This window comes from Vicugna pacos, chromosome 4 (assembly GCF_048564905.1).
Source record: "Vicugna pacos chromosome 4, VicPac4, whole genome shotgun sequence".
NCBI lineage: Eukaryota > Metazoa > Chordata > Mammalia > Artiodactyla > Camelidae > Vicugna > Vicugna pacos.
In genome coordinates, this window is record NC_132990.1 from 46,099,088 (window position 1) to 46,233,409 (window position 134,322).

Genomic DNA, 134,322 nt, shown 5'->3' on the forward strand with positions numbered 1-134,322 from the left:
TCCAAAATCTGAATGCCTCTCAATCCAGTGGCTCCTAAAGGAAGTTGGTATTTTGTTTATTAGATGCTATGTATCTTATTCTGTTACTCTTACTCCACATTCAAAGTGTGTGGAGATATAAGTCGGTATTGAATCACCATAATAGGATATCTCCATTTGCAAAGAATTTGTCTTGGCAACTGCAGACAAACTCACCTACAATTATTAAAACATATCTTGAACTTAAAAAAAAAACTGGTTAATGTTTCTGGTTATTTATTTTATACATAATAGTTTGTACCTCTTAATCCTCTACCTCTGTATTGCCACTCTCTCCTTCCCTCTCCCCACTGGTAACCACTAGCTTGTTCTCTATATCTGTGAGTCTGCTTCTTTTTTGTTATATTCACTAGTTTGTTGTATTTTTTTTTTTTAGATTCCACATATAAGTGATATCATACAGTATTTGTCCACCAGAACTTGAAATTTCCTTATCTTTCTAATGATGACAGCAATACTTCCCCAAGCTGACAGAGTCACTACAAGGAGTCAACAAGGCAATAGATGCACAGAGGTGACTGGATAGTTAGAATGTAACTTCAACAGTAGGCTTTAGAAAATAATACATAATTTACTGGTGTAAGTAAAATTCTACTTTGATAATTTCAAAATAGTGATTATACTTCCATTTTGAAATGCAAGAATGCTATATTCAAAATATATGGAAATGTCCTTTTATCTAACAAGTCTCCACTTTGACATGCAAAATCTGCTTAAAAGAACCAGCACATGAAGTCTCCTTGTAGCTGAACTCCGCCTGACTTAGACATGATGGCTGACATCAGTTGTCCTTCCTCATCCCCACCCCACTTCCACTCTTCCTGTTTCCATCCTCAGTGTCACAAGGATAGCAGGTAAATCTATCTCACATTGCATTGTACCCTCAGTGCTCAAAAAATGCTAGATTTTGATGAATAAAGTCTCAAAAACTATTCCTTCTTGTGCACAAACTACACTGTTACAACATAAATTTTCTCTTTCCTTCGTTTTTATTCAGGAATCCTCAAAATATCAAAATGTAAAAAATATATATATATGTATATATATATATATACATATATATATATATATATATTCCAACTTCTCCAACTTGATTTAAGTTATTGAGGTCAGGAAATGTATCTTTGCCTTTTTATACTATTTCCATTGCCTTTAATGCAGTAGATGCTCAATAAATGCTGGCTGATTGGTTGAATGATAACTTGAAAATTTGGTGAAAAAATGGACAATTCATTTCTTTTGAAGTCAAATCAGTTTTTGTCATGAACTGACTGATCAATGCCTCAATATTCTAACACCCAAGTGGTGATTTGAACCAATATAACCATATAGGGCATTAGGAGAGTCATAAAGTTTTCAATTCTTAACCTTCTTATTCTTATTCGGTATCTTCAAAACCTACTTTGTTTTAATGGGGAAAGGATTGCTGAAGAATATATAGGAGACACCTTGGGGAAACAAGGGAGGAATTAACTCCGAAGTTTTCTAGTTTGAAAGATTAAAAAGCACTCCAAAATAAAACAAGTCAGCATTCTCAATGCTAGAAAATGATGGTGACTAAAAAAGTCTTTCTGCCTGTATGAGCACCATCCTCCATCCCCATCCCTAGTGCTGGGTAACTCAGAGGTATAATTTATGATGGATTCACAAACAAAATGGTCAATGGTTCAGCACAAACCAAACATGAGCAGACACATTTCTAAACCCAACCGTCATGCTGCTTACACAATCTGTTGATCCATTGAACAAATATATGTTGAAAGATTAAGCGGGAGTTGACTGCCATTCAGGAAGATAAATGTAGAGTAGACTCATTTTCCGCCTGACTTAATGCTTAAGGATTTGTATTAGAAGGATGTTGGGGAGGGGATGTCTACGGGGGATGGGAGGAAGGGAAATTCCAGTCACCCAGATCTTTAGAATGAGATTATCTCACCAAGGACCTCACACAGAGGCCTTCACCAGACACCCCTCACATCCTGGACCTTCTTTTCCCCTTATTCTTTTATTGTAGAAAAAAAAAATCCAAGGAAATAAACAAGTGCTGTAGGAGCACTTGGCTGGGCTATTCAGGCCTCACTGATGGAGAGATAGGAGACAGAACGTTTTATACAGTACAGTTTGAGAATTTAAAAGAGGGGGGAAAAGTCAGCCAGTCCTAAAGGCACATTGTTATCCAGCTGTCTCATAAAAGGGCTGCGAGCCATTAAGCTATAGAGAGAACTCAATGCCTGAAGCTACAAACTCAGTGTTCCCGCTGGTGGGGCCAGTGTCATCCCCAGGCAGAGTGCTGGGCCAGCCTTGATTCGGCTCGTTCTTGTTGACACCTTCCTCAAACGATGTACAAGGCCAGGCTTCTGGAGTTGCATTTATCCAGCTTTGCTGGGCTGAAAAAGACAGCCCTTCAATGCTGTCCATCCTGCTCTAAGTGTTTGAGTTTCACAAGAGAGCTTCAAGAGAAAGAAAGCAAAAGAAAGAGAGGGGAGGGAAGAGGGAGAGAGGAAGGAATATAGGAAGGAGGGGAGGTAGAGAGGGAGGGAGGGAAGGAAAGAAAGAGAAAGCACAATCATTTGTACAATGTAAGTGGAATTGCCTTGATTTGTAAACCTGGGCCATGGCTACAATACAACAATGCGATCATGCTGCTTCCTTGTTTAGCAAGCTGTGAACAATTTTCAGAGACATCCAACAACTCTGGCCTGGTCGGAAATGCACTCAAAAAGAAAACCACTGAGCACTGCAAAAAGAGATGGATCTTGACCTACCGAAGTACAGGTGCCAATAATGCACTGGGAAGCAATTCACTTTGATTCAACATTTATTGAACACCCACATAGGTCAAGACACAAGAGTAGGAACCACGCAAGCTTACAAAAGACCTGGCTCTTGTCCTTGCAAAGTGCATATGCCAGAAAAGACGGTATGGACAAGTGCAGAGTGGTGCTCAGGTGTCCAGGAAGAGGTACGTTTTCCTTTGTGTAGGAGAGTAAGTTGAATCTTCTAAATTGGGAAGAATTTTAGGCAGATGCTAGACTTCAACAGTGCCATGAAGAAGAAAAGGGAGATGAGCATGGACAGTTTCACATATACATTGAGGACACGAAGGCCAGAGAAGAAAACAGTATTCAAGATAAACCAAGAAATCTTTATCTGCCAAGCAAAGTGGTAAGTTTGGAAATCAAGAGGTGACAGGTAAAAATGGCTGATGAAAGGCCTTGAAGTTATTTTTAGCTAGTCATAAGCCCTTGTTTTTCATTTTGAAATGCATCTAGCACAAGATGAAGAATTGCAAAACTATAAATGCGTGCACATAATTCTCTAAGTCAAATTTCTTTGGATTCTTGTACTTTTTAACTTTAACTTTTGTTTCGTCTCGTCCCAGGCATCCAAGTTGAAGAGGTTAATGACCAACATTTTCTAGCCCACTATTTTAGTTTTTTCTTGTTTTTGTTGTTTTATTTCACTGGGAAATTTTGCTTGGATTTAAAGTGGGGCTGCATAACAAGTGAGTTTGAACCATCTCTTCAACATAACACCTCCATCTTCTCCCTGGTGACACTATTGTTAGCCTTCTCTTTCATGAGCACCCTCCTTTCAGGTAAAACCAACCATTTCATAGCATAAGTCTCAATCAACAAATTTTAACTTTTGACCCAGTGAGCCTGCAGTCCACTTTATTCCATTTGTTGATTTTAACCAAACATCATTGACTTTGAACAGCTTAATCTTAAGCATCTGATCTCTCCTCCTCTTGGATGGCTAGAACTTGGCAAGCCAAATGCTAACTACAAGAATAGAAAAGAAGAAACGCTAAAACTAATGACTTCCCTGGAAATGGCTCACAGTCTAAAGAAAACAGGACCATCTGGGTTAAGTTATAGATTGAGCTTTCTCTTTGGTTGTGCTTCAGGTGGGGGGAAGTTTTCCCTTGATCATCCTTTTTACACTTTTGTCAAATAGCACAGGGTCAGATATTATTCTACAAGTGGCTTAAGGTTTTCTGCAAGTTTACCCCATTGGAGAAGCAAATCTTGCACATGATGGAAGCTGGAAAGTGTTCTCCTGTATGTTCATACAGCTTCCTAAACTTATTTCTTCTCTGCCCTGGAGTACACAGGGAACACAGCATATGGTCCACTCTCATCAGCCCCAGTCACCTCAGGTCCAGGTGAGTAACTCTGTCTCAAAATACCTCCATAGGTGAGGATGAGCTAGCTGATGCAAAGCATAATCTGAGAGAGTCTTTTCACCCAGTGTGCACAGGGACTGGAACAGGCTCTACTGACTGATTTGTGGCTGTCCCAGGGACGGGAACAGCATGATATGGCTCAGCCCTACTGTGGCAAGAGGTCACACTGCCCTGGGTAGCTGTCAAAAAAGGCATGGAGAAGGACTAAATGGTCATTGGGGGACTTCAAGGACAGGAAAGTTAATGACTTTGCCACAGAATTTGATTCTGGATTGAAAAAAAGAACTCTATTTTAATTTCCTAAACCTAGAAGAAATTCTTTCAGAGTAGCAAAACTAATGGTAGCCAAAGCTAATGGAGTGTTCTAAAAATACTTTATTCCTTTCTCAATGAAGCTCCACGTGTATGATGACATTTTCAGAAGGAGCTAAAAGCTATTTTCTCAAAATTAAAAGTGCAGTTAGAAAATCTGCTCCAAATACAATGGTCTGCTGGCTTTGAAATATTGCTCCAGAGACAAGCCCCGTGGCGCTGGAGAAGACCTGAATCAGCAGAAGGCGGGAAGGGGCGTGAAGACGGTATTTATTATGTCTCGTGAAGACTCCATAGGTCACTGCTGATTTCTGTTTACACTGCGCTGACCCTTCACACTCCAGAGCAGTTTGTTCAGCTGTGATCTACAGCCGAGAGTACACGCAGTATGTCACCTGCCGGGTCCTGCGCTAGCCGACCAGTGTACCCGAGAAAACAGGCAGGGCTCTGTGCCAAGAAACGCCCACCAGCCTGCAGCTCTTTGAATTGTCTGTTTTCTCACTTTGCTCTTTTGTACTAATAAAAATTACATGTCTTGGGATCCTACTGTAAAGCATGATCCTAATAGACTGGATTTTAACAGAGCGATTATTTCCACTTTACACTATGGTAACTGGAAAATGAGCATGTAGAAACAACCCTATCTGTGGGTCATTGCTCTACCCATTCCAATTTGGAGGTGTTCAAATACAGACGTGCAATATAATGCTTTTTGTAACGGATTGTGCCAACTCTTGCAAAGAGTTATTTGAGGTCTCCATGCTGTGTTTGTAGAGAAACATGGATAGTTCTGTTATCCTATGAGGTTGATGTCTACAGTCTGACTTACTGGGGTCCTGTTTCTTGAACTTGGAACTCACTGGTCATTTTATCTACCCATTCAAGAGCAGAAGGTGCCTCCTGTGCTTCCTGGGTGTGATTGCTTAACTGCACTGCCACAGAAAAGAAACGTTTTGTGATTTTTCTGAGGCTAACAGCAGTCTCACACCTGTGTGATATAAGCAGTAATAATATATAGTGTTTGTTTCCCAGACAAAATTCTAATTCCAGGGCCGGGGCTCCTTCAGTCACTCAGTCCAGAACTACAGCATTAGCTCATGTGGGCTCTCTTAAAGGGGAACTCCCATACACAGATTACCCTTTGTGATGGCCTCCTCTGGAAAACCTGCTACACCTGCCCCTCTCCTATGTCCACTTAGCACCCCCATACTACCCCTGTGACAGCACTCGACACTGTACAATCACCTCCACACAACTGGTTGTTTGAGGACAGGATCCATCTATGGATCCTGGTTGTATCCATAGAGCACCTGTGCCTAGCACAGTGCCTGACACACAGTAGGTGCTCAATAAATGCAGGAGTAAACAGTGATTCTTTAACTTCCTCCCTAAAAGCCACTGGTATCTGGGACCCTGGATTCCTTTACAAAAATAAGAAAAAGAGAGAGAGAGAAAAGGGGGGCGGGAAGAAAATGAAATAAAAGATAAAAAGAAGGGAAGAAACAGAAGAAAGGAATGAAAGAAATGAAGGGAAACTCATAGCTCTGTGTCTAACATAAAGAATGACAGGTCAATAAAAGAAGTAACATTGATGAATATAAAGTGATCAAGTAAGCACTATTTTTTGAAGATGAAACAAAACAGAATTTAGAATTCTATTTCCAGCACCATGGCAGACTAATCCCTCCAGGCATAACTAAAATGCTGAATAAAATATTTAAAATGTCATTTGAATGCATGGCATGGTTGGCAGGAAAATATAGGGATGGATTGGAGGCCAGAGAAGGGTGAGAAACTCAGAGGTAAGGAAGCAGTAGAGAAAGCACTTATCTTCCAACCTGGGGCTCCAGCAAGGGAGCAGGTCAGATTGAAAAACTCTGGCATAAAGCTGCTCCCCAACCCCAGATATAAATACTCTCAGAGGGTAGGGGAGAAGTATTCCATACACTTTACAGAGGGAGATGTTGGGCAGATATGCCTCACTGGGCTTTGGCCTTGAATCAAAAGAAAATTAAGCCTGGAGAATTTCTAACCACAAGCCCCATCTATGTGGGAGTAATGTAAGAATGCCCTCTATCTGTGTAACTCCCAGGAAAATACACATGGAAAAAACATTTCTTTACACGGTCCAGCCATCACATCCACATGCTATCAATGAAAGAGGAAATAAAGGATAAAGACAAGCCACCTCCATTTCCTGGAAGTTGTGCACAGCAATTCTGGCCACAACTTACTCATATGATCATACCCTGCTGTGTTTGTGGCCTTTATTCTGGTTTCCAGGCTTCTATTGATGGAAAGAAATGGAACGATGAATTTTGGGGGTGGTGAGTTCTGCCTTTTTCTTCAAATATTGAGACAATCCTCAAGAGAGAATTAAGGTAGTATTTGATCCTTGGAAGCCTTTCTGATTAGTAACAGGATTTTTTTTGAGTTTCATTGTGAAATAAATTGGTTTGGTTTGTTTGTCTTCAAATTTTCATTAAAAAAAGATAACTAGGTAAAAAAAATATTTGAAATTGGAAATCAATTTCTTAAATAGTAAGAAAAAGGGAAGAAGGATCCAAGAGCAAGAAATCATATAAACTGCAATTAAAGTTCTTTTTCTCAGGGAACTTGAAGTTCCTAGAATAGACAAAACTGTTCAGAACTGAAGTGGCTTATTGTTTCCTACCTATTTCCTTTCATTTTGCTCCTCATAACACAAATTCCCTCAAAAGAGTGTAGTAGCCAAGCCCTCCTGCCGAGCTAGAAAAACAGCTGAATGACTTCCTTTTGGTGGAATGTCTTGCTTAGGGCTTTTGTTTGTTTGTTTCTTTGTTTTAGGTTTCTGACTAAAGCACAGGAATAATTTGCCATCTTAAGTTTTAAAAGATTTAAAAAGAGACATTTTTATAATAAGATAGCATCTTCAAAAAAAAACCCCACAGTCAATGTTACTAAACGTTCTTTGCAGAAGAGAACTGTAAGTGTCCCTTCAAAGGATTAGCTTTACATTAAAAAGATAAATAAAAATTACAGCACCAAACCTGAAAATCCACAATAAAGGCATGTGTAAGTTTCCAGAAATAAGGGAGATAGTGTTTGTGTGGTGCTTTCAGCTACTCTACAAAAAAATAAAAAATAAAAAGTAAATAAACAAATAAAATAGAATTTACTGTTGTGTAAATATCAAACTGACAGTGACTGGTAAAATGGTTATTCTGGCGAAGTTAAAGAGGGAACTAAAGTATGGCCTGGTTGGGGATGCACAGAGGACACTCACACTCTTGCACACTCAAACATACACCTATATAGACATACTCGTGTAATGGGTCACAGCAACCACTATATCAGCACAGAAGTTTTCCAAATGATTCAGCCCTGTTATCTGAATTTTCAGTATCTCTCCTTAGTCACTGTGCATGGATAGCAATAAACGTACTATAATCTAGTGCCCCAAGAGGGGGAAAAAACAAAGAAAAAGCCTCTGCTAAAAAGTGGTTGCTTTCTGAAGAACAGTGACAGTAGAGAGATTTTGTCCTCTAGCATTTTAAATGACTCTGGATTTATTTGGTAAGTGTATTCCTTGTACCAGGAATCCTCTGCCCTCCAGTCATCTTCCTTTCCCCTCTGAGACTCCCTGGGTCCCTGACAGTAAGGCACCAAAATGTAGAATTTATCCAACGGGCTTAACTCTCTAAAAGATCGGGATTATGAAAAAAATTAAAGATAGTTAGCTAAATCATGATTTGAGATGGGTGTATTTTGTAGGATTATTTTTGGTTCACTGTAATGTAGATCCACATAAAAAAAATACCCCAATATTGTATTTTTCTTTTGTAACAAGTCCAGGAGTAGGTCATCCTTTTCTATTTGTATCTTTTCACTCTGCCATCTTTAGCATTTTGCTTTCATCCTTCTGGCCTCAATATAGTAGCTATTTCTCCAGGCATCACATCCCCATTCCAGACGAGAAGAAATAAATGACAAAGAGAAAAAGCAAATGTCTTTATCAGGAAAACAAAACTTTCCTAGATATCCCTGATAGAATTCAGCCTGTGTCTTATTGGTCAGAAGTAAAAGAAAAGCTACAAGGAAGGCCACATAAAAGACTGTTTTCGTTAGACATGTTGCCACCTCAAACAAATCGGGTTCTAATAGGAAGGATAAGAAAGAATGGTATAAATAATGCCAACATTCTAGAATTTCAATCCATGGAGAAAGTAATTAAGCTTCTCAAAGGAAAGAATAATATCATATTCACTTTTTGCTCTCCAAGTGCTGACACATAGTACATGGTCATCCAGCAACTATTTCTTGAGCTCCTATTGTATGCCAGGGGCTATTTTAGGTGCTTGGGATGCACCCAGATAAAAATTCTTGTCCCCTTACATCTTACATTCTAGAGGGCAGAGACAGATAGTAAACTATAGTTACAATAAATAAATAAAGTTTGCGGTTTGTGCAAAGGTGATAAATTCTGCAGAAAAAAGAGAAAGTATAACTGAGTAAAGAGAATTAGGAGAGGAGAGTGGAATGGATGGATTGTGACAAAAATAACCCAAGGATTATGTATTAATTTGTTCCTTTCATTCCTCAAACCTTTCGAATTTCTGGAACGTATAGTATGTTTTATCTTGGAAAAAATAGTTCATTATTTTTCCAACTCCCATTCTTGAAAGTGCTGAATCTGACCGCTGTTATGTACACAAGAAATGTCAATGATTGTGTCACGTAGTGTACTGGGCTAGACGTTGCCTCACACAGAGGGAACTGTTTGCAATTTACTTAAAGGGTCTAATTCCATAAGGAAGAAGGAAAATTCTGAGGGAAGAAAAGAGCAGTCCATAAAGAGAAAACGCTCTTCTGACCTGGTGTCTTTTGAGTGTCAGAAGAAGGGCCTTTCCGGGGAATGTGACTCTTCAGTAAGTGTGGTGCAATTGGATTAACTCTCCTCTGCTTTAAATCACAAAAATAAGAACCACACACACACACACACACACACTACACACACACACACAGAGTTACATTTCAGTGTGAAAAGAAAAAAAAAAAACCCGAATCAACATCTCCCAAGGGATCCGGGTTTGATTGATTTTATTTAAAGTCTGGGTGGGTTTCTGACCACTAAATACTTGCTTAATTATCCCAGCAATGAAGAGTGATGCTCTCATTAGCAGAGGTGAGAAGCCCATCTGTGTTCTCTGTTGGTTTTTGTACAGGATTGTAAACGTGCAAATTGCATGTACAGTTGGGGAGTTGGGAAATTATAATTGCAGCTCTGATATTCATTATCCCATGAACTTGGGTAAAGCACTTTTTTTCCCTGGGCCTTGGCCTATTTTTGCATAAATTGGAGTTAATAGGATTCTACTACAATACACAATTTCAACACCACTTTAAGCGAAACCAAAAAGTCCTGCCTTGTGTACTTCCCACTGGCAAAAGTGATGTTCTCCCAGATCCTGAAGCTGAGGTTATTACCGAGCCCAAAACAACTGTTGCACAATTAGAAAGCGAGAGGAATCTTATCGCTTTAGAATTTGCAAACACAGAAATCACAAAGATGCCACATCCTCTGTCCCTGAAGAAACTGAATGCTTCTGCAGAAGGAGGTGAAACACTGTAAGGTGAATTTCACGAATGTTTAGGGGAATGACTGAACCAAAGTCATTGGATAATTACTCTCGGTAGGGACAAATCCAGATTTTTGTGAGGCCTGGAGCTTTTAAAAGCATTTTTTTCAAGAAGGAGGTGCTCTTTAGTAAAAGGGATACTTACTATTTCCTTGGAGTGATAAAAAGTCACAACATGTTATTAATTTTTTAGATGCAAAATATCACAAAAGTCACAAAATGTGTAAAAATGCTGATGTCTGTTCCTATCTGCTGCACCTCCATAAGAGTTTTCCCTACATTTTATGTCCATCTCCTTGACAATCTCTTCATTCAACAACAGTTTTGAAAATCATTTTCCGGGGCAGATATACCATGAAACGGGTGAAGCTTCAGCTACAGGCCCCTCACTCCATGGGTCCCTTGCAAGGCCCTACACCAATTTTGTATTTTCCATTTTCCTCAATTCTTGCCACACATACACACAAAATTATGATGTCTTTTATAACTGTGCATGCTGCATTAGCAGGTTATATTCCTGAGAGGAAAGAACTTTCATGTACTAAGAGCTGACGGTGAGACACACTTTCCATACTCTACATGTTTCAAATTGTGCTTTCCCTCCACTATCCATATCCTTACAGTGCTGGGCTATGAAACGCGATCATGGTGCAAGAGAACTCCTTCCCCACATCTTCATGGCACAACACTGGGTCAAGTAGCCAGTGGGCAGCAGGAGCATTCCAGGAAGCCGCTCCCACAGCTGAATACCTAGGCTCATTCTTATTCTAAATAAATATCCACTATGTGCTTCTGGAAGTCTCAACCACAGAAACATCTTTCACTAAACTCAAACTCCATATATCCCCAACTCCCTCTTAGCCAGATCCCCAACACATACGGCCATTCCAGTGCCACCCTGCGTAGGAGAAAGAATAGTGGAAGGAACGTTTGAATGGAACGGGACCATGATCTTAAACAATATAACTTAAATGTTTCATTTTGCAAATTTGGTGTATATGACCTTGCAAGTGAGTGGCCCTGAAGTTTAATCATCATTCATTTCACGGTAAATCTTCACTGATTCTGAGTCCTGGTGGCTCCACACATGCTCCCATCATGGGGAGGAGGGATGCCTCAGAGGAAATAGGTGGCTTGTACAGGTGTACAATATTCTGAGCTTCAGAAACAGCAGTATGGCATTTCTAGCTCCTTTGAATCTGGAGATGTGAATTCGGATTTGGATTTCAGAGGACACAAATTATTCACTCAGCTGTGGTTCACTCATCTATCCATCAAGACAAAAAAATACTTAATTGAATTCTGTCATCATAAATTTTCTGCTTAAATGTGTGGCTGATTGAAAAGTAAGCAAGCCACAGTCCCTGCCCTTATAGGACCCAGAGTCTAGTGGAGAAGACAAAAAACAAAAACAAAAAACAAAAGACAAAAAACATAATGCAAGGCAGACTGCACTGGAAGAACAGAGGAAGCAGAAGTTCAAATTGGAGTCCAAATGGTCAAACTGTGGGCTCGCTCAACTGAATAACCTCTATATAACCTCCGATCCTCAGTTTTACCATCTATAAAATACACATAGCAATATTCATCTCACAAGACTAATGTAAGGATGGGGGAAGGGTAAAATTATAAAAAATTGCCTAAATATAAGGCTTTCTATTACTATCACTCCCTAGAAGCAAAAACAGTCTTATTCCTTTATATATCTGTACCTGTTCTGGATGCTCAATAAATCTTTGTTCAATGTAGAGTAATAAATAACAGAGTGAATAAATAAAAATATACGAAGAGACATGAGGGCTTCCCAGAGAACATCTGATCTTACCCAAGTCTTGAACGATGTTTTGAAATTTGCGATGAGATACCAAGAACGTGTCAGACAGGAGTCTTTCAATGATAAGTGGCAAAAACCCAACTCTAATTTCTTCAGCAAAAAAGAGGGATAGTTGGCTCATGAAACTGAGAAGTCCAGGGGCAAATTTGGCTCCCCGTTGGCAGAACCCTGGTATCCAAACAATATTCCCAGAACCAGTCTCTCTCTACTGCACGACCTACTTTTCTTCGTGTTGGCTTTATTCCCAGGCCAGCTCTTCCCACACCATGGCAAATGGTCACCTTCAGCTCCAGGTTTACGTGGGCTCAAATCTGCAATCTGTATGGAAGGATTCTCAGATTTGGAGCAGGCAGACAAGACCACCCATGAAGATGGTAGGAGGAATGGCATACATCCGGGAAGGCATTATGCCCACCCTGAATTTCAGGAGCTGAGTATGGGGAACGGTAGATCCCTAAAAACTCCAGTAGCTAAGAAGAGGAAGGGGAGAGACTGCTGTGGAATTCTCCTACAAAGCACATTTCAGGTAGAGAAGAAAATAAGAGCAAAAGCTCCAATGTTTACTCAGTACACACTGCCCCGGTGTCTGAGAGGATACAAAGGTGAGGGGAATATGATTCTGGACTCAAGTAAGGGAGATAAAGCATGTCAGGAAAATAAGCAACCATAATCCAAGATAGGCAGTGAGTAAAGCCCTAAAAAGGTCGGTCAGAGAAGGTGGAGATCTCTTTCAACTCAAGGGACGGGAAACTTTTCAGAAAAGACATGGGGCCCAAATTGGATTCTGAAGGAGTCTGTAGGAAAGATGGTGTTCACATATCATCTGAAAACTGCCGTAGCACTGGTGTTTGGAGCTGTGGAGTTATTTAGAGTTCTGATGAATCAGAACTTGCAGTCATTTCTCAGTCATCATTGTGGTCGAAGATTAGAGTGGAAAAAGGCAGATAAGAAGGGTTACAGGGTGATTTGTACTGTGGCAAGAGTTACATTGTCTGGGCTAAAATCTCCACTTTAAATTTTAAGTAATATGTATTTTTGCATTTGTTTCTCTATTTATCAATCTAAGTAGACTTCTTTCTTTGAGGTAAAATTCACATAACATAAAATCAACCATTTCAAAGTGTACAATTCAGTGCCATTTAGTATATTCACTATGTTGTTCAATCATCACTTCTATCTAGTTCCAAAACATTTTCATCTCCTCAAAATGAAAACCCATGTCCCCATTAAGCAGCCACTCCCCATCACCCCATCCTCCATATCACCAAGCCCCTGGCAACCACTCGTCTGCTTTTTGTCTCTATGGGTTTACCTATTCTGGATATTTTACACAAATGGAATCACATAACAGGTAAATTTTTGTGTCTGGCTTTTTTCACGTAATATTTTCGAAGTTAACTGGACCTCATTTGATATCCCTCCCATATCTATGAGGGACTATGATATGTCAACTCTATTCCTAAGTTCCAATGCCTAGCAGCTCTCCTGTGATGGATATTTCACCACCTAATGTCCACTCACCCTGGTGGGCAGGATGCTCCCAGGGGTCAGGTCTGAACTTCTCTGGGCTCTCCTGTAGTCATAAGCAAGTATTCACATGATGTACACTGTTTCATAAGTTAGCTGGTTGCATGTTGGGTGCTTGCAGACTCCAAAATACATTCTTTGGCTAAACAGAACCCCTTCTTCAAGGACAGTCAGTCAAGGAAAGTCCAAGAAGTAGGCAGGAAGCAGAGCGGCCACTCAGTCCTCAATCCCCAGATCCTTACCCTTTATCACAGAATTTAAATCTCAAAGGGTTCTTAAAGAACATCCACTTTTTAGATAACGAAACTGTGGCCATAGAGGCTTAAAATAATTACCCACAATCACACAGGTAGAGCATCAGAGCCCCTGTAAAAGCTCAGAAATCCTCAGGCTAAATTCAGTGCTCTCTGATACAACATAGTGTCCAATACTTTTCTCTCTAGAAGCAAGAACCGAATGTAAGAAGGCAGTAGATCTTAAAACAAAACAAAACAAAACAAAACAAAAACCTTCTCAGTCCTGAGAGAAGCCTCGTTTTTTTAATCTGTGCAAATAGGGGAGTAACTCTGCAGTTCACAAGGGAAGAGAAACTGGTGTATCAAAACTGAGAATAATTTTGATCTCAAATTGAAAGCATATGAACGCACTGGTAAAGATTTCTATCATGAATAAATTTGGAGCTATTTTTCCCTGTGTGGGGTTTCTCTTGTCAATACAGCTTATATCTTACTGTCTTATAGCAATGCCAGTCTGCATCCCACCGTCTCATTTTGGATTTGTTCCCAAGGGCACTGAAAGAGAGTGACCCAGTAATGAGGGAGGGTGGGATTAGGGGACAGTTTTTAGGACTTGAAGGCAGTAAGGGCATAGGACTCATCCAGTGCAGCTAAACTGCTGTTCTCCCTCTTTAAAAAAGTCACTTGTTAACGGGAGCTCAGACCCTTCTAGGTAGAAATGCAAGCCTGTAAATACCATGTCAGAGTCTTGATTTTTTTTTTTTTGGTAACATAAAGTTAATGATGCTTAAAATATGCACAATATGTACCCCTGTGGAACACTGAATTATCCTGATGTCTGAACTTCTGGGGATGGTCTATAAAGAAAATAATTCAGAAGTGAGTAGAAATAGAATTGTAAAATGCAATTAGGAAAGGGGAGGGAAGCCCCAGATGTATACGCAGCAGAACCAAATGGGAAAACAAACCAGTGCCCTGATGTGCTCGACTTTGCTTTTTAATCTCATCTTTGAAAGAGTCACTTCCTGGATTTTTGCCTGAGAGATTTGTGAGCATTTCCTTGAGACAATTTACTTCTTTTTAACTCGGGGGAAAGGTGCTTTCAAAAACAAGCCAACTGGACCGTTCTCTCCCTGCAGAGCCACAACACTCAAACCCTCTGCACCTAAAACAAATAAACAAAACAAAACAAAAAATCTTCTAACTAATATTTAGGCTTTCAAAAGTAGGTTCGCTGTGAGCCTCCCTAGGATAATCATTTGCACCTTCCTTCAGCCACATATAATACAGTCTTTATTCAGCAAATAGCAAAGTCGTTTCCCTGCGAGTCAAAGGTCACTTTTTGCTGTATTAATAGCTGCTCTGGGAGGGTCAGTGTTGTGCTATCCTACATTTTTTCCAGGGCCTGGAGATGCAATTTCCTACAATCTGCAGGCAATTTCCCACCAATTTTCTTGGGGAGCTAATAGGCTGTGACAGGAGATGGAGCTAGCAAACAGCAGGCGGCTTCAGAAAAGACAAATTGCATCTCTGCCACCTAACTGGGCAATCTAGATCGACAGAGTTTATAGCTTTGTAGTGTTATTGGGCCCCATGCTAACAGCAAATCATTCACGCTGCTCGCTGAATTTCATATTCCCTTCCTTCTGAATTTGTTATTGCCACATATCACTTTGTAGCACTTTCCCTGGAAATTGCAATAAAAAAGGGGATCACATATATATTAGCGACTTAAATGTTTCCTAAATTGCTTACCAGAAATTATTAGCATTCAATAATTTCTGTTTATAGAGTTAGGGCCATGCTGGTCATTTTAAAGTGATGGAATAGGAAGGTTGGAAAGAAAAGCCAAAAAGGAATGGGTAACAGGTTGAAACCCTTTGGCAGGCACAGAGTCTATTTCTTCCATCGGAGAGGCCCTCGTGCTTATGCACGGTCAGATGTACTTCAACAAATAATATAAACATTTGTAAAACATGCCCACAAGACTGATTTATGTTTTGCCTAGATCATTTTTTTAAAAGTTAGCAGTGGAAATGCTTTCTGAGAATTAAACAGGAACACCTTTATTTTTATTTAAGTATTTTTTTTTATTACATAAGTCATACAGGTTCAACCTGAAAGAGAAAAGGTAAGTAAGAGAAGGAAATTAAAAGTCTGATTAAGGAAACACCTAGTCATTGTATCAACTTAAGCATTTTTGTTTTCATTAACTTAATTTACAAAAGACCTACTCTGTGCCGGAGGTGACACAAACATGAATTAGCTTAGCTCCTGCTGCTGGGGATTTCATGGTCTAGAGGAGGACACAGGCATGCAAACAGATAAACTGTATGACACTGCGTCCCAGCTGCACAAATGCTGTTTCTGAAGAAAGGAGGAACAGACTGTCTGCAAAAGTAAGCTGAGGTGAGAAGCACAACATCTCAGCTGGAGTTAAATAGTGCAGGTGAATGAACAGCAGAGATTCAGATTCAGAGATTCAGCTCTGCTTTCCTAAAGTGGTTCTATTTGAGAGGATCAATATGGAAATAGTAACCAATATACTCTGTCATTTGCATCTAGAGACCATCATTTGAAAAACACACAAACTTTAATGTTTTGCACAACATGCTATGGTCTATGCTGTCATGCATACACTGATAGTAGGGTAATATTAGGGTAATTACACCCTTAACTGGGCATAAGAAGGCTGGAGCCAACTTTAGGGTTACAGGGAAGTGCAGAGCAAAGGGTGTTGAGCAGAGTACGTGCCAGGGACAAAAGCAGAATTCCTAGCTAATCTTATGAACCTCGTTCCTACGTGACATCTACTGCCAAGAACTTAGACAAGCCAGGAATGGTTAAAAAAAAAAAAAAGACTCCAAGAAGGCTGATCACTTCCTAAAGATTAGAACACACCTGATCTTTACAGATGAGTAAAAACTGAAACAGAAACACCTCCCATTTTTCTGAGGTAGATTAGGTGGCTGCCAGAAGGACTGTCCAGTCTCTGCTATATTTGCTGCCACCTCCATAAAAAGGAGTGTTATGATGCTTTATTTTTCAACTCGTTATCACATCAGGTATGCATAAAAGTAGCCCAAAAGATCACCTCTAATGGGGAAAAGGAGCATGTATTGGTGTGGAAATGTTTTGACCCTGGGATTTTCAGGGCTGATTTAAGCAGGTCATGGTTTGTGATCTTGAGAGCAGGCACGTGGAGGGGTTCACCCAATAAAAATTGGAATGGTTTCAGCGAGATCTCTGCTTTAAATGATCTCTTCCACTTGCTAGTTGTGAGATCTAAAACTTCATCATCTATCTTTGTTCCTATCCCGAAGATTTAGATGACCACAAACCTTAAAGACCTTAAAGACAGTGTGTTTTTAATCTCAAGGATCCAAAGTTAGGCCCATAATAATCCTCCCTATACATTAATTGAATTGAATAGAATGAAGGGCCCCTTAAGTAAAATGCAAATAACATCTTGTATAAACCAGTCATTATCCACGCATCTCCACTTGAGAAGGTTACTGTTGAATAGGTCTGGGCAAACGCCCTGACATCTGCATATTACATTCTCCTGCAGAGCTAGTTTTGAAAACCCCTGGGATAGTTATTGGGTGAGAGGAGTGGAATGGACAGGAAATGTGTACCCACAGAGAATCTCTAAGGGCACAATGACACATTGGGGAAAAAGCAAGGGAATGGGCCCCCCCATTCAAAGTTGCACTTTAAACCTATGAGCAATAGGAACTGAGCCAAGTGACCTAGTCAGAATTTTCTATTTCCTTATCTGTTGTAGTGCAAGTGGCTGTAAGGGTCATAGGAGGTAACGCTCGTGACGCTTGGCCCATAACAGCCAGAACTGGCAGGGCACCTTGCACAGGGGAGGCTTACAAGAAATGGCAGTTCTCCCTCCTTCTCCTCCTCAGATGGCGATGAATGTTCTATTCCCTGCTGGCCAAGGCATCCCTGGCACATGAAGCACAAAGCTTCTCCCAGGTCTCAGGGCTCCACATGGATTCAGCCCAGGCGCTAGGTAGAGTGTTTTCTCTCCACCCTCCCTCTTCCCTATCTCTGTCATTGCATTTCTCTTGGGCACAACTTCCAAATGGATAAGCCACAACAGAATATTATTGCTCCATGAGTTAATACCCTCAGTTCCTTCTTGTCATTTCTAGATGTGATGACTTTTAATTTGATTCTGTTCCACTTCTTGTATGCTACATTCACTTCTCTATTTCCCTAAGCATCAGAAAAGTGAACCCTAAAGTGAATATCACTGGGACTGAAAGAAACAAAATGGTACCCTGTGGCTTGAAAGAGTCAAAGGGCTTTGCTGAGCATTTCACTTGCTGCTTGAAGAATTAGGTAAGGGAGAGAATATAGCTTATTAAATTCCTTTTATGGATAAATAAATTAAGGACTTGTCCAAAATCACATACCATTTCATATATTCCTCAATCTCACAGTTAAAAGAAAAATTTATGGGAACATTTTCATGACTTTTATGGACTAGTTATGAAGTGCTCAGACCCTGTGACTTTTCTGGGAACACCCAAGAGTTAGAAATGAACTAGGAGAGGTCACTGGTGAGACAAAAAAATTCCATCTTTCATTTCTGCTTAAACTTTAATACTAAATGCATATCAGTTACTGAATCTAAGAATATTTAGAAAGAAATGATGTTGAATAAAATTAGTAAGGCTTGCAATTTTTCATAATATGAATAAATGAGATAGGATTAAAAATATTTCCGACTTAAATTAACGCTGTCCAGTGGGAAAGAAAATTAGTTTATGCTTAGTAGAAAGATACATAAAATTTTACTATAATTCAGCCCTAAGGAATTTTTTAATTACCTCAGTAATGAAAAATGTAAAATTACTGTGAGTGCATGTGCTGGGATCTTTCAACACCCATTACTTAGCTTTAAACCACTTGCCATTTTAATATCCAATTTCATAAATATTATATTTCCAAAATGTTTGGCTCTTCAGAAGACAGGAGTGAATGTAAGATAACATCTAGCAATAGCTTGCACTCAACAAGGAAGGAAAAAAAACCATAATATCCACCGACTGTGTGGATCCAACTGAGTTTAAATGCCAGCCCGTCATTTCTTAATCAGGAGCAGTAACAGAAATCACAAATTCCATTGCTGCTCTGTCTTCAGAATTAGGTCCAACAAATCAAAAATAATGACCTTCACTAGTTTGTGTGGTCTGGCAAGGGATTAGGCCCCAAAAATAAAATATTTTCCCAATCAGCAAATGTTCCTATGAATGGATTGGCCAACAACCCCAAGTTCATTTCTTTGAATTATATCTTGCATGCAATCTCATTTTTCCAATGATCCATTAGTTAACCAGAAACACTGTACACATTTTAATGGGTTAGGAGACCTTAAGGGAATTGATGCATCTCAAATGCATGCCTCGGGGGACTCTGGTTTATTGCACAGAAGATAATTCTTTCCTGAAAAGGAGCAAGCTTCATTTGAAATTAAGATTTGGAGATCATAAACAGAATCAACTGAGCCAGGAAGTCTTTTGTAACGTGTGGCACATGGGAGGCAAATGAGTGCTTGCAGGTTTACCGGGGGAGAGGAAGGCCTAGGGGAGTGACAGAAAGCTTTTCCCCTACCTGTGTCACCTCAGAGCCTGTTAACAGTATGTTATGTGAGAGAGACTTAAAATTTTTTCTCGGTCAATGTGCCACACTAAGAAGTTCATTCTTGAGAGAGAGAGGGACTAAGTGTTGGTCGTGTTCCATAATATCTTAACGCAGTAAACCACAAAATAAGTTATTAGCTTATTGTAAGAACAGCCAGTTTCTAAAGTAATGGAGTAATCCACTGTGGATTGCAGCAAGGAAGTGGGACAAAGGGTGTGAAATGAACAGATGGATTTGATTTTAAACAAATTTGACCCATGACAAGGGATGTAACAAGTCATTTTCCAGTTTTCCATGCTGTGGGGTAACTTCCCTTGTGACCTCTCCAACCTGCTAGCTCATTTTTCCCTCCCAGGAACTCAGGCCTTTCTGGGAGAGCAGCTCCATGATTGTAAACTACTGTCTCTTGCTTCTTCGAAACTAATCAAATGAGGCACCATAGGGGACCGCCACAACAGAAGGCTTGATTACTTAATCTCCAAACTATTTGTTCTCCTAATCTCAGACTCATTCCCAGACACGCTAAGAATAAGAACAAGAACAAATGTTCAGGAGATGTCACACCTGTGTAACTCTGGAGCCTGAGAGTACTGAACAATCCCCTATTGGCATTACCCATCAGTGTGGCTGCCCCCAACCCCAGGCTAATCTGTGACATGGGCCATTTTTGTCCTTTCCACCCTTTCTTTAATCCCACCCCTGCCTCCCTGTCCCAACTTCATGTGTTCAGTGGCTAAAAGGTGCCAAAATTGGCCCCTCTGCGGTGAGACACACCCCCTCCACTAAGCCTGAACTCCCTGGCAGTGCCCACTGCCTCAGAATGTCCTGCTGTCATCTCACTGCCTCAGTAAAACTCCCATCTTCTCACTGCCAGTGCCAATTAGAGCTTTGGAAGGAAATAATGGGTGTATGTAAATTCATACTTAGAGGTGAATGACTGCTCCTTTGACATGTTATAAGTCTCCTAACTGACCCTTCCCTCTTCTCCACGTCGACAAAGCTGCTGTCTAAAATGAAAACTTAACCAGGTTCTGTTGGTTCTCTGAGACCCAGAGAAAACGTGGAAGTGTAGCTCAGCAGAACCCTATCGGGCGTTCCTCAGAACCCTCCCCCCATGTCCTCTGCTGTAGCTCCTCTCTGAGGCAACCAGATCATAGTATCTCATGCATATTTCCTCAGTTTTTCCATATGCTAAAAACCACCACCAAATGGAAGACATTAACTGCTTGACGACCATGAGCATGTAGAGCACGGAGCCCCCAGACCTTCTGGCACCTAAGGATTGATAACCATCAACCATTGATCACCGTTAACCAGTCCAAGAATTGCGCACACCTGATCATGTACCCTTGGATGCCCCTACCTTACCTGGACTTTTAAAAGGCTCAGCTGAAACCCTTCAGGGAGGCTGGAGTTTTGTGGGCACGGGCCACTCACTCTCCTTGCTCAGCCCTGCGGTAAACCTTTCCCTGCTCCAAACGCCGAAATTTCAGTTTATTTGGCCTCACTGTGCATGCGGCACACACAAACTTGCATTCGGTAAGTAACGGAAGCCCCCACCCTCACTCCATCCGTATCCCCACCCTAACCCCAAAACCCACGGTTTCTACCCAGGACAACCCCACCCCACCTTCGTCCCATTACAGAACCACATTGAAATATTTACCTCTCCTCAGAAATATAATTCAACTTAGTACACACTTCTTCAGTCACAACCACTTCGCAAATTCTGAGTTCAAAATCTGCCTTCAAACATTACCTTTTCTAGAAACTTCCCTAACGCACATCCACCCAGCAAAGGTTATGGCTCACTTCTTAGTGTCAAAATCTTACCTTGTTCATGACAGCAACTCCCACCAGCATTCACTTAATTTCTGCAAATTCAGCTCTACCGAAATTGCTCCATTAATCCACTGTAAAATTTGGCTGACGCGATACTTACGTGTTAAGAAAAACGTAATAATCCAGTGTGTGAGCAAACATCCAAAAAGGAGTGTGGTAGGCAGAAGCCAAGGAGGAGGCGCGTAGCTTCTTCCCAGACCCAGAATGAGGCACACAAGGTCTTGCCCTGCGGTCTCCTCCCGCGGCCAGACGCTAGGGCAAGGGCCAAATGGGGCTGAGGGAGGAGGAACCTAAGAAGGTTCCAGAGGTAATGCCAGCCCCAGTAGCCACTGCGTGAACTCGTGAGGATGCCGGTCTTCGTCTTCTCCTAAATATGCCCTCCAAGCCCCTCTTCCCGACAGAGAGGTCTGTCTGTCAGCCGAGTTCTCGCTTGAGTGGTGACGAGAATCCGGCCCCGGGTGAGGGCGGCGACGTGAGGGGAGAAGCTGGCAGCTCGCGGGTCAGCGCTCGGCGCCGTGTTCTGCGCAGCGCGGCGTGGGCGGGGGGGTGGGGGGGCTGGCAGGTCACAGACAGAGAGGAGGGGGAGGGAACCTGCAATGTACAGGGGTTGGGCCTGGGAGAGCCTTCAACATGAGCAGGTGTGACGCTTTTGAGACTGTTGAGGGAGAGGAAAATTGGGGACTAATGAAGGCGTTGTTGAGAAGTGCTGCTGTGCATCTCACGAGAACGTAAAAATGGATTTCATTCGAAATAATGCTTGCCTTTAGGGTAGGTATTGACTGAGAAGGAGCATGGAACATGCCTTCTGGGGTTCTGGAAATGTTCCGTATCTTAATCTGGGGGGATGTAGGTTTGCCAGATTTAAAAAAAAAAAAAAATACAGGAAACCCAGCTATATATTTGGGACAAATAATACCCAAAAAATTATTTGTTATTTTTCTGAAATTCAAATTAAACTGGGTGTCTTGTATTTGTATTTGAAAAAGCTGGCAACCCTAAGGTGGTATGGTAGTTACTTGAGTGTAGACCAGTGCTTCTTTTGCCCCAGCCAACAAATCTGCTGACACTTTCAACTATGATGAATGACTTGGGTGGGCATGCTACTGGTACCTAGAAGGTAGAGGCCAGGGACGCTGCTATACAGCCACCATGGCACAGGACAGCCCCACAAAGGAGAGTCATCCAGCCCAAGTGTCAATAGTGTGCACTTTGTAAAAAGTCAGCAAGCTGACATGTGTTGATACGTTGTTTTTACTATATGTATATCACAAATTTATGATTTCATATTTAAATATGAAAATAATTGTGAACCAACAAAATTATTTATTCTGCAATATTAGAAATCTTAAAATGAGTAAAAATTTGAATTAAATGGGATAATGTATCACAGCCACATCAGAAAAAAAACCTATTTTTAACTATATTTTTTCACTGGAATGTGCTCCTCTAAACTTGAGCCATGAGAGGGGACTGGGCAGTACGGGGCTCCAGGGTTATTTGAATTGCATATTTCTGCAACATTTACGTCAAGACTTCATGGCTGTGGTTCCCTGGGGCACCCCAGCAAACTCACAGGTACACCTGTAAGATATTTCACATTTTGAAGGGAAACAGAGGTATTCAACAACTGCCACTGTATGAAATGCTAGCTAGAGCTCATTTACAGTTTCTAACATTAGATCAGAAAAATCAATATGGAATGGGAAATGAAGGGTGGTGGTGTTCAGTCGGCTTTCAAAACGTGAGAAGTTGTGAAGTTCTCAGCTGGTGCACACATCCTGTTAGTAACTGTGGTCATCTAAAAATCTTTTCCTTTGATTTATGTGTATTTGTTTAAATGGCTACTAAGTTCATAGGACATAAGTATTAAGTTGTTTGGCTCTGACTACTGAACAAGTGAAACTGTTAGATATTTTCTTTTTGGCCTGTGGTGCTGTGAACAGAGAAAATTTGGGAAGCTCTGCCTAAGAACTTAATGCTTGTGTAAGTTCAGCAATATTTATATATTAATACACATCACACTATTTTTGTTTTTGGAAATAAGTGTGCCTCTCCTCAAGGAGATGATCTTTGTCTACTTAAAGACAAGTGTTTGCTAAATAACTATTGTATGAGGAGGGGAAATGCCTTTATCTTTTAAACTGCTTTTACTGAAATATGATTGACATACAAGAAGCTGTACATATTTAATATACACAACTTGGTGAGTTTGGAAACCATCAGGACCAAATTGGAGGGGAGCGGGAAGCTTGAAAGAGAGCTTGTTACTCCCAGAAGAATGTAGCTAACATGATTTCAGTCAATGGGATAAAATGTGAAAGCCCACAGAGAAGAGAAGATAAAAGGAAAATTTGAGATCAGAAGATACGAGGATCAAGGCTTTTTTCCTCTTGTAGGGACATGACAACGCGGACGCAAGCAGCCTTCTCTGTGCGTGGGAGCGGCTCGGCCTTAGTGTGAGCACAAAAGGCACAAGATAAAATTCCTTGGGCCAAACATTAGAGCAGCTGATGTCACCACGTCTGTCTCATAATCACCAGTGGAAAACAGCCCATTCCTCCATGAGTGAGCAGAGAATTTTTCAGCTGTGTTCAAAGCATTGCCACAGACGTGCTCATTTTGTCCCCAGCTGTTCACTTAGCAAACAGCAGGCACATCACTGGGCTCCCAAGCCAGGCCAAGTTCACACTGACTGGCTTTCCAGAAGGCTTCCAGGCCTGTCTGCCGCTGCACGGGGCAGCATCCCCTTGACCTTTTGCAGTTTTCCACAATTGTGTCATACTGACTCACTCGCAGGCAAGCACAATTAGTTGCACTGACTAGTGCCAAGGGAGAAATGCCAAGCTGGTGAGGAAATGAATCAAAATGAATTGAAATTACCTGCAGAGAACTGACGAGGCAGACGCAGGCTGCGGCAAAAATCAATGAACGAAAAAAAATGGTCTGCCTGAGAAAATCAATGAAACCAAAATGGGCTGACCATAGAGAAGAATTCTCTCATATACACAAGCCAGGCCTGACCTCAGATGTGCTCAGCAAATAGAGCTTTTGCCTAGCTTGTGGAAGAGAACATGACCTTTCCTCTGCAGCACAGTTTCTTGAACTTCAACGTACAAGTGAGTGATCTAGGGAGCTTGTTAACTTGCTGATTCAGATTCAGTAGGTATGAGCTGGGGCCTGGGAATCTGCATTTCTAACAAACTTCCAGGAGATACTAATGCTGCTGGTGTGTGGACCACACTTTGAGTAGCAGGTGCCTAGAGGAAAGTGGCTTCTCAAAGAGTGGGCCCTGGACCAGTAGCATCAGCATCATCTGGGAACTTGTCAGAAATGCAAATTCTTGGAACCCATTCTGGACTGCCTGAATCAGACTCTGGGCGTAGGTCTAGAAATCTGAGTTTTAACAAGCTCTCCAGCTGATTCTGATGCACTGTCACATCTGAGAACCACAAATACTCTAGATTTAGGCCCTGTTTGTATGTGGGTCCCTGACCATCTCTACCATGAAAATGTCTCATGGTAAGCAAACCCTAAGATCCACTGCCTTCCTCTGAAATCATCGTTGGTTAAATCTCTATCTTATGTAGTTAACTTTTCACATGCTCTTATTTGTCTCCTGAATTATATCGAGAGCCGTTGTCTTCACAACTGTATCGGGACCTACTTGAGAGCAGGGACCTTAACCTGCCCAGCTTGGCATCTCCAGCTTAGCAGTGCTCGCCATATAGCATGTAATCAATGAACACTTCTTGATAGGCTGATGTCATGTGGATTCACATGGCAGTCAAATATGACTAAGTGAGGGGCAGGAATTTAGTTGCTAGTTTGAGCATCGTCTTCAAGTGACTAAAATATAGGTAACTACACTAATTATCTAATATTACATAACCCAAACCACCCAAAAACTTAATGGCTTAAACAATACTTTATTATCTCTCACTGTTTCTCTGGATCAGGAATTTGGGGCAGGCTTGGCTGGGCAGTTCTGGCTTAGTTTACAGGTCTCTGATGAGACTATAGGCAGATATTGGCAGGCTGAGGTCAACCAAAGGCTGGACTTGGGTCTTAAGGATCTTCTTCTAAATGACTCACTCACATGGCGAATTGGAGCTGGTAACTAGAAGAGATCTCAGTGCATCTCCACAGGGCTACTTGAGTGACCTTACAACATGGCAGCTGGCTTCCCCCAAAGAAAGCCACCCAAGAGATCAAGGCAGAAAGTCCCTTACCGTCACTTTCTTAGTAATCTATTGGTCACTCAGGTTAGCTCTAACACCGCCAGGGTCTGAATACCAGGAGGCACGGTAACTAGAGGCCATCTTGGAGGCTGGTTATCACTTGTGTACCTTCAGCTTGCGCCAGATATTGAGTTTGCTTTCAAGGAGTTGAATCTTGGGGAGGAAGAAAACTGGTAAATTCACAGAAAAGGATTTAAGGAAGAAATAGATGCATGAAAAAAAATAAACAATAATAGAATTAGACAAGATGGGGGTAACTTTAGGTAATGAGGTCAGAGACTCTCTGAATGATGAGAAGGTACCTCCTTATGGCAACCAGGCAGGGGGAATGGTTTGTGCAAAGGCACTAGGCAAACCTCAACCAGCTTGGTGTGTTTCAGAAACAGAAAGAAGGTGAGTGTGGCTGGAGGGTAGTAAAGAAACAGGGTGTGCCAGTGAGGAGAAGCCTGCAGCCAGAGAGGCAGGAGGCAACTTGTTTGCTGTCACCAAAGCCAAGAAGAGAGTGTTTCTAGGACGGGGTAATCAACTGTTCTAAAAAGCTGCTGAGAGACTGAACAAGAAAAACAAAGAATTGGCCAACGGATTTGGCAAGGAGAGCCCCGGAGACGTTGTCAAGAGCTGTTTCCGTGGACTGGCTGGGATTAAAAGCCTGATGAGTCTGTAGGGCTGAGGCTGGAGGTGAAGAAACAGAGGCGCCAGGCATGGAATTATTCTGAAAAGAGCTGACATGGGAAGAAGACAAACAGGGCAGCCGCCCCGAGGGTGTGGAGTTTAGGAAACTTTGTTTTGATTTTGGGCTTCCAGTCCGGGGTTTCGGTTTTAAGATGGAGCTAGGGCAGCTACATGAAGCATGCTGAGGGAGTGAGGGGAGGTAACAAGCCTCTGGAACACAGCGGTCACTCAGTGTATGCACCTCCCATCCTCATCCTCACGACTGACTTTTCCTTTAGACCCAATTAAATCGAGACAGCTAATTTGGCAACTTGGGACATTTTTTTTGTTCTGAATTCATTGAGAATTGTAGTTCTTTTATTAGCGCTTCTCATTTAACCCATGAGTAGTGCTTTGTTTTAACTGAACTATAGCTGATTTACAAGTTTGTGTTAGAGTCAGGTATACCGCAAAGTGATTCAATTACATATATGTGTTTTTCAGATTCTTCTCCATTATAGGCTGTTACAGGGTATTGAGTATAACTTAGTGCACTGTACGGCGCATCCTTGTTGCTGATCTATTTGATATACAATGGAGTGTATCTGTTAATCCCATGCCGTGAGTAGCTGTTTAGACTTTCATGTCTAATTTGCAGAGTTTATGAAAGTCATAAAGCCATCTTTTTCCCTACAAGATGCAATTTTTAACACCCATTGATTTAGGCTAGTCTCCTTTCTTTCACTCTTCTGCTTAATCCTGCTGGGTTTCCTGTGACTAAATGTGGCTGGGTACGGAGACTCGACCCCAGCTTTGCCCAGCCTAGAGTGTCTTCAGTGATCTCAAAGGGTAGTGAAAAATGTCCTACAGGTGATTGAAATAGTCAGCTTTTATTTACTTTAGTTACATATATATGCCATAAAGGAGGGCTTTAAAAAAAACAAACAAACAAATAGAACTTTCCACCGGTGCCCTGAAGCACATGGGGCAACCACAGGCCCCCTCAGTAGTTGCGACACTCAGCGCGAGCAGATTCTATGTTCTTCCATTTTATCTTTTGAGTATTTTCCCTTTCTGTATGTGCCACAACCTGAAGAAGATTGGGAAATACTGATTTAAAACACTGAGTGGGAGTCAAAAGTCAGACCAGGCCTTCGTGGCTTTCTCCTGACTCCTCTTGGATGGGCCCCAGGGCATCCTCCCAGCCTCTACCGTCAGTCCTGTCCCTCTCCCTTGGAGACTCCTCCCCTCTTTCAGCTCGGCATCTTATATGGGACAGGGTTATACTTAGGTTTGCAGTTGCTACCTGGAGAAAGGGGTGAAGGGAGGGACGTCAGTAAAATCACTAATCCCCGTGTGCATGTAGGCTGATGTCCTTCTCCCTGGTTGCTGTGAGTCAGCACGAAGACTACTCCAGAATCCCTACTCCAGGAGCAGTTAATTAGGAAGCGAAGAACCCTAATCAGGAGTGCATACTCCAGATTCTGTAAATCCTTCAAATGTTATCCAAATCCACATCAAATGTTCCTTAATTAGCATAGAGATGCTAGGTTTAAGTTTTCCGTTGGGGAAATAGGTGTTTGTTTTCAAGCTATCTGGTTGGCTAGAATGATTATGCGTGTATCACCATCCTGCGGGAACAATGCAGTCAGCACTGGAGGGCCTGTAGCCCAACAACTTCAGAGCAGCCCCCAGTTCCAGAATACCCTGTGGTCCTGGATGGACCTGTTTGCCTAATCCAGCTAGAAGATGTGCTGATCGCTCCAGGCAGAGTGCTGCTCACAATGCCCACGAGGACAGAGAGCTGCACCACGCCTAGAGGAAAGGTGGTGTATTTCTGAACCTGTTGTCTTACAGAAGCCAGTAAACAATGAGACTGGCTTCCATTTTTAACAGATCCCCTGTTTCAGCTACCTGCTGCTGTGTGATGAACCACCCCAAATGTAGTAGTGTGAAGTAATGATTTATTAATTTTTTAAATTGACGTATAGTCGATTTACAATATTGTGTTATTCTCTATACAGCATCGTGATTCGGTTACACACACACATATACACACGTTCTTATTCTTTTTCATTACAGTTTACTATAAGATATTGAATATAGTTTCCTGCGCTATACAGAAGGACCTTGTTGTTTGTCTATTTTATATATAGTAGTATCTGCAAATCCCAAACTCCCAATCTATCCCTCCCCTCTCTTTCCCCCGGTAACTATAATTTGTTTTCTGTCTGTGAGTCTGTTTCTGTTTTGTAAATAAGTTCATTTGTGTCATTTTTTTTAGATTCCATATGGTATTTTTCTGTCTCTTTCTGGCTTACTTCACTTAGTATGACATTCTCCAGGTCCATCTATGTTGCTGTAGATGGCTTTATTTTATTCTTTTTATGGCTGAGTAGTATTCCATTGTATAAACTTCCATTATATACCACAACTTCTATATCCAGTCATTGGTCAGTGGACATTTAGGTTGTTTCCATGTCTTGGCTATTGTAAATAGTGCTGCTATGAACGCTGGGGTGCATGTATCTTTTCAAATTAGAGTATTTTCCAGATATATGCTGAGAAGTGGCATTGCTGGATCATATGGTAAGTCCATTTGTAGTTTTTTAAGGAATACTGTCTTCCATAGTGGCTGCACCAAATTACATTCCCACCAACAGTGTGATCTCCACACCCTCTCTAGCATTTATCCTTTGTGGACTTTTTAATGATGGCCATTCTGGTAAGTGTGATGTAATACCTCATGGTAGTTTTGATTTGCATTTCTCTGATAATTAGCAATATTGAACACCTTTTCGTGTTCCTGTTGGCCATCTGTATATCTTCACTGGAAAAATGTCTCTTTAGGTCTAATACACATTTTCAATTAGGTTTTTTTATTATTTATGTTTTTTGTTATTTAGTTGTATGAGATATTTGTATATTCTGGAAATTTAGCCCTGTCAGTTGCATCATTTGCAAATATTTTCTCTCATTCCATAGGTTGTCTTTTCATTTTGTTTATGGTTTCCTTTGCTACAGAAGATTATAACTTTAATTAGGTCCTATTTGTTTATTTTTGCTTTTATTTCAATTGCCTTAGTAGATGGACCTAGGAAAACATTGCTACAATTTATGTCAGAATATTTTGCCTATGTTCTTTTCTAGGAGACTTATGGTATCTTGTCTTATGTTTAAGTCTTTATGCCATTTTGAGTTAATTTTTGTGTATGGTGTGAGGGAGTGTTCTAACTTCACTGATTTATATGTGGCTGTCAAACTTTCTCAACACCACTTGTCAAAGAGATTGTCTTTTCTCCACTGTATATTCTTGCCTCCTTTGTCAAAGATCAACCGACCATAGATGTGCTGGTTGATCTCTGGGCTATTTTGTTCCATTGATCCCTGTGTTTGTTTTTATGCCAGTGCCACATTGTTTTGCTTACTGTATCTCCGTAGTATCGTCTGAAGTCTGGAAGGGTTATTCCTTCAGCATCATTCTTTTTCTTCAATATTGCTTTGGCAACTCTGGGTCTTTTGTGATTCCATATAAATTTTAAGATTATTTGTTCTCGTTCTGTGAAGAATGTCCTGGGTATTCAATAAATGTGAACCATAGTGTGATTATGTCCCTCAAGTAGCAGCTACCAGAGTTACCTGCACATAGTACATGTTTCTTGAAGCAATACCTTTTTACACAAATGAGGTATCCTCTTACTTTCCACATATTTTAAAGGCATATTATTATCTGTTTTGTCAGACTAGCAAATTTGGTGTTTGGGGCCTGTCCACATGTTGATATTTATTGCTAACATTTCAAACGTTGCATTTTAAGAAGTCAAGTCTAGTGGTTTTAGGTAGCAAATGCTCCCGCTGTCCTGGATGCAGAAAAGATTTTCTATTCAGGCTGAAAAAAAAAAAAACAACTGGTTTCCTTTTCCTTTTTTGTTATGGAGTGTGATCCAGATATGCATTTGCTCCAGGATTCTACTGGTGATTAAATTAACATTATGGTTCAATAAAAAGTGCATCAAGCAGTGTCACTTAAACATGACTACATATCACTATGGTTTTCTATTTAAAGTTCAAAATAAAAGTATAACTCAGTACTGACTTTGGGGTTTACTCTAATGTTTTTATCAACTCTGTAGTTTTATTTGATTGGCATTCATTTCATCTGTGATTTTCCTCACATGCTAGAATTATTGAAATGTTGATCTGAATGACTTTGAAGATTTCAATTACTGGCAAATTAGAGAATTGTAATTCCTGAAGCCGAAATAGCCATAAACCGGAGCAGCTCAGAATATACACAGTGATGACAAGAGAATCTTGTGAAACAGCCTATGGAAACGCCAGGAGAAAATTTTCTCATTCTAGTAAGATAGTCACTGATACTTTTGTGACTGTGCCAAGAAGCTATTCCACAAGTTCTCGCACTTACGCAAGGCAAGACATTTAATAACCTGCTTTTGAACAGCTGTCAATTGCTGACATAAGGAACCACACACTGCATACAATGAAATTCCTGTTTAAATCAAATCAAAGGCTTATTTATACACCTTTCTGTATCTCCCAGCCTAACTCAAAGAAATCATACGTGCATCAAGGGCTTTAGACAAGCCAGGTGGGATGTCAGCCTTGCCCACTGCACAGTCAATCTGAGGAAAGAAAGAAGACAAAGAAGAGCAGAGAAGGAGGTAAGTTTTATGTTTTTTTTAGCTTGTGAAAATATTCGCTGATGATTGATCTTGATGTTTCCCTGCCCCCAGGGTGGGGAGAGAGGCCAGCACCAAAATCCACGTCAGCACTTTCCTTGTGTGAGTCATTTAACCAACCAACTCCTCAACACCTCGCCCTCAGAAAACGTGTTGAGTTGTGGCTAACGGGATGGAAAGCTCTCCTCAGCTATGGATGCTAAGAGGAACGTGGCTGACGAGGGCAGTGTGGTCCCCGGTGGGGTTTGTGGTACAGGGGTATTGCTCTACAGATGGGTTTTATCAGTCAGGTAGGTTTGTGCTAAAAAAAAAAAACTTCAGTTTATATATTTCATACCACCAATTAATAGGTAGCAACTGATATTTACTAAGGGCAAAGAATCTTTGAGGTTTAAAACTTAAACTGTGAACATCTAATGAATTTAATCTAAATAATTTAAGTCTAATGTTAGTAGAGGAGCCCAGAGTAGATACGGTACTGAAGTGCATTTTTATTTTAACAAAAGTTGACCAGAAATGCAAAAATTCTTACTGTGAATCGTCCAGCATCTCTACACAGCAACAGTAAGGGCTGAAGTCACTTTGAAGCACTCTCTTCCTTTTAAAGAGTCCCTTCTGCTACTAATTTTTCCACATTACTGAAAAATAACCATCCCCTGTTGAAATGTCCAGTTGAACTGCAGCCGTGACGAAGCATTTTTTGACAATATTTCCCTTTAGGGGATTCAGCTCCACAGATGCTAGGGACAGCCTAGAACTTTTCAATTATTTAGATGTGTATCCTTAAATTTCCAGCTATTTCATCCTAAAAGTCAACATCTTCTGGAAGGCAAATCTGAAAGGATATGAATTAGTACACGATGTGACCAAACGTTTAGGCACTACTGCATGAAAAACAGCACTAACATTTACATTCTATGCACTGAAGGTATGAAAAGTCCACATATTCCAAGTGTCAAAATATCTGATATAATAAATGATCAGTAGGAAACATTCATCATGCTGCTAAGAATTAGTCCAGAAATTAGAAAGACAAACATGGTAGACAAGGTTTGTACCTTGACAAAGTGGCTGTGATGGAAAGCAATAATTATCACCTGGATCATATTCCTGAATTGTTATTTGTCTGGTGGAAGGTTAGGACAGACTTCTTGGCTGGGTGAATTCTATTTTATTCACTCTTCAATAAAGGTTTTTCCAGCCAATGATATGTCACAGGATTGTACAAATTGGCATTTGAGGATATCAAAAGGATGCCTGCCACCTAGAGAGGCACATGAGTTTATTGTCAGTTGCTGGCTTTTCTGATCCTGTTTCCATGGAAATTGACTTTAGATCAGTGGGGGGAGGGGGAAGTTATGGGTCGCGTTATTTCATTATTTCAAATAAGATGTTTGAACCTTTTATCTTCTTTGCACCCATCTGATATTGGTTTCCCTGGTAACAGAATCAGGGATGCCACCCCCACCCCAAGAGCTGAGAGCAGGAACTCTTAACTTATCTCAAAAAAGACAGCACAGAAGGGTAGAGTCGGGGAGGCTATGGTTCCTGGGATCAGCTGAAGGGGTGCAAGAAGAAAAGGAATTGAAAGTAACTTGAAACTTCATAAGGTTAAAAAAAAGTATCTTTCATTCAAAATCTAGTCATCCAAGTAAAACAAATATACAGGTGATGGTCTGCCATGGTCTTAAAAACTGCCCTCCCACAGGTCTAAATGCCTCCTGTCTCCATGTCTTAGACCGCTTACTCATGCATTTTCTTATACATCATGCTCACTTGTCTTAGAGGGGAAGACAAAAAGGAAAATTCCAGACTAGGGCTCATGGGTCATTTTTTCCCCCATAGATCAATGTTTTCTCATACCGAGTGACTTGCTTTCCAAGGGACTATAGTTGTTTTTAAAAGGATTTTCACTGCAGAGGGTATGTTAAATGGAGAATGTGGTGGCGCTAAAATGGCTGTCTGCTTAAAAAAATAATATACCATAGGGGAAAGAAAAGAGTGGCCATTAAACTAAACTATTAAGAATGGTTGCACTTTACATTCCAAATGTGAAGTGATGTATCGGGGCTATTACAATTGCAGAGTGCTATGCAGTGGATTCAGGAGAATGGCCATGTAAATTGAAAAGCAAACTAATGTCTCTTCAAGCTCTGGAAACCACAGAAGGAATTCGCTCCCAAGTGGAAAACTCCAGGCAATCAACCAATGAATCACTCACCCAAAGAACAAGAGCTTTGTCTTTTTCATCAACTGTCTTTTGTGCACAAGTAAGATACGGGTCACTTCATACAATATCAGAGAGAAAGCCAGAAGAGCATAGGTTTCGGCACATAGACCTCACCTGAGTGCTGGTGGTTTGTATTATGAAAAGGGGAAACAGTGAGTTCCTTTAATTTTGCCGTATGAAACATTCTCATGAAATACTACACCTGAAATGCTCTATAAAAACAGAACTCTTGATTGAGATGCTTGTGTTGGGTGGAGGGAAGAGATTTTTACTTTTATGCAAACAAGAAAGCCAGCTACAGAAATGAAAAATAAGCTTATAGTACATTCACATCCTGTGATCTAATAATCCCATGCTGGAGGTTATACTAAAGAAATAGTTCAAAAGAAAAAAGTTCTATATATGAAGATGCTTAATGCAATCGTGGTTATTAGAGTGAAAAATGTGAAAAATAACCATGCAGCATTGCAGAAGTGGCCTAATGCTGGTGTATCATTTGATGGAACCAATAAATAAAGAACTGAAGATTCTGCAGAAATATGGAAGGGGGGACTTGTATAGTTTCATGTGAAGATCAGAACACCACAGAATGAAATGAGCACTGTGCTTGTATATGAATGCATGTAGAAAGAGACTTAAGGGAAATACATCAAAAATAGAAATATTAAGATGGAGACGTTTGTGGGGTTTTACACTTTATAACCCCTTAATGATACAGGTCTATATAGATATCTATATATATCAAATGAGAGTAATTTGAATTTTGTATCCTTCTGCCTCACTTTTTTAAGTGGCTTTGCAAGTTGGCTATTGCTTACGGTACCAGTTTCGTAGCATAGAGTAAAGCTGGGTTGTTTCACTGGTTATGTCTCTAACTAGACAGAATGAGGAAAATAAGGAAACAGTATTATGCTCTGCTCACAGCAAGGGCGCTGGCCAAATGCATCCAAAAAATGCTGACAATCTGGCAATTAACAGAACAGGTGGAAATAAGCCTTATAGCTCACTCCTTTTGGGTGAAATGCATAGTATAGCCTTTAAAATTGCAAGATACACATGCCACACAAACCCTAAGGGATACTGAAACACATTTTTTTCCTAGAGAGAACGGTCTGAATGATCAGTGTTGTAAGGAGTGAAGAGTACCCTTCCAACCTAAACTACTAAGTTAAAATCCATTTACCGACACGGTCAGCATCTTTTTCCAGAGCTGAGAGATGCTATGCAGAGTAGACAAACACCAGCTGCCAGTGGACGAATTCAGGATGGAAACAAGTCTGCAGCACCCCTACAAGTGCTGCAAAGCAATTCCAAGTTGTTTTAGAAACTGCTTTTCAAAAGGGGATGTTTGAGTTTGGTTATTTCTGGGGAAAGATGCCAGTTCAGAGGGTCCTGGACGCAGAGGCCTGACTTCACAAGATCCACAGATGCACTTGAACAAACTAAAGTGGAATGGCTGACAGTGCCAGTTACTGATGTGCGAGCTTCAGTTCACTCCGAGGCCATCTATCTGCTCACTGCCCAAGGCACTCACAAGTCCCAACCAGCTGGTAAGATCAGTGGTCAACCAAACTGGGACTCAAGGGGCAGCCACTCCAAGAAAAATGTGACCAGCACCATACCATGTTAAATTCTCAACATTGTTAAAGTCTCAAAAATCGATAAAAATTCTTAAAAATCTGTTTAAAAATCCTCCAACAAATTTAAATTTGTTAAATTGTTGAATTCTCAAAAAAAAAAAAAAAAAGCATCTCATTTGAACCCTTCAACAACCCTGTGAGGTAGGCATTTTTATTCCAGTTTGGCTGTGGAAGAAAGCTCCTGAGGGACTGAGGGACTGAGGAACTTGTCCAAGGCCACACACAAATGATAACAATGAATCATGCCTGGGATCCTTATCTGATCAGAGCAGATCCCAAATGCAGTGATCTCCTAACACTACAGTGCCCCATTTGCATTATCATTACAAGTGGGACATTACTCACACAACTACAGAAAGAATCTTTTCTTTTAAAAAACAAAAATGGTATGGAAGTAGGTTAGAGTTCCCTGCTTTTACCTCATTACTAAGGTTTACCATCATCATGGTTTTTAAATTACCTTTTTGAGGCCAGCAAAGAATAACAATGGAAAATAATGAACACTCTTAATTATTAAAAACTGTGGATTCTTAATATCCAAAATAAAACTCACAAGTGTATACAACAGAAACCTATCTTGAAAAAATTGAACACCCTCCTTAAGTGGCTCAAAGAAGCCCTCAGGGTCTATGAAAGGTTTACTGGGAGTTGTTAACAGGACAGGCATCTTAAGTATGGGGCCAGGGTGATCAATGAGCTGAGTGATTCAGGATCCTTTCAAAGAATGAATTTAAGAGCAAAGCTGAATGGGGAAAAGATACCACTTGTTGCCTGTCATTAGCAAATCTTTTTTAGAGTAAGAACAATGTGGTCAACCTGGGACAAGCTAGCATTGCCATGCTTTGCTGGGGGTAGTCATAAATGGGCCCAATATTTCTGGAAAGCAATTTGGCAGTGAGCAATGTCAAAGATCTGAAATATCACTCTATGTTTGGATGCAGTAATTCCATTTCTTAGGACTCATTCTAAGGAAAGGAGTGGAAATAAGGAGAGAATATGATATATGAACATTTTCTTTACAAGGATTATAATGTCTCGATGTCTGAAATCGCCTATATGCCTAATAAATGAGAAATGGGCAGTGCCTCACCGCCCACATCCCTTTCCATCACCACCGGCAGACCCTCCCCCAGTGCCCCCTCACCGGAATCATTTCACCTTAGTCACCAGACCAGTGACCACCTTGCCGTGGGCTGAGGCCACCCACTCAATAAATACTGGCTGGCTGACTGAATCTAATACAGTAATTTGAAGAATAAAGACACTCTATAAAGTCAGCAGCATCTTGTTCTATACATAGTTGAGTATTCATTTCCAAATGATTTCTGACTTTTGATGATGATCATCACCACTCCAATTAAACACTGCGTACATTCTCAAGGCTTCCACTACATTAGGTCATTATGGTAGGTTTTCCAAGCCTTGGGAGACTCACATAACTCACACTGAGCAATGGCTAAGTGAAAAAAAGCAACATTTTTAAGAGTTCAGTTTTGGTTTAGACCTATGATAACATACAGCTTCAAAAGTTAGTTTGGGGAACAGAGACTAATGTTAAGAACAGCAACTTTAAAACAGCATGCCTGGCATTTTATCATCATTTTACTTTTAATTTCAGCCCAAAGCCAAAGGAAAATACAGGCTTGTTCCAGTCTTAAGAAGACCACCAATATACTCCAATAGCTGGTAGCTAACGTTGATAGCTCTGTTGTAAAGATTATTGCTCTAGGGGAGCAGTCCTCAGTGTGTGGGCTCCCGACCAGCAGTTTCAGAAACAGTGAGGAACTTGTCTGAGAAATGCCAATTCTCAGGTCCCACCTGTCTGGGGCCCAGAAATCTGAATTTTAACTAGTCCTCCTGGTGATTCTGATGCAGATTAAAGTGTGAGAACAACTCTAAAATCCTGAACCCAATTCAGACCAAACCATTGAATGATTTAAGTGCTAGGACAAAAGACATAGCCAGAGAAGCTCTGGATGTCTGGAGAGCACGTTCCTCTGGGCAGAAAAGCTTCCTCTTGCTCAGGGAAGCCTGTCACGGGGGTGATCTGACAATTTCAATGCCGACAGTGAAGAGAAGATATCCTTGAGGAACAATCTGTGCGTCTGCAGCAGTGGAGGGTCTGAAACGTCTTCGCTCGCGCTCAAGCGGACAGCAGAGACAGCAGTCTCGATGGAATTAAACAGCATGCTGAAATGAAGAATTGGACTCCTCTCTCCAATTTGCTGGAAAACTTTTGGGGAAGTCCGTGTGCCGTTAGCAAAAGTGCAGTTTTTAAAATCCCTGTGTGAATGCATTGGAGCCAGCTGCTCCTTACCAGTCATGGCATCTTCAAAGAATTAACCTATCAAAACCCCCATCTCTGAGCCATGGTGACAATTATTATAATCTATGTCAAATACTTCCCTATCACCTGCCAAGTCACAGAAACTTTAAATATGTTTATTATATTGATGAAATATTTTGTCCTTATTATGAAATAAGTACTAGAAACATCTAGTGATGAAAACGGCATTACAAAACCAGTCTCACTAGGACTTCAGTCTTCACCCAGTAAACCTCAGTTCCCTGGAAGAGCTACATGGCAGAAACCTACATTTAAGATGTAAGTAAAGACTGAGTGATAAAAAACCAAGAGTAAATATGTGTAAGATAAAAGCTATTAAAAAGGATGGAGGAAAAACAAATTATTTGCATAAATTAAGTCATAAACTAGAGAACACAAACCTATCTGTACATCTAGGTATCACACCAGGGTAATACCTAGGGGAAATATGTAAGCTCTAAATATTTCAAATGAAATGAAGAAACCCGGAAAGCTGGGGAAAAAAAATCACAGGTCACTCTGAGACTTGAAAGAACACAAGATGCATGTAAAACCTGAATCTGGTTCTACCTCCTGTGAGGCCAGGAAGACACAGCTTCCCTGAGCCTCAGTTACTTAAACAGGGATAATAACAATCATTTCCTGAGATTTTTTATATATGAACCTGCCTTGCACAGCTCTCTAGGTGAATCTGAATCTGTTTTGCTGAACCCTAATTTATAATCCATATTCAAGGCGAGAGGTACCCAAACATTCGGCTTACCCAGGTTTCAACAATCATGTTTCCAATCCCCTGAGGGAGAGGAGTGGGGACTCCTGCCTTCAGCTTAGGAAGAAATCTCATATTCATGTCCTATTTGGGAGACAGCTGGTACTCACAGTCGTGCCGGCAACACCTGATTCTGACCCTCAAGACCCTGAGAGGCAGGCATGACTGTTTCATCATTGCTCCTGTTTTACCAGTGGGAAAACAACTGTCTGGGCAACTCGCCAAGATTCCCAACCCCCTGAGCAGAGGGACTGGCTCTACCAGGACCAAGGTTGAGTCTTACCAGGAGCAGATGGAACTGGTTTAGTCAGATTCAAGAAAATGAATTGATAAGATCTAGAACCTGAGAAGTAGAGAAAGAATATCAGAAGCTTGGGAAACTATAAGGAATGAAGGGAGAGAATGTACCGACAGAAAATAGAACTATTTCTTTAACCCAGAATCCCTTCAAGTATATCCCCCCTTCTCCATGGGCACCCACTGCCCAGCAAGAGACCACATCTCCCAGTCTCCCATGTGACTAAGTGCCCACCAGCGGACCGGTAATGGAAGTGATGGACAAATTCCTAGTCACCTACTTGAGAGCACACCCCTTTCTCTACACTCCCACTATTTCCCCCTTCTGGCTGGAAGTGGAGGTCTCTGGGGTAACCATGGAAACACAGAGCTGCACCACTGGCCTGGGTCTCTGGGTCCTGGGTGGCTGAGACACAAATCCTTGTGGTTTTGAAGCCACTGTATTGCTGGGTGCTGTTAAAGCAAGGTAACCTCAACCCTACTATTACAGAAAATAAGGCAGTGAGGCAGGGACGGAGAAAGAACAGAAAAAACAAACATCACATTAAGAAGCCATCAGTCTGCAGTACAGAAACCTACTTCATTGTACAAGGAAGGGATAAGAGAGAAATCAGCTTTTAGTAATTAGGGCTTTGCCATTCGCTTAATGAGAAGAGAAAATATTTAACAAACTGTACACAAACATTATTTTGGCAAAAAGCAAACAAAATGATGTTAAATGTGTAAAAACAAGGAGGTCTGGATAACAAATGAAAAATATCAAGACAAACTGCCAACAACTCGCTGGATCATAAGAAAACAAGAACATTAAAAAACTCCTTAGGTGCTATTTTTAAACAGCCAGAAAACCTGGCTTAAAATTATTAACCATTATTTTAAAAAATGTTAACAGTAAATAGGTATATAAAGAATGAGTCATGCAGCCTTTTCAGAGGGTATCATGCATGGCAACTTATTAAAAGCCCAGGGTTACAGGTTTCGTCTAATCAAATTAGTCAAAGCCTGTCCACAAAGATAAAGACCAGACTAATGACAAGGCGCAAGGGCTGTAGCTGCAGGGAAAGCCTTAATGAGAAGGATGCAGCGGAAGTGCTGGGTGTGGTTGGCGCAAGTCAATTAATATAATAGATCCAATAAGTCTTAATGAGACAAAACCAGCAGTCATCCCACCTTTTACAGGTTAATGAACTCCACAGCTTTGTGAATATCATCGGTCTTAACACTAAACCCCAGTCCCCTCCATTTCTCGAAATGTGAAGCTTGTGAAGGGAAAGATAGATAGATTTGAAAATGCTGGGCTTTCCTAGAGAAAAGAATATTCTGTCTCCCAGTGAATTGCCAAGAAAAAGCAGAGCTTTAATTTGTGACCTTGAATCACAAGAGTATCCAAACAAAAGAACGAATTTTGGCGAAGTTATTTTAGCCTCTCAAATGAAACCGTCATTAATAAACCTTCGGTTACTCATTATTCCTAGTCTTTTGAGTTCCTGGTAACACAGAAGTGTTAATTAGGTTCTAGTGCAGTGGGAGTCCATGACCAAATATATTTATAAAATATAAAGTGCATTTTAAAACTTCCTCCACAGAAGTCTGAACTTTGTTTATAGAACCCACACCAATGATCCCAAAGCATCGATTAAAACCAATCAAGAAGAAGTAAAACCGCTTATTGGTACTAAAGCCTTTACTGTAATAAACCAAATATATTTACAATTTATACAAATGTTTAACCTTCAACAAAAATACAAAAAAACATTTCACAAGATGCAAAACCAGGGAACAAATTCATTGGAGACACCACTGCGCTACCACGGGTGGACAGGAGGGGAACCGCAAGGAACAGAAAGGTCACCCCGGCAGATGACACAGAAAGAAAAGGATGGACTCTGCCCGGGCAGCAGGCTCGGTTCCTTGAGCCCGCAACCCTTGCCCCTCTGTCCACCCGCCTCGGTGCTCCACTTGGTCTAGGTAGATAGGTGACTTTTTCTGTTGATGTGTTTGTCGCCTCTTCTTTGTAGACGCAAAGTAGTTTTGTGTCAAAGTTTGGAAACAGGTTTTTGTGTTTTTTAAAGTTACAACTTTTCTATTTCTACAAATTCAAAACATTTTGGCCCAATTCAACTATAAACGTTAAACCACGTAATGTTTTCAGTAGATGACTTCATAGACGGTGGCCTTCTTGTCCCCTGAGCCAGTGACTATGTATTTATCATCCACAGAGATGTCACAGCTGAGCACAGACGAGGACTCTTTGGACTGGAAGAGAAAAAAATGGAAGTGTGTTTAATGTGGAACAGAGATGCCCTGGTGCCCCGGTCTCTCCAAGACACCCCTGCTTCTGGCATCACCAGGAACGCTATGGTCCAACCGTCATTCTAGATAAGGAACACTGACTTACCTGGAATATACTAGCTCCATAGGGGGTCCGCCAAGCATTGAGGAGGTTATCTTTTCCAGTACTCACAAACCATTTACCTAGAATCAGCAAAGGAACATGTGGTTCACCAGGAGTAGAATTCCTGCTGTACTATGAGCTACTTGGACTTAGGGCATTTTTACTCATAACTGTCACATCCAAGGGGTTGGGCTGTGACATGAGCAGAGAGCAGGTTTGGAATCTGGGGTCCACTGTCAACCACGTGTGATCTTGGGTTTAATCAAAGCAGTGGCAGGGACCATGTCAGCCCCATCAGCCACCAGACACCTGACAGGTAGCTTCACACCCAGCACACGGTCGATCCTCAGCTAATCAATGAAATTGTTTTCCTTTAGTTTCCTTATGATAAAATAGGGACTAGGAAGGATTAAATGACGAATCTAAGCAAGATGGTAGACAGGATATATGCACATAGAATGTGGTCAATATGTGATTACCCACTCATCCACCCATCAGTCCCGTGAACAAATATTTGACTCCCCATGAACGTCTTCCCTCATTATCCTCATGGCAAAGGGTCTGGGTGCAGGTAAATATTCTCTTCTCTGACCATGGGCTCTTCATCCTGGTCAGTCCGTAGCAGCTTCCTTTGCTCCTGCCCTTTTCTTCTATAAATCCACCCCCCCAGCCCCTTCAGCGTGGTAACCCCTCCACCCACACCCATGACTCTCTCCACTAAAAACAAACGTGTCAAGTCTTGTACTGGGCAATTTCATCGCCTAATGACTTTTCTCAAATTAGGGCAACAGACCGAAACAGACATCACTATGCACTGAGGGACATTTTAAGACAATAGAATTATTGCATCCAGCTGCTTCAAGAACATTTTTTCCAGATATGATCTCTACTATAATTTTTTTTAAAGTATTTTCCATTTGGGCCATCAGCGTCCTCCTGTTTCCTTGCAGTGGAACTCACCACAATACGCGAATTTCAGGGACAGCACGCAGCTCTCGTGGAGATGCAGCTGGTACTTGTCGGGCTTGTTCACGTGGAGAACTTCCACGTTGCTGCTCTCCATGCCCACGGCCAGCCACTCCCCAGTCGGGCAGTAACCAAGGGAGAATATCTACCAGAAGCAGAAGAGGCTCACTGAGCATCTGCCCAACGAACTTAGGAAGTGAACAGACACAAGAAAAGAGGGGGAAACGAGCAACAACAGGAATCAAGTCCAGACCATGGTTGAGTCTACAGGAAGGGTGACCTGACCCAGATAAGTCAAGTATTAAAGACCATTACAGAACAACTGGGAAAAAGTAAAAACTGTAACACTTGTATCATGGACGATGAAATTAAGAAGTTATTCCTAATAATAATGGTATTCATGTGTGTTGTCTGAAAGGGGTTCCTTGTGTTTTAGATACTAACTGAAATACTTACAGATGAAATGATATGACGTCTGGGATTTACTTTAAAACAATCCAGTGTCTGGGGCAGGGATGCAGATGAGACAAGACTAGTCGTGTGTTGGAAATTGTGGAAGCTGGTGATGGGCAGATGGGGTTTACTGTATAATTCTCTGTACTTTCATACATGCTTGAACATTCTCTGTAGTCTTATATATATTTGAAATTTTCCATATGGAGTTAAAAAAAAAAAAAGGCAGACCAAAAATAGGATCCTACCCATAGTGGGAACAGGGCTGGAACAGGGAAGACTAAATAAGAGACTCAACAAAATTTTGACAGGGACATGAAAGTTAGTTGCATGCATAGTTGTTTTCCATTCCTGTCCTATTTTTCTGAGTGGAATTATTTTTATTGCAAAAAAAAAAAAGTAAGTAAATAAATCATGATAAAAAGAAAAATTCCACCATCAGAAAGCACTTAAAATGACATGCACTGTTTTTCCCCAAACAGGCATAGATTCGGATACCCAACATCTAAATAATCTCCACAATCCACAAAGTTGCCATTTTTATATCGTTTCAAGACTCCATAAATCTAGTCAGCCATGAGTCCAATTTCTAAGGATGAGTAATAAAACGGGCATCCACTGAGATACAGCTGCATTTTTTCAAGCTCCCGGACGTAAGCGAAATGAATTAAGTTTCAGAGCTCTTGTGATTTTTCTCCTCTCCTTGCGATACCCTGCATATTTTTTCCAGGTCTATTTATATGTGAATCACTCAATCATCTCTCACCCCCTCGTAGATGGTAAGAATATAGACAGCAGATCAGACCCTGAATGTTCTTCACGGCATGAATTCCTGAAATGAACTCATACACAAATGAAACCACCAGTGCGTCTTAATCTACAGCATTTTAAAAACCACTCTAAGTGTTTCAGGGTGATGTTTTTGGTCTCTCTCTGTGTCTGTGTGCATCTCAAATTAAAGCCTGCTCTGTTTGTCTGGTTACCACTCTCCTGGGGGGTAGGGAGGGGAAGGCGGCCACACACAGAGCACCGCCTGGATTCCGGGGAGGGACCAGCCGGTCACCTGCGAGGTGAAGTCGTGCTGCTGCAGCTGCCGCCCTTCGCGCAGGTCCCAGGACCGGACTGTGTTGTCCAAGCCGCCTGTCCAGAGCTTGGTGCCATCGTTAGAAATGTCAATACAGCTGGCCCCGTCTGTGTGGCCCTGGAATTGCCTGATAAAACAAACCAGATTGAATAATGATTTCCTGCCAGAGCTCAAGGTAAACACTGTTGTGTTGTTAGTTTTGGACTCGCCGCGTGTGTGTCGTCTCCTCGGTGTCTGCTGATGTGCAAGATCAAACCAACCTTCCCCCGAGGAGGAGGGGAAACAGCACCTGCAGATTTGCTTTTTCTTTTTTCACGATCCAAGCACTAAAGAAACAGAATGCCGTTTTAGGTCGCCACACAGGAGAAGCTAAACACGCGCCTATACCTCTTCTTACAAATCCGTCTAGAAGGTGAAATTCCTCCCAGGTCTGCAAAAGTGTTGAAGAGTTAAAAGAGAGAGAGAGTTAGAAAAGGACAAATACAAAATCCCAAGCACATTCCTTAAAGAAAGAGGGAGGCCTGGCCTTTAACCGCCTGGGCCTGAATCACATTACAAGCTCGGGGCCCAGAAGCACTCCCATTTCCATGAGTGAATAACACAGCGATGCCCTTGTGCCAACAAAGCATGAGCTCATGTATTTACTCAACCTCGCTTTCTCTACTAGAAAGAGCCCCGAGTTAGGAAATCTGGACTCCCAGAAGCACAGGGGCATGCCAGCCTCCTGACTCAGAGGCCGGATTAGAGACAGAGCTGGATGCTGAGACCGACCCCCGGGCAGGCCCTGCCTCGAAGCCGAGCCCTTCAAGGTGAACTTTGGGCTTCAGTCAAAACTCATCGCCCAGAACCAACCAAGGCAGGGCCTGCCGAGGGGAAGCCGGCGGGCAGTGTGGAGGTCACGGGCCTGGGTCTGCACACTGAGGAAGCTGGCAGCAGAGTGACCAGAGGCCCCATCAGGATGGCGAGCCAGGCAGAAGCCACGTGAGAACAGCTTGGGAATTTCAACACCCAGAGAAAAGTTTCCAGTGCCTCTCCTTCTTCTCATTTCCTGATTCCCACAGAGCTCCAAACTGTAAAGCTGACCTCGGAATGTAAAAGGCATGGAAGAGAAAAGCATACCATGGTCGCCCTGAATTCTAAGACAAAATGACTTTGTACATCTTTCATCTGGAAACTACTCAGAATTTCTACCCTGGTCCTTTCCCCCATGCACCCCAAGTCTCCCCAACACTGCTGCCGTGCACATGGCCCTGAAACGTCCCAACCTGCTTCTAAGGCTTCCCCACCCAGGCCTAGAGCAGTCCTGCCCCACCTTCCCAAAGTGCTGCTTTTCTATCTTCAGACAGCTCTTGAAACCCAGGGACCTCCTCTTCATTTCATCTTCTGACTTCTTTCTACCTGTTGGACGCATGAAATACTGTGACTCCTTGATTACCAGTGCCTTTCTCTGCTGATGTAAGCGCTTGGTGGGTGCTTCTCCATCCCTCTGACCTAGCTCAGCACGACCAGGAGCTAGGCCAGTCCACACTGGGAGAGAGACGTGTGAAGCATGATCCTGTCATATCCCCGGGGGCGGCACAGAGCAGGGCTTCAGAGCACACGCGGGACATCAGGGTGCCTGGGCCCCATCACAGCTCCACCACGAGAACACTGGGATAACAGCGGTGCAGAGCGACAGGGGTTAAAGAGATGAATATTTGAAAAGCATTTAGAATTAATATTTTGAAAGTGCTCCTCCCCACCCCCCAGAAAAAGTAAAAAGGAAAGAAAAAACAGCCAACGCTTGCTCGGTGAAACATTTGAAGGATATTGGCTCCAGCTCCATTTGTCCAGTTTGTTGACTGAGCTGCTTGGTGAGTGACGAGAAAAATGCTACGCTGTCACTCACCCACAGGGACGGAGCTTGGCTCTGGGACACTTCCTGGATTTCTACAGACAAGGCTGAAGAAGGAGTGAGCTGCTTAATGAGTTCCACAGTCCGTCCCTTCCCTCCAGCTCTGGGATGAAAAGCATCAGAGGAGACCCGCTAAGTAACCCCGAGTCTGAAACTGCACTGTGAACAGTGATTCTGAGTGAAGATGTACTGCGACGAGAAAGGGTGAAACCCGATTTGCCTTGGATGTTTAATCAGTGCCCACTTTTCTAAAGACTCTTCTCTATTATCTCTGATGGGAGCACCGACTTGGCCAGAGGGAGTGAGCCGGTCAGAGACAAGGAGGAAAACTAAGGTGGCAGATTCCAGGCAGCTGGGCTCATTCCTGGTGAGATGACCCCTGGACGGGGCTTACTTAGTTACTGAGAAACACAGAAACTTTAAAACCATTTGGTGGGTGCAATTCATGAAATCTCCTCTCCTGACGTCATCCTTTGTTTTATTTTCTGTTATCCTTTATCAGCTGGCTCATGTCTGCATAAATGAGGTTCTAGGCAAAGCCATAAACACCTAGTATTGAGGACTTTTTGTACCTCCTTCTAATCCATGGTATGCTGCCCCTTGGCAGAAGCCAGGAATGTTTTTTAAACATTTTTGGCATCTGTACATGGTAAATATAAAGTCTGGGTGGTATCCAAGCAGGGCAGGAAGATGTAAGCCCCCTGAGGGCCTGGACCCTCCTGTCTTTGTATTCCCGACACCAAGCTCCAAGCCTGGCGTTCAGCAGTTTCTGAATGAGCCTGGGGGCCGCCCAGGAAGCAGGAGTAACAGGGGGCCTTCCGACCCAGGTACTCAAGTGGGGAGCCCCCGCTTAGGAAACCATCTCTGCTCACCTCACCAGCGTCTGGTTGTGCAGGTCCCACACGGCGATGTTGCCGTCGCTGCAGCACGAGAAGCAGACCTTGGAGTCGGGGCTGATGGCCAGGGCGTAGCAGGCGGGGGCCGAGGACGTGAGCTCTGCCTTGATGCGTGGGGTGGGAGCCGCCAGGTCCCAGATGGACAGAGTGCTGGCTTCCCCTCCCACTATGAGAGTGCAGCCATCGGGGAGCAATTTGCAGGAACGGATGTAGTTATCCCTGTTCTATGAATTAAAAAACATAATTCAATTGTTATAATGCATGACCAAGTGGTAACAATGCTGTGCTCTCTAACTGGCATCTTGGTTGTTGACTTATAAAGTAGCATATCGTGGACACGATCAAAGCAGGAGTCCTGTAGTGAAGATCAGAATCTCATGGCCACTGGCTCCTTCGAAGCAGTAAACAAAGCAAAACTCACAGGACTGCGCAGGCATATGTGAAGGCTTAGGTATAACTGCCCCTGATGTCCAACTCCTTGCTGAGTAGACAGAACTGAAATGAGCAGTTGATGCACGGTAGGTGTATACACGCTTCTCTACAAAGAAACCACTTTTCCAAGCTAGTTTATAAACCTCTGACCTCACTACCCTCCGTATTTACTATCAGGAAACTGCAGACCCACTGCCTATGTTTTGGTTTGCATTACTTGTAACTCCCTGCCTAAGGCTTGTACTGTGTCTTCATTAGCCAGATGGATCCTTGTCTAAGAATCTCATACAGCTGCTTTCTCAAGTTGTAACATGGCTGCTGTCATATTTCAGCCTCTCAAATGGAAAGCCAAAGAAATGAATGAAAGAAGGCATCTCTCCATCAAAATCAACATGTTAAAAAGGGAGGTAGGACCTAAAATGACACTACCTGCAAAAGAAATGACCCAAACATACAGCCAAAGTTTTTAGTAGGCTTTAACCACTACCTCTTGTTCAAAGATTAGAGAAATGTTAAGCAATGTGATCTCAGAAAAGGTGATGAGTGTTACAAAATTCTCCTACTACTAAAGAGTGGTGGGCTGTGTTTACGTATGTTTCCCTGTATTTAAGTTTCACTAATGGAGATATTTTTAAGTTATTTGATAAAAAAAAAGTAAACCAAGAACTATCCCAAAGAGCCCTTCCGTCTCAAAAAAAGTCACTCTTCTTTTTGGAAACACCCTCTCGGGAATCCTTGCCATTTGCCAGGCAGGCAGCGGGTCAAGTCGACATCTGCCTGAGCAAAGTGCAGGCAGACACCCTACAGGGGCAGAGCTGCTGTGGTCCCTTTAAGGCCAATGCTATGTGCTCTGTCAATCCTGTGGTCACAGTGCAGAGATGGAGAGAACATGTCCTGAAGTGTTCTGTGATCTCGAAAAATGCAGCATGGTATTCTTACACTGCAGGGGAAGGCGAAGTAGGTGCCTGGGGAAGGCATCCCCAACCTCTCCCGTTCTGTTGAAGGCTGCCCTGATTTCTTGCAGTGTGATCTATTAACTCTTTCCTGAAGTTAAGGTCATAAAACCCAGCCAGGGCTCCCTGAAAACACAGACCCTGTTCACAGTGGTTTTATCAAATGTTGACTCTTCAATATTTATCCAAAGGCTGTAGGGAAATTAAATGTTGAGTGGATTGCAGGGCTCAGGGTCCAGGCCGAGCTGCGCTCTATCCATTAAACGGGAACCCCCTTCTGAATACACATTCAAACAAGGACAGCTTCTGTAAACTACTGTTAAAATATTTTTTAAAAGAAATCTATCAGCTCTGGGGTTTAACCACTGAAAAAGCAACAAATGAAACCTTCACACTGAGGGGAGAGGGTGGGGAGAGCTAAATAGCTAACACAGGAAACAGAACGGGCTTCCATTTCCTCATAATGGGAATAAAACCCAGGCCCCGACAGCGATTTCCTTATTGAGTCTCCAGGGGGAAATTACCCTCATGCCCTGGTTCCTTCTCACTCACCAGACAGTCGAGCTGAGAGACAGGGCTCTTGTTGCCGGGGTGGCTGATGTCCCAGACCTTGACGCAGCCCTTCCCTCCCGTGTACACGTGTCTTGTGGGGTTGCTGATGGTCACGGCGCACACCACCTCCCCGTGGTTCAGGGTGTTGATCTGGCGAGCGTGTCGGGGGATGCCGGGGCCGATGAGGGCGTCGGGGGGGAAAGGGACAGGCTGCATCTGACCATCTGCAGTGACGTGGAAGGAGTATGCACTTTTGGAGAGGGGACGATTAGAGAGAAGAGAGGACAGGAGAGGAGACAGAAAAAGCATTTATTGCAAAGCAATTAGTCATTACTTCGGCATGCTTCTATGAGAAAGACAAAGGAAAGATTCTTGCTACGATTTCCTTTTGAGATCAATATAAATTATTTACTGATGGAACAAACAAACTAAACAATAGCCAAAGTCCAGGGTTTAAAAAAAGACATATACTGGACTTTATTTTAAATTTTAAAAAGATTTTAAAATTGTGCTTATTCATTCCATAAAGCATTCCTTCAAATCCCATTATAAAACACTAAATGCGCTTCTAAATTAATATAAAATACTTCCTTCCATGTACCTTGTATAATTGTATGATTTCTTACTATAATTTAAATGATTACTTTCAATGTTTAAAATGAAGCCCTTAAGAACTCATAATAATTACACATGATATATTTCAACACCAACAAACAACAATTTTCTAAATATACCAGTTTGTCGCTTGGACTTAAACTCTCTTTTGCATGATTAAGAGAAAATAATAAAAGAGATTCTCTTATGTTAAATGGCTTTGTAATAGACTTCAAGTTTCCTCCCTAACAATCTATCTACTCTGGCCAGAAACTCCAGTTTTATCAAAGGCAGCAAAGCTCCCAGTGGAAAGACTACTCTTCCCAGCTTCATGTTAGCCAGGTGTGCCCATGTTCTGACCAATGAGATGTAAGCAGAAGCTGCTGGGTGGCACTTAGTTGATAACTTAAAAGAATGAGGACCCTGAGCGATACGGAAACTATACGTACTTTCCACTCAATTCTGCTGTGAGCCTAAAATTGCTCTAAAAAATAAGTTTATTAATTAAAAAAAAAAAGAGAAAAATAATTTAAAAAGAGGGAGAGAGGTATGCCTGCCCTCGTCTCTTCCTCCTTCCTGCTACCTGAATGATGAGCTAGATGACTGGAGCTCCAGCAGCCTTTTGGGGCCACAAGGTGGAAGGTGAAGATGGAAATCAATTGCTGAGTAGGGTAGAACAGAAAGATAGAATGCAGAGGCCCTGGTGATGCTATGGGGCTGTGATGCCTACTCTGGTTTCTGAAAGCCAGTTTCTTTTGTGAGAGAGAGAAATAAACTTTTATGTTACTTATTGTTTTATTCTCTGTTGAATACAAACAAACCTAATCCTAATACAAACTTCCATTTCCACAACTAAAATCTTAAAAGTATATTTTTTCTCTAACAATCTAGCTATTTAAACTCCACATACTAATATATTACAAATACTATAAAACATGCACAAAGAAAAGGCCTTGAACAGGATGGAAGAAACATAAGTGCTAGTATTTCCCACTCACATCTGAACTGGGCACTTCGAAGACCACTACTTTCACTTCCTTCTTATCCAAACCACCACTTGGTGATGGAGAAGTTCAACATTAAACCTTTTCTACAGGTCTGCAAACATAAACAACAAACCAAGTATGCAGAGTTTCCTCCTTTCCACGACCCTCCGGGATGAGTCTGAGCCCCTTCTGGAACTTATCTTTGGCGCCTTGCAGTCCCTGTCCAGATTCTAAAGACCATGGACATGAATACAGAACTTAAATTTTCGTTTTAATGCTGTCTCAAATTTAAAAATGTAACTTAGTAAGCACAAAACTGAAATCTGAAGCAAGATATCAGGTTTCTACCTGACTGCACGTAAAACCCACATACTTTCTTAGCTTGAAAATAAATGCTATTTCCTTCTATAAAAGCGAAGTATCAAATATACAAAATGACTTTTCAAAGAATTTCCCCTTCCCCAACAAAGGAATCTTAGATATGTTATCTCCTGGCAAACTGGTTCCAGTAACTAATATGAAATGGCTATCTGGCCCAAATCCTTAATGTTACTCTTAATTTGAATGATTGAATACACATAATAGGAACTACGCAGCATGTCCTAGGAAATAAATATGCATATAAAACAACTACAGCTTAAAGTCCTTATGCTACCAAACCACTAAATCTATTTTTCAATTGAAGAATAGTCGATTTACAGTATCATATAAGTTACAGGTGTACAGTACAGTGATTCACAATTTTTAAAGGTTATACTCCATTTATAGTTAATATAAAATATTGGTTATGTTTCCCCTGTTGTACTATATATCCTTGTAGCTTGTTTTACACATAATAGTTCGTACCTCCTAACCCACTATCTCTGTACTGCCCCTCCCCCTTCCGTCTCCTCACTTGAAACCACTAGTTTGTTCTCTGTATCTGTGAGTCTGTTTCTTTTTTGTTATTAAATTTCCTATTCTCTATACCACAATGTCTTTTGGTATCTTTGGTAATGTATCAAGCCCACATAATATTTCAATACATGCACATTCCAGTTAATTGAACCTACACCATTTATTATAGGGTATCTGATGTGGGAATCAAGTAGCATTATTAGTATCAGTATTATTAGCATTATTGCTAATCAAATAGCATTATTAGTATTATTGGTCTTGAAGATGAGATCACAAGAACTGGGCTTTAATTCTATTCACATTCCAGGTTTTGCGACCCAGATACCAGGCACTATGACCTGGGTTTGAAAATAACAAATGAACGGTGGTTAATGTGGGGAGAGAACTTGCCCCTTAAAGCAACGTTAGTTATTCTGTTTGCCAGTAATCAAGGTGGGCACCTCCAGGTAGGCGAAGTTTCTGTCAGGTGCCCTTTTAGCAATTCCAGATTTTTAGGGGAAGGAAATTTTATCTTGCTTCCATTGGAACCCTGCTTATCATAGAGATAAATGCTCCAGATTAAAAGAGATGCACAAAGTACAAAGACGGGGAGCTGTATGCTCATCTTTGGAAGATACCCACCTCTCTCCCAGGTGTCCTCTTCTTTAAACTGCACAGGAGGTCTGTGATCATCATACTTAGGCAATTTAAAATTGATTCACAGTGCAGCAAACTGCTGCCAGAAGCTGTGAACATTGGTCCATCCCAGGGGAAACCCATATGGATGCTAATACACCAGTCACAGGGGGCCTCGGAGGAAGCTGGCGCGGCCTGCTGTGCTGGAGAGTCTAATCAAATGAACAAACCCGGGCGACGCAAAGGGCGGGTGGGGCTCACGAAGGGACCAACAGGAAGGGAAAACCAGGGAGCAAACAAGACAGCCTGGAATTAGCTCACATTCAGGAACAACAGGAATGTCTTTGAGAAAAGGCCACATTTGTGTCGCCTCATGACGATGATTTAGAGATCCCAGAAGGAAACTTGCCCTCTTTACTGACTGAGTAACTGGGGAAAAGGAAGATCAGCCGGGAAGAAGACTTGATAAACAGTTTGCATTTATAAACATCTCTCAAGCCTGAATTCAGAAAGAGACCAGCCACAAAAGAAGGCACGTGGAACGACTGCATATACAGGAGTTCAGACACAGGCAGGATTTATCTCTGGTATTAGACGTTGGGGTTGTGGTTCTACTCGGCGGCTCAGGGGCACGGGAAGGGTTTCTTGGAGTTCTTGGTGAAAAGTCCCTGGGCTACACACATATGATTCGTGCACCTTTCTATATGTATACCCCAATTTTAAAAGCTTAGGTTTATGTTTATTCAAGAAAGGAGAGAGGAAGGCTCCTGTAGCCAGGTCCAAAGCCAGGTTAAGAGTCCAGACTCTGTGGTTAAAGGAACCTGAGATGCAGGGCCGTGGCTCGTGGCCTCACTGACCACGGTCATGGTAATGAGCCTAACTACCTGTGGCCCGTAACGTGTCCGATTCCTGATGGACAAGATAGAAATGAGAATAAAATATGAGGGTTGCAGGGGTTGTTGTAAGAATTAAAAGGTAACAGCTGCAATACTTAACACTGTGCTCGGCAGCTGCGGGGCCATCGGGAAAGGACAGCATCGATGTTAGGCACCCGTGACTTGAAAAGAGGAAAGTGAGGTTATCTGAATCCAGGACTCTCATCTCAACCAGTGGACAAGTGTGAGGGCCAGGAAGGGAGGAAGGCGTGTGGAGGGAGCCTGGAAAGCCCAGGGTGATGACGAGGCAAGGGAAATCTGGAAATTCATGAATCCTACAAGGCAAGTTGGGGAGACAGCACTGGGGAGAGACGGCACGTATGGAGGGGACTGTGGCAAACTGTGGGGCAGAAAGGAGCCCCTGGGGCCCTGGATAGGTTAAGGGCCACCCGCTTGCATCCCAGAGGCTCAGAGAACTGAACCCCCTCACCCGGCTGTGTGAATCCATTGCCTGCAGGTCAGGATCTAATTCTGCAGAACTGAACAGAATAAAGCCCACTGAACGTCACAGACTTAAAAACTGAATGAAATCAATCAAACTCATTCGGAGCAGGGGCCTATCCATTTATCAGGCACATGGCAGAGGTGAAGGCCCTCAAAGGCAAGAGTCCCCCAGGGGCTGCCAACTGGGAAATGGGACCAATTTTCGGTGAAGCAGGTTGTACTCCCCGAGCAGACTGCCCCCTGTTCATAAAACGATGCCATGCTCTGTGGCCAAAGGGACACAGGTGTCTCGAGTTGCTGGTTTGCTGGGTGTCGACAGGAACGGCAGTGGCAGGATCCAGCAAACGGGAAGGAAGAGCCACGGGCCCCGCTGCCAGGGGACGTGGCCTGTCCATGTGCCGTTTCTGGCTGTAATTACAGGTATCAAAAACTATCTGATCACATCAAAACCTTCACTCTCTGTTCAAGCTCTTTCCGGCTCAGCGAGCCCCTCACAACTGAGTGTCAATGAGCCTCGGTGCACGTGACTGTCTTGTGTCCTAAACTCCCAGCCACGTGAACCAACAGGCCAGTCCCCTAAAATATCACATGCTGTCACATCTCCACTTCGTGCACAAACTGTTCCCTCCTGCCTAGAATAGCACCGCCTGTCCCGGAGCGCACGTCAGCCCCTCTCCTGCGGCCTGCCCCACCTCCCCAGGCGCACTGAGTCTTTTCTGGGGCCCTGGCTCATCCTATAAATCGGTATCATGCTGATGTCTGCTGCCTGCGTTTACATTTGTCTGTCTCAGTCCAGAGTCCTCCAGGGTCAGGTGGGGTGACTTTGCCAGTGAGCACACAGCTGGCACTCAGTAAATGAATCCAAACGCCCCAAGTCGTTTATTGCTACCAAATCATTTATAAACAGAGGCATGAAAGGTTGCTCTGGTAAGGAAAGTGTCACAAGAAGGTGGGGAGTCCTCTAACCACCTGGGCTATGCCAGCCAACTTCCCCAGGGAACTTCCAGTCCCTGTACCAAATGTGGTTGAGAGATGGTCAGGCCAACCTCAGACGTGGGGCTCTAAGCTTTACCTCAGCTTCCACATCCGGACTCCCTTGACACTCTCTCACCTCAAGAGAGCTCACGGGGCCATCGGGATGGAGACACTCACCCTACACACAGACATACTGGTCACATCAGTGTCATCGGTGTGCTTCATTATGCAGCCATGGGCATGGGAGGCCCTGAGGGCTGAGGCTGGGGCATCGAGATCACTCTAAGATGAGAAGAGTGTGAAGTGATGATTTTGCAGGATACTCTCAGCTTCAAGAACCGGTGAGCGAAGGTGGTGGCTGGGGGTATTGTGGTGTGGGGTCATAAGAAAATCAGAGCCATATTATTCTGAGATTTCAGCAGGGAAAAAAGGTCCTCAGGTGTATAATTCATCTACTCATGGTAAAAATCTCTCTCTGCCAATGTAACAAGCTCTACCTTTAACATTTTTTAGAGTCTGCATAGCACATAATATCTGTAAAATCCTTTCTTTCTTCCACAGGATTTTTCCCGTTTGGCGTCCAGGTACCCTCTCCAATAGCAAATGCGCAGATCAATGTGCAATCCTTACCCGATTTGAAGGCAGCATTTCTACATCAATGGGCAGCTTTAGTGACAATTGAATTACAAGCTGAGGACGTCAAAGCATTAGGATGGGAGACTTTTTGTTTCCTTATTCAGTTGAGTACATGGCCATCCTCATTTTTTAAAAAGGCAAACGCAGAACTTCTTAAAATGGATATGAGAGAGAAAATTACCAAAGTAAAGAAGAGATGGCCTAGCTGATGAACTTGGAGGTTCTCTGCCCAAAGTCAGCATTTATGTTTCTGAGCTCCAGGCCCTACTTCCTCCATCAGTTAACTGTTTCCAAATTTGTAAATGTGCTGGGGTGGCAACAGGGCTGCTATGCAGGCAAAGATACAAACCAAGAGATGCCTGGACAAAAAGTAAGACCAGGGTTGGGGTGTATCTCAAGCGGTAGAGTGCATGCTTAGCATGCAGAACGTCCTGGATTCAATTCCCAGTATACTTCCTCTAAAAATAAATAAATAAACCTACCCCGCCACCAAAAGAAACAAACAAAAAACAAAACAAATAAACAAAAAAGTAAACAAAGATAAATTTAAAATACAGCCACTTCAAAGCTCAATTCAAAAATCCTAGCAAAGGAACCCACCACTACAGGCAAATAGCATTATTCAAGTAAGTTAACAGACAAACTACACTTACTCCTGATAAGCAGAAAGCCATTTCTGGAGAGATGAAGAGGGAGAGAGAGACATGTTAGCCGTCCAGCAGCTAAACATAATTCACATCAAAAGAGCGGGCCTCACACACCAATATAATCCCAAGATATTTACGCACTTTCAAAAGGTAGAAAAATAGAAGTTAAATTAAAACCCACATGGTGATAATATGGCACAAAACGGCGATGTTACTTTTAGCATTTAATTGACCAAAAAACATCCAAATATCATAACAAGTAAAAGACGGCTGAATTCATTTCCAAATCCACTAAAGAAACCAACTGTGGAATCCAGACATGCTCAACAGAGGAATCAGAAGCAAGATCAGGTCAGGAATGGAGGGGAGAGGGAGGGGGGCCTGGCCACCAAGATGTCTTTTTGGCTAGAAGCCTGGATAGCCTCTGTTCACTGCTACAAAACATATCTTCCTAAGAGGCAATTTTACCCCAAATGTAGCTTAGATTTTCTCTTCCCTTTAGGCTCCAACTCCAAAAAGGTAGTTTAGAGATGTATTTAAACACTAAACAAGTAGGTGGAAGATTTCTCAATTACATGTCTAGCATTAAAACACAGGGTGAAAGAACCTGGAACTAAGCTGGAATCTTAAGCCAGGCTATTATTAGAGTGAGCTATGCCTGACCTGCAGGTGCTACTATAGGAGGCAGGTAGAACTCAGCCCCCAGGTATTCATGGGAAAGAAAGCAGTGCCACGGGGCCAGAAAAACGTCTTACAGGGAGGGAGGCATGAAACACAACAAAGATGTCAATCTGTCTAAGCTTCGGGATTTTTTCTTTTAATCAGTGTTCTCCAGAGTTCTAGGAATAAATTTCTTAAAACTAAAAATAAGTTCAAGTTAAGCTGACCAAACAATACCGATTCAATCTTGCCTTGAGAGTTTGGAAACACAGTCAGGGTTACAGCTTATAAATTAGCACTGCATAACTCTAAAATGCAAACTGTGACTGTCTTCTGGAGAAGGATGAATCACAGGGTCTTACACAACCCTGGACTCATCCCCATCTAGTCCACACAGCAAATATTCATTTGCTTACTGGGTATTTGAGCTCAGGGGGGCAAGGGGATTTGAGAAGCTTCAATTCTAGTGGGGAAGCAGAAGGCAGAAATAGACATGACGGTAAGTCATGTGTGGAAAGTGTCACAAGATGTTATAAGGGGCTGGTGGAGAGAGGGCATCTATGGGAAGGCATCAGTAAAGGCTTCATGAAGGAGGCAGCAGCTGACGTAGTCTTTGAAGGACAGAAAATACTTCTGTAGGAAGAGCTGAAGACTGGTGAGAAGCGAAGTTGCTCCAGGTAGGAGGAGGAGGAGGAGGACTCTTCATGGAAGAGGGGATTATATCCCATTTGGCCAGAGCACAAGATGCTAGGAACATAGGACATGAGGCAAGAATAGCAGACTGGGGTGATATTACCAGAGGGGCCACATCAGGAGTTTATCTGACCCTTCTGAGGACCTCTGAGCAAGAAACAGACCAGATCAGATAAATACTTCATAAAGGGAAAAACTCACCTAGGATCTCAGTGAGGATTTTAACAAACAAGAAGACTGGGTAAAAATGGGAGTTAAAAACAAAGAAGAAGCAAAGGCAAGTTTGGGTCCAGATGGGGACCCAGAATAGGGCCAATGCTTTTAACAAAGAGAAGTTAGAAGTGGGAAAGAAAAAAACTTCTAGGTTGTTTGGGAAACCCTACTGCAATCTTGTATCAACTTAACTCCAAAACAAATACAGAATAGTGGCAATGTCATCTTGCGCTAGGCACTTTGATTTAAAAAACCAAAAACAATGGAAGGCCACAGGGCCTTTGCATATGCTGATTCCTCTACCTAGAGGCTATGCCCTGACCCAGCAGAGTTACTGCAGAAAATACTGAGAATCCTCTTTTGACCCTCTAGATGGGATCAGTGCTTCACATGGTTCCACAAAACAATCCTCCTCGGTCACAGCTCTTACCTCAACTGTAATTATACATTTATTTTTGCGATTACTTGATTAATGTTGCCGCTCCACCACTAGGCTGTGAGCTCCGCATAGGGTCCTCAATGCCTAAGCAGCGGATCTTGAAGAGAGGACAGGAGGGAGGTGACTGACTAGACTGCAGTGGGCAGATGGTGTGGGAACCTGAAACCACATCCCACAAGACAGGGCTGAAGCAATGGACATACTCAGTCAGAAGAGACACCTCATGGCAAGATGGTCTCCAAACCATCTTGGAGGAGGATGGATTAGCAATGCACTGTGTGGTCTCAGGGGGTGGGAAAGAACAGGACTGATGGGTAAAAGTTCCAGGGAGACAGCTGTCAACTCAAGGGCTGGAAGACCTTTCACGCCGCCAGGGGAAACCAGTTGCTCCGGGCAGCCGCGAGCCCAGGCACTGGGTCAGAGGTGCACAGGCACTTGGTGAGGCCATGGGAGGAAACCTGAACCACAGAGGTGCTTTCACACTTGAGGCACTTTTAAGGTCCCTCCAGCCCCAACCAACTCTCCCAGCTGTACCGCTCTTCATAGGCACTCCTCCCTCTGCCCACAAGTCCTCAAGCTCCCTCTCTGTGCTGAGAGCCCGCCGTCCCTTCTACCTGCAACTGCCCGCCTTCCCTGCCCCCTCTGCCTGGTGGGCTCATTCCCTCCTGCATGAGCTTCAGCTTTCCTTGCATCCACCCTACACCAAGGAAACCCCTCTCTTCCTAACTTTGCTTACCTTTTACACGTCTGCCTATCACAGCACTTAGCGCTTGTCACAAATTTAACTCAAGTATTTATTGTTCCTTTAATGCTCCCCCCATACCATAAGCCCCCGAAAGCTAAGAAGTTGAATATTCTCCTTCCTGGAGCACGTCCAGCACCGAACACAACTCCTGATGCACAGTCCTCCATCAGGCACCCAGGAAGAGCCTCCAGCTGCCCTTCCCAAATTACTTTGATCGGTACACCTCAGAGAATGACACTTGCAAAACCTCTCCCACCTTGTTCACCCTGCCCTGGACACAGTGGTTTGTCACCATGTCTCTTACGAGCCTCGGACGGGCGCTGCTCCACGCAGTCGGCAGACACTCGGTGCTGCCTGCCCGCAGCGAGGTGCTGCTCACTCGCTAGCGAAAGGGTCCAGAAACTCGTACACAGCAACGCAGAGTCAATTCACAACTGCTGACTCTTGTAATAAAAAAAATTGAGACTTGTATTTTGGATCCCCCCTCCCCCATTCAACTGTGTTTGTCTGCTGTAAGAGTATCAATCTTTGTCATTCTGGGAAAAAACCTGTCTGTCATCACAGCGGGTCTGAGAAGCACCGCCTAGGGCAGCACTAGTTACCAGGCGATAAGAGCAGGAAGTCCTCTCACACCAATTAATGGATTAATGTGGGGACTCAGACTGTGTAGCCCACATCCCAGACAACGAGCAAGGCACATTTTTCCCTCTGACACAAATTAATTTGACCTTCCTCCTATAATACGGCTCACCTCAAACTCTGTAAGAGAATCCAAAGGAATACTTTGAACTATTCTCGAGAGCGGTGACCCTTCTGATCCACAGACTAGTGACCATCTGACCAAGAGGAGAAAAGCACCGTAGTATGGGAGTCTCACATCTCTGCTCCCTCCCCACTGTCGCAGTCCCTCGGCACATGGTATCCTAGCTTATGCAGCTGTGAACACAAAGAAATCCGATGTGCTCCCAAATCAAGGACACGACTATTTAGGCTTTAATAACCATGACATCAGTACCATCATCCACTAAAGGTGTAAAACTTTGTGCCTAATTACGTTGTCAACACACACAATGGTTACAAACTAGCTCTGCATTAACCCTCCCCAACCCACCAGCCTTCAAGACTAGCACTGTAGCTCTCAGCTCTGCTCTCGCCACCCCATCTGCCTTTCATTTCACTTTCAGGGTGGCATCTTGGCAGCTGGACACACCTCCCACACCTCTGACTCTGGAAACTGGCTTTCTCTAATGGTCAGCTGAACTTGGCCTTGTTTGCCTATTATCCCCCAAAGATTCATCAGTTGCTATTAATTATTGCCTCTTATCTCAATTTTACACGCTTGCCCTTTATCCACTCACCAGACAGGAGGACACACATGAGCTAGCTACACTGCCAGCAACCACAGGTAAGAAATACCCACAAGCGCCCTAGGGCATTCAAGACTGGATGCAGGGGGCATTCCCAAGAACACACAACATAGTAGTTCACAGGTATTCAATCAGAAGAGACCTACCAGCTAAGAAAATATTTGCAACAGTGCCCCACTTCCCAATCCTGCTCTTCCTGAGGCGAGATGTCACCACACCTGCTTGACATCTCTACTAGATCCTAGTATAAACCAAACTTTCATTTCATTATGAATCAAATTACTGCTAAATTGGGAGTTCAGGATTTGCAGATACACACTACTACATATAAAATAGATAAACAGCAAGGTCCTACTACGTAGCACAGGGAACTATATTCAATACCTTGTAGTAGTCTATAATGAAACAGAATATGAAAAGGAATATATGTATGTATAGCTGAATCACTATGCTGTACACCAGAAACTAACACAACATTATAAACTGATTATACTTCAATTTAAGTAAACAAATAAAAATTATTGGGAAATAGATATTATAATGCAGGAAAAGTGGAGCAATGGGAATCTGCTTTCTAAAACCAGGTGACAGGATAAGGAATTCTATCTTTCCTCATGCTGTTGGTTTGTCTGAAGAAGGCTGCAATAAAAACCACACAAGGATGACCAGGTAGTTGAACCAACCACTCAAAATAACGCAATATGCAATAGTCACATAAGTAATAGCTGAAAGCAACCATTCGAAGGTAGAGGGTATAACCAAAAAAACCCCCAAAACAAAACAAAACAAAATAAAAAACTGAGGTCCTGTGACATGTACCACTATTTGGAAAAACCAACAAATTGCAACAGGCTTTCTGCCGTCTTCTATCCTATGGAAAGATAGAGTATTTGCTGAGAGGAAAGACAGACCCTCGTATTTCATGTCTGCTTTGTACAAAAACTGAGAACTTTAGGAATTCTTTGAAATCACGTTTCTAATTACTAATATTATGGGGAACGTGACTTTAAGCAACCCCGGAAGAAGAACCAATGGGGCTTTTCAAAGTCTGAATGCTCCTCTGCCCTTTAACCTACCTCTCTTGCTTACCCACAAAAGCCACACTGTACTTTGTAACCCCAGATCTCTCAGAGTAAGGCGTCTGTCCAAACTTTACTTAGGGGTCAGCCTGTGATGTTGGCATCCAAAAGAACCTACCTTTCATGTAAATCTCATTTCCCCCAAACAGGGAAAAGGTAGCACTGGGCTGGGTAAAGAGCACGTTTCACATTCCTGAGATTTTAGGTGTGTGGCGGCGTACTGCCCACATACAGTCCCGTGAAAACACGTGGCGGCTACCCTCTAACCCAATGGTGACGCAGACAGCTTTCTGAGAAAGGGTCAAGCGAGGAGGGCTGACCACCCCTGGGCCATGCCTCCCCTCTAGTCCCCGTCTCCCACAGCTTCTCTCCAGAAATAATGAAGCGCACGAGATCCCCCACAGTGGGAAGCCAGAGGCATGACACCTACCAGGTGTCTATTTACAGAAAGTGTTAACACGTCTCAGGAAAAGACAGAGAAATCTCCTTGGAAACGCCCAAGCCTAAGCTCCCTTTGGAATTCTAGGCTGCTGATACCCATGACTAAGTAACCACCTTTCAAACAAAACCAAGGAGTTAGAGGTACTTACGGTTTCCCTCCAGGGATTCCTGCCAGGTTTGGAGGGATCGTAGGTACACGCATGTGAGGAGGAGGATCAAACCCAACCTGGAAACAAAATAAGGCACCGCAGACTCAGTTCATGCAGGGGAGGCACTTTGTGACACTCAGGAGGACTTCTCACTAGAGACTCAGAAATCCCCAAAGCAACAGAAACAGAAACAGGGACATGCGCTAGCATATTTCAGAAGAAAAATTATAATGTAATAAGTAACATAGCCGCCTCTAAATACCACAAGACACGCTTCTTTTTTGGGAGGAAGGAAGGCGTGTGATGTATCTGTGCACTGAGAACCAGCTTCTCACAGTAAATACGTCCTGTGGACTCAGAATGTTCCGTCCATCCAAACAAGTACAAAGAGCAATATGCTGTCTAAGTCAGGACAACCTGACTATCAGCTTTGGCACTATCGACGGTTTAGGTCAAACAGTTCTCGGCTAGGGGCTGTCCTTCGTCCTGGGAATGGCAGGGTAATTAGAAGCATCCCTGGCCTCTGCCCTGTACGTGCCAGTAGCATCCCCCAGTTCTGATAAATAGAAGTGTCTCCAGATATCACCAAATGTAAATCACCCCCAGTTTCATACCATTGGTCTACATCAATGCTTAAAAACTCATACATGGATTCAGTGGTAGAGCATGTGCTTAGCATGCATGAGGTCATGGGTTCAATCCCCAGAACCTCCATTAAAATGAGTAAATAAATAAAAACCTAATTACCTCCCCCTCAAAATTAAAAACAATGAAAAACTCATACATGGATTCTCTATTTTATGCACCTTAAGGAAGGGAGCTAGTCCCTAGCTGCCCACTTCGCTTTAAATGATCTTGCCCTCCACTGCAGACTTTCCTACTAGTGCAACGGAGAGGGGAAAACGGTGAACTTTACAATCACCCCAAGTTATCAGCAGTAATGAAGAAGGGAGAGGTACACATGACATAGTTCAAACAGCCAACAGAAATGACTTAGGGACTTTCATTTGCTGTGAATTATAATCTATTCTCTTTTCCTGATGCAATCAAAGATTACACAATCTTCCCCTTCACCTGCACTTTTGTCTCTTCCCTGTCAAACCTGAGGCCATTTACACAGTGGGAGGAGCAGGACAAGAAGGAGAACCTGCCCCAGTTTCAGTCCCTTTGTGTTTCTCTCTGTTGTGCTGAGATCACTCCTTACACGTAAGCCACGCTATTGGGTTTAAAGAACAATATAAGACCGGAAAGAGAAAATTACGGCCTCTCAAATATTTTCTCCTAAGAATTAAAGAAGTTTAAAAAAAAAACCCTCAAGGAAACGAATGAAAAGGCTTCTGTGAGCTACTTGAGTCATTTCATCGCCTTCCAAAAAAAAAAAAAAACCTGCTTTGGTGGGAGAAAACCAGATGTCCCCTGAACCGCTGAAGGAGGTCCTAAACACTGCCTTTCTTCATCCACAGAAACAGTCAGACAAAAAGCAGTTGGCCTTCACCTAATGAAGCAGCACGCTGATGAAGGCGGACAAGAGGGAGGCGGGCGCGGCGACACTGGGTCTTTGTCTGCAAGCGCAGGGCTGCCCGCCGGCCTCTGGCCGCGCCCACCCGCCCTCCCCGCCCTCCCAGCGCCCACCCGCCGTCCCTACCATCGGGGAGCGCCCGTAGGCCACCACGGCGGCGGCGGCGGCGGCCGCGCTCATCTGCGGTGACATGTTGTGGAGGCTGGCGTAGGCGGCGCCGGGGCTGGTCAGCTCGCCGTTCATGCCCGCGTGCGGCACCATCCCGAAGGGCGCAGGGTATGGGCCGGGCACCGCCAGGGGCGTCCGCAGGCCGGCCGCTGCAAGGAAGCACAAGCCTCACGTGACTCACCGGGTCCCGCCTGACCCAGCAGTTGCAGGGTCCTCTTCAGTGCCTTTCACTGAAGGGAAGGAGGAGGGAAGGTGGGGGGGAGCACCTCCAATTCCTACACTGGATCCCTTCTTCCCTAGAGCTGAATTCATCTCCAGGAAAGAAGGGAGCTGCCCAGGGGAAGCACCATCCAACACTTCCTCCTCCATAGGTACTCTTGGCAACACTGGGAAACCAGGGGAATAAGTAGCATTCTTGTACCCAATTCACAGCTGGCAAACCAAGGCACACGCACCACCTGCTGACCTGACAAAAGGTTTTTTTTTGATAAACTCCAAGATGTCTCCTTCAGCTCAAAAATTCCATTCCCCGCTACCAATTCCAAATGAAAACCTGATCCTGGATTTACGTAAACCAGAGCATAGGTTTAGGAGGAATATTCTGGGGCCTCTTTTCCTCTGGGCCCAGGGTGTTACGTTTTTCCTTTCCCGGGGAGGAAGATTAAGTTAAAAGTTATGAGTTTATTCAGAGGCTAGAGTCACCATGAAACCCTCCCCATTTCTACTGAGGGAGAAACCGCTGATTCCTCAGGGAGGTACCAGCAGAACACTGGCCAACTAAAGCAAGCAAGAAGCACACTCGGCCGGCCAGACCGGCGGTTTCAGTCAATATTAGCAAACTCAGACACACAATGATAGTTTGGTAAGGAGCTTACATGCAGAATAATTATCAGAAACTTTATTGAAGTCCCTAGGATTTGGATTATTTGGAAATAAAAGAAAAGCCAAATGTAAACAGTCGGAGACTGAACAGGGTGCAGCTGCTGAAACCCAAGGACAAACATCTGTTTCTTATCCCGGCTTTTCTGAGATAGGAAGGAGGGAGGCGGGCAGAAAGTGCATTTCATATTCACGGGTAAACTGCATCACAAGACGCGTGGATGAAGCAAGTTGGGAAAGACAGAACACAGCACACAAGAGGCGGTGCCCTACCCGCTTGGTTAACGAGGGGGTCCATGGCTGGAGGCTTGCCGAGGCCTGGACGGAGGCCTGGAGTGGCGCTGGTGCCCGGCGTTGGCATGTCGCTCCGCGGCGTCGGTGTGCTGGATTTCAGAACGGGCGTGCTGGCTTTTTCATGCTGGTATCATTAAACAAATTAAATGAGTATTATTTTTAATCCAAGCCATATTACACAATTTATCACAACAGCAGCTGGGACACTGGGCACCTTCTAGCAACTCCCTCAGCCAATTTTCATAAATCCACACAATGTTGACAGCATTAACTTGTGAGCGAGAAATGTTGACCTTTCCTCTTCCTGCCAGAATTAAAACTCTAGCTAGAGACACAGAACACGATCACACTTCTTCCTCCGCAGATTTTATTTTAAAAAGTATTTTTCCATCAGGCTTGTGGACTTTGGATCTAGGCCAAGATAGAATGATGACCACCCGGAGGAAAGTTCCCGGGCACTCAGAAACGAATGCCCCGGTCACCGGGAATGTCAGAGGGAGGATCTCCTTTCTACTCTTGCCTTTTGGTGGCAGTGGGATTGAGACTGACGGTGAGAGAATGAGGGGCCCTCAGTTTGAGAGGCACAAAACAGCAACTCAGAGGCAAAACCCTAGACCTAGTCCTTTCCCTGTGAGAGATGTGCCTTAAAAAAGTAACTGTCGTTAAGCAGTACACCACCCACTTGCCTACATAACCAGTGTGGACCCACGACTGCAGGGGCCTTCAGGAGTCAAGACAGTAACAGGGTTACAGAGCATCTTATTCCACATCTGAACCTTCATGTCCTTTTAATCACAGTCTGAAAAGCGCAAAAAACATGAACCAGAGAGACCCCAGCTCCCTCTGGTCTTGGATCCAACAAGCTGTGTAAACTTTGCAAGTTCCTCTGGCCTTCCTCCTCATCAGTGAAATGGGATAATTCCTCAGGGGACCATGTAAGGATTCCCTGCGCAGTTGTTAGGGTGTGGTTATTGTGAGTGAAGAGATGACATACTCCACACTGTTTGCTGAGTGACTGAAAGCAAGAATGGGCCTGATGCACCCCCTTCCGTTGGTGCCACCCTGAGTACATCACAGTCCGCCCAGCAACCCAATCACAACATAGCCTGAGGACAGGTTAGTCTAAAACCAGGTGAACTGCACCGCTTAAGAAAATGAGGGCTTCTCAGTACCTAAGGTGTTTGAACCATTTGTCAGCGAGGAAGCTTCAGAGAGCCTGTGCCAGGAGCAGATCCCCCAAGTGAGATGGCAATGGCCTGGAAGCTTGTTACCTCTCCCTAATCACGGCCCAATTAGCTGATCCAGAGGGGAGAAGGAATTGCCATGGAGATAGAGAGAATGATGAATTTCACTTTTAAACACTTAAAATCTAACCTCAGGGGGTGGGTATAGGTCAGTGGCAGAGCACAAGGTTAGCATGCATGAGGTCCTGGGTTCAATTCCCAGTACCTCCATTAAAAAAAAAAAAGCATCCTGCTACTCACAGGCAAGCAATGAAAAATTAAAAATATATACACACACACACACACATATATATGTAAATATATATAAATAACTCTCTATCAGTAAAAAATGCACACTTCAAATACTTTAGGGGGAGGGCAATAGCCCAGTGGTAGAGCACACGCCTAGCATGCATTAAGTCCCGGGTTCAATCCCTAGTACCCGTATTTAAAAAAAAAAAAAATCAAATACTTTAGAGAATCTCTGGCTCCTAGAGACAACTAAACTGCTAAATAGGCAAGTGACAGTTCTTATTACCTACCAAGCTCATTTCTTTGGATTTCAAAGAGGTGGAACTTCCCGATGAGGCCGTGGACGCCGGGCTGCTGGAAGCGTCCTTCTTCAGCAGGCGGGTCTTGTCGATCCCGTTTTCCCTGGGGGAGTGGGCGGGGCTGGCTCGCGGAGACGAGGGGTCCTGAGAGAGCACAAGCAAAGGTCTCCTGATTCCTCTCCTAACGATAGGTCTTCCCCTCTCCACACTCCATTTCCACACTAACAGGGAGTGCTGCAAGTCCTCTAAATTCGGGGGATTTGAGGGTGTGCACCTGACTAGCACCGCTGTTACCGTGAACACGATGGTGTTTGCGAGCGCACCCATGAAGACACAATAAAGAAAACAGTATCTAGAAACAATAATATCCCCATCTCGTGCTCAAACACTTTGCCCAGACTAGGGCACAGGTCAGAAAGGAATACCAGGTGCCAATTTAGGAATCTAAAATGATTTGGCAGATTTGTTTTTTTCAAAGGAATCAAAAGTTTGTGTTGGTTTTAAACCACGACTGTTCTTCCATGAACAACCATTCAATTCTTAATGTGTAAAGTTACAAAAGACCAAAGCATGGTGGCTCCACTTCCTTTCCCTCACAAGTTACTCTGAAATAGTCTGATTAAGAGGATGGTTACCTCATTAGATACGTCCACAACTAAGTTGTCATCGCTTTTGTCACCATCGCTGTCCTGAAAAAAAAAATTTTTAATGTCAATTATTCAAGAGTTTGAGGATCCATGAAATTTCTAGTTTTTGGTAGCAGACACAGACTAGAAAACAACCTAGGGAACGCCTACCTACAGGCTCCCTTCCAAAATGCCAGCCCTGGTATTTACTACCACCTTCTCCCCTTCTCATCTGACCTGGGGGGCGCAAAGCCCCAGCCAGGAATTCTGTTGCCGCAGCACCCCAGCTATACATTCACCGTGTGTACGTAGGTGAAGGCAAGCTGTACAACTTGGCACGTAATAATGGCTCAATAAATGTTTGCAACAGCTGAATCTCTCTTACAATTTGAAATCCACATGCCCTTATCTCAGAGAGCTTTTCCCACTGGATTTCAAATTAAGAACACAATTTCATGTCATTGCTTTTACGTGTATCATCTTGAAGACTGCCAACAACTCTAGTATTCATAGGGAATTCGTAATTATAAAGACAAACTTAAACCTTGTTCCCGTAGGGTTACCAGTTCCTGCAAAAAATCAAAGTAGACAAAAAACTACAAACAACAAAGCCAGCTTCTGGCTGGAATAACATAGTTAGACCTAACCTCGTGTTAAGAAGAAAGCTCTTTAGCAATCAGCTTGGGATATTCTGGAGATGGAAGGAAGATAGGCTGGCAGTTATACGGAGGGCACTGGCATCCTGCAATAGCCTTTTATTATCTTGACATAAAACCATAAAATTTGCTAATCAGAGGAAACCCCAAAATTGCACTGAGTTCGAAAAAGCTTCAGAAGAGCTGTTCAATTTAATGATGTGAGCACTCCTACATCAAATTCAAGGCAGGCTGAAGAAGACTACTTTTTTAGCCAAAAGGTCTTCTATGTCCTTTAGAGCAGAGTAATGCAATGGACACGTGGAAAAACAGGTTATTGCAATGGGTCTTAATTCTCAAAAAGGAGGCCCCTAGCTTATGATCTACACCATTCTTTGACTGATGTCACTGTCAATTAAGAATACACAAATAATGTCTGAGAAAGACCAGTACAAGTGAAAATATTACCCATTAGATTTTTGTGGCCTCCAAGTCCAGCTAGAAAGTTACCCTCAACTTTAAACTCATGTCTGAAATGTTTTTTCTAACCATCAACTTTCTTGCCTAGATGCCATATATAAAAGTACTTGTGTGGGACACTGGCTCTGGGCAAGTATGTGCTACATGGCTTGGGCCAGGGAGGAAGATCAATAACTTGGGTTCTTAGGATGTTATTATGGTACAAAGTATGGACCAATTTGAGGACCCCTGGCAAAATATTCAATCCTAAATTCTCCCTTCAGGAATCCTAACGTAGTGATTAAGAGCTGCCTCCAGGCTCTGCCACTAATTCTGACCTTGGGCAAATCACTTAAAAGCTCTGTGCTTCAGTTCCTTTATCGATGAAAGGGAGGGATGGTACCAAACTCACAGGGTTATTTTCAGAGTTAAATGAAACAAGTCTTGCAGAATCACGCAGGACCCAGCACTAACTTGACACGTTGCTCAACAAAGGCTATGTATCGTTAACTATTGGCCTGCACCAGCCAGCAGGAGGCAGAGGTCTGGTGTGTAAACCTCCACACCAGCCGGCCAGAGGTAGACACTTCTTCCTCCAGGAGCAACAGGGAGTGGCCTAATTCACATTCTGCTCTCACATTGTTCCCAAGAACTCGTCCATCCTGCAACAGACACTCAGGGACACACAAGGACACTACAAGTCATCTGTCAGCCGCAATGTTCTTGACCCCGAGCCCAGAGCCAATGGCCGTCTGGCTGGGTTTGCTCTCTGAGAGAATGTGGTTTTCTCTAGGTCTAAGTCAAGAGTCTTCACTCCTTCAAGCAGTTGTGTGGGCTTATCCGCAGTGTTTGAACGAGATGCCCCCAACATTTCTTCCATTTCTACCATGGACTTCTATCACCACACTGCTCGCTGTGGAAGAGGACAAACTCTGCCTTGAGACCTAATATGAGCCTAAATGAATCACAGAATAGCATCCAAAAAGGCAGTCTGTGACACTAAAATTCCTACCCTCATTATTTTCACAAGACAGGCTGCCAAAGTTGCAAAGTCCAGGACAAAATGACAGTGCAGGCATTGGCTTAAAATTTGAGAATTTGAAGATGGTTGAGAGCAGAGCATTAAACCAAGGGCAAGGCAGGGCCCTCTGAAGAGCAAGGCTGGGACAGCTGCACAGGCTACATACCATGAAGCCAGCCCGACATTTTGTATCCCCTCTTTTGTATCCGAGTAACTACAGCAGAAAGCCTAAAATTCAATACTGAGCCTGGCAGATACATAACTGACAGCTCTAGAGGGAAATAATAGCCTACAGTGTAAGAATCCATCCCCTTGACGCTATTATTTTACGGGATGTGAAATTATCATTTAAGATCTTAAGAGTCCTTTGTATACTCACTTAGAAGGTGAGCAAGAAAGCAAACAAGTATTATTTCAAGTCCTTTATTTACTTACATAGTGGCTGGAGTCTTTATCGTCCACCTTTCTTTTTTTGATGTCATTGGAAAACTCAGGTCCATTTCTGCGTTTATCTGTGCCTCTTAGATTGTCTGGGACCAAGAGGGAATTACTCTGCAAGACAAAAAAAAAATATTAATCAAAGATTTCTTCCCAGGTCTCTTTATACACATGAAAACCCAACCTGGATGTGAAGGCTGTTTTAGAAAGGTGATACCTACTCAGCCTTTCATTCCATTTAACTCGTCTCATCTGCAGACTCTGATGGCATACATTTATAGAGATGTAAAGTACTTAAAAAGGAGACCCTGACTGTGCAATCAAACCATCCAAAGCCTGGTGGATCCTTCAGGCCCTACTCACTTAAAATGTTCTTCTGTTCTGTTTGCTGTTAGAGAAATGGGAGCTCACTGTTTATATGTGGATGTGTTTTCATTCTTTCCCACTGAGACTTCCTGGTCAGGAGTATGAAAGGCCTGTGAGCAAAACCTGAGATCGCTCTATCAGACGTATTCTGTGACTGTAAGAGCCAAAGCGGGCTTCTCTAACAAGACACAGAGAGAGCGGGTGGGATTAACAGCATGGTTTCCTAAAAGGCAAATCACATTTTCCACAGTCACAAAGAAGGAACTCTTCTGAATTCTTTTAATTTATTGCTGAAAATAAGATTTGGTGTTCCTTGCCAGGAGTGCTGAAATTTAAGACCCGGAGCGGGAATTCCAGCCAGTGAATCTTCAACAGCAAGGCCAGCTCTCACACACAAAAGCAGGAACGAGGACTAATTTTTCCCACAAACCACACAGGATACTTTGATTCACATGTGCCGAGGATGAACTGCTGACCCAAAGAAAACAAGCATTTTAGATATTTGAGGGTCAGGTGACACTATCTGACATCCCTTCAATTCCCGTTTGCCCTTGGGCTAAAGCGTCAGGACATAGTTACAGTGAGTTCTTTTAAGTGCAGAATTAGCATATGCACGGGGGCAATTTGTTCAGTGACCTGTTACTCCCTTGAACAATGCTGACCGGGTTGTGCAAAAACTTCCTTTCTCAAAGTCCAGATACCCCCAATTTCTGAAAGATGTGGGAGAACTAAGATGGGGGTTAGGGCCAAAAGACAACGACGTTACCTTTCTCTGTTCCAACTGAAAACTGAAGGGGGCAGGGGAAATCTTTCAGTTAGACCACCTCTAATGCAATAGTACCTACAGAAGCAAATCTTTAATGGTATATCTTTTTTTTTAATTTTGATTTTTTAAAATTTTATTTATTATATATATATATTTTATTGAAGTATAGTCAGTTTACAATGTTGTGTCAACTTCTGGTGTATAGCATAATGCTTCAGTCATATATGAACATACATATATTTGTTTTCATGTTCTCATATGGGTCCTTCTCAAACTCTTCCAAAAGACTGAAGGAGGGAATACTCCCAAACTCACTCTATGAAGCCACCATCACCCTGATACCAAAGCCAGACAAAGACACTGCCAGAAAAGAAAGCTATAGGCCAATATCACTGATGAACATAGATGCAAAAATCCTCAATAAAATATTAGCAAACAGAATCCAACAGCACATAAAAAAGATCATACACCAGGATCAAGTTGGATTCATCCCAGGGACACAAGGATGGTTCAACATATGCAAATCAATCAACGTGATACACCACATCCATGAGAAAGGACAAAAACCACGTATTCATCTCAATAGATGCAGAAAAAGCATTTGATAAAATTCAACATGCATTTATGATAAAAACTTTAATGGTACTTCTTTAGAGGTCATGGATGGGTCTTCATTCCTAGCCAGCCAGAGGAAATTGGTCAGATGGCTGTCTCTAAAAATGCCCCTATGAAAACCGTGGACCCCACCACGGGAATGTTCTCTGCTCAGCCACACGCAGGAGGAAATCAAAAGTGGGAACCAGAAGGCAATCTGAAGCCCTTTTGCCCACTTCAGAGGCTGCCTGTGAAGCGAGCTGAGCTTTCATTCATGACTTTTCAAGCTCCACAAATGGCAGGAGGCTTACAGAAAGGTGGGGGGAGGGACCACTGCAATTCAATACAGGAAAGCTCAGAATGATGTCTCTAGCACTGTGTGGGGCTGGAAGGTGAGCTGGCTGGAAACCTGAACTAATTACCTCAGTAAATGTCTGCTAAAAACTAACCCCTCTGACCCGGGGCCACTGACTGCAAAGCGCTAACACGCCGGGGAAGGGAGCAGCAGCCTGCACTCATGTGGAAACAGTGTCCCAATACACCTGTCTGTGTTTGAGATTATATCTGCCCTTCATGAAGCCTCCTCCTCCAGACTTGAACCAAATGCACTAAGGGCAGGGCTGTATCCTCAACTGTACATCTACCCAGGTGCCCAGCAGAACACAGCATAATGCTGGTGTCCACTGGCAATTTTAAAGTTCAAGTCTTTTTCCCCAGGGTCCCCCATGTAGCCCTCCTGCTGTATCTAGCACTGGGCATCCAAACCACTCAGCCGTTCAAAGACAGCTTTTTAATGATCTGATTTTTTTTTAAACGTGAACATGAAAGTAAACGACGCACTTGTTAGGAACCACGCAATTTCTGCTAGATACAGTAACATTTCTCTGGCTGGACCTGTAAGCCTGTCAAGCTCTGAGGCCTCTGCATCTCCGTATTAGAAGTTAAATTCCCGCCTGAGCAGCTTAAGTGAGGACTATAATCTGAATGGGTTTTGAAGAGCTCTGAAAGTTCCTCTAAATTTGGAAGGGGCTGGTAATTAGCACCCCTACTTGTCTGAAAATTGGCTCCACTCAGAGAGGAGACTGAGACAAGTTATGAAACAAGATGTCTCATCATATTTAATGCTGTAAAACTGCTTCACAAACAAGGCAGCAAAGAGTGTGGGCAGGAAAGGCCTTGGGGAGCCAGGGGGTGCCTCACTGCAGCCCTACCAAAGACGAATCACCTCCTTCATCCTTGTTCCCATGGACCCTGTTTGCTGTGTGTGACTGTCCCGTCCTCCAGCCCTGATATTGTTTTCACTGTTGTTCTTGATTTAAGCAAATAGTTCCAGCCTAGTGAACCTCATTTGCTGTCAGCAACAACAACCGTTTGTTTAACTACGGCCTAGGGGCCCTAATATTTATCATCCACTCATCTGCTCCCCAGAAACCCAAAAGTGACCTCACAGGTAGCACTGGACATTTCATGATTCTAGTCTTCTTCTCTCATGCTGCGTATTGTCCTCATGTACCATCTCATGCTCTCTGGGGCTCAGGAGTGGAACAGTCATTTTGATGGTCATTCTGAACCATTTCAGACACATGTTAAGAATGCAGAGATTATACCCGGGTACTGACTGAATATCCTGTGGGTCCTTCAAAATTTAGGGCTCTAGGGCTCTATCCTGATTTGTGAGATTTGAATCAGAATGAGACAGAATCACATTCAACATTAAAATTAAATATTTAATCAACATTTAAGAAGAGACTATTCATGAAAGAATAAAACTGAGGTTGCTTCGTTTTAAGTTATTGAAAAAGTCATGCATTCTAAACACAGAAGATAGAATCAAACCTCTGAAGAGGCCAAAGCAACCTTAGCACATATTCATCCTCTGTATCCCCCTCATTTTATCTTGAGGATGTCCAGGGAGGGGAGGCGATTTGCCTAAAGTCAAGAAGCCACTGTCCATTAACTCAAAGTACCTCTGCTCCCAGAAGAGTGATTTTTAAACTTGGTTTATGAACATTTAATACTTGCACCCAAATACTTGACCCTCCAAATCTCACTTAAAAGTCACACTGGTTCTTTAATTTATTGAGCTTAACATTCTAATGTGACATAATATTGCCTAATGCATGCTTTCTCTGATCCACCCCACCTCCTGATCACAGACACACACACACACACACACCCTTGACTTACTTGGTTATATGCCTGCCATAACAAAATTGTGAACATAAAAAAAAAAAAAAAGGTCAGAACATTTAACAGCCTACTTTTAAATGACCTGAAAACAGCCCCAAATTTCTGGTTTTCCACTCATGAATCCTGCCATTTATAAACCAAGATTCACACTAAAAAAGACCCCAGCAGAGAGCAACCAAGTAGCCCAGGTCCCCTCAGCACTGGCTGCATGCCACGTCAACCACTGTGAATACTGGTTCCACAGACTTATTTGCCGCTGCAGGCTTCTCTTCCCAGAGCCCGTATTTTGAAAGATATTTATCTACCAAATGGCTTTCATCAAGTAAAATTCACTTTTCAAATACTTATTTGTCAAATAAATATTTAATTGTGAATCAGAGTTTTTTGATCAACATGAGAACTAATAGTGTTAACCACACTGACTGATACACTCTGATTCTAGCCAAGAAACTCGATGTTTTATTTTCACCTTGCAGCTGGTAAAATTTAATTATCTGCCAGAATTTTTCAAACATTGTTAATTATTGGGCAGACTTCTACTACAAATGTTCCCAGAACTGAGATTTCCAGACGGTATATAAGTTTTCCTTTGTTTAAAAATTTTCTTAAGAACCTAACAAAATCATCTTACTTACCTTATGTCTTCTACAAGAACTCAAAATAGAAGTTTTATACAGCCCATGGGGATATTACAAATCTGAGCAAATCAAGACTTAAAAACACACTGTTTTCCAAACAAGCTAAAATTTGAAAACCATGATGATTTTCTGCATCTTACAAGTTGCACACACTGATGGGAATAGAGCCAAGGAAAACGATACATGGAGAGGCAGACCGGACAAGTCTCTAAAGAAAACAAGATCCTCTGGAATGTTCAGTGCCAGAGACAGTGTCTAAAAGACCAGCTAGCCCAACTGGCGAGCCTTCCTCTCCACCTATAGGCAGAGACAACCCAGGAACTGACTAGATGGGGCGTAAGAACAGAGAAAAACGTATGAACCACAAGAAGGTACCTGTCCCTCCTAAAATCCGGAATTCTTTGAGAACCTAAAACCTCAGCAGGCCTCTTCACTGACAACAGGCAAACTGTTCCCTGTGGTTGCCCTGTGCTTCCTGAGGGTCACTTCCTGCACTAATATGTAGTGATGTGATGGTTAAGAACAGTTACGAGAGTGAGTGAAAAAGATACTGAGAAGAGAAAAAGTAGGAAGTCTCCCAATATTACAACCGGTATACACTTCTTGAGTGGTCAAATCCAGAACACAATTCCCCAACTAGGTGAACCACGTTTTATAAAAACACACATCAGAACATTCCCCGCTGTAGCTGAGGGGATGCAAGTTACCTAGAGAGTTGGCAGTGTTTGAACCTAGTGGGTAGAAATGGACAACGTATTCTCTTAAAGCAAAAATAAACATCCAAACGCCAAGCATTGAACCACACTTTCACCTAAGAATTACAATGTATGTAGAAGAGTCTTTAGAACTTCAAACAGCATTCAGTCAAATCAGAAAAAAAAAAAAATCCAGATTTGGATTTTGTGTTACCTTTATTCTGACCATTCTAGACAATGATGTTTCTATTTCAAGCTCTGAATACCCAAACACTCAAGACTAAGGTGGAGAGTCTCAGCTGCTTCAAAGTGAGTAATGAAAGAGTCTATATAGTCGTGTTCCAAGAATTTCACTCTTCTTTAGCCATTTAACAGTAAGGGTTGTTCAATATTGAGCTGTTTTGGAAGGTAAACTCCAGAATATATAAAAGAAAGCAAGTTTCCACCATCAGTGCTACCAGATCACTTTGTAAGAGCCTTCAGGAATTCTCCACCTATTCTGAGACCTCAAAGCAATTCTTCTGCCAACCAAGGCTCAACCTTGAAGCCACCAGCAGCAAATGTGAAAGGAAAACCCGCTCCCAGAGACAGCAAGAGCTAGACAGCTTTCCCTAATGCGAAAATAATGCACATTATTCAAATGGATTTCTTTAGCTGCCATGCTGATTCCCCTGGGGACCGTTCCCCTCCTCACAGGAAAAGTGTTTGTGTCAGAGGTACAGATTGGAAACTCATGACACCTCATTTATCCTCAGTTACACTAAGGCAGTGGGAACCTAATTTGCTAGCACACTCTACACTGACAATTAACTTCTCGGCAAACATTAAAACAATTAGGCAGCGACGCACCCCTCACATCTGTGTGCCTTCTCATCCACACCTGGTGCCAATTAAGCTGTCACCCTGTGAGGTACTTTGTGCCGCAGTCCGGCTGGTCATTCATGTGTTCTGCCCGGCACCTCAACAAATGCATTTCTAACCTGTAAAGACCAACAGGGACCCCACTTGTCAATGGTGAAAAGTGGAAGCAAGTGGAGATGTGTGGAAATCACATCTCAGAAGTGTGGGCTGTGAAGCGGGCCTGAAGGGCACACATCTATTTTTCATGTGGCTTAAAGGCAAAATACGTGAAAAACAAAAATAAAATACCGGCATGTTCTTGCACCTCGATCTAGAAACTCGACACTGTCGGATGCAGCTGGGCGACTCAGGAGGACTCCCAAGAATAAAATGTGGCCACAGATGTACAGACCCAGCGCGTTATCTGGGCTAGAGGGAGGGCTAAGCCACGAAATGCCTCCGACATCACTCTCTCCGTCCACAACTTGCCCCTCCACCTTCCTTCCCCAGGTAAAATGAAACAGGGGGGAATAAAGAAGTTCGGAGCTGACAATAAATTTAATTCTTTTCAAATAATTTTTTAAGTGACTTCATAACACCTTCATCCCCCTCATCAGGTCCTTGGTCACAGCAAAAAATCAAATCTGTATTTCAAACCTTTTTTGAAAGCATGCTTTCGAAGCCTCCTTAGCTGTTACTGTTCCTTTTCCTTCTCCAGCCCCTGGTGACATGCTTCTATTGCAAGAGAAGGCCCTGATACCAGAAAACACTGGGTCAGAACTTGACTGTGGTATGGGGGTATATAATGGCACTAACACCCACCTCTCCTCATCGGAAGCAGTAAGACAGAGTTTATTGCCTACTATGTTCCAGAGGGAATGCTGTAATTGATTTTGGGGCCAAAAGGAAAATAAAAGCTTTAAAAACCTGCCGCAAAGGGTGGACATTAAGTTTCCTCATTACAGAACACAAAATGAAGCCTAAGAAAAGGTTTGGAGGGAGAAAATAGCCTCTACTTGCTTTTTGCTTGTTTAAAGATGCCCTATTTTCACTGTGATCTCAGTGAGATAAGACCTGAACGGTTCTCCAGCCTCACACAGGCCCGGCTACCTGCCTGGTGAGTTAACGGCATCCACAGTGAGCAGACACCTCCACCTGGGTCAGGTGCACACCACTCCCGACAAGCCAGAAACCGCCAGGGCTTTCTTTCCTTCCGGGGTTCACCCTTCTCATGGAAGTGATGCTGATTTTCCCCAGAGGATCTACTGTTGGAAGCACAGAAGTTTTAAAGTCTGCCGAAAGAAAAATCTACTGAGGCAACTGCTTAAGAAAATGCAGTGTCTCCAACTGTGCCTTCATACTGAGATTTTTTTAGGTGACTTTGATTCATCTCAGTTTTATCCTTTTATTCCAGGCAACTCCTCGACGTTAAGTCAGGTCAAGATAAAGTCACATTCAGGTGACTTTATCCTAGTCCCCGTCCATCTATGATGCACTCGAGTATTATGAGTCTGATCAAGTTCCTAAGAGGCTGGGGTGAGTTTCATGGTGCTGACACCCTGAGAAACACCAGCAACAGACACTTGGTCACACGGGGCTTCATCTTTGCAACAGCCTCACATTGTTTAAAAAAGGAAAGGAAACCACAAGTAACCGTGTTGAAGGTGACTAATGACGCATTTACTGTTGTCTGGCTAGCCTGCAGGTAGAGGCGGGGAGATAGTCCTAAAGGCCTGCTGTGGTATGTCTGATGACTTCCTGTTTGTGGTCCCTAAACCCTCAACCTGCAAGGCAGCCACCATCACCATTTTATAGACGAGACTAGAAGAAAATTCAAAAGGATGAGAAATCTTGCCTGTGCAGCCAGACCTTCACTAGGGTCTGCCTCTGTCCAAAAGCTATGCTTTTTAAGATCTCCGCCTCCTCACCACCGCCATTGCTGCCACAGTCCTAAAGAGCCAGTGAGAGACACCATGCTAATCAAAAACCTAAACTTTCAGAAGCTGGCCAAGAGGGAAGTATTACCCAAAGCCAGCCTCACACCTTATTTCTTCCTTGCCCTCTATATTGTTGAGTGTCGTCTGAGAAAAAGTGGAGTGATGGGTGGCCCGTAACTGGTTTCTGGTCCTGCCTCTGCCAATTACCTAGTCAAGTAGAAGAGCTAGAAAAGAAAAAAGTAAAGACACTACCTTTACATTAAATAAAGTGATGGTCATCATAACTACTTTTAAGTAAGTTCTAAATGTGAATGTGGTAATTCTAAAAGTCAGTTATAGGAGTGACAACAGGGTCCTTTAGAAAGACATGATCTAAATTTCCACCTCCGTTAATTAACTGTATGACCAGAGGCACCCAACCTCCTTGAGCTTCGTGTCTTACTGAGAAAATGATGATGTTGCACCATTTTGACTCTTCTGGACCAGGAACCCTTCTGGAGAATTTAATGAAAGTTATGATCTCTCCCCAGCATTATGCAAGAGCTCTGAACCACAATACTCTGCATACAATCTTAGAGGGGTTCCAGGACCTTCTGATGTCCACACCAGAACCCGCCTACATCTACAGACCATCCCTGTTCTGGAGCCTCTCCCAGACAGCCCCCTCAAGTCTCCTCCCTTTTTCAAATGTTCCAAACAATGATCACATGAGTTAGGTATTTCAGTGCTTTTCAGTCAACAAATAATTTGACTCTGACATTAAAAGATACCACTGCAAAATGGCATCAAGCATATGGAGGGCTCCAGCTGGTGCTTGGCACATAGTAAGTGGTCAGTAAATATCTGTGAGATGAATGAGTAAACATACATTCCATCATTATTTTCTTAAAAGCCATACAACTCCTTGTCAGTTCTCTAATTCCAGGTCTTTCAAGCAGACATATTTATGTGTTCTTTTGGAGGGAGGGGGGATTAGGTTTATTTATTTGTTCATTCATTTAAGTGGAGGTACTGGGGATTGAACCCAGGACCTCATGCATGCTAAGCACACACTCCACCACTGAGCTATACCCTCCCCTCTTCAAGCAGACATATTTAAAGTACATCCCATTCAGCCAAAATTTAATGCAATTCATCTTTAAATTAATCAGAATATCTGAAGTTTCTACTACTCCTGAAGAAACAAAAGTCTTTTGTTAGGTCATTTCTTTGCTCAGTAGTAGCACTCTGATCAGTAGGCTTCCGTAGAAAAAAAAAGTTTGCAAACTAGAAAAATAGTAGTCAAATCTTAATTTATAATCAAAAGCCAAACAGCAAAACATACCTCTCAAAAGTTACTAGCTTTATCATTCATCCTTTTCAGAAACAAGAAACTTAAAAATAGTATCCATATACTGATAGTCTGTCCTCATACCTTCATTTCCTGGGTTTTACATGAAACAACATGTTACATCAAGGCTCATTTGTTTTCCTTAAAACCTTAAGCTAGCAAACGGAATAGTTTGTCACTGAAAATAAATAAACATAAACTATCTGTGAACCAGTTTTAGACTCACAGATAAAAATCCATACACACCCACATTCCCTCTGGATCTAGATAAGTTCCTGATTTTTGCACTTGATATAAAAAGTCTGTTCAACATAGAAAGGAGAGCAGGAAAAAATAGGACTATGTGCCAGCCTAGAATTTTTTCAGAACTCCTCAGTCTTACTTAAGGCAGACGCTCCTAGAGTTTGGTCCAAGGACCCCATGGCTCTCTCTCTGAGGGAAGATTTTCTTCTAATACTTAAACTAAAACAATGTATGGCAACAGAACACAGAAGCAGGTGAGAATTCAGCTATCCTCTGTCAAGTCAGGCATTAAAGACATTTGCAAATGTGCAAAAAACAAAGCCACTCTTTCCACTACAATTTTTTATTCTGGAAAATATTTTTCATTAAAAATGTTATTTATGTTAATGCTATTAAGTAGCTCTTTATCTTTTTAAGTGATTTTACAATCTGCTTTATCTCTAACCCAGAAAATTTTCAAAATATTTGAGACCCATAAACAAAAGTTCTCTGGGGTCATCAATAATTTTAATTTATGGCTATAAAGACTCTTGAGACCATAAGGTTTGAAAATCACTGCCTTGTAGTGACTGCTGTTAATCCCTCATTAAATTAAAAAAACAAATAAAAATAGAACCAACAGCACTACAGAGCAATCAACTGACTTTATCTGCCAAGATTCAACTTTATAATTCAAAGCACTTTATTAAATAGGTAAATACTACAGTATTTTAGGCACTAATAATACACATCATCTCATTACCAACTGCCTCTCATATTTAATTTTACACAAAGTTTGAAGAGAGCTAGTTAAAGTTTATATAACTGCAGCAAAATCCCACTTATATGGATAGTGAACAATTTAATTCCTCTCTACAGACTGAATTAAATGTTTAGATTACAAATTAATGTAGTTTCCCCATTTTATATCATCATTACCATGAGTTTTCTGCAACATGCAAGAAACTCAGTATATACACTTATTCTGAAAATACTCATTGTAATGATCATCAAGACTTGTCAAAAATTTGATGTGAAAAATGAGACATGCAAATATGATCACGTAACCATGTATTTTATATGATTTTATCGACTGGTTTAGGCAATGTATCTACCACATTTTGACTTGTTCACTGACTGCTAACTCAGTATGCACTTACTAATTAACTGGACTTAAAAGCAACTCACAGCTGCCTGAAATTCAAGAACTATTTTGTACTTCTTTAAGGGTACAACTCTTCATCCTTCACTCCACCCTCATGTCTCCAGTCAATTAAGTTCCTGATTACACTTTCCAGACAAAAATATAGGTTATTATACTCAGAAATACAGACACACAGAGATACGGAACAACACCTCTACAAGCTTAAGTGTGCAAACTCTACAACCTGCCACTGGTCTTTCAGAGAGGTATACGCCGTGGTATCCCTTCCGTAACTGTCTAGAACTCTTGCTGAAACGTTCTAGTCTTACACCTTCCAGTATTCTTGTCGCCTTCCCTTGGTTCTTTGAGAAAGGGCTTGTATTCCAAGTGCCTGCAAACCCCTCGCTGCAGACATACTTCCTATATTACCTTACACATAGTCAGTACTCAATAAATATACAGTGACTTAAGGTGAAAAAGTAGTACTGAGAACACAAAGCTGAATTAAAAATAAAGTCTCCAACCTAGAATAAATTCAGTAAGTGAAAACATGCGGCAACTACAGGACACGGGCATCCCCAGCACCACCTGTGCTGTCTCCAGTCTCCAGTCCTGGTTTCGGGTTTTAATTTGATGCTCTACTGAATGAACATGGCAGCTCCAATTTTTTCTCTCTTTTCTCTTCTCAACCTTTTCCAGAGAAAACTCGTAGTACGAGAGTTTCAAAACTAGCTACCCCATCTTTTCCCCATTATCCATTCTTCCCAACACATCCTGATACATAAAATATACAAGCTCTGTCTCAAAGAGAATTTTAAAAACAGCTACTATTCTACACAGAAGAGAGGGGGGCAGAAAAAACCTAAACTTGATTTATCTTCCCCCTAGACTCAAAGAAAGTAACAGGATAGATTTAAAAGTTCAGTATCCCATTTTTCTTTTTTACCATATTTAGATTTAAGATGGTCAAAATATTTCCATGTTCAAAAAGAAAGGAGGGAAGGAGGCAAATACTGTAGGTTATTTCAGCTGAAAAGGGACCAATTTCTCACTCCATCTGCTCCATGACATTTGAGAGATGCATTTTAGAGACAGGTCTCCCTGCCAGTAACCAGCAGATACCTGTACAGCTCAAACGTGCATTATGTAAAATACATAAGATTTTGGCTGGTGAAAAAACGAACTCAAGAAGCACAGAGCCCCTGTGCACTGAATTTCCTTGTTTTTGAGAGCTTCCTCACTCAGCTCTTTGGACTAAAGTTAAGTTCAAGCTCACATTCCAAGGACAATTATGAAAAGAAAATTAGACATGGAAACCTAGCAACTAAGATGCATTTGCAGAGGATAATGAACAGTTTAGGTAGCAATAACACAATACTGACCAATTTCACACATGGATTGTGACCTCTTGCCTGTAGAACTAACTTAAGATAAAAGTGAATACTCTCTTCACATGTAAACCTGGCCTCGAAGTGCAATAATAAATGTATTTTTTAAATGGGTTTGAGGCACATACAGACCAAAGTGTATTTTCAAGTTCGTAATTACAGCAAACCGCTTTGCCTCCAATTACGTCCCTCTCATCTTGATGGAAATTGTATTAAAAAAGACAAGAGGGAAAGAGATAGTCATATATATATATATATTTTTTTTTTCTCAGAAAGAAGAATAAAACCAGGTCACTGAGAGAGGTGGAGTAGAATACACGTGTCTGTGCCTGTGTTTACAGAAAGGCAGCTGAGGGGGCACTGCAGGGTAGGGGGACGTGTGCTCATGTGCAGCAGGCGTTAGGGTACTTACTGTGCCCGGTTCTCTGTCTGCTCCCGAGGTTACCAAGAAACGCACAGACATGCCCGTTCAGACACAGAGGCAAGAACAGAAATAAAAAAAAGGGGGGAATAATTAGAACACAAGCCCCAAACAGTTTTAAAAATGGCTTTTATTTATATAAGTCATTGCACATTCCTAATACAGTGATTTCCTGAAAATTACAGTATTTTGTAAACATAAGATTTACAGTTTAACCATACACAAAAGCCTATTTTTTTTTAAATTTCTTGACAGAATAAATTATTTCTTTTTTCAAAAAATTAGTCAAGTGCAATTTTGCCCAATATTTAACGCATACTAGAATTAAAGCCTATGAAACTAAGAAGTAACAGATGCAATTATCAAACCTTCCATTTGAACACATTCACTTTCAAATTTAACTTCTTATTTCGCCCCATTTAACAACATTACTTTCTTTGAAAATTACCCAATTAAGCAGTTAACAGTTTTCCATAATATGGTACAGGCCACTGGCATTAACGAGGCAGTTGCCAAGATGTCAGGATGCCTGCAATCTAAAGAGATCGGGGAATCTACAGATGCCCACGTTAAACCCGGAAAACCTCCAGGGTGAACTGTGTTTCAGTGGCCAAGCTTTGCGACAGTTCCTCTTAGCTCATTGTTTGCTCTCTGTATAGGTTGGGGCTTGCTTTAGCGGTGCACAAACTTTGCAGCACTGTAAGAGTGTTAGGACAAGGTCCTAATCTGGCTTGCCCGGCCTCTCACCTCTGTGGTGCTCTGCATCATGGTGCTTCTTGTCATCTTTAATTGCCAAGTGAGACTGCCCACTCAGAGCACTAGACAGTGCCAGAAGGCCAGCACTGCCGCCGAGGGGCGGGATTCCAGGAGGCTGAAGTCCCGAAGGGTGCGGTGTGAGGGGCACTGGAGGTCCATGGCCGTGAGAAAGATGCTGAGCTTGCAACTGCTGCTGCTGTTGGTGGTGGTGGTGGGAGAGGAAGAGGAAGAGGAGGAGGAGGAGGAGGAGGAGGAGGAAGCGGGGGGAAGAGGAAGCGGTGGTGGTGGCAGCATGGTGCGGGGGGAGAGTAGACATGACAAGAGACGATGGAGCAGACAGAACAGGAGATTCATCATACACAGGGAGTAGAGAGAGAGAGAGACGGAGGGAGGAAAGGGAGAAAAAAAATGTGATTAGCACCTTCAGTCCATCAAAGGTTTTTAATCTGCTCAGTTACCTGATATAATATCATCTTCCCAAAATATAATCCTCAGGTCGACACTGTCACTTTCTGGCCTCTATCACCTGAGAGTATAGCTGAGTATTATTAGCAAGCCTGGATAAGTCAGTAAGTCCTCATGTGTTCATTAGTTCCGTCTCTAACCGCCTCCAGGGATGAAATCTAGTATGTCACTGAATCTAAGAGGCTGCAGATTTCAGACTCATCCTCACTGCAGGAAGGTTAAAATGGAGGAGGCGCAGATACATGCCCTACAGTACAGAAACTATCTTTTCAACTAATCACCAGTGGTTAGGTGACTCCATTTCACCCTAGCATTCTTGCATTCACTTACCACAGTGATAGGATGAGACAAAACTAAAATATTATCTTTAATTAACAGCACTCAGAAAGCAGGAAGAACTAGCATCTCTTACACACTTTCGTGTCCTTAGTTCATCCAGCCCTCAGAGAATGGAAGAAACCTTTCACAGAAGGGTGCAGGGCTCAAGGCACTGAGTTTCTCCCCCCAGGCAGGAGGGGAGTGAAGTCAATGTGGAAAGGATCCCAGTGGCGGGGCTCTAGTCACTGTACCACCACATACAGGGGAGGCTCAGGGAGCCACCACGTATGTGACAGCTGGAAGAGACCTCAGAGACAAAACTTTGTTTCTCCCTTCCTTTCTCTTGAGCCCCACGCCCCAAACCCACCTCTTCCACATCACAATGGAAAATCCCAGGACCCTGAGAGGCCAAGCACCATGCCGAGGAAAAGTCTTACCAGCTGTGTGGAACTCCAACCACAATGACCAAGTCCCGGTTCCCATATGCCTTCACCTCTACTGCTTACCCAATTCCAGGAGAGTTATAAATCTGTTCACATTAAAAAGCATCGTTGCTCTCATATATTATATTTAAGGCCATGTTGTAGGAAATGAAAAAGTATCCGAGAAATGGCCCCTGTACCATAAATCTGGCCACATTTCAGCTGTCCAACATAAAACTCATTTTTGATGAGACAGTAAAAACGATTAAAGCTCAATTTCTAAGGTGTAATGTTAGGAAATTCTTAAGATTCTGATTTGTGCTCACTTGCCTGGTACGCAATTACTTGTTTTATTTATGACCCCTTCACGTGGACTGAATATATGAGATCTTCACACCACATCATCGGTAATTTCCATCCCAACCACCGATTTTTAACTGAATCCTAAACATGCTTCTGGCTCTCGAGAGCAAGAGAAAACAGCCTCTGAAAGGCAGAAATCAGCGTCTACGGTCATTTTACAGTAATCTTTCAACCACACCTAGTATCTTTATAAAAAAAATCTTTAGGTACCCAACCTTCTTTTTAAACTTCCATTCCTTCCAAAGGAAGCACAGTTCTTATTAGAGGGAAATTGGAAAAGGGGGAGAGGTCAGAGCAGGCAGCATTTACAGTATTCTTGGAGAGTATTTATAAACTACTCATTCACCATCTGAGGATCCTAATAACAATTTCTTTACACATACAATCACCTTCCTGTCAGTCCAAAGACACTAATTCTTGCTCTGTCACCTTTTAAGAGCTCAGCAATAGCAAGACATAAAACCGAAGGAGCTGGCGGCGGCATCACGGTCCACTGGGCATGCTCATTAGCACTTAATTAGGAACTAGACACCTGCCGTAAGAACTGCGCTCGGAGAAGGATGAGGAACAGGTCTGCCCTACCAGCGATTACTATCATTACTCGGAGAGTAAGAGCTATGTCCGGCTTCTGGCGGGAAAGGCAGTGATGCATACACAAGTGGGTGCAGCGGGGTAATTAAGTGCAGCACTGATTAGCAGACGATGAGAGAGGCTAAGCAGAGGGGAAGGAATTTGACTACAGGGTGGAGGACACCACCCTATACACCTCCCCTGATCCCCCCCAAATCCCACCCCCCCTACAATGGAGTCACCAAAAGACGACTTCAGACGTGGGCTTTTATGTCAGAGCAGAGGCAGTCTCAGGTGATATTTGGATTCTTGAGGAGGAAGCAGATTTTCTGCCAAACCCAACCCGGTTTTTCAAAAGATGAACTGGAAAGCATTCTCTGATCTATTATTGAAAAGAAAGACTGTAACATAACATGTCACAGCTGTGAAGCAGACCTGCACAGTCAAACCCAACATTTAGGCAACCAGCTCTGAGCAGGGCCATCCAACAGCCTGCTGGCCTGGGCAACTCCCACCTCCACCCTGCTCAAGCTCTCCAGACCCCCAGAAGAGAAAGCCCACTGTCCTATGTTAGAGGCAACTGGGTTCTTCCATCCTTAGCTTGGCCATCTTGAAAGCTCCTTCTTCTTACTTTTTTTTTAAAAGCAAAATCCTATCACAATGAAAGGAGCACCAGGTAGGTAGCAACAGGATGAATCACAGCTGCTGAAGACACCACGGACCCAGGAAATGCTGCCGCTGCTGCCTCACCTCCTCCTTCCCCATCCCGCCTGCAGTGCCTGCACTCGCAGACAGCACTTTCAGCTTCATTCTCTGGCCTCAGCTCAGAGCACACCTGAGGGAAGGAGGGTGGCATCGTGGTTCCTGTGTCGCAGATGAAAGAGCCACTTGCTGTGGGGCTCAGAGACAGAATGATGACTACAAACTTTTCATTCCCTAGAACAGGGGGCAGGGTATAGCTCAAGTGGTAGAGCACATGCTTAGCATGCACGAGGTCCCAGGTTCAATCCCCAGAACCTCCTCTAAGAATAAATAAACCTAATTACTTTCCCCATCAGAAAAATAAGCTTAAAAAAAAAAAACAAAAAAACCCCCAGTAAACCTAAAACTGACGCCAGCAGCCCCATCAAGTTCACAGGGAGTTAGTTACAGACCTAGCTTCCCCAAGCAAGGGGAAGGAGAGGGCAATCTCTGTCTCCACTTAAGACCTCACGTTTCTCCTGTACCAGGTAATGAGATACTCTTGAGGGCAGGCGATACTGCACACCCAGAGCCAATCCGCCTTCACCAATCAGACATGCACTCAGAAACAGAACCACCTTCACATGCGGCCTCATCGGCAGTGACAGACGGGAATTTGGTCTTAGATTTAAGGACTCATGAAGGCCATCTCTCCAGTCCCCACTTCCCAGTACCCTGCATCCGAAAACGGAAAGTATCTTGCTCTAGCTCTCTCCCAAGGAAGCTGATGAAGAAGAATCAAGCCTAAACAGAGAGAACTCTGGCTTCTCTTCAGTAGAAGATGCTTAACAAAGAAGAAGCGCTGTGTCTAAGATAACACATTTCTTGAAATAAACAGAAGGCCCACATCTAAGGGACTGAAAGAAATGACTCCAAAAGGGCAGCCTACTTGCCCCGCGTGTCCTTGAAAGAACTTTTTTTTCCTCAACACGGCTTACCTGAGACAGTCTACTTTCACTACTTTCACCAAAAGGAAATAACATGAATGCTACTCAGAAATATATTTTAGGACAAAAGAGATCCTGACGTTGCTATACAGCCAGCAACACCACAAAAAAACTAATGGCTCTGCCAATTAGGGGAATTCACACGCATCCGTCCTCCACAGACCCAAACCTTCCCTTATCACCAGGGAAACTATGAAATGTTTTCCAACATGACAGCAAGGCTGGGAAATTCAACCTTCTACTTCTTCATTAGCTTGAACTAATTAGTAAACTTTTTTTTTAACTCAGTGCTTGTAGATTTATACACCACAGAACACACAAGCAAAATCATTTTTTATAAAGCTATCAGAAAAGGCATTTTTGATGAGCAACGGTGGTTTCTGGCAATATGTATCCATCTGGACTGGTCGTTCTCAAACAGAGCAATTTTGACACCTCTTTCCCCATCTCAGGGACACTTGGCAACAACTATAGACATTTATGGTTGTCATAACTGGGAGGGAAAGAGGCAGAGGTGCTGCTGGCATCGAGTAGAGGTCAGGGATGCTGATAACAAACATCCTACAACGCACAGGACAGCCCCTACCTCTGACAGAGAATTCACCAGCCCAAAATATCAGTAGTGCTGAGGCTGAGAAACCTGGGTCTAGGTCTAGGCTAGAATTCCATCACGATACATTAGAAGCCATGTTCTTACATGCCAAAGGACTTGCCAAATTGTTGTTTAAAAACTGAAAGTATGTCTCAATATTCCACTCTTCACTGTCCCTTCCCTATCGAGTACCTTGTCACAACTCAAAAAAATGAGCATCTGCTTCCTAATGCTGACTCCGCTAACAACTCCAAATAAAACAAACAGAAACTTCATGTTTTACAAAACAGTCTGGGGGAGAGCTACCCTGGGAACTTTTACACACTGTTCTGGTGCCTTAAAGGTGATCAGGGAAAGCTTCAGGGTGGGGGATAAGGAGATAAATGCACTTGTTCTTACCCAAACAATCCGAACGGGCTGGGGATGCGACAAGTAAAACAAACACCAAACCCTGAGCTAATGATACTGAAAACCCACAAGGAATAAAATAACCTCATCCATGTCAAACAACAGCCACACGTTCAGAATTTTAATTCATGTCTTACCTAGTGCAGCCTGGGTCAATTATGCCACTCTAATGAAACTGACTCTGCTGTTTACAGTCACAGCTTTAACATAATGGTGCAGTGGTTTCTGCATTTTTGTTTCTAAAACTGGTGTAGCACACAGTGCATCACCCCAGAGCTGCCTAGACAAGTCCCCCTCACCCCGACTAGATGCCAAGTTCCTTATCACCAACCACTGACTCAACGTGGACTTCTGAAATTCAACCCACTTTATAACCTTTGGGAAAACTATGTCACACAGATCACAAACTGAATCCAACCAGAACTAAAACCATGCCCCAAAATAGCATCTCTAATGCTAAAAGCGTGACAGTACAGTGGCATGTATAGCACTTGGTATTTAAGCACTTTTAAAAAGGAAAAAAAAAAGTGAAAAGCAGCATGTGTTGACAGTTCTCTCCAAATCACTCTTCCTTGATTTCTGCAATTTCTCTGTTCTTTAAAACACTCAGCTCTTATCTTGGGAGAGTGCAGAAAAAGAAAATTGGAATGTGACGATAAACAAGTGGGAAAAGCGGGGAAGAGCCGTGTGGCAGTCGTAACACCAAGGACACTCGTGTGGGAGGTATCTGAGAACCGCCCCGGATGGCCTCCCATGTGACGGGGGGCCAGGGTGATAAACAGGCAGACACTGCTGGCAGGGGCCAAGAATTCTCAAGCCATCTGAAGACAAAAAAATAATGTAAAATAAATCCGTTGAAACGACCCAGCTCGATGCAGGAGAGCACAGAAAATGAAATGCAGCAGCCAAACGGACGGCCTGTGAATGTGGGCAGGCACCAGGATGAAGGCCTGAAGTTCTGAAATGGATCTAAACTCATCTTTACTCTTTCTGCGTTTCTGCTAATCCACACAGGCCAACTCACTCTGCGTCGCCACTCATTTATTCGTCCCACCTGCCCTGGATGCCTTTTTCGGTTGTGACTTCAAGGCCTGAGCTAGCCTAAGTTCTGAAAAGCCATATTTCCTTAGGTAGATCCACTTCTAAAACCACGTAAGGTTTCAATGGAAAGATGCTCAGCATTCTCAGCCATCAGAGAAACGCAAATCAAAACCACAAATGAGACAGCACGTCTCGCCCACGAGGACGCCGGAATCAAAATAAGAGATGGTTAAGTGTCGGAGGAGAAGTAGGGAACCTGGGATTCTAATCCACTGCTGGGGGAACGCAAAATGGTACAGCCACTTTGGAAAACAGCATGGCACTTGTTCAAAAAGTTAAACGGAGTTACCATCAGACCCAGAGATTCCATTTCTAGGTACAAATACCAGATCAAGGAAAATATGTCCACACACAAAGATCTGTATGCAAATGTTCACAGCAGCATTATTCGTAATAGCCAAAAGGTGGAAATAACTTTAAAGACCAGCAACTGATGACTGGATAAACAAGTGTGGTATATTGGTGCAATGGAGTATTATTCATCAATAAAAAGGACTGAAGTACGTGCTATAACACAAATAAACTGTGAAAACATTATGCCAAGTGAAATAAGCCAGACACAAAAGGTCACCTATTATATGATTCCATGTATATGAAATGTTCAGAACAGGCAAATCCATACAGACAGAAAAGATTAGCGGTTGCCAGGGGGCTGACTGCTAATGACTATGGGTTTCTGTTTGGAGTGATAAAAATGTTCTAGAATTAGTAGTGGTGGATGCACAAGTTTGCGAATATATGAAAAGCGACTGAGCTGTGTGCTTTAAAAGGGTGAATGATATGGTATGTAAATCATATATCAATTAAAGAAAATTGCATAGATCTAATTCCTAAAATGAGATGTTCTACTTTCTACTTGGAAGATTTTTCTTTTCTCCCTCTGAAAAGAGGAAAAATATAATGTCTTCTTCTCAGAAATTCAAGTAAAAATCATGTGAAAATATACGGGGTTGTGTACAAGTAAACAATGCTTCAGCAAGCTTCCTAATAATTACAGTCACACTGGCTATTCAGAAGAACCCAGATGCTGAAGCCAAGCTCTGCGCTTGCCAGAGATATCTAGCTGCACTCTCAGTAAAAAACTAGCTTGAACTAAAGGAGATGCAGAATGTATCAAAGACGTCTCTGCAGCACTGCGCCATCTCTTTGGGAAATTAATATAAGGGCTGGACTACTGGAATTTAAGTGGCAGGTATGTCGCTAAACAGAAGCTGGCAGAGCTGGAAGACCCAGGTTTGCTGTCATCCTTTTATTTACTGCCTTTGGTAGCAGGCTATGCGTTATTCTCCGAGGGCGAATTTGTTTTATAAAGGAACTTACAGCTGGGTTATTGATGGGCTTTCCAGGGATTAACTGCATACTCATAAGAATAAGAGGCTAACCTCATCCTCTTAAACTTCACACACGACAATCCTATAGATGGCTGACAGCTACAGCCGGAGGAGAAAAATAATCCAACATTTTTGCTAATCCTTAAACCAATCATCTCATGCAACAATGGGGAGTCCGTTAGGTCTACAACTCAATCTCTTAAGGCCAGAAAGGCTCCTTCTACAGACACTCCAGGAGTGTGTATTCACAGCCATCCCCTACACAAACATACAAAGTCAGACACCACAAACCACCTGAGACTTCTTTTATTCCATGCTAAATTGTTTTAAAGTATAGAGAATCATAAATTTGCCAGTGACAGGAACATACACATCTGAGCAATAACCGGAGCCCCACAGACAGGCCTTGACAGAAGTTACATTCACAGAAAGTCAGTCAGACTACATCCAAATAAATGAGAAAGAACAAACACGGTTGGTTACATTAACCCCCAAATTTCCCGAGTTCCTGAAGTTCACAGCATTGCTATGGGAGACAGTTCAAATTTTCTTAATATCCAACAGTCAGCACTGGGGCGGCTATGAGAAATCTGGCATTTTGCGGAAGGGGAGGGACACCCCCGCCGGTCATCTGGTCACCTCTTCAGGCTCCCTGCCACCTCTCAGTGCCAGCAAAAGGCCTGGTTCCCTTTCCTCTTCATGCAGAGTAAAGCAGTCAGTGATGCCTTGTCCTCACATTTCTGGTTCTCAAATCTCTCTCCATCTGTTCTCAAACTTAACTTTTCCCCCCGGTTTGGAACTTGAAATCTGTTCATCAAGAGTTGATGGGCAGTGCTTCTGCACTGCTGTGTCCTTATTAAAAGCCATTCAAGCACAACAACTTAATGGCTGGGGCAGAGCATCTGGCTGGGTCTAAGCTGAACACCAACATCCACGTAATCACCAGAAAAGACAAAGGAGGAGGTGACCCGCTGCTTACAGGCAGTTGGCCAACTGGACCCAGAGAGCCACTACAGGCGCTGAGAGAAACCAGGCAGACAAAACTGCAGTTCAGGGAGTCAGGACCACGTGCTGGGTGAAGGCTGCCCGTCAAGGTCTTACCCCTACAAAAGCCATGCAAGGTAAACGGTATTATCCACCTGTAGATGGATGCTGATAGAGGTTACTAGTTGTATGTGGTCACAAAACTAAGAAGTGGCAGTGCCGAGTGTCCCCACCAAATGCATCTGACTCTAGGCCCAGGATTTGTCCAACGTAACACAATGCAAACAGTCTTAGAAAGATAAGCACAAAACATCATGAAGTTAGGCTGCAGGTACTGGCTTAGAAACAGATGTATAACTATGCAACTGTTGGCTTTAAAAAAGAAAATTGCACTCTGCTGATTATTCTTTCGCTTTTTCATCAAAAAAGCAACCATCTTTCTTCAAGGGGTGGGAAAACACAAGAGGACTTCCCAGGGTGGCAGGATAGTCTGCACCGAGGGGAGGGTGGGCTACAGGGTGTGTGCGTGTATCAGTGATCAAAGTGTACACTCAAGATCTTGCATTTTACCACATCCAAATCACACATCCATTTAAAAAAACCCGTGTGTGCACAGGTATTATATATCATTTCTATGATATATATTAATTATATGTGATATAAACCCAATTAAAATAACACTAATTATTCGGAAACCGAACCTCAACCAAAATCAATTACTTAGTCTCAGAGAAGGTAGAGAGCGCCTAGTTCCCAGCTCCCCAAATACTTACAATGGGGGGCTGATCCTGTAGGGTCCTGCAGTGAATTTTCCTTGCCTTCAGGTAGACATTAGCTATCCCACAAATAAAATGTTACATCAGTCAATATTCTATTTGTTTTGAGCTTTTTAAGAGCATTCCAAATTGTAAAATAAATCTTTGAGGAATGCTGCTTAAATTATGGAGACTATCCCGATGTTTAAAACAAACAAACAAAAAAAAAATCAAGGTTCAAATAAATAAGTTCCTTTCCCGCAATGAATTTGTTTTCTAAAGTACAAGTGAGCTTGTGCCAAACCAAATAAATCCTGTGCCTATTAAGATCTCTGTGCTATTAAATATCTTTTACTGTTACAAGAACGTAACATGTTTAACAGCAAAACAGCTTATAAAGAGCAAAATTCAAAAAGTAGGGTTGCAGTTATTCTGTCAATTTTGCTATCAGTCAAAACTGTTAAAAAAAAGGTGTAACAAAAAATATTTCAGTAGTCTCTCCAAATATCAAATACCTAAGAAGCTCATCTTTCTTAAACACCAGTAATCCATGGAAGTTGAAGGCAGGTGCCGTGGTGGAAACGATTTAAAATTCAGTATTTTCTGTCAGATATGAGAACCCAGTTTTCTATGCCGTTGAGAAACAGGCACCATTAATTCACTCTACAAAAAACGGAAAAAAATTTAACCTCTCTCTTCCCACTCAGAGAGCATCCACAGTTCCAGAACACAGCTGAGCTTACCTAGAAGCTAGGTGTCCTTGAGAAGATTTAACTTTTTCCAGGTCTGCTAAAGAGAAATATCTTTAGCCCTGTCAAGCAAGCAGTAAGCTCCTTGATTGTACCTTAAAGGGAATGAGAATGTTTCGGCTCATTTGCATTTTAAAGGGTACTCTTTCATGATCTTTCACACTTGTAATAGATGTCTAAACCGTTAAATTACTATTTCTTTTCTTAGCCTGAAAGTCGATGCAGAGGAAGAGCGTGGCCTCTCCCATTGTTCTTTACCCTAAGTCGGTCCCTGAACAATACTGACAGCTGCTATCAAACCGGGCTGCATTTACTTTGCGCGCAGCTGCCGCCTGTAGGAACAGACAGCCTCCCGGAGCCTCCTCCCCTCTGGGGAGACAGGTTGACACACTGCATGTTCAATGAAGGGGTGCAAAGGTCCACTGAATTGTCAACCCAATTTTATGCTGCTTCGATTTTCCAGGACGCGCACAGTTCCTTTCAAGCAAAAATCAAGCATATGCCAGAGCATGAAACTTATGGTGCGGGGTAATTATTGATCGCTGCAAACTTTAAAAGAGCCCGCTGACGTAAATTAATATACTGATCCAAAAATTACAATTATAAAAGCCACACATGCCAGAATGCCGAAGACACGCAATTGGCGTTAAGTCTTGCGCGGGACTCAATTCACTGATTTGGGTTATTGTTCCTAGCTATCAGAGCTAATCTGCCTTTATAATCTCAACAACATGTTTCCTGGACTCAAGCCATTCATAAAATTAGCGATTCATCTGCCCTTCCAAAACAACCTGCTATTTTTATTTTCTGATTCAACTAAGAATGAGTATTACCTATAAACATCTGGTTAACACAACTTCCTCCCTTTCGATAGGGAGGAGTAGGCAGTGCCTTTGAGAATGCGAAAGTACAGAGTTTTACTATCCAGAAATGATATGTAAAAATCTAGAGCCTGTCAGAAAACAAACATGTTCCACAAAGTTTAACTGGGTACTTGAGAACTGCTTTGCATATGTTTTCCTTTCATCAAAACAGGCTTTTCCATCCTCATTCATTTGGGTTAAAAAATTCTGAGCTCGGGCTACAAGCACAATTTGCTATTAGTCTTTGCTAATCAAACACAGTACATGCAAAAGTACCAGGGAATATTTGATTTGATCTCTGAAATAAAGCAATTCATTACACAAGAAAAGGGGACAGAAGGCAGCCGACAAATGCAGATGTAATTGTGTTTTTTGTTGAATGTGATTAGAGAGCCCACTAAGTAACAGTCAAAAATGTGATACTCAGGGGAGAGAGGCAGAGCCCGGATCTGGGGGGGAAGAGGAGGAGGGGAGAATTGTTTATGCAGAGCTAAGCTGTCAAGTGTAATAAAGCAGCTTGAATAAAATTTAAGCTGAAAATCCACTGAAGCTCCCCATTTCAGGGAGGAAAAAGCTATTAAAAGGAAATGAAGGTCACCCTCCCAGTTTATTTCACCTAATTGACTGCCAATAGCTTACCACAGGCAACCCGACTGCAGGTCTGCAATTGAGAAACTGATGAAAGGAGAGTTTTCAAGCTGAGGCTCATTCTTTAATCCTCCTTGGCTCTTATGTTTTTTCCTCCATCTCCAGTTGGGATGTAATTTTAAACCCTGATGGATTAACTGGTTCTATTGTCTGTGGCCGTCACTGCACTATGGCACTCCTAATCCGTACAGCAGCATGTCTAATTATCATTACAAAGTGTCTGGGGGAACTATAAAGACCAGCAGGGCATCTTCTCACAAGCAATTAACATAAATTGATAAATGAGTGATTTGAATCCGCTCAAGGCACTCACAGATGAATAAAATCAGAAAGGACGGTCCCTCGTTTCAGCTCCTTCTTTCGCTTAGGCTGGGAGGGCAGAAACCTGAGAGAACTGCCCAGGATCCTGCAGTTTGGGGGGTTTGGGGGAGGAGGAACTCATGCAGGGACGGAACGGGCGGTTCATCAGGCTCATTAATGCCGAGCAAATGACTTGTGATTGACAACCAGTCGCCAGCAAGGAGCACTCATGGAACTCAACCCAGGAGAGCAGAAACCTGGCGAAAGGCTAGAGGGCACCAGGGCAGACAATCATCACTTCTTCATCGGCAAGAGAGCTTTCTTTTCATTGGGGTGCCACTTAAAAATTCATGAAAGAGGCACAAAAAAAGCAAAACAGTTACACACAGGTTCTAATACCTGAGGAAAGCATAAGACAAAAAAGCCAAAGATAACCAAATGAAATCATTCCCAGACATGTCTTGACCTCAGTGAGATTTCAAGTTACACGACAGAAGGAAAGAAAGTACGAACTTAAAACACTCACTTAAAGCTTTAATCTAAGAGAGCAGGATAAACTACATTTATTTTCCCATTGAAAAGAAGATTTTTCTTCCCCTCGTCAAAATGTTTCTACCATCTCCCTAATGCTTTACCTACACACCTCAGCATACCTGAAACCATTTCCCCCTCCTCCGCTTATCAAATGAGTCAAAGTTAAGCTACACAGCATTTTATATATCAATCAAGTCAGCAAATTAAGAAGAAATGAAAGCTGGTTATACACACTGTAGGAGGTAGACCTGGTAGGCCACGTACCCCGATGATGGCATTCAGCTCTGCCATGGTCACCTGTTTGGCACGTTCCACAGCCTGGGCCACCTGTTGTTGATGCTTTGAAAACAAGAAGAAAAAAAGTGTTAGCAAGGCAGCCAAGCATGTCACTGTCCTTTCCGACAATAAGACAAATGCCACACGCGGTGCAGACTGAAGTGTAACATGGATTTGAGTGTGAAGTTTCCAGGGTACATGTTACTTCACAGAAAACACACATACAACCGGGAAAGGAAAACATAGGGATGCTTCCATAATCTCTAACCAACACCAGTTACCGCTTAACTTCTGCTGGGAATTTGGGGCTCGGGATGATGGAAAGTCAAAAAAGGACACCAAAAATGGTTAACTTGAGGTATTAGAAAACAAACAGTGTGGGATTTGGAAGATCACCCTGGCTCTCAGGAGGGGTTTGCTATGCTAAGTTTGAGGAGGAGATGTTTACAGCCATTTAAAAACACCCATTTCGATACTGAAATTAAAACATTAAACCTGCAATCACTTCTCTGGTCAACAACTCTGAAGCCACCAGCTGGTTTTGGAAACTCCAGGAATTCCTCTCCTCCTTCAGCCCTTAGATGTTTCACCCTCAACAGGGGCAAGGGAGGAACTGAACCCCGCCTCAGAGATCACACACAGGCTGGAAACAGCCCACCTACCTCCCAGCTCCATCCACAAATGAAAACAAACACACGAGAAAGGAGACCAGGATTACAAGTCTAACGAACAACCCGCTTCAAAAGGCCAACAAATCTAAACTGTAACATCAAGAAGATGTTGCGCTGGAAAAGGCTGCTGTAATAGTAGCAGAGATGGGGCAGCAGATGCCAGTGAGAACAGATACGGCATTCCAGCACCAAGGCCTCAAGACACATGCATCCTGCACACACTGAAAACACACAGCTTTGCATTTATTAGCTTGTACCTCAAAGTTAAGGTAAACTTCAAGGCAAAACGAAAACATACCGGGTTTTGAGTCAGTTTCGGAGATTACTCACATAAAGAGCTTTTCCTTCGCAAAATATTAAGGTTCAACTTCTATGACTTTGTAACTTACTGAAAGGGCTTATATATGACTCTGTAAGTTAAGGGAACGTGAAGACATTAACATGAACGCTCTTATCCTTCAGGGTATCAGCCTCCACTTCCTCCAGGGACAGCATTAAGTCCACCAGACTTGATGTAGAAGGACAAAGGCAATACCTGTTCCCATGGTTGAGTCGACCCTGATGGAACCATTTTTAAAACGCAGCATAAGAAAAGCTCTCTAGAGAAAGGACGCTTGGAATCATCAGTAGCTGTCAAGCTTATACTACTGCTCTAAGGAAAGAGATGCTTTTTGCTTGATGGTCATTTTGCAGTTTTCCACAGGAAAAAAAATTAATTTAAGGTTGAGCTACCGTCACCACTTCCACAGTGTGCCCTCAGAATCTGCTAGCTGGAATAGCAGGGGGTTTACACACTTCAGCTGGAACAGATGTTCTTCACACTTGTTCCTTGTGATAAAATTAACATCTTAAAACCAGCTAATTTGCAAACAGAGAAGCAACATAATTGCACTTTAACAGCTGAACAGTTTTACTTACTTCCTGAGACAGAAATGGGATGACTTGTGCACAAATCGTATTCAATCTCTTGGCGATCTCAGTCTATAAAGACAAAGCCGTATAAATGTTTAGTATATTTCATAATCAGTTCAGAAAGATAAACCTTCATACCCAACACTGGAGTCCTCTGCTCCCTCAGTCTTGAGGGCGTAAAACTGCTTTCCCAGGTTATGTGAGCAGTATCTATCTTGAGATAAACAGGAGATATTAATCCCACTTGCAAAGTAAGACATAATCGCATGCTTTATTGGTCACTTAAATAAGACATAATGGGTAGTTTAATTGAGTCGGAAAATCTACATGGTTTAGGGCTACGTAATCACTTAACCTGGTGATTTCCAACCCCTCCGTACACTTGTTCAATTATGACGTACCAGGGCACACTGATGTAGCTACAGTAAGTTTCCTCAACCCCGAGTCAGAACCCCAGGGAGCAGGAGCGGGAGCACTGTCAGAGCAGTCTGGCTCTCAGGATGAGGTCTAGAGGGAGAGGGAGAGGAAGACCTCCTTCCCACTTGTCCCAACTCCTGCACCATCGAAACCGGGCTTTAATGTCCGTAAGCCTTCACCAAGTCTCAAAATTTCAAACAGGCCTAGAAAACACTGCTGAGACAGAACTCAAGTCCAGGGTGACAGTCGAGTTGAGACATTCTGGGTGTATCTGTAAAGTTTCACCACAATTCAACATCCAATGCCAGGACCTCACTGACAGGGCCCACGGTTCCACTGAACTTAGGAAAATGTGTCCTGAGTGTCTGCAGCCCAGGCTGTTCCAGAGAGAGTAGGAAAAGTCCCTGCTCAGCTCCAGGTGTGCAGCACTCCCTCTGCAAGAGGGACAAATCGGCAGGGGGAGGCGACCCTGCTCCCAGCCTAGGGTTAAGATCCACCTGCCCGTCCCACCTCCAACATCCTCCAGTAATGCACAGCAACCCTGCTTTCCTCTAACTCTGAAGAACCAGATCTGCTTAAAATAAAAAAGTCTTCTGAAGGGTCTCACATTGACCTTATTTATTTCATCATTTTCTGTCAATGCTTCCTAATGCCGCCTCTATTACTGAATTAGACAATGAAAAGGATTACAAGGAGAAGAAAATTATGAAGTGCACAGCCCATGCCCTTGAGAAAGAGAGGATGGAATAAGTGAGATAAAGTAGAAACCTCAGGACCTGCATAATCAAGTACATAAAAAAGGGCTGCCTTCTGTCCTCTGAGATGATTCCAGTTAACTGAGCAACAAGCCCTTGGTTTTATGGGATTGGATTTAGGCCAGTGCAACTCAATTCTCCCTGAACATCAATGACTAGTATGGAGAACAGACCCATGACCCTGCTTGAACAAGGGGGGTAAACAGATATGTATATGCAAAAAGAGCGCAGCTGTACCAGGTGCAAACACAGAACTGCGTCAGCCCCACCCAGTTCATTTGATCACAACCACCCACTCAAGCTAATTCAAGGTCATGGCTCTCCTTGAAAGCAAGGGCAGGCTACCCCTTCCTTTGCAATAGGTCCTTCTGCACTATATACCTGGGTAGATGTAAAGAAGTAGGGATGCCCTTTGCCCTCCTCAGGTTCTTGCTCCCCACTTTCTATCTTCCTTAAGTTTCAACAGCATTCTCTACTTTTCCCCGTCTTCAAAAATTAAAAAAAATCTTTAAATGCTTTTTGAGTTTTCCAATTTTAAAAATGCTACATGCTCCCTTTGAGCGCACACACACACAGATGTATGCTATGTAGAAATATACAAAAAAGTTGAAATAACCCTAAATGCACCATCCAGAGATAACCACGAGTAACATTTGAGTGATTCTGGGAAGCAGCACTCCAGGCTCTCACTATGTTATGTGTGCACAAGCCCAGAGTAGAAAGAGACACTTTGATACCAAAGGGTCCCCCTATATATACTGCTTTTTGATGATAATTTGTTATTTCCACTCAGACGTGTCACGGACAACCTCCTGCTCAATAAATAAAGATATGAATAAGGACATCATCAATACATTCCCCTACACAAGCATAAGGGTGTTTGAGCACTTCTGGTATCAGGGAATATTTATGTTCCACCTAATTTTCCACAGTTACAAACTCTTTGTCAAATAGCCCTCTACCTAGATCTCTAAAAGGAGCCCCTAGGAGTGAAATGGCTAGGTCAAAGTGCATGCATATTTTAAACTGTAATGCATGCTGATAAACTGCCCGGCAGAGACACTTACCAATTTACATTATCACCAGTCTAGGAGGGTACTTGCTCCCACACCCAGTGTCAATAATGGATTTTATTGACCTTTTTATTTTAATCTTTACCCATCTAATAGATTTTTAAAATGACCTCATTTTTATTTGCATTACTTGGATTCTTCCTGAAGTTAAACATCTTTTCCTGTATTGATTGGCCCAGTGTATATTTCCTTTCTCTTTTTTGCCCCAGGCATTTATTCATCCTTGTCTTTTGTAGTAGTTCTTTGCATACGACACATAGAAACTTTTACACAGTTTTTCCACCTTGCCACCTTGCTTATTATGGATTTTTTGCTATGTGTTAACTTGAAGTTTTTATGTGGTCCAACTAAAGAATATTCATCCTAGGTTCCTGGTCAGGATTAAAACATCCCAAAATTAGATGCCACTCTTACTTTTCCTCTAGTGCTGCTATGGCTGTACTTTCTACACTTAATTACTTGACCTAGACGGAACGAACTGATTTTAGTTTAAGAAGAAAAAATGATCTCCTCTTTAATAACTATATGTTATTTCATAGAGGGGCTTCAAGGTAGACATGAACTTGACTGTCAGGGGACAGTTAAGATCTGATCTAAATGAAATGAACTGGTAAACCTTTAATAATATTACAGTTATTAAAAACAAAATAAAAGAAGCACAGATTGAAGCACAGACAGTACAAACCAGGTTAGAGTAGCTAACACTGAAAACATGAGGATGAGGGCGAAAGATCAAAGCTCAAACTGATGAAGAAACATCAAAATCCATACAATTTGTCCCGGGAATTCTAAATAAATAGTCTGGAGAAGAACTGGAAATAAGAACAACAGAGAAGGATCTGATCCCAGCTGTCCCCTCCCTCTGCCAGGTCTAAACTCTAATCCTAAAACTATCCTCTGACAAAGTCAGCTTGATTTTGAGTCAGGAAGCCTAGATTCAAATCTTACCTCTGGTTTACCCTGAAATTCTCTGAGCTTCTCCGCTTGGCAGCAGAAGGATGCAACTGGCCTCCTGACAGCACTCTGTGAGTTCTAAACACTCCCACCAGCCCAGGAAGGGTTCAGAAACGTTTTCCCCAGCCCTTAAAATAGTCTGGATGGCAGCATAGTGGCCAACAGTGATTCTCTACTGTTATCTCTTGCTCAACACAAGGGTATTTTGATAAGACCTTTAATTTAGTGCAAATTAGCAAGTGCTCATGTTTTTCCAGCTGTGCTTCTATTCCTGACTCCAGTTTGCAAGCGGGTTAAACTGGATAGTTGACCCTGCTGAAGCAGGTGTTTCATAACCTTTTCAGATGGCCCTGTACCTCTTTCAAAGACTAGACAACTCCAATGAGAAAAACTGCAGGCTAACTGTATCTTCCCCCTCAAAATCATTTTCCTGCCCAAAGCTGAAGATGTACTTGGTACCTGCTAAGAGCAGTATGCTATCCCTGTGTCTGCATTTCTGACACCACAGAAGGCAACAACATTACATCAGCATTAAAGAGCTACCCCCAAACCAGATCCAAGTGGAACCTTTGTACCCAGAAACTTAATCAGCTTGGGAAAGGCCCCAGTGTCAGACCTTGCTTCAGGGACAGCCACCAGCCACCAAGGCAGCCGGAAGCAGAAGTCCAAATTATCCGTCAAGAACCAGCTTTTATTCTCCTTGTCAATACCAACCCCCTTCTCCCTGATTTGCTCACAGTAACAGAGTCAGCCCTACAATCAACCCAAAGCGTTGCGTTTGCATCTCAGCAAACTAGTACCGGGTGTCCTCGGTGAGGTCACTTTAGCCGCTGAGCCCCGGGTCTCTTATCACCAACCTCCTTCAGTGTTTCATCAGAATCAAGGAAGCAAACGTGTAAACTCCAGCGGTACTATTCGTGCTGGCGCTCAACTGAGCCCTTCAAGGCCTACCTCAAAGCCAGACCACCAATAAACAAGCTCAAGGCCCTTCAGGACCCTCCGTGGCATTTACTGTTGTTTGGCAAACTAAGACTATAGTTTTCAAATCACTTTGTTGTACATGAAGCTTCTGTACAGTTTCCTAACAGCTTCCAGCATAAAGCCTCCTCAACATGAGAAGACTCCTACCGAGACTCAGATACAGCTCCTCGCTGCACCCTACCCACCAAAACCAACGCCAGGGAACACATTCCACACACAGTGCTTTCAAAGGACCGCCTCCCTGAACTAAAACTGAATCCCCACACCCCCTAAACACAGTGCCCAAGATGTAACCAGATAAACTGTCCTAACAGTGTCGGAATAAGGCTCTGTTAACAGTGAGAAATCGTATCTTACAGGTACAAGACTCAGGTACACATACATTCTGAGTTAAACAGGTTGAAAACCTCAAAGGTCAACAACGACCCAAAGCCTGGTATGCTGTGCAGAGCTCTAAAACTGAATTTGTGTGCTTCTGGGCATCTAAATGCAAGGTTTAGGATTTTATGATTCCTAAAAGCTCGGCTGCCACCTTTTCATGCCCCTCCTACCTCATCTAATTACTTGACTGAAGGGCCAGCCCGCTCCCCAACGTCTGCCCACTTCTCCACTACACACGGAATAGTGCATAATGAGGCTGCTGGAGGCTCACAACAGGGTGAGGACTGCCCATGGGTCTCAAAGCAATCCAATGGCACCTGGCCCAAAGTCAGCTTAGGGAGGGGAAACTCCGCCACCATTAAATTGCAAATTGATGGATCATAAAAAAAAAATGCCGCTTATGCTGAGGCTGGCAAACTGATCTTTTGGTTTCCCCGAGCCAAGTGGGAGGCCAAGAGAAAAACACAGTGGAGAGCTGGTAAGAAGTGTCTGGCAACAGATAAACAGGCAAGAAAATGAAAACAAAGCACACAAAAGGAAATAAACAGATAATCTCTAAATCCCTTCTGACTAGAAGGTTCAGTGTCTGTGAAATGACAGCCTTCAATACAGAAAAAAAGGTTCAACCTTACCAGCAACCAAATAAAACACACATGTTGTAAGTAAGGTAGGTCATTCTGTACCAGTTCAATTAGTTTATTTTAAAAAAAATAATGAAATCCAACAATGATGCGTCTTCTGGGAAAAGGGAGCATTCGTACATTACTGATGACAGAGTAAATTGGGACAGTCATCTTGGAAAGCAACTGGGCAATGTGTTTCAAGAGCATGAAATTATTCAAACCTTTTGGTAAGGCTTCCCACAGCTAAGAATTTATCCTAAGGAAATAGTTCAAATGAAAAGCATTCCATGCATGAAGCTGTTCATGGCAGCACAAGTTTCAAAGCAAAAGAGAAAAAGCCAGGTGAAGATGGAATAGGAGCTCAGCACATCACAACCCTCCGCAGAGTTTTTGAAAAACTTAACATTTGCCCTCCTGAGAAATCAGCTGTCTAATACTAGGAGAACGGTTAAATACACGACATCAATCCAAAGGCATGGCAAGTCACCACTGAAGTCATATTTATGATAATGATGCTTAAATGGCCAACACCTTTACTAGATGAAGCAGGAGGGGAAGAACAAAGCTGTGGTGCTCCTGCCTCTGGTGTGTGTGTGTGTGTGTGTATGCGCGCGCGTGCGTGCGTGCATGTGTTTTTAACAACACATGCACAGGACTGAGCGCTGCAATTTGATACCCCAAATAAAACCAGTGATTATCCCAGGGTGGCAGGGTTATCAGATTCCTTTTCTTCCCCCCACCCCACCCGCTTCCAGAGACCTTTGTAGATGCTGCTTGCCCTTGATTTACCGTCTGAGTGTATTATTAAATGAGGAAGGGAGCAAAGGGTGGCCAGGCCCACTACTGTGACTGATGGTGGCACTGCGTCACAGCAATGCTGGCAAACCTTGAGACCCTTTGGCTACCCAGCCCTCTTACAACCCTCATACCACACATGGAGAAGCTAATGCCTAAAGGAAATGATTTGCCCAGGATCATAAAGATGAGAAGCCTTGTTCTCTGCCCAGTCCTTTCACCAGGAAGCGGAAGTGGGAAACTGGGACTTACTCCAGCCCAGAAACAAAGCTGATACACCCAGCCTTGTTTGCAAAGCAATTCAGCCCTCACTGGCCCATGGCAGCATAAGGCCAAGGCCGTGTCACCTCTCGGCCAACAACGGTACCACCACAAGTGGCCCCAGTCTGTCAACGACAGGGTCACTGTACCCTTCCTGCTGTTGGCAGAAGTCCTGGGAGGCAGAGTAGGCATTTTATAAGGAGCCTCAGCTATGAACTGCAAACCTTAAATAAACAAGCAGCAGCCAAACTGCGCTTCTGCCCTCCCCTTTGCAGGCGAAGAGCATCAGTGCGTCAGCCCTAACATCAGGCAATCTGGCCCACCGGTAAAGCACAGGCCCCCAAAACACACCCACAAACACATCTCTATTTTCTGAAGATGACTTCTGAGGTACATAAAGAAACTTTAAGATGTCTGAATAAAACTGCATATCCAAAATGATATTTGCAAAACTCCGCAATTAATCTCCCAGTAGTCCCCCTGCCCCTTTACAAGGAAGGGAAAGTCTCCTTGACGAAGAGACCTCCTTGGGAACTCTGGCTACTCACCAGAGTATCTCCCATCCCACCACCTTGCTTCCCCAGCACACTCACTAAAAGGGAATTTCACCTTAAATTCTAACGCATCAGAGTGGATTTCTGTTTAGAACATAATTACGTCAATAAATGACCAACCACAATTTTGGGGAAATCCAAACAAAAAGGACTTGGAGTCTCTTTAAGTTGAGCCTATAATGGTCATGACAGTCTCAGTGGTTTTCAAACATCAGAGAGCATGAGGACCACTTGAAAGGCTTGGGGAAACAGAAGGCTGGGCTCATTCCCAGACTTTCTGAGCCAGCAGGTCTGAGGCCCTGGAATCTGCATTTTTAACAAGGTCCCAGGTAATGTGCGGTGACTGGGGGCCACACTTTGAGAACTGGGGCCACTGAATCACCAGGACAGCAGCAGCGGCGTCTACTGCTTAACGCACCAGGTCCTCCTATGTCCAGGCTCTAAGCATCAATCAGTGCAGGTGCCCTTGGAGACGGGACGGGGAGGTTAAAATAACTTGCCCAGGGTCAGAAAAAGCAGGAGGGAGGTCAGGCCTGCCTCTCCTCAAAGCCTTGCCACAGAGAGGGATGACTGCCTTTTCCCACGCATTTTTACAAAACAGGACCAAGGCAAGAACACACACCGGGGGTGGAGGAACCCATCTGTCTACTGCAGGAAACCTCAAACAATATTCATTTAAATGAATCCACCCGCGGCAATGTAATCTCGCCCTTTCTTCAACCTGATGATTAGAGCAGAGAGTACCAGATGACAGAAACCTGTCAGTGGCTCAATTAATCAGAACAGAAGTCGCCAGTTACGGGCAGATCATAACTTTCCTGTTCCCTCTCGCCCTCAGTTGGCAGCTCCTGCACAGTCCTAAATCCCAGCTCTCTCCGACTGGCCCCAGACTCTCTCCTGCCCCTGCTCACCTTTCACATTCCTGGTTTCTCTCAAAACATGGAGGGGTTAAAATAAAGGGAAACAAAAACCTGCTGAAGGCTGCCGGGGCGGAGACAGCAACACTAATTGCTCCCATTCTCTGGCTCCTCGCGAGGCAGATTGCAGGGGCCTGCATCTCCGGAGAAAGCTCTCGCACATCTTCGCAGCAGCTCTCAGCAGAGCAACTCAAGTGCCCTTAATTGTTTATGTTCTTAATGCAGAGCCTCTTGAATGCATTCATTTTTAATAGTAAGCTTGAGTGTGGGGCCCATCAAAGAATGACAAAGCAACTCTATTCACTGGTTCTCCTTCCTGCAATGATGGTCTTCTGATTTATTTGCAAATGACAAGCTTGGCAGGCCCCACTTAAGGGCTGCCCTCCCTTTTACTTCTTTTAAGAATTCAGTTGCATTTTCCAAGATGAAGTTGAGTCCGCGATGCTGTGTATTTGTGTAAATTCTTCCCCCTTCAGTTCCTTCTAACTAATGACGTAAATGTTTTGACCCAACTGTTGCCAAGCAGAGCATTTGGGCTTTAATTTGTCATTTTGGTAAAGATGCATCCTTGACAAAAGCATCGCAGCTGTTTCAGTGCCTAAACAGCACATTTCCATTATTCAGAAACCCTTGTTACGGAGTTCAGAAAGTGCTGTTCACAGGAAATTGCACTGACTTGTCCCATGATGGAAAACGACAGCATTTGGTGGCATCAAAGGAAGACGCACTCTGAAGCACCACAAGACGGGCTTCAAGACAAACTCCACAGGGTGAATCACAGACCACCACCACGAAGTCATCACCTACTGTTCTGGGAATGGAAAGACGGCAAGCCTAACCAGGCACCCTCTTCACAGTTCTTAGTCATCAGGGAGCTTTTGAGAAATTAAATATCATTCAGTAGCAGGATCAGTGGGAGGAAGAGCCGGCTCCATCATCATGGTCTGAAGGGTAAAATTACAATTACGAAAATAAAGTATGCCTATGTAAAGACAAAGACTGCGCAAGTCAGGTCGCCTCTGAAAACCCGTTTATGACAATAGTCTTTACTCAAAACTTGGGATGTTATTTTCCTTGAGATAACATTTAAACCATTCCTTTTCTCATCATAGCAACCAGTTGCTATGACCTTCTTTGGTTGGCACTGACCTCCAAAGGTCTGCGTCCCTATGTCCCCGCCTTCCCTGTCAGGGCAAAGCAAACGTCCAGTGCACACAACTATGAAGCACCAATCTAACACCGGCTTTAGCATTTCTCATCGCCCCCCTCCCCACGTCTCTAGAGATCACTGGATAAGCAGTTTGGTATGAATGTTTCCCTAACAGGTTGGATCTTTAGCCAATCTAGAGAGTGGGAAAGGAATTTCCTGCCTAAGGTGACCACAGGACAGTGGTTCCCTAATTTTAAAAACAGGTCTCAGAAGAAGGACCCACACACATGAAGGACAGCTGCCACTCTTCTTCCAGAGCAACTTCTCAGGGAAAGAACCTCGTCTACCAAGAGGCCTAGGCCATCAAAGCCATGTGGCATGACAGCAGAATGGCCCCAAGTAGAGAGGTGTGTGTGTGTGTGTGCGCGCGTGCGCAATGGTAAGGCCGTCTGAACCCCAAAGTCAGTCTCAGTTGGGAAGCCCCACGCCTGGGCCTCCCTCCTCACAGGCTGAGCTGCAGGAGAGGCGGTCCTTTGGGAAGGAAGACAAGGTTCCTGGCACTGCCAGCTGAAACCTGGATTCTCTTTTCAATCAACATCATGTGCCAAGAAACTTGCGAAGCTCCACAATGCAATTTACCCCCAGAGTGGCCAGAAGATGAATTTTAAGGCAGGGGCCCCATTACCCACTGCGAGTGGGAACCCAGTGCTCCACTGAACCCAACCAGTGCCAGTGGGGCATTAGAGGTTGGGAGCCACTGAGGTAGAAAAAGGACCTGTGCACAGTCAATAGTTGAGAAAAAAACATTTTTTTTGCAAAAGCATTCTTAGGTCATGATTAAAATGAAATCTAGGACGCTGATGAAAATTTTCAGAGCATCTCCTTTTGGAAAAAGCCTTTAAGTATTTACAAGATGGTAAGAAACGGATCCTAGATGACAGACTTCACTAGTGCATTTGAGAGTCATAGAATATTAACTCAGCTGTACAGGTGGAGGCAAACAGAAATACTACTTTAAATACAAATAAATTAACTCTTAAAAAAAAATAACCAAAACCAAAAATACCTGATCATCACATCACAATACACTCCAGAGAGATAGCTAAGCAAGAGAAAATAATCGCCATTTCTCCAACAATCAAGCTCTTTCAGGGGAAAAAAGTGCTGTATGAGGATAATTTATTCAGGGTTACAAGAACTGACCACAAATCTATACAATAAAAGCTATTTAAGGAAAAGCTGCCTTGTGCCTAAGTCATATCAAATTGTAATTTTAAAATGCTGCAGTATTAAAATGTGTTGTCCAAGATGTACTGGGGAAGCATTAAATAAAAAGGGAGAAGGAACATTGGGGTCATGGAAGTGAGGACAATTTATAAACCAGGGGCCACCAGAAGATACCACTCCTATCATTCACCAGTTATTTTACAAGAGGACAAATCAATTTATGTGCTCTTGTGTGTTTTTAGAAAGCATCCCAGATACTCTTCCATTAATTATGTGGGTTCAGGACATGTCAATTCTTGTTTCCCACAGCATGAGAAACCAAATTTAACCCACGTATTTTGTTACACTGGTCTGCACTAGCATGGTTCCCACAGGGCCGGGCTGGCTCAATAAAGCCAAGCTCCTTCTGGAAGAACAGAATAGACTTCCTGCCATTTGGACTGTGAAACACAGTAATCCACCAGGGAATAAAGGTCAATGTTGCACTTTTGGTCATTACTGAATCATTTGAGATGATCTGCGGTGAGGATGAGAGGAAAATCGAAGGCTGTGAGAACGCTGCAAATGGCTTGACCTCAGACCAATTTCCATCTCCATCTGTCTAATAGACGTGTGGATAAAAAGCCTCCCTCCTTCTGGGCTACTCGGCTGTTTTCAAATCCGTGGCACAAGCCAGGAGCCAGTTAAACAATACATTAATAAGGGGAAAGAAACTTCTAAGCCCCAGACTGACACTTACTCAGGTTTTAGGTCATCAGCTCAAGTTTGGAAAGCAATTTTCCAGTCTGCCAGCAGTACCGCAAAGTAGAAATTTTAACGAAGACAGAGAATCATCTGCAGTGCAGGGGCATGTGCCAAAGATCTCCTTATTTGTACATGCAAATATATGCATGCTTACACCTCCACCCGCCACCAGAAGACATCCACACGATTTCGATTACGTCTGCTCACACACACACAAAGGGGAACAGCAGTTCCAGAAACTCTGTGCTGCTGTGAGATGTCTTTTTTTTTTCCAAGTGTCCCATTAATGCTGCTTAATCATTATTAAGGCATTTCAATCCTTAAATACAAAATATGTCTGGGAATCCAGAGCCCCATTATCATTTAAATCATGGACTAAATGTTAGTATCCTGACTTTATACTGATGCTCCCCTGTACTGGTTAGGCTGAGCTCCTTTTTGAAGGTAACGCTGTGCCACATCTAAGTTTAGGCCCCCACAGTATATCAATGTCAAACAACATCGTGTCAAGTTAAGATTCAATTCAGGTAAGTGCCACTGCCAAATTTTCTTGTTCCCAGACGGGCTTTAGGATTATTTTATTGCTTAAAATTTAATTTGTTCCAACTCGTGTCTCCATGACAACGTTGGCTAACCCTGCAAATCATTTGGGTAATTGGATATCTTATCTTTCTATTGCTCTCAAATCGAATGATTCTGCTAGAATTGTAACAGCCAATCAAATTTACAGTCCTCCTGAGTAATAGACTTGGAAAAGTAGCCACATTCATCTCCTCTTTACAGCCATATTAACCAGGATGCGACACACAGTAGAATCTGGTCTTCCAACTATACTCCAAATTATGAGTGGTGTCAATACTAATATTCTCACAGTGCAAAGTCTACTCAAAAACTCCTTCTCTTTTATATTATTTTAATTTGAGAAGCAAAAATTGGTGCTCATTCCATACAAACCTTCAGAAATTTCAGTATTTTGAGGGAAACTGACAAGAGTCACTCCACACACTAGTCAGAAAAAAAATAACAATAAAATAAACATCACAGCTTCTGGGAGGTATATGACCTTGTGATAAAATCATGACTGAAACAATGGCTGCCCTAGATGATGGTAGTGCACCGACACTGATCTGTCTGGGGCTCGTCATATGAGTAAGCCACATCTGATACGTTAGTCAAGAAATAAGAATGAATCAAGATTTAACATCCAGTTCAAAAATCTCTGTACCCTTAGAGAAATCCACAGTCAAAACGTGACACCCCTCTTACATATTTCATTTAATTCACGAACATCACAGCATCCGAGGTAGTCAATTCCGGAATATAGACTTCTTATAAGATTGAGAAGTCAGCCGTTCCGCGCTTGAGCTAGTGGCATGGTTCTGGCCTTTGGTCAGCTAAAACGCACAGAAGCTGGACACATTTCAGTGGTCCAATTCCAATCTTCTCGGTAGCTGTGCAGGGAGATTGGCTCTGTGGGAGCTCGGGGCCCCCGCACTGTAAGAGAGCCAGCCGGCTTACAAATGGAAAAGGCTCGGAACCCAGGCCAACTGGCAGACGGACGGGGTTGTCAAGAACCTCGTGCTTCCCCTACAGCCACTCAGAGGACTGACTTCAGGACCGCTTCTCAAGCTGAACACAAAGAGACAGCAACGTGGAGCTTCTCAGCACACCGAGGTCAGCAGGTGGCAGAGCTTTGCAGCAAGTGTGGGAGCAGGTCCTGGCACAGTTCCTCTGAGCTGTGCCCTCTTTTATCCCAAATGCTTGCAAAAAGTTGCTGCTGCATCGTGCTTGGCACTAGGAGTCAACAGCCTAAACTTCCAGTATGTCCAGTCCCAACGGCCCTGCTTCTCTCCCTCCTCTGGTTTTTTTTTTCTTCCCTGCTTTCTCAATATTAGCACATAAGCAGCAGCTGTGAACTGACAGGCCACAAAAATCTCCGGTGGGGTGTATGGGGAATATTGCAACACAACTATCTACTCAAACTTCTGCATGCACTTTACAAGTCTCCATAGTCAAAAGAAAATGTTTCATATGTATGTATATATACATCAACAAGGTACGTGATTTTTTTCTTTCAATAACAAAGCAACAACCCGGCCTTGTAAATTCACACACATCCCCCCTCCCTTTTTTTTCCAGGATGACAAAAATCTGTCTTCAACTTCAAAGCTGGATTTTCCACATTACGTTAAAAAGAAAAAAAAAATCAGAAACGCACCTCCCATGCTTTATTCTGCCAAAACTCACTTCAATAAAATGAACCAAATCCTCTTTGTTGTTCATCCATTCCCTTAAACGAAAAAAACCCAACACAAGGCTATTCTCACTGGTAGTTGTATTAACTACTTAAGGCTGTTGCCTTCCAAGAGCACATTTTGCTGTTTGGCTTAAATAAGGCGTCTTAATTCCTCTAGATTCCTTAGACAACAGAGGCTGCCAATAGAGCCTTAAAAAAGAAAAGACAAAAGTTTCCTTTTGCGCCTAAAGATAAATCCTTCTGATCTTAGAAGGAAACAAAAACAAACAAATAACAACAACAACAAACCCCACATTGTAATGGGGGAAATAATGAGAAGTGAACAATCCTGATGCAGGAAGGAAGGAAAATGGGCTTGGAAAAAATAACGTGGGAGGATGGCCTAGAATTCCTACAGCAGAGCACAGTTTTAAAGGGATCAATAATAGACTTAGGTAACAGATTTTGAGAACAGCTGTCCTGAGAGTGCCCCACGTGCCAGGCTCCTGCACACAGAAACTCACTCAATTCTGCTGACAACCCTATCCAGTAGGTGCTCCTGTCATCCCCTAACCTTCTAGCCCGTTTTTTTCTTTTGCAAGGAGGAATAATTAATATCCGCACAAAAGGAGGCTGGAAGGATTTTCAGAGAGCTCCTACAGCACAATTCCTAGGGCGCGTAGAACTCAGTGGGTGGGGCTATGACTACTTGCTCTAATGTCTCAAATAAGCTTACTTACTCTACAATAATAAATCCAAGAAGCTGGCTTTTGAAAGCCAAAGAGCTGAAAGAGACAACCGCCTGAGAACGGACGGGCACCTGTAGCTGCAGGCTGCCCAGGCACTGGGAGCCCTTCCTCCCTCCAGGTGGCCCATCCGTTCTTCTCTCCACTCCACACCAAGATGCAGATCAATGTCAAGACCCCCTTTCCTAAAGCGAAAGCGACCTTTTTATTTTCACTCACTAATCCTTAGAAGCCTTTCAAATGGCACAAATAAAGGCGGCTGCATTTTGTTCTCTAAATCAATTTTGTCCCCAGCCATCAACTAGATGTTCCTGCACAGAGAAAGAACAGCCCTTCCCTTCTAATTCAAAAATCCATACTGCCATTGCCCTTGCAAACTGCTAAACAAGCAGTATCGGCAAGTCACTTGTGTTCTGTAATATATTTACTGCAAATCCCAATGGCTCGCCTCCTAATGCAGTTTTCTATTGTGTCTGTGCGTGTCAATACACTGGCCGGTCACCCTACTTGTAAAAGGCTCTGCCCGGCTGTTTGCTCAAGGCATCCAGAGGGTGCTGGGGATGGACAAAGGCTGTGCTCCCGGACGCCTCAGCTTTGGAGAGCCTCCTCCACACACTGCAGTCCTCAGAGGTTTTGCTTTCTGGTGCTTCACACCCCTGTACCACCCATGGCCCCTGAGGCCAACTTAAATTCTTCATCAGGAGAGTTGCCATCCACACAAAGTTCAAAATCAGACAATGACTTCCTAGTTTCCTACCTATTAACACTAAAGCTGTTTCCCCCAGCGGAGATACACTGATTGCATTTTAGAGGTTCATTATCAAGGTCCAAAAGGTAGGAGGGCTTAGGAAGGGGAATCTGGCTTTTCTGTTTAAGTATAAACCTCTGCTTTCAGCTGAAAAAGCAAACACCCTAACACCATATAACAGATCACCTAATATAACCACATCAAAAACACAGAGGGCAAGTTTAGGAGAAAAATGTTATAAAATGTTATAAACACCTGTTCAGATGGAATTCTTAAAAAGTACCTGGAGAAACTCCACCTTTCATGTGTATCAGTCTAAAATGGGGTTGGTTGCTAAAGAAAGGACTGAATTATTTATTTATCTTTTGTAGGGAGAGGAAGGCAAAAGCTCTATGCAAGATATGAGACAGGCAGATGGTACAAAATGCTACATTATAGACTCTTGGTATCAAATAGGTGGGCATAATACGGGGTGTTGACTGTACAATTCTTCCTCCTTTTCTGTATATTTGCAATTCTTCATAATAAAACTTTGGGGGGGGCAAAGGGATTATGTAAAGACTATATGTAAATAATCAATGGGTATAATCATTACTAAGAAATCTGGTGACTAAGTCAAGTTTAATGCCTTGGAAGGAGCTTTGTAATACAACTTATCCACAACTCTATGAGTGGCTGTAGTCATTCTTAGAAGATAAGGGGTGGTTCCCAGGGCAGCGATGCATGTACACACTCAGTACAGACGGAAACTCAGGCATTAGCAATATGCTACTTCTGTTTTCTCTCTCTTTTTTTAACTATAAATCAAAACATATTACTATAATGAAACTCCCCATTAAGAAGCCTCAGTGGATATTTAACTATAAATCACTTTTCCAAAAGGAAAATAGCTGAGCAAAAGTGGTTAGATGCCATTAGAACTGTAGTCCTCTAAAACATCTACTGAAGTCAGATTTCATTCTTCATTTCAGACTAAGGACCCATACTTTTGATTCAAGTTTCTAATCTGGACTCCATGGACTTGCTGAAGGATCCTAAGATGTCCACAAACAGCTCAATTGTTCGGCAAAGCTATCTTGGGTATAGAAATGTGTACGACTTGTTGCCAAGCACTTTCACCTGCGTTCAGGATCCAGAGTGGTGACGACCACTGCTCCACAAAGGGAGTGTGTTAAACCTTGCTTTACAAGTGCCTACTTGAACTCATTGGGAAGAGGGGTATAAGTCTCTAACCCAAGCCTCAAGCAGATTGCAATCTAGCTGGAGAAGAAAGAAAGGAAGAAAGGAAGAAAGGAAGAAAGGAAGAAAGGAAGAAAGGAAGAAAGAAAGAAAGGAAGGAAGGAAGGAAGGAAGGAAGGAAGGAAGGAAGAAAGGAAGAAAGGAAGAAAGGAAGAAAGGAAGAAAGGAAGAAAGAAAGAAAGAAAGAAAGAAAGAAAGAAAGAAAGAAAGAAAGAAAGAAAGAAAGAAAGAAAGAACATGAAAAGACTTCATTGCAAAAATCAGTAATGTGCCAGCTTCCTGTCGGAGCAGCCACGGAAGGCCTTGAAGTAAACAGGCAGTGTTGGTATCTCAACTGGACCCTGAAGGATCCTGAGGAAGGCCATTTTGTGAAGTTTGACCAAAAAAAGCCTGCAGTTTTTATAAAGAAAACAGGAAACACGGAACATATTTTAGCTACGAAAAAGAGGCCCATTTGGCTGGATTCAGGGAAGAGGATTGAGGTGGTCAAGGAAGACTGGCTGGGACAGTGATCAGGGGCAGACACAAAAGGCTGGGAGTGATGAGCAGAAAGACAATTACTGAGGCAGGAAGTCAAAACTAGAAAAAACAGGCATCTCTAGGAGGCCAAAAGACCCATGCCTCTAGAGGGATTCTGCATTTGTTACCTTCAAGTTGCTCCCTTTCAGAGTGAGTGCTCCAAGGGTGCTTAAAATACAGGCTAGTAGGGGTGCCCCAGGGGCCACCCTGGACAAGCCAATGGGGAACACTGAGAACATGAAAACTTTTCTTTTAACCCCTCTACTTAAAATTTTCATTTATTATACACATATACAACATATTACAGTAATAGATTTACAGAATTTATAAATTCATAAGTAAACAAGTCCAGTGATACGTTTTTAAACTTTTTATGGACAAGCTGCACAAAACACCGCAGACCAATGAGCTAGTTAGATCAGTAACAGCACTAATACCACATCCGTAAGTACCACACGTATTTCAGCGGTTTAACACATCACATGATTTGGCCATCCAAGTTCAAATGCAACCAAGTCTCACAAAATGCTTTTTTAAAATTTTTGCTTTACCAAGTGAATAACAAACATCTAATGAGTCTCTACTAGCACGCTGGAAACTGGTGTGCTACCCCTTCCCATGGGCACAGAAATGTGCACCTGCCACACTTAATAGCAGTTTTTCTCTATCTGGCAGATGAAAAAATTAATTCAATGTACAGTGTTCTTCTAGCTTGTTTTTGCTTATACCCAAAATAACCATCACCCTACCCCTTTCCGGCTAACATATTTCGTGGTCAAAGAATGACTAAGTAGCAAATAATACTTACTAGGAAAACTAAGAGGATGTGTTCGTTACACCATGTGAGGGAAGAGGGTAAACACTGTTCTCATGGTTTTGGTTTTATGTTGCTTCAAAGCAGGCAAACAGAATGAAAAAATGGTAATTACTAAAAACTTAAATGTAAAATAATGAAATATAGAGTTGTGTGAAACCATATATTGTTCTATAAAGCTTTGTGTCAACATTTCTTGGACTTTCGTAAAAAGAATTAAGGTGACTTGGCGATCTATAACCTGAGCAATTCTATAATCATCATGGTTTTGCGAACAGTTTTAGAAACCATTTTTTCTTGAACCATGTGAATGGTAATACGTGTATATCTTAATTGATGTTGAAGTATCAGTGGAAACCTTTTACATTTTTCAGATCAAACCATGCCTCAGAAAAAAAATAGAAAATTTCTCTCCCACACCTGAGTGCCCATGCCTAGACAGACACACACACACACACAGAGAGGCTCTACTTCAAACACTAAGTCATATTCATGGAACAATACTACAGCACATTTTTTTTACTGCAGAAGTCACCGATCCTATGAGTGAGCACTATTTTGAAGCTATAAATGCCTAATCTTACCAAATAAGCCAACCACCCAAAACAGCTATCTAAATTTTAATTAAAAACTATTATACCAAATATTCTACACTGAAGGTAATAGTTCTGAGAATTTCAGTTTTTAAAAATCTGAAGCAACACTAAGCATGAAGGACCAGAAGGGTGGCAGAGGACACAGGGCACGACTGAGTCAATCCAGGCCTTAATGAGAGCTCAGTTTCTCAGTTTCCTCCAATTTAATCCACTCCTGGAGATCCCAACAGTTTAATAATAGAAGAAGTGCAGGCTGAGATCTAGGGAAAGTTATAATGGTTCCATGAGCCAGTGACTGAATTTATCTGTAAGTATAACTACCACACAAGGTGATTTATTTAAACATTTGCTAAAGGAACAGATTTCCCTTTCTGTGCTTAATAAACACTACTGGAGGAACACCTTAGCTGCTCTGGGCAGACCCCTCAACTGACACACACACAAGCCCTACTTTAGAGCCTGCCTAGTCTAACACCCTTTACAGAGTGGAAAACCAGGGCCCAGGCACTAAGTGAAGCCCTTAAGTAAGTGACCCCAGTGAACTCTATCTTACACCAAGTCAGATTCTACAGGTCACTGCAGCTCCCAGGGGGACATCTCACCTCCGTCCTGCCCTCTGGAGACTGTGCAGGACGGCGAGGCGGGGAGGGAGGCTCCCTGACACACCACCTCCCACCCTACTCCCAACCCTGTCAAATCTTGTCCCTACAGAAAATGTTGATATTTTGTTCCTCGTGGATTTTCTGGCTTTAATTTTGAACTTTAAAAATACTGTTTATCTTGAGTACTATGTTTTTTGATACCTCACTTAAATTCCGTGCCCCAGGCAAGTGCCTCTCTCACCTCACCTAGTTCAGACCCTGGACAGAAACCCGCAGCTAGCCGACCCGTGGGAGGGGTTGGCCCAGCTGCGGATGGGGTCAGCCCAGCTGTGGAAGGGGTCGGGAGGGCACCGGTTAAGGAGTGAAGAGTCCACCCCACTAGCTGATAAAAAACAAAGGCTAATCTTGCACCTCGGAATCTAGGCTCTACACACAGGGAGCTTTATCTCTTAACTCCTACTTATCAAGGACAGGCCTGGCTAATGAAATGAAAGGGGTGGCGGATCACTCCAACCTTGATGACAGCTACCTTCTCTGTATTACAAGGTGGAGCTTAACTCTTAAGTGCCTATACTCCAGTTGGTCAGTTGCCATTCTGAGATACTGGCTTAAAAAAACAACCTCAGACTGAGAAACTGTAGACCAAAAACATACATGGCTTAAAAACAGAAAGCGGGGGAGGGTATAGCCCAGTGGTACTGGTACTGGGTTCACTCCCCAGTACCTCCATTAAAAAAAAAAATATATATATATAAACCTAACTACCCCCAAAATTTAAAAACAAAGACAGAAACAGAAAGAAAGAAACATAGAGACAAACAGGAAGAGTCACATGTAAGGAATTAACCCCCACGGTGAATCCCTAACAGTTCCACTTTGGCACTTTTAAAACACTACTAAAGAACAACTTCTTTCTAAAGAGCTTTAAAGCACACATCAAAACTGTGAAATTCACTCCGAAATTGCTACGGTCTGAGACACCGCTCGCTGAAACATCACAGTGTTTGGAAATGCTCAGCTCTCATCTTTTTGTTTTTCTTTTTCTCCTCTCCTTCCCCACCCCACAATCAGGATGGCAGAATACCTTCCTTCCAGAGCTAGTCCTTTCATTTATTTTTAAATTCTCCACCGCCCTGGAGAGCCCCAAGCACTCACTCTGCCTGCTCTTCAGAAGAACACAGGCACAGGAAGGCAAAGCAACTGATCAAACTCACTGCACTGCTGTGTCTCACTCAGGAGTCCTGACAACATCTTTCAAATTTCCTTTGGTTCTTAAGACATACTTCAACCTGCAGACAGTACTGCTCAGTTGGTTACAATTTTCTATCATCTACCCTTGGCTGTGGCCCCTACAGAGCAGTCAGGACTGCTGATCTTCCTAATTTTCAGAACCTGCGCCTCGCCCCAAGGTGTCTTGCAAATCGTGACGTTGGTCCACACAGACAAAGAGGGAGACCAGGAGGGATCGCTAAGCACAGGCCCAAGGGTGAGTCCATCACTGGCCTCATTTTCCAATGGCAGCAGAGTAGGTGGGGAGGAGCTGGGGACCAAACGACACAAACTTTAGCTTCAAAAATGCTTGGCCTTGACAAGTCCCACACTCTGAGCAGGTGCCCAAAGTTTCAGGCAGAGCAAAGGAGCTCAGAGGATGAGGCAAATCGCTTTTGAAAACTGCTTAAGTGCTGTACTCAAGTCAGGCCACCAATGACAACTTATGGCATGGCTTCATCCACCTGCTGAAAAGGTATGCAAATGGCATAAACAAGACTTCTCTAAGTATTTACAGTGCATCTTGTTCCTCAGATATCAAATGAACTAATATCATGTCACACGACAGAAAAGAAAAACAAAAACAAAACTTTAAATATCACACTGCGGAACACACCAGGCATAGCCCTCAAAAACGACGAGACTCACTTTAACCTGCTAGGTTTTTATGTGCCCTAACACTGGTGGTATCAGAATGGCTCCATATTTCATGAGAGGTCTCCATCTCTATGTATAGAGCTATATAGAATTTATACAACCTATCTGAAAAGAGAAGGACAGCAGGAATCTATAAAGGGCTCACAGAAAAAAAAAATTGTCTTCTTAATGCTACCATAAAAGATTTAAATATCCATTACCATCCTGATTTCATTGACTTTTCGGTAACCAGCCACAAATGGGAGCAGTGAAAGTCAGAGGCAGGCTTATCAGGAAGTGTTGACACAACATAAACACGGACTGTGGGCACCCAACCAAGTAAGGAAACCACAATTACACCATTCTTGATTTGGACGCACTTCCACTTTAACATTTCCAGACGGAAAAGCCGGTGGTGAGATTTGACAGTGAAATCTCTCAAACTCACTCCTCCGACAAACCCGCTGAAAGGTGGGGAGGAGAGAGGTCGTCACACAGGAGGCAAACCTTAACAACGTTGAATGCTCTCTCCGTGGAAGGTTTCCCCGTCACTGCATTTTTTTCAGTAACAAAGATGTTGTCAGAAATGACAATTTTTTGTGTCCCCTGATGATGCCTTGCTAGCATTTGGTTATAAGCCATAAAGCAGGACTAATTTCAGCCTGTCAGGAGTCTCGCTAATGCCCAGTTTCCCCCTAGAGAGAATTCCTGTCAAATCTAATGAGAGCTCCAAAGGCCCTCTCTACAATATAATGAGCACTTAGGCCATGCTGGTGATCAGGCGGCAAAAAGCATCAATTTGAGCCTGGCTACACCCTGGGGGCCAGACGTCACCAGTTTTAATAAGAATTATGATTACTAGCTGCACCAAATGCCTCCTCAGAACTTATTATTAATGTGTGACATTCAGAAGGATGTTTTTCAAATGTAAGGCCACTTTAAACTGAATTACAGCACTGCTCTGCACACCACTCTAGTTAAGGGTCTGCCAGCATTAACAATATAAACTAAATTTCAGGGGGCTTAATACCCTACTATGAAGAACACGGCATCTCCCAGGTTTTCACATTTTTCTGAGCCAATTATACACAGCATATTATTAATACACGCTGGCTCATGGACAGACAGTATAGACCCACAAATGCCCGATGGAGTCCAGAAACTCATTAGAAAACCATTTCCACACCGTGGGGTTCCTGACCCTCCTCACCCCTTCTTCCTTCTTCCTACTCGATAAAGAAGAGGTCACTCTACCAAGTAACCTACAGGAACCCAGAAGAATTTCACACCTCCCCCCCGTAGCTCCCCCAATAAATCCAGCACTAACACAGAACATCACAGAGAGGTGGCGCATCCCTGTATGGAGTCTGTGAGGTTGTTAAATCCTATGAGTTTATGAGTTTAAGGGAAAGCTCAATCTCCTCTTACCCTTCCAGAGTACTTGTAGCAAAAAAAAAGAAAGAAATTTTTTTTTATACGTGCCTTTAGGGTAACTTAAAAAAAAAGTGACAAGTTAGAACTCTTAGACCAAGTTTATTTGCATAATTCATTTAAATAGCCATAGATCTTCTAGCTTTATTACTATCAACAAGTTACAATTGCCTCAATCAGGCACTAGCCATTTAAGCACACAGAAACAAAGGCACAAACCCAACAGAAACTAGGCTACCAACTTTGCAGATCAGAATAAAATCAGCACCTTTAAAGGCCCAAATACAGTGTTAATGAAAGGCCCTGAACTTAACTATCTCCTTCCAAACACCTATCTGAGAACAGATCTAATAATGTACCTGATGATAACTTAACATTATGAAATCTATGATGAATTAAAAATCAAAGAGTGCGGAGTTACAAAAGCAGAATTCAACTCTGAAACACACTTGCTTAATGAAAGTCTTTGAATATAAGGAAGATCTGAAGGCTGAACTAATCAATTTCTCCACTGTGCCCCAGCCGGTCAGCCATGCTGTTTAATTTAATGAAACAAGGGTTTGAGATGAAATAGCACATATACATCAAGTAAGAATTGTATTGTTGCACTTTGAAATGTGTCCAACTGTGCAACTTCATCTGATGATAATTTTTTAAGAGGCAATCGATTTCTAAAAGACTTATTGTACCAGAGTCTTGATGAAAAAGTGAATGTCAGCATATCTCCAGAATACTTACACCATGCCATTAATGCTTTCTTTGGCAGACAATGACTACTCAATCGAGGGTCCTTTGGGCTGAGCAATCATTTAGCTTTTCTTCTCTTATGAGGTCCTTAGTGCCTTGTTCCAGCTCAATACTCTTTTTATACACCATTATAGTAGCCATAAGTGTGAATTTTATGGGAACTTGCAAACTCATAGTCATAGCTGGAGCTTTCCAGTCACTAATCTTTTCATGCTTTTAAAACCACTACGACTGAAGCGAGTCCCAACATATGCTGTGGTCATAAAAGGATGCTTTTTTCACCTCCAAACCTGCATCAACTGAGACATTTTTCAAAAAGATGTTTCCTAATAAGTCACTAATCCTGAGTGTTGCTTTATGTAGCCCCAAAACAGAGAGAACGCCATAGTCCTATAACTCCACAGTCATATACCTTGTTTAACTGGAATAAGGAAACTCCTGAATATCCTTCTTTCCCCCACAGGTCCACATTTGTTTCCAAATCTGCACAAAAGCATCAGCTACTCTGAACTTCAGAACTCTATGGGATATCCAGATCTTTCAAGAGGAAAACAAAGTATCCAGGCAGAAAAGTTAAGTCAGAGTCTCAATGCCTATCTGCCTATAAACAGGGCTAGTTTACACTTCAAAAGCACCTCTCACCTAGTAACTCAAACATTCTATAATCCTCAAGAAGCAACCCCTGCTGCAGAATACTCCCACTAATTCGCAGGAAGGGAAACTAAGGCTGAAAAATGGCATATAACCCCCACAACTACTGAGGACAAAGCCAGTATTATAAGATCGTGACTTATTTCTCATTTCAATTTGAGATTTAACTAAAGCTTACCTGTTTATGCATTTCTATGTTTAATCCATATGACATTTCATAATACTGTGAAAAGAAAAAAGAACCAAGCATTTCCGTTAGCTCACGTTTTGTAATGCTGAGAACACATATTTGTTAATATTACATGAAAAGGATAAAAAGCCTAATCTTTGATACCTACCATCACATAGTGCCTCTGCATTTCTGTCTTTTCACTTGCCAGTTTCTCACATTCCAATTTAAGACTACAAAAACAAAACAGGCAACTTAATGTAAACATTATGTCACTTGTTTTAACATCTGCCTCACATATTTGCACTCCAAGTAAAAACACAGACCACTTTGGAAAAGCCATAAACTATCTAGGTAAACACCCAAAAGCTTTGTCCTTGCATTTAATAGGGAAAAGGAATAAGGTGAACAGTACAGGGTATCCACTCCGCAACCATTCTTTTTCTTCTTGGTGCGTACCTGGTGAGATGCCAAGAATGAAAACAATCTGTCAAAACCTCTGATCTACCCAGAAGACTGATTTCTCCTCATGGTCATCTGGTCACTCCTACTTCCTTCTCTGCATCAAAGCTGGCTTCTCTGGACTCCACCAAAATCTGGCCTTTGAATAACCTTCAGTCTCAGATATAGGCTGTATCATCTCTGCCAACTCAAACAGTCTCTAGGTTTGAAATTGTACTTGTAAACTTACTTCTACAATTGTTGGTCCCTTTTAAAACCTTTGCTTTTTAATTCCCTGCCAAAATATGTCATGCGGTTATTGCAATTAAGTGAGCTGAAGTCCTCCCTGCTTGGTCAACACTGTGGGCACGTATGCTTCAAGCTCTAGAGATTATCATCTTCGAGTAGACAAAAGGTCAACAACCAGAAAGCCTCTGACAAAACGAGAAAATTCACACCCAGGCATCTGTGGGCTTTTTTTCAAGCATGACGAAAATAAAAACTGTCATTACACAGTTAGTTATTTCTTAGCTCTAATCAGCTAAGGCTTCATAGAAACAGGGGAGGACATTAACATTTCTGGAAAATCTACTGCAGACAGGGTGCTTTACAAGTAGTTTTCATTTATAAATTTCCTGAAGTAAGTCTCATTAGATGAAGAGACTAAAGCTGAGCTAGATATAAATGTAGCTCCAATTCCTTGTCCTACCCCAAATCAACCCAGAAAGAGGCCAAAGCAGGTGAGATTTCCCCTACACATATCCACCCCATTAACCACCACCAACGATGGGCACAGGGAAAACCAGCTACTCTTCCACAATGGACTTTGCCTCAGAGAACCCAAATCTAGTATGGCCATCAGCGATTTCAACACTGGCTTTGCCTCCCTGAACCTGCACTCCAGAGCTGGGGCATCGATTGAACCAAGATTTCAGCTCAGCCTGTTGCAAAATAAATAAATGAAGTGCAAATATTGACAGTTCTCATGCAACTACTAAATACACGAAAAAGGGCTCCCTGGAACAGCAGCAAACGGGCAAAAGGGAAACAATGGGAGGAGGAGGAGACAAGAGAAGAGGCGGCCCAGGAAGAGCCGGGAAAGGGGGTAACGTGAATGACAGGTCTTAACTGCGACTCCACACGCCACCGCCTGGACGCAAGCACTAAGTACAGCCGCCACCGCCAGCGGGATAGGCGACCAAGGGCCGGGCACTGCCGGGGCGACCACTCACCCGGCGCGGCTGGACACGCACCTGTGATACTGCGCCTGCAGGAACTGGAATTCCTCTTTAATCCGGTCCAGGGACTCCGGAATAGTGAACTTGAACGGCTGACCTGCAGCCTGGTGCGGCGTCTAGGGGCGACCAGCGAGGGGGACCGAGGGACCGGGATGCGGGCGAATGGATAATGAAGTAATTCAGAGTACGAAAGAGTTGGGGGGAGGGGGACATAAACAAAAAACAAAAAAGTTAGAAGTGGCGGAAAATGGGAGCCCCGAACTCGAGTTTGCGCTTCACTCTGGGAAGAGGGAAGATGGACCCTCTCCAGATCCGAGGCTTCTAAAAAGACTAGGAGCCTCTTCCAGCCTCCAGGATAGGTCGCGTTAAGTGCGCCCGGGTCACCAGGCTGAAGATACGGGGACTCCCTGGTGACCGCGGAGGACCTCGCCAGGTTGTTGTCTTCGCCCCGCCCCCACGGGGGCGATAATGACCCCGGGGACCATAGGAGAAAAACAACTCCCTTACGCTTCCCGTTCCCAGAGTCGCCGGGGCCACCTCCAGGCGCGCCGGAACGGGGGCCTCATTGACATGTAAATATGCGAGACGAGAAACAAAAGGGGGGCGCCCCACTCGCCTCGGGGAAGGGGAGAATGTGGCTGCAGGAGAGAAATCGCAGTCTCCCCGGGCGCCCCCGCCCACCCAGTCTAGACGTCAAATAGGAGGGCGCCCAGAGGAAAGGGGGAAAATTGAGAGTTTCAGCCCACTCCCCACCCAGGAAAGGAGGGCCCGGGAGCTCCTACGCCTTGCACCCCTGGAGGCCAGGGGCTTGGCCACAACATAGCAGCTACTCATCTCTTACTGCACAGGAACAGCGCCTAGCCACCCCCACTACCCTGCCCCCAACTCAGCCACCCGGCCACGCCTCACCGGGTGCCGGCTCTGCGGGAACATCGCTCTGGCGGCGGCCGCGGCTCTGTTCCCGGGCAACTCAATTCTCCGCTCAATTTCCAACTTTAATCCCGCCGAGGAAAATTAAGCCGGGAAGCCAGGCAGAAGCAGGGAGCGAGGGGGGCGCGCTGGCCACGCACGCAGGCGCGTTCGGCGGGGCGCACGGGCCACTCGGCGCCCGGCAACTCCTGTGCCCGCCCGTGCGGGCTCCCGCGCTCAGGGCCACATCACGGGGCAGCTCAGGCCCGGCAGCACCAAGAACCCGCGAGGCGCCGCCGGAGCTCGGGAGGATGGAGCGGCGGCTGCGCTCCAACCTGCAGGTCTCGGCCGCCGGGGCGGGGAGGTGGGGGCGCGGTGACTCCCGCCGCGCTCTCCTCGGCGAGCCGCTTACGCCGCACCCGTCCCGGGCAAACAAATCCAGGCGGGCCGCTCTCCGCTCTTCTCTGTGTCTGCGTCTTCTCCGGGTTTTCCCCGCGGCGCCGTCCGCCGGCGAGGTGCAGGTGGCGCGGCGCCCCCGGCTAACCCCACACAAACAAACCTGACGACGTTCAGGGCCGACCCCCGCGGGTCTGGGCAGCGCCCACAACCGGGCACTCGCGCGCTCCCGGGAGACAGCGGGGTGCGAGGTCCGGGCCGCGGCGGAGGCTCCGCAGCCTCAACCCGAGCCGAGGGGCGCGGGATGACGACGAGGCGGGGAAAGTGCGGAGGGTGCGCCGGGAGGCGGCTCGGCACGCCCTGTGCGGCCGGCAGTCGGTATTCTCCGCGGTTGCACAAACCCTCCTGGCCCGACACGGCTACTCCGCGGAGGACAGTCCCGCAACCGCGCGCCGCTCCTCGATCCCTGGGCGGATCCGGGCGCCTCGGTCCCCGCGCACTCGCTCCGCACTGCTGGCCCAGCCGCTCCGGACCCTTCCCCCCGAGCCTCTCCGTCGGCCCTCTTTCTTTCCTTCCTTTCGGCTACCTCTCCGCAAAGGGCACTCCAGTCCGCTAAAGTTCTCTCACGACCCGGGGAACGACATCCACGAGATGGTGGGGAAAAGCGCAAGAGTGTGTTGTGCCGCTCGGCCTCCCTCCCCGGCGGGCAAACTCCGCGGGCGAGTCCGGTGTAGTCGCGGCGGCGGTTAAGTCGCCGAGGGTCAGTGGAGGTCCGGGCTGGTGGCGCGGGTCCCGCCCGGCCGTGCGAAGGTGGGGGTGGCGTAATCGGCTGCCTCAGGGACGCGGGGCACAGGGTACCCGCCGCCGCCGCTGCTGCTGCTCCTGCAGCCGCCGCTCCCGCCGCCGCCGCCGCCGCCCGCGCCTCTCGCGCCGGTTACATTAACACGCGGTTTCACACTCCGGAGCTAACCAGCGCCGGCCCCGCCCAGCCCTGTGCGGGCGGGGGCCGCGAGCGCGGAGCCGGCGGGGGACGTGGGCCCTGTAGGGCGGAGGGGGAAGCCGAGAGGCCCGCGTCAGCCAATTGCGTGCGGCGCGCCCAACGTGGGGTGCTTACGCGGCGCCTCCCCAGAGCCTATGGCAGCGCGCCTCCGGATCGCCGTGTCTCTCTCTTTCTCTCTCTCTCTCTCTCTCACTCCCCTCCTCTCCCACCTCACTCGCTTCCATCTCCGCCGTCTCCCCCGTCTCCCCTCCCACCCACCCCCATCCCTCCTCCGCCAGCCGCGTCCTCCCGGGCTCGGTGAGGAACTGTTCTTGGAGGAGCCGCGGGACGCCGAAACTAGCCAATGGGAAGCGGCGAGACGCGGAGATTGGCACCGTGGATGGGAAGGTCGGTGGGAAGGAGAGCGGCGGGGCCGGGCTGTCAATCAAAGTAACGTGGGGCAAGGGGAGGGAGCCCGCGGGAGCGCGCGAGCGAGAGGGACCCTCGAGCGTGCAGCCGCCGAAGCTGGGGGCTTGAGTTTGCAAAAATCCTGTCACTTGTTCACTTTTCTCTTGAGTGAAAATCCTCAGATCTCAGTGAAAGTACCTCAGAGACTAGCCGCGTAGTTTCTTATGAGGGAGAAGGGGTGCTTTTTGGTAGTTTGAGTCAAACGCGTCTTTCGGTGCTGGCCCCTTGTTTGATGCTACTCTTGAAAGTGAGGTCACATTCAGAAATTTCTCTGAGGATTGTTTTTCCTTGAGCTGCCTTTTCGCGGATATGCGAGAAGGAGTGAACTGTGCACTTAGTAGGGAATGCATAAGTGGGCAACCATTGGCTGGCGTAGTACACTATTGGCCTAAGATTAAGCTTTTAATGTCCACGCCCATTTTGCACCCAATTGGTTTTTATTTTAGGATTTCAAACTACTTTGCAGAAAGATCGGCCTGCCTTGGTTTGGCGGGAAGGATATCCAAGGTGCCGCCAGAGTAAGGCACGCGCGTCCCAGTCGCAGACGCGATGTTTTTGCCTGCGGCGCGAAATCCCGGGTCCTTCTCAAAAGTCCCTATTTCGCTGTGCTGGGAGGTAGGGGGGCTGTTCAGAGTTTCAGGGGCCTCGCAGCAACATGACCACGAGTCTGTTTCCAATTACTGGAAACAAAGGGAGACAATGGGATAAACCAACATTGAGACCTGAAAAACCTGTCCTGGCCACCCCACCCCCATAGTTCGGATGGTACTCCCCGTTAAGGAGCCGTGTTAATGAGCTGTGTAAGGGAAGCGCTGGGTAAATGACGTGGCTAAAATTTTCATAAGATGGAACTTAAAAAGGGTTTTGAGATTTTAAATACACGGAGCATACTGCGTAAATCTCCAGTTTATGTCTATTATTCTAAATACATCATACAGCAAAAAGCCTTCAATGTTGCCACATTCATACTCTAAAGAGCAGTTCAGTTGAGCTGTTTCCACAGGATTGGTAAGTGAATATGCTATTTTAGCCAAATGGTGGTGAATTCTTCCATGAGAAAGACACATCTTTGACAAGCATTCATCTTAATGTTGGAACGTACTTTTTGGTGTCAATAGTCCTCAGTTTCCCATTATTATACTTCCAAGAGAGTTCCAGGAAAGGTATTTGTTTAAACAGAAATACATTTTATTCGAAGATTTGCTTTTACAGATACCTTTTTCTTGAAATATTAAAAGAATCATTTTAGATAATTCATTTCACAGGTGGAGTTCTTAAATATTATGATATTGATTTGCCTATAATTGGATCAATCCCAAATATCAATTATAAATGAAAAATTAAAGGAGCAATTTTACTACACGGCGGTAGTAATTCTCAAACAAGGTCAGCATTGTGGCTTTGCAGTGTTCTCGTTTAGAGGGGTTGGGTAGGGGGTTCTATGATTCATTCTGCAGACATGGAAAATGAATAGGAAGGAAGCACTGCCCCTTTCCTTGATTAAATTTGGTGATGATGAGAGCCAACTCACTCCACGTACAGGACTGAATCATAGGATCATGTGCAACTAAGCTTTGTCCTTTGACAACTTGTGTTCCTTGAAATCATCTAGTGACTGGGCCACCTCTACCAGTCTGTGCTCCAGGATTGTGTAGAAAGTGCTTAGATGCCACAAATCTGCCTGTGCCTGCTGGGACAACTAGGGCAACTGTGGCTTCTCCCTGGCTTACCCAAGCTTTACTTTGATTTACTGGCATATGCTGGTGGTTAAGTTTAAAGAGATAAGTTAAAACAGGAACAAAAGTGTTCCTTCTCTTTTTCTCTCCTCTCCTCATCCTCTTCAAAATTGTTCTAACACATTGTCTTTAAATGTTCTCTAATATAACTATTTACAGCAAACGTCTACTCATCATATTTCCTAGTTTGCCATGGGTAAAAATTAGAAGTTCTCTTGTAAGTAGTGTTTCTTTACAAGTGGAGTTTGAAAGACCAGGCCTTCTGATTTCCTTACGATGTAGTATGTGGAGAAAAGAAAGAGTGATGATTGTAAAATTGGAAGGCCTTTAATTGTGTGCATAAAGATGGTCGGTTTCCCATGGCTTCTTTCTCTGACAGTGAATCCTCCTTGAGAGAGGAGGCTGGGTCCCTTTTCAAGGTCATGTTTTCTCTGTGATTGTCATGCTGTAATAATTATACTACAAAACTCTCATCAAACTGCATTACAAATGATGGTGTTTAAACAATCAAGTAGCTTTAATCTTATGTTTTAAATAAATAATATATGTGCAGATTGCCTACAGCCTGCTTAAAGGAAAATAGTCCTACTCATGAAATCTATAATTTTGGTCTTCTATTTAAAGTCTGTTAACCATAATCTTCTTTACCTTTAACGTATTCATATGTTGATGTTTTTACATGAAATAATATTAGTACTCCACTTCCATAGGAAATTGTCTCTGAAAAAAAGTTCCCTCTTTATCCTCTGCAAAAGAAACAAAGATTGCTAGATTGTTTATCATGGATGCATATATGGGTGTATTTCCATTCATTTGTTGCTGAGTTATCAAATTTTCAACTCACCAATAGCATGAGTAATTACAAAACCTAGATGCTTTCTATGGTATAGGTACTAGACACAATAGAAAAATTATGAATGCTGGTCATAGAAATTAATGCATCTTTTAAAGCTATTACTCTTTTGTTTGAAATAATTATACACATTTTTAAAAGATCACTTTTGTCATTTTCTCTTTCTTTTACCTTATTACTTATCCATTTCTTCAGTTGACTTCTTCTTTTAAACGGAGTTTTCTTAAACCTAGGAAATGCAGGGTCCAGAATAAATCTCTCCAGCATTGCTTTATCACCTTTTTTCCCTCACCACTTTACCAAAGAAAAGGGCAGGATGGGCGTGGGGGGTGAGGGGTGGAGGGAAGAAAGCAGAGAAGGAAAAGAAAAATCAGTAGCAGATCCATGCAGCAGTAAAACCTCAAATAAAATCACATCCAAAGAATCTCTTGTGGTTTCACACAATATGGTAAAATTAGAGATTGCAGGAAACCAACTAAATTAAACTGGGAGCATTTGAAGAGAAACGAGCAGACTTTATGAAAATGACACATTGACTGACCAGTATGCTTTTTTATCAACAATTTCTTTGTTAAGATGCAGATCAAAGGAACCTGCATATGTTTTCATTTTGTTCTAACTAGAAAATTACATCCAGATGTTTAATAGGCATTTGGTTGGTTTTTCAGCATTGATTAGATATGTTGGTTCTGTTTGCTTACAAGTGTAGCCGGATCATTAGCTAATGCAAAGAAATGTTTGCTGTGAGTTGCTAATTAGGGCTTTTGGAAACCCTCCATGCTCAAGAACAATTTGTACAGTGGCCAGAGAACTTGTGGGACTTGGGGAAGTTGTTTTCCCTTCTCTGTCAGGGTGGGGAGAAGCAGACAGCCCAGTTCCCTAATCTCTTTTTGCCTAGGGGGATTGCGATGCTATCCCTGAGGACTGGAGTGCAAATAAATTAGGAAGAGACCACACAGGCACTCCCAAACACAGAGATAAATGTGCTCTTTTTGGAACCACCACCACGCTGTCTTTGGGGGTGTGGGGGGAGTGAACATCTAAAATGCTGAACATTAACATGTGGAAGATGCTTGGTGCTAATGTTATCAAATACACAGCCTTTTTAAGTATACTTTAGAGACAGATGGGAAAGCCCTTTATGATAAACGAGTGTACTTGAATTCATTACTGTAGTACTTCTAATTAAAAATGTCTCCTTGGCAATTTCAGTACTTTTACGGGGTACAAGAGACCAAGCTTAGGAAGGGGAAGGCTAGGGCGAGTGAAGGGGGAGAGGGAGCGAAATTTTGGAGATGAGGATGACACTGGGAGGAAAAGCAGCGTTTACTTTCACAGCCCACCCATTTGTTGACCTTGTTAAAGCCCCCAAACTGGTAGGAGATTAGCCATTCACACGGTATTCAAATAAACTGTTTGAGAATTTGAGGCACCAGGCGGATAAACTTCTTAACTGGCCAATCATGTTTTTAAAAACACTTGGCCTGCAGAAGAATACCACCTCAGCCTGGGCGAACTTTTGTTTATTTAAGTCTGTATTTCTAGGGGGGTGTTGGTCCAGAATAGCCTGTGTTTATAAACCATCCTTGAAGTGCAGATACAAATGTTCTTCTGCAGATTATTGCCCCTCCGAGGCTTGCTTACATCTCTTGGCTGTGTACAGCACACATGTTAATTTGTTAATGTGGACTGGTAAAAGCTGAGATGATACACTTTTTTTTGTTCTTTCGGTTTAGCATTTAGCTCAACAGAAGCTGAAGGGAATTTGGGAGACAAAAGAAAAAAGTAGTTAAAGGAAGCACCTTTGATGAGCATTCCTACATACTCGCACAACAATAGCAGACCTTGGCCATTTCAAGCTCTCTGCAAGGATCCACTTGCTGCAGGCCCAGCACTTGCTAGGAAATCAGCCTTAAACCGGGACACCTTTCCTCTGACCTTAAAAGCCTTTGCTTTGGCAGTATCATTTAAATAACTTTTCTTCCTGAAGCTTGCAGTTTCTTTGATGGGTTAAAGCTGAGTTCAGCTAATCTCTGATCTCTCGGTGTTCCTCACGGTTGAAGGCAGGTGAGCTCTGGGGATGGGAAAGGAGCTAGAAAGCAAGTGAATATTCCAGATACTGCCACAGTTTTTAGGATGGAGAGCCTAGGCCTAGATGAACAAGTCAAGTGACCTAAATACAGAATGTTGGGAAATTCCACGAGACAACTGGCCTGTGTTCTTTAAAAAGTCAGTGTCATGAGAAGGAGAAAAAAAATTCGAAAGGACTGTCCCCTAAACACAAAGACATAAGATGAAAATGCAGTATGTGAATCTTGATGGTCTCTTTATGGGTTCAAAAAATAAAAATAAAAACCCAGCAACTATGAAAGATGTTCTTGGGCAGTTTTAATGTGGACTGGGTATCAGGTAATAGGGAATTTTGGTTTTTTTTCTTAATGTGAGAACTGTGGTTGTGTCAGAGGATGTTATTCTGAGAAGATGGGTGGTGATGCATGCAGTTTCAAATGAAGTCTGCAGCTGCAAAGAAAAAGTGCATGTGGAGAAAGAGAAAGCAAATCTGACCAAAAGCCTCAGTTACAGAATTTAGGGGTAGAGCCTGTAGCTACTCTTTTTACTTTTTCTTCAACTTTTCTGTATGCTTGAAATTTTTCATGATAAAAAGTGGGAAAGCCAATTTTGGTTCATTGTCCACATCTTTTTCTTCATCTATTAAATGGAAATTCCTTTTGTAGTTAAAAGATTGGCTTATGATGGTTCTAGTTTTAAACAGTGCAAAAAAGGGACCATCTTTTGTTGTTTTTTGTTTTTCCCTCTGATCATAGAAAAGCTATTGTACTAAATATCCAAAGTATTACCCAATGTTTTTCTGTGGATCTGTTAGTTCTTTTATTATTTATGCTATTTTATTTCTGTTTGTTTTTCCTGCAGTCTCAAATGTCCCGTAGTTATCAATTAACATAAAATGGAACTCTTTAAATAAATTAGGGCATTACATTAGCAATCCTCTAATGCATTGTTTTGTGGACCATCAAGCTCAGAATCACCAGAAAATCTACTATAAAATAAAGAAGAAAACTGCTTACATATTAAGAATAAGGTAGTAGCAAATAGATTTTATTTCAGAGTCATAATTTCCATTATAAATAGTTGTTCCGCCAGCCTTTTCATCACTTGAACCCAGCAGTGAAATTTACAAATTTTTAGTTTGATATGGAAATTTCCTTAATATTTTAAAATATAATGCTGAAACAGATTATTGCTCTGTGTACTAAGCTTTAAATATTAATCTTGAGAAGAAGTGAAAGTAGCACTAAATCTTGGACACTTATCTAGAATCAGTGAGGCACATATTTATGATAGGCTAAAAAACAATCTTCCAAAAAGTTGTGAAAAGTGGCAAGGCATAACCTGAGATTTGACAGTTGGCATGCCCCATCATCAGTTTTTTCACCTTTAATCATAGCTATTCAGTGTGGTTTTATTTTTCCTGTCACCATTATGTTTATTGAGAGGAGAAGTTTCTGTGACCATGGTAAGCAGATTCCAGTCTGTGTGAACAGATTAAATTCACAACTTCCAATGAAAAACTTGAGTGCCTTAAAGGGAGGCAAATAAGAAAATACCAGAAAACCAGGACCTTTTACACAGGGTCCAGTATTTCTAGCCACCATCCCCATGAGCAATGGTTATGTAAAATGAAAATGGTAAAAATAACTGCTTTGCTATGACAGAAAAGGCCCCATGGGACCAGAGTTACCATTTTGGTTTCCCCCATTGGGTGTCTCCACACTTCAGAAGAACTAGCAAGCTACCACTGGGACTTGAAAAAGTGTTACAAAACACTGACAAGTATTAGAGAAATGTTGATTAGTGTAAACTGCCTGCCTCAAGGAATAATACCTTTCTTCAGAAAACCAGAAAACCGGTTTTTATAATTAGCATTTCTATGGTGGCTGGTATCTCCAGGTAGCTCCAGGGAGTGTTTCCAAAAGTTGCTCACCTTTGCTGGAGAGAGGAGTTATCATCATATTTACACCATTAATTTCTGAAAACTTGGGGGGAAAATTAATAGGTTAAAAAGTCAATGGGCCTTCAATAAAAAAGGGTGAACTTTTGCCATTTGCAGCAACATGGATGGACTTGGAGGGCATTAGGCTAAGTGAAATAAGTCAGACAGAGAAAGATAAATATGGTAAGATACCACTGATATGTGGAATCTAAAAAACACAGCAAACTAGAGAATATATATATAGAAGAAGCAGACTCACAGATATTGAGAACAAACTAGCAGTTACCAGTGGGGAGAGGAGGGAGGGCAACACAGGAGTCGGGGAGCAGGAGGTACAAACTATTGGGTGTAAGACAGGCTACAAGGTACAACACAGGGAATGTAGCCAGTACTTTGTAATAACTGTAAATGGAGTATAACTTTTAAAAATTGTATAAAAAGATAAATAGATAGATAGATAAATAAATAAATCAATGGGCCTTACAAAGTAAGTAAATTCTGACACATGCTACAACATGGAGGACATCATGCTAGTGAAATAAGCCAGGCAGAAAAAGACAAATGCTGCGTGAGTCTACTTATATGAGGTCCCTAGAGTGAGCAAATTGATAGATAGCAAGTAGAACTGAGGTTGCCAGGGCTGGGGAGAGGAAGGGATGGGAAGTTATTGCTTAACGGTAGGGAGTTTTCATTTGGCAAAATGGACAGAGTTCTCTGGATGGAGGATGGTGATGGCACCACCACGATGTGAATGTGCTTAATGACACTGAACTGTGCATTTAAAAAGGGTTACGATGATAAATTTTATGTTATGTGTGTGTTACCAGTTATTGTTTTTAAGTCAGTGGGATTCCTTTTTTGGTCATGCACCAGTTTTACAGTGGATTCTCATCCGATTCATTTCCTGAATGTGTGCATACCACTGTTTGTTTATTGAGCTCTCACCCTGTGTCAGACACAGTTCTAAGTGCTTTACTTGTTTGTATTACCTCATGTGACCCTCAAGGTATTTCTATTAGCAAGATCTATTACCATCCCTATTTTACGGACCAGAAACCTAAGGCCCAGTACTTTCCCAGAGTCACTGGTGGGAGAGCTGGCTTTTGAACCCTGGCCCTCCAGAGAGCTCACTAGCAGCCACTGGCCACAGCGAGGACTCACCTTTCAGAACGCCCTTTCCCAGTCTCCTCTCACACCCCTTACTGATCCACAGATAGGAAAATGTGTATGTGTATTTTGCTCACCAGCTTGGTAGGCTTTCTCATTGCTTTTCAGGTGAGGTTGATACTTAAAGAATTTATGTGTTTGTGTTTTTTTAATTGAAGTATAGTCGACTTACAACATTATGTTCATTTCTGCCATACAGCATAGTGATTCATTTATACATATAAGTATAAATATTCCTTTTCATAGTCATTTTCATTATACGCCGTGAAGAAGGTATTGAATATAGTTCACTGTGCTATACAGTAGGACCTTGTTGTTTATCTATTTTGCATATAGTAGTTAGTATCTGCAAATCCCGAACTCCTAATTTATCCCTTCCTACTCCCTTTCCCCCTGGTAGCCATAAGTTTGTTTTCTATGTCTGAGTCTGTTTCTGTTTCTTAAATAAGTTCATTTTGTGTCCTTTTTTTTTTTTTTAAAGATTCGACATGTAAGTGATATCATATGGTATTTTTCTTTCTCTTTCTGGCTTATTTTGCTTAATATGATGATCTCCAGGTCCTTCCATGTTGCTGCAAATGGCATGATTTTATTTTACTTTATTTTATTATTTTTGTGGCTGAGTTGTATTCCATTGTGTGTGTGTGTGTGTGGATAGATAGATAGATAGATAGGTATCTCACAAATTCTTTATCCAGTCATCTGTCCCTGGACTACTTTAAGAATTTATATTCCTGCAGACTGAGCTGCCTCGAGGCTCTGAAACTGTGTCTGCCAGCAAAGAAATGCAGCCATCTTCAGCTGTGTTCTTTCTGGAAGCACCCAGTCTATACCCCAAATTGCAGTTCAGCAAACAAGGTGGGATCAGCAGCCAGCTGAAGCAGAGAACACCTAAGATGCTAAGTCTTGCTTTCAACTAGGACAGCAAAGCAACTGTCGTCGTTTACAACTTCACAAATGATAAAGTTTAAAGAAATTTTTTTTAAAGGTGGGGGGATATATAGAATACTGAGATTAGTAATGGTTTGGGATGTCCTGATAGCATGTTTGGAAACATTTGACCTGTTGAATGTAAATGGATTGTTTCTAGCCCCCAAAGCCCTCTTAAAATCAGTGGCTTTTGAATATCTTTGACCATGAACCATACTAAGAAAAACATTTTAAAAATACCAGTTCAGTTCTCTCTCTTTCAATATATACAGAGGTCACATATATAGGTTGCAACACACAATTTTAAAATACTGCTTTAAATTATGCTATTGTGTTAGTCAGGGTTCTCCAGAGGAATAGAACCAATAGGAGAGAAAGAGAGAGAAGAGGAGATTTATTATAGGAATTGGCCCATGAAGTTATGGGGGCCACGAATCTGCCACCTGTAAGCGGGAGAAGCAGGAAAGCCAGTGGTACAATTCAGTCCAAATCCGAAGACCTGGGAACTGAGGGGCTACTTGTGTAAGCCCGAGAGTCCAAGGGCTAGAGAACCAGGAGGTTGATACTCCAGCTCAAGAAGACAGGAGGAAGGGAAAGGGATAAATTAAGAGTCTGGGATTAACGGGTACACACTACTATGTATACAATAGATAAACAACAAGGTCCTACTGTATAGCACAGGGAGCTATAGTCAATATCTTGTAATAACCCATGATGAAAAAAGAATCTGAAAAAGAATATATATAACTGAATCACTATGCTGTACACCAGAAACTAACACAATGTTGTAAATCAACTATAATTTAATAAAAAAAAATAGAATAAAAGAGGAGAGCTTGCCCTTCCTCCTTTTTGTTCTACTTGGGGGCCCCCAATTTATTGGATGGTGCCCACCCACAATGATGAGCATGATCTTAGTTTACTGAACCAAATGCTGATCTCTAGAAACACTCTTAACAGATACGCTCAGACATGCTTTCCCAGCTGTCTGGACATCCCTTGGCCCAGTTAAGTTGACGCACAAAATGAACCATCACAGCTATAGAATTTTTCAACTTGATTATGAACAACTTTGGCTTATGGAATGTCATTAACCCCAAAACCATATACATGAAAAATGGCGACACAATTCTAGTTGATAACGTCAGCACAGTTTATTCTTTGCACTTGTGGCAATGGTGAATTATAATCCCTGCCTTAAACACAGTTACAGTCCAAAATCAGTAGGATGCAAAGCTCTTCAGGGACTTTGCTGCATAATTCTTTGTTACTCCCTTCTCTGCTGGCCGTTTTCTGTCTCAAGTTTCCATATGCCTTATCAGGACCCATGTCCCATCACCCACATCCCAAGGCATCCCCCATCCTTCTTCCGCCCCATCCCACCCCCAAACCTAGAATGGTTTAACAAATAAAACACAGGCTCAGAGACAGAGGGTCCTGAAATGGAATTCCCGTCTGCCTCTTACTATATGACCTTGGGCAAACCACTCCTGTCTCTGAGTGTTAGTTTCCTCACCTATAAAATCAGGATAATAGCCCAGGTCTCTCAAGGTGGTTGCTTGGACTTAAAGAGGGAAGCTGAGATAACACAGTACAATACTTAAGACAGTACTTGGCTTGTTCTCTTTCCCTTCTTTGCCCAGGGCTTGATGAAGGCCCTCCCCTAGGTCACCAGGCGCTGGGGAATCACCATCCCACTACTACGCATCCTCGAAAATCATAGAGCAGCACAGATTCCCAGACTGTGTTCTTTGTAACTCTAGTCCCGTCATGGCCCAATACTCAGGGGCCCAAGAAATGTATCATCAAGGTGTTTCTTGGAGGCATGATAAATGAATATCAGGGGAAAGCAGGAATGCCCTCCCATTCATAGGCTGTTTCATACTCAAGAGAAAACACTGCTGGTACACATATCTTTTTGGAAGGAAAATGCAATTTGGGATGAGAGTACTATGACAACAAATAAAGAACAACATACAGTGGTTATTTGGGGTGGGGTGTGGCTAAATGCCCTGAGTTGCCCATTTAGATAATATAATAAGAAAGAAAGGCTAACTAGGGAGACGTTAATGGAATTAGGTCTCAAATACACTCTTCTTGAATGTCCCACCATCTCACCCAATGAATGTGAAGTTGTGCGTTGGAAAGACCTTGAGAAACACATAGACATTAGGAAGTCAATTAGACATTAATGAACTCTTTTGAGAAATGTTATCTGGCCTAGGAATCTTTTTGAACTGGGAACTTCCACTTTCCTTTCACATCATCTGTTTTATTAGCAATGGCCGAGGTCTCTCAATCTGTGAATAAGGTTTAGTGCGAATTGATGAGCCCTGGCTAAGTAAGACTCCTAATGGCTGTGGGTTGCTGGTCTGTGGTAGAAGTCAGACTCAATGATCTTTAAATTCAACAATTCCCTGTCTACTGAGGGACTCTTTAGGACCTCTTCTGTGTGTCTGTCTTCATTTGAAATCTTTTGTTTGAAATCGGGCCTATTTTAGAAAGACGGGAAAAAAAATCAAAATACAAAACCTTCATTTATGAGGAGAATGAAAGAAAAAAAAGAAGGGATTTTTCCTTCTAGATTTGTCTTTTTCCAGTACAGAACAATTAGACCACTGGGTAAACAGTCTTGGCTGCTCAGATCAGGCTTTAAAAA

The 134,322-nt window shown here is 43.0% G+C and overlaps 1 protein-coding gene and 1 long non-coding RNA gene across 4 annotated transcripts; one reads left to right on the top strand and one right to left on the bottom strand.

Moving 5' to 3' along the window:
* Nucleotides 1-21,443: 21,443 nt before the first annotated feature.
* Nucleotides 21,444-41,887, top strand: LOC140696062 (uncharacterized). Of its 2 annotated transcripts, none has more exons than XR_012072054.1 (3): nucleotides 21,444-21,716; nucleotides 30,709-30,829; nucleotides 40,329-41,887. It is a non-coding gene; the product is annotated as an uncharacterized lncRNA (long non-coding RNA). The 2 variants fall into 2 exon arrangements; XR_012072055.1 differs by lacking the exon at nucleotides 21,444-21,716 and adding an exon at nucleotides 21,856-22,026.
* On the bottom strand, nucleotides 39,776-121,310 carry LOC102526691 (TLE family member 1, transcriptional corepressor). 2 transcript variants are annotated; one of them, XM_015239061.3, is made up of 20 exons: nucleotides 121,123-121,310; nucleotides 120,229-120,329; nucleotides 118,704-118,767; nucleotides 118,544-118,588; nucleotides 95,306-95,368; nucleotides 93,705-93,779; nucleotides 81,341-81,545; nucleotides 80,585-80,601; nucleotides 68,060-68,176; nucleotides 65,519-65,572; nucleotides 64,875-65,027; nucleotides 63,089-63,233; nucleotides 61,895-62,085; nucleotides 60,250-60,326; nucleotides 47,735-47,984; nucleotides 45,774-46,021; nucleotides 42,987-43,134; nucleotides 41,465-41,615; nucleotides 40,508-40,584; nucleotides 39,776-40,365 (listed from the first exon to the last, which is right to left on the bottom strand). In XM_015239061.3, the coding sequence occupies exons 1-20, from the start codon at nucleotides 121,144-121,146 to the stop codon at nucleotides 40,258-40,260; spliced, it is 2,313 nt and encodes a 770-aa protein (XP_015094547.1). In that variant the 5' UTR covers nucleotides 121,147-121,310; the 3' UTR covers nucleotides 39,776-40,257. The 2 variants fall into 2 exon arrangements, with proteins under 2 accessions (XP_015094547.1, XP_072815752.1); XM_072959651.1 differs by having other exon boundaries at nucleotides 93,675-93,779.
* Nucleotides 121,311-134,322: the final 13,012 nt, after the last annotated feature.

Excerpts from the sequence above, each read along its gene's own strand:
- LOC102526691 (XM_072959651.1), bottom strand. The coding sequence starts at position 121,146 with ATGTTCCCGCAGAGCCGGCACCCG. Across the intron at positions 47,985-60,249 it reads GGAATCCCTGGAGGGAAACC|TGCATACTCCTTCCACGTCA; the intron begins GTAAGTACCTCT and ends CCTCTCCAAAAG. Across the intron at positions 40,585-41,464 it reads CCTGAAATTCGCGTATTGTG|GTAAATGGTTTGTGAGTACT; the intron begins GTGAGTTCCACT and ends TGCTGATTCTAG.